The following is a 124436-nucleotide window of genomic DNA, read 5'->3' as shown; positions in this document are numbered from 1 at the left end:
GAGGTCCTGAGGTGTATTGCCAGTCCGGTCCGGCCCGTTCCTGATCCCCATTTAAGGCCAGTGGTGTGTGTTCCCAGTACGGTCCGGCCTGTCCCTGCCCCTCGCACCAAGCCTACGGTGCGCGTCGCCAGCCTGGCCCGGCCTGTTCCTGCCACTCGCACCAAGCCTACGGTGCGCGTCGCCAGCCCGGTCCGGCCTGTTCCTGCCACTCGCACCAAGCCTACGGTGTGCGTCGCCAGCCCGGCCCGGCCTGTCCCTGCCCCTCGCACCAAGCCTACGGTGTGCGTCGCCAGCCCGGCCCGGCCTGTTCCTGCCCTTCGCACCGAGCCTACGGTGTGCGTCGCCAGCCCAGCCCGGCCCGGCCTGTTCCTGCCACTCGCACCAAGCCTACGGTGCACGTCGCCAGCCCGGTCCGGCCTGTTCCTGCCACTCGCACCAAGCCTACGGTGCGCGTCGCCAGCCCGGCCCGGCCTGTCCCTGCCCCTCGCACCAAGCCTACGGTGTGCGTCATCAGCCCAGCCCGGCCCGGCCTGTTCCTGCCACTCGCACCAAGCCTACGGTGCGCGTCGCCAGCCCAGTCCGGCCTGTTCCTGCTACTCGCACCAAGCCAGGGGTGCGAGTCGTCAGCCTGGTAAGGCCCGTTCCTGCTCCACGCACCAAGCCAGGGGTGCGCGTCGCCAGCCCGGCCCGGCCTGTTCCTGCTACTCGCACCAAGCCAGGGGTGCGAGTCGTCAGCCTGGTAAGGCCCGTTCCTGCTCCACGCACCAAGCCAGGGGTGCGAGTCGTCAGCCCGGTAAGGCCCGTTCCGGCTCCACGCACCAAGCCAGGGGTGCGCATCGTCAGCCAGGTCCGGCCCGTTGCTGCTCCACGCACCAAGCCAGGGGTGCGCATCGTCAGCCCGGTCCGGCCCGTAGCTGCTCCACGCACCAAGCCAGGGGTGCGCATCGTCAGCCCGGTCCGGCCCGTAGCTGCTCCACGCACCAAGCCAGGGGTGCGCATCGTCAGCCCGGTCCGGCCCGTTCCTGCTCCACGCACCAAGCCAGGGGTGTGCGTCGTCAGTCCGGCACAACCCGTGCCTGGGTCACCAGTGCCTGGTCAGGTACCGGTCAGCTACTACACACCGGAGCTGAAGCTATCCGCTCCTACGATGTCCAGTTCAGCTCCAGCCAGCGGGGCCAGACCGGACCAGGGGCGCTATGGGGGGATTATTGGAGGGTGGTGGGCAAGCCCGGAGCCGGAACCGCCTCCGAGGAGGAATGCCCACCCAGCCCTCCCCTGTTTGGTTCAAGTTGAGGCGCGGTCGCAGTCCGCGCCTTTAGGGGGGGGTACTGTCACACCCTGGCTCTGGGGACTCTATATGTTGAGCCAGGGTGTGTAGATTCTATGTGTTTATGTTCTGTGTGGGAGTTCTAGTTTGTGTATTTCTATGTTGGCCAGAGTGGCTCCCAATCAGAGGCAACGAGTGTCAGCTGTTGCTGGTTGTCTCTGATTGGGAGCCATATTTAAACAGTCTGTTTCCCTTAGTGTTTGTGGGATCTTGTTTCCGTGTTAACTGTAGGACTGCACGTTTCGTTTATTGTTTTATTGTTATATTATCACTTAAGATAATAAAGTTAAGTATGTTCGCAACCAACGCTGCGCATTGGTCTACTCTCTACAACGATCGTGACATTAACTGAATTACTAAAGGGCATAGATAGTGACTTACATTAATTCTTAGGAACCTTAATCACCTTTGTTGGCTGAATAGCTGGCTGGCTGCAGGAGGAAGAGCTGGGGCTACTGCTGGAATTAGCTGGCAGGCTAGAGAGCCAGAGCAGAGATTTCTAGGTGTCAAAGTGACTGCATTAACATTCAAAAACTTGTGTCATTTTCAGGGAACACTCACCTTGATTAATCAGAAGAGGTTGATTAGCAGTTTGCTGTAAGTTAACATCACAGACAACACAATCTGATTGCTGATTATGAAACTGGCCTCGAAACATGTTAGAAATCCCTTAACGTTAACGTTAGTCGTTTTATGTGTTGATATCCTACTCAGTCCTATAAATTAACGTTAGGCTACTGCAACCTGCCTTTTCACACTGGTATCTTAAGCGGCAGTAAAATAAAATGTTTAACATACTTTTCTGCAGAATATTATTTAAAAAATTATCCAGTTACTTAATGTCCAAATTGGATAATAAATATTATTTACCGTTGAAGTTTACCGTTAACGTTATATTGTCAACACAATCCCAGAAACACATAACGTGAACGCACTCTGCTTTCCCAATCATTTTACCAGACCATTTAGCAAACGATACCACAAACAAAATATCATAAATAGATTACCTTGAACGTTAGAACTGTCACAAAATAACAATAATTAGCTGGCTAGCTATTTTGTTTCCATCTTAACAAAATGGGTCTACCTACCGTCTTCATGGTTGAGCTCTAGTGACAGTTTATGACAGTTGGAATAGCAAGTGCCTCATTAAATCGTGCGCTCGTAGACAGGAAGTAGATCTGCTCGAGCGCAGGTGGTGGTCCACAAGTGGATGTTTAAACTCAACGAGTAGCCATACTGAATACGGCCGCGTAAAATGACTTTCAATGCTGAAATCTAAATTTAGTTTGACTTCTGAATCAATTCTATTTCAACTACCATTTTATGGAAAATTAAATAAACAATTAAATGTTATTATATAAAGCAGCCCGTGTAATAATCTGCCAGAGAGTAGCCACAATCAGCCCGAGTCCCAAGTAATACATTTGGGCCTGATAACTCACACCGGAATCGGCCCGAGCTCATCCCCGCATCCTAGCGATAAGTGAAACTGCCGAAGGGGGCCCAGACTCGGGCCACATGACGTCGGCCGAGTCTGACTCTCAGCCGAGTGCCCCCACTCTCAGCCAGAATCGGTTCAGATCCACTGTGTTAGCTGGGTAGCAATATCAAACTTCAATACTTGATTAAATACACAACATTATTCAAATGACAGGATTCACATTACAATGTTAAAAGCGCATACCTTTAAAGTTGATAAGCCATACCCTAACCCAGCCTACACACCCATGAATATGCCATCAATGCCGAGTCTATCAGACAGTGTCGAATTCTTCTCCCAAACAGCATCGAACACATCGCTGAAACACAAATAATTGTCTTACATGGCTGTCGTTTACGTGAGTAACACATAAAGCATTCACAGAGAAAGAAACAGAAGTTAGTTTACCCAAAAGTTCAACAGAGTTTGACAAACAAAGCCAAGGAGGTGGACAGGGATGTGCACTGTTCCCTGTCCTCCACGGCAGAACCAAAGCTGCCTTGAGAAAGGTTCGGCTCAGGTATTTATGACATTGCTCACCTCATCTCACACCACTGGCTACATTCCTCTCCCACCAAATGCATCGGCGCCCCGACAATGTACTGAAAAAGAAAAGGAGTGAAGAGAGCATGACAGACATTTCCCTTAAATAATAGGCCCACATCTTAATCGCCTAACTTACCTACTGTACTGGTGACTCACTGTTAAGCCTCACTGATTGAGGTAATCTTCGAGGGCCTTCAACATCAGGAGTCTCTTCAGGCCCAGTTTAAAATACATCGTTCTCTTTAGCCTTTACGATCCCATCCATTCGCAGTCCAGGGGCTCCCTGCTCCAGTTCCACTGAGATCACATCTTCCTCGTCACGGCACTCATAGATTAGCACTCCTGTGAGATCATCACAGTCATCAATAGCGTCTTCACTCACCTCATCAGCTGGTTCACGGTTCTCAAGGCTTCCTTCTTCCCTTAATTAAGGCCAAGGAACTTGATCTTCATGGAGCTATAGTTCTCCATGTTCCTCTCAGTGGGTTTGAACCCTCTATTAGCAAAGGCGACAGGCCTGAGCCTCCTCTCGAGATAGCACCGCCCCTAATCCCCCATGGCTACCATCAATCTCTAATACAAAAGGTTTTTGGAAGTCAGCATATACTAGGATAGGTGTTGAGATCAAAGCTTGTCTGAGCTTGTGGAAACATGCCTCGCATTATGTTGTCCAAGCCTCTGCTAGTGGTTTCCTATGGGTCTTTCCATTTTGACCTGGGGGTGGTCAGCTGGGCCACTACTCGGTGGAGGGGTGCTGCCATCTTGGCGAAACCTGCTATAAACCTCTGGTAGTAGCTGGTAAACCCCAGAAAAGAGTGAAGATCAGCCAGGTTGGTACTGTAGGAACCCTCATTCTCTCACGGCTGCAACTTTGTCCGGGTCAGTGCCAACACCTTCCGCTGAGACTACATGACCGAGGTACTTCACCCGCTTCTGAAAGAAATTCAAATTTGACAGTTTAATCTTCAGTCCTTTCTGGTGCAACCGGGAGAACACTTCCTCCAGCCTCTCAAGGCGTTGCTGCACTGAGGACGAGAACACAATCACATCATTAAGATACAAAAGAACAGACTGGAAGCAAACATGCGAACATGTGCTCCATGAGGCATTGGAATATACTTGGAGCATTGCATAATCCAAATGGGATCTGATTGAATTCAAATAGGCCAAATGGTGTGCAAAAGGCAGTCTTGGACTTCTCCTTTTTAGGCAATCTTTACCTGGCTTTATCCACTTTCCAAATCAAGAGTTGAGAACCACTCAGCCCCAGTGAGGGCGTCCAACGACTCTTTGATTCTTGGCAGGGGAAAAGCATCTTTCCATGTCTTTGCATTCAGTTGTCAATAGTCAACACACATCCTTCTACTTTCATCTTTCTTCAGCACCAGTACAATGGGTAAGGTAAGGGCTGCTACTCTCACTGATAAGGAGGGACTCTTCAATAACTGTTTGATGTGGGCCTAACCAACTCATACTGGGAGGGGTGGATACTAGTAGCGGAATCTCACGGGTGATCAGATTAGTGCACCCAACATCAGTTTCACTCTTAGCAAACAAAGTGCTATACTTGTCTAACAGGGTTTTGGCTTGTAGTTTCTCTGTACTATCAATACCCTCAAAGGGAGGGAAGTCCAAAACTTGCCTCTCACTGGGACTGGCTACCTGATAAGAGACGAAGGCTGTGCACTCATGGGAAACCCATTACAGCATTTCACTGTAATGTCTGCACCTGTTGTATTCGGCGCATGTGGCCAATAAAATTTGATTTGATTTGATTTGATTTGATCTGCAAGGAACTCTATTTGGGTCAGTTTCAACTACTACTCAAGCTATTTGTATAAACGCAACATGTAAAGTGCTGAGGAGTATTTCTGTCTTTAATAAAGCCCTTTTGTGAAGAAAAAACAACAACAACTCATCCCCAGTGGGTGGACCTGGCTCCCAAGTGGGTGGGCCTAATGCATTTATTTCAATTGACTGATTTCCTTGAACTGTAACTCAGTAAAATCCTTGAAATTTTTGCATGTTGCATTTACATTTTAGTTCAGTATATAACCCTGCGAGGGGTCAGCCAAACGTCAGAGTAGCCAACATTGGTGACTGGAACATAAGCTACTCCTCTCTCCGCTAGTGTAGCACATAGGGATGTGTGAAACTTATTCCTCAGCCTGAAGTGTCCCCACTTGTGCCAGTGAATAGCTAGCTTTTCGTGAGGCGCTGACTGGTAAGACCCTTCAGGAGGGCGGTCACATGTGCTAGCAAGGCAGCGGTCCAGAGTTTGTGCCAAGTATGGGCCGAATCGGGAGGAAGTGGTAGCCGCTAAGCAAGCGTGACGTCCTTTACACTAGCACCAGGGAAGGGGAACTAACAACCCGCCGTCCTCTGGTTCTAGTAGCTCAACCAAAAACTTGAACTGTTCCTGGGAAGGAACCTTGGGACATGTGACAGGTATAAGTGTCAATGCACCAGCAGTAACACGGAAAAGGGGTCTTACCCTGTACCCTGACCTTGTGGGCCTCATATAGAAAAGCTACTGCCTCTGCCATCTGGCAGTGTCTGAGGGCTCGTCTCCACCCGGGGGCTGCCGATTGCACTGTAGGGGCTTCAAAGAGGTTGGGGCCATACTGTTCATGGTAAAAAAAGAAGTTGAACCAACTTGTGGTGCTGAAAGATAGCCGAAGGATAGCTCTGTCTTTCGGCCAGTTCAGGATCAAACAACAACAATTTGCAGTATAGCCTAATAGGCCTACCACTACATATATAGCTATTTGTAGGCTATGGTCTAATGTAAATATAAATAGCGTACATATAGCATAATATCATTGCACTGTTTGCGAGGAGAGCTTTATTGCGAGTAGGATTTCATTGTATTGTGTAGCTTACACGCTGTATCATAAATAAACTTTGATTTGATTACCCAGCTAACAATGACCTGTCGGTCCGCCAGCGTTTTTAGGGTGGCATGCCGTCAGCAGCTTGCCGCGGTCGGGCCTCCGGCAGCAAACCATCCTCAAGCCGATAGTCGGCAATCGGTCATCCGTCCACTAGCGTTTCTTGAGCGGCAAGCCGCTATGCTAGGTGGAGGTCTGACCTTCATTGGAGGAACTTCGGCATGTCGATATGCGGACCTGTGCGTGCGACCTGCTGTAACACCTTCTCATAAATTGAATAAGTACTGCTACTATTGCTGAAAACAGTATATACAGTGCCTTGCAAAAGTATTCATCCCCCTTGGCGTTTTTCCTATTTTGTTGCATTACAACCTGTAATTTAAATGGATTTTTATTTGGATTTCATGTAATGGACATACACAAAATAGTCAAAATTGATGAAGTGAAATTAAAAAAACTACTTGTTTAAAAAAGGTATAAAAAATAAATAACGGAAAAGTGGTGCGTGCATATGTATTCATCCCCTTTGCTATGAAGCCCCTAAATAAGATCTGGTGCAACCAATTACCTTCAGAAGTCACATAATTAGTTAAATAAAGTCCACCTGTGTGCAATCTAAGTGTCACATTATCTGTCACATGATCTCAATATATATACACTTGTTCTGAAAGGCCCCTGCAACACCACTAAGCAAGGGGCACCACCAAGCAAGCGGCACCATGGTCAGGGTCAGGGACAAAGTTGTGGAGAAGTACAGATCAGGGTTGGGTTATAAAAAAAGATCTGAAACTTTGAACATCCCACGGAGCACCATTAAATCCATTATTAAAAAATGGAAAGAATATGGCACCACAACAAACCTGCCAAGAGAGGGCCGCCAAACCTCACGGACCAGGCAAGGAGGGCATTAATCAGAGAGGCAACAAAGAGACCAAAGATAACCCTGAAGGAGCTGCAAAGCTCCACAGCAGAGATTGGAGTATCTGTCCATAGGACCCCTTTATGCCGTACACTCCACAGAGCTGGGCTTTACGGAAGAGTGGCCAGAATAAAAGCCATTGGTTAAAGAAAAAAATAAGCAAACACGTTTGGTGTTCGCCAAAAGGCATGTGGGAGACTCCCCAAACATATGGAAGAAGGTACTCTGGTCAGATGAGACTAAAATTGAGCTTTTTGGCCATCAAGGAAAACACTATGTCTGGCGCAAACCCACCACCTCTCATCACCCCGAGAACACAAGCCGGATGTTTTTCATCAGCAGGGACTGGGAAACTGGTTAGAATTGAAGGAATGATGGATGGCACTAATCAAAGCCCAGACCTCCATCCAATTGAGAATTTGTGGTATGACTTAAAGATTGCTGTACACCAGCGAAACCCATCCAACTTGAAGGAGCTGGAGCAGTTTTGCCTTGAAGAATGGGAAAAACTCCCAGTGGCTAGATGTGCCAAGCTTATAGAGACATACCCCAAGAGACTTGCAGCTGTAATTGCTGCAAAGGGTGGCTCAACAAAGTATTGACTTTGGGGGGGTGAATAGTTATGCATGCTCAAGTTCTGTATTTTTGTCTTATTTCTTGTTTGTTTCACAATAAAGAATATTTTGCATCTTCAAAGTGGTAGGCATGTTGTGTAAATCAAATGATACAACCCCCCCCAAAATCCATTTTAGTTCCAGGTTGTGAGGTAACAAAATAGGAAAAATGCCAAGGGGGGTGAATACTTTCGCAAGCCACTGTAGGTTAGGGTGTAGGGGCAAATCTATGTAATCTTGTCTTCCAGAGATTTTATTATCGATTTACTTTATTTAGCCTAATCAAATCAAATCAAATTGTATTTGCCACATGCACCGAATACAACAGGTGTAGACCTTACAGTGAAATGCTTACTTAAAAGCCCTTAACCAACAATGCAGTTTTAAGAAAAATAAGTGTTGATTAAAAAATAGATGAATAAAATATAAAAAATAATAATAATTAAAGAGCAGCAGTAAAATAAAATAACAGCAGGGAGGCTAAATACAGGGGGTACCGGTACAGTGTCAATGTGCAGGGGCACAGGTTAGTCGAGGTAATTGAGGTAATATGTACATATGGGTAGAGTATACAGTGGAACAATTCTCATTCTTAACAATGAGTTAAAATATAGGGTAATTACTGTGCTTATCACCAAGAACACTGCTGTTATTCCCCACAGTTATTCAGCCTTATTCTAAAATTGATTAAATAAAACATTTTCCTCATCAATCTACACACAATACACCATAATGACAAATCAAAAACAGTTTTTTATAAATTTTTGCAGAAGTATTTTTTTAAAAAACCCGGAAAAATCACATTTACATAAGTATTCAGACCCTTTACTCAGTACTTTGTTGAAGCACCTTTGGCAGCGATTACTGCCTCGAGTCTTCTTGGGTATGATGCTACAAGCTTGGCACAACTGTTTTTGAGGAGTTTCTCCCATTCTTCTCTGCAGAGACTCTCAAGCTCTGTCAGGTTGGATGGGGAGCGTCGCTGCACAGCTATTTTCAGGTCTCTCCAGAGATGTTCGATCGGGTTCAAGTCCAGGCTCTGGCTGGGCCACTCAAGGACATTCAGAGACTTGTCCCGAAGCCATTCCTGCGTTGTCTTGGCTTTGTGCTTAGGGTCGTTGTTCTGTTGGAAGGTGAACCTTCACCCCAGTCTGAGGTCCTGAGCGCTCTGGAGCAGGTTTTCATCAAGGATCTCTCTGTAATTTGCTTCGTTCATCTTTCCTTCGATCCTGACTAGTCTCCCAGTCCCTACTGCTGAAAAACATTACCACAGCATGATGCTGCCACCACCATGCTTCACCGTAAGGATGGTGCCAGGTTTCCTCCAGACGTGATGCTTTGCATTCAGGCCAAAGAGTTCAATCTTGGTTTCATCAGACCAGAGAATCTTGTTTCTCATGGTCTGAGAGTCCTTTAGGTGCCTTTTGGCAAACTCCAAGCGGGCTGTCATGTGCCTTTTACTGAGGAGTGGTTTTCGTCTGGCCACTCTACCATAAAGGCCTGATTGGTGGAGTGCTGCAGAGATGGTTGTCCTTCTGGAAGGTTCTCCCATCTCTACAGAGGAACTCTGGAGCTCTGTCAGAGTGACCATTAGGTTCTTGGTCACTTCCCTGATCAAGGCCCTTCTCCCCCGATTGCTCAGTTTGGCCGGGCGGCCAGCTCTAGGAAGAGTCTTGGTGGTTCCAAACTTCTTCCATTTAAGAATGATGGAGGCCACTGTGTTCTTGGGGACATTCAATGCTGCAGACATTTTTTGGTACCCTTCCCCAGATCTGTGCCTCGACATAATCCTGTCTCGGAGCTCTACAGACAATTCCTTCGACCTCATTGCTTAGTTTTTAGCTCTGACATGCTTTGTCAACTGTGGGACCTTATATAGACAGGTGTGTGCCTTTCCAAATCATGTCCAATCAATTGAATTTACCATAGGTGGACTCCAATCGAGTTGTAGAAACATCAGAAGGATGATCAATGGAAACAGGATGCACCTGAGCTCAATTTTGAGTCTCATAGCAAATGGTCTGAATACTTATGTAAATCAGGTATTTATTTTTTGTATTTTTTATGAATTTCTTAAAATTACTAAAAACCTGTTTTCGCTATGTCATTATGGGGTATTGTGTATAGATTGATGAGGGAAAAAAATTATGTAATCAATTTTAGAATAAGGCAGTAATGTATATAAATGTGGAAAAAGGGAAGGGATCTGAATACTTTCCGAATGCACTGTATAATTCTTGACCTTTTATTATTGTGCACGTGCACAACTCATAAACACATTATATTTTGTCTATGTAGAGTAAGATGATGGCAAGGATCTTCAACTAGTAGGCATAAACCACCTGAATATTGATATACATTAGATTATTCTTGAAGGTTGGGTGGTTTTGAGAAAAATTAATTGTTATAACAAGAACATTTTCAAACACCCAGCTCTTGGGAAACATAGATCAGGGGTTGCCAAACCTCCTGGAGAGCAAGCAGGATTTTCTTCCAGCCCTATTTTAAAGAGATAGTTCACCCAAATAACAAAATCCAAAATGTTTGTGTCCTTACTTTGAAAGCAGTCTGTGGACAAGGAGACTGCAATCTATGATTTAGTTACCCACTGCAATCAACCATTAATATTAGTATTTCCTGTGCAGAGCCTTGGTGTAGTGGTAACACTCTTCGGCACTTGTTGCATACAACTTTCCACCTGAAAACAGAGATCAATCCCTAGCTCCAACCGTCCCACTGTTTCTTCAATTTGCCTGTCTACCCATCTCATTTAATTACTGTCTGAATAAAGTGTCAAACCACCTAAAACATATGTTTAAAAAATATTAGCATACTTAAAATGTCATCCCCCAAAGTAACAAGGTTTTCGAATTTTGAGTGTTGATTTATTGTTCAAAGCATCCTGAATATGCCTGACCTGTGTTTTTTATTTGTTTTATAGGCCTAAGCCATGTCATTTGCTTCTATTCTCCACCAATGACTGTATATATGAGTTCTCCACGCTTAGTGATTATTTAAAGACTACAATTTCCGTGCACCACCAGGAGTTTGGCGTCATCCGGAAGTGCCAGTAGTCAGAAATATTTTGTTCACGTTTTGTTGTTGTCCAGCAAAGGTAGGTGTTTCTGAGTTTCTATGAAATAGACTAATGCCCAAACACTAAAATTGAATACTTTAGACATTGGCACATGTACTGCGTGTTCGCTATTTATCTACATAGCATGCCAAAAGAGAACTTAGCCTACGAAGCTAGATAGTGGTGCAAGCAACTCTGCCAAGGGAACTATGACCCATATTCATTGTACGTTGGCCGCAGCAGTCATTGATTATATTTATATTCAACAAAACCTTTTATCAAGCTATTTTGGATGCACAATAGCATGTAACAAAATGTAATTACTATTAATATATCTAGTTAATAAAGGTTTTAATATACTTTAATTGTCATTTTTGTTATGATAGGCTAATCACACTGTATCACACTGAATTGCATGTTCATTATATCACATACAATACATCAGCACACCCATCTTTCAACAGCGGGTAGATTCATGGCGCTTGCGGGTGTGCGTGTCATCGAGCTTGCGGGCCTGGCTCCAGCGCCCTTCTGCGGCATGATTCTGGCTGACTTTGGCGCCAAGGTGATCCGGGTGGACCGGACCAAGGTTGCAATGGCAATGGACACGCAGGCTCGAGGCAAGCGCTCGGTGGCGATCAACCTGAAGAGCCCAGAGGGAGTAGCTGTGCTGAAAAGACTCTGCATCCAATCAGATGTTGTCCTTGAACCCTTCCGCAAAGGTCAGAGATGTTCATATTGTGAAAATGCCCCCTTATAGACTAGACATGGCATATGGGGTTATTGAATGCCACTTATCTATAGAAACATGGTCAATTATTGACAGGTGATAGAGATGAGAGTCAGGGTTAAAGGTTTGTAATTTGTTTCCATTCATGTGGCACAATTCAAACGTAATTTTCAAGGTCCAGCAGTAACTCCTGCACCCATAATGTGTGTGCACATGTGAGCATGCGTGTACTGTATCAATCATTTACTAAACGAAGAGAGCAACGTTACAGATGTTCACCAAGGTCTGATTGGGAGTGGATGTACTATACAGTGTAAGAAAATGCATTTGAATGCACCAACTGGTGTTGGCTAAGTCGTAAATAAAATAGGGAAGGGATTCCCATACACAGTTTGATTGTTCCCACATGTGTTCTGCCCAGAACACACATGTCAAAGTGAAACGTGTGATGGAACTATAAGCCTTTGACGCATTATAGGTTTATCCATAGACAGCAATGCGTAGACCAGTGCATTTTATTTTCAGCTCAGAAATCAAAATGGAACAATTTCCTACTGGATTCGGAGGGACATCTTCCAAGTGTGCAGTGCACTTTGGACACATTCCAATATATAGTATCAGAAATTGCAACAAATTCATAATTTTTTTTTTACCTTGAAAGGAGACTTCTTGCTAATCAAGGGAACGCTCTTTATTTTAATGTAGAAAGCCTAAAATGTTTAATGAATCATAGTTGTCCAAAAACAAATGTAGTCCACTGATTTCCCTATTAAATGTGTCGATGTGGCCATTACTAAACACAACAATTAAAACCAGAGTGAAATCAATTGCTCTCATCTGGTCTCCTGCTGTGCTGGGTTACAATTTTATTGAGTTTCTCATCATTTGGTGTAAAAAAGGCTAAGCTCTCTGCTCAGGTTAAATGCAGAAGACACATACAGGCCATGGAAGAACTGGGACATTTTCAGTTTCCAGGAATTGTGTACAGATCCTTGCGTAATGGTGTGATGGTGGCAGGTGAATGGCATGACAATGGGCCTCAAGATCTTGGCACAGTATCTCTGTGCATTCAAATTGCCATCGATAAAATGCAATTGTGTTCGTTGTCCGTAGCTTATGCCTGCCCATACCATAACCCCACCGCCACCATGGAGGACTCTGTTCACAACGTTGACATCAGCAAACCGCTCGCTCACACGACGCCATACACGCTGTCTGACATATGCCCGGTACAGTTGAAGCCGGGATTCATCCGTTAAGACACACTTCTCCAGCGTGCCAGTGGCCATCGAAGGTGAGCATTTGCCCACTGAAGTCGGTTACCACGCCGAACTGCAGTCAGGTCAAGACCCAGGTGAGGCTGACAAGCACACAGATGAACTTGCCTGAGACGGTTTCTGACAGTTTGGCCAGAAATTCTTTGGTTGGGCAAACCCACAGTTTCATCAGCTGTCCGGGTGGCTGGTCATAGACGATCCCGCAGGTGAAGCAGCTGAATGTGGAGGTCCTTGGGCTGGCGTAGATGCACGTGGTCTGTGGTTCTTAGGCCGCTTGGACATAATGCCAAATTCTCTAAAATGACATTTTTAAGCCTCGGCTTATGGTAGAGACATTAACATTAAATTCTCTGGCAATAGCTCTGGTGGACATTCCTGCAGTCAGCATTCCAATTGCATGCTCCCTCAACTTGAGACATCTGTGGCATTGTGATGTGTGACAAAACTGCACATTTTAGAGTGGCCTTTTATTGTCCCCAGCCACAAGGTGCACCTGTGTAGTGATCATGCTGTTTAATCAGCTTCTTGATATGCCACACCTGTCAGGTGGATGGATTATCTTGGCAAATGAGAAATGCTCACTAACAGGGATGTAAACAAATTTGTGCACAGAATTTGAGAGATATAAGCTTTTTGTGCGTATGGAACATTTCTGGGATCTTTTATTTCAGCTCATGAAACATGAGATCCAATACGTAATATGGTACACTTATCATAGTTCGGTTGTAATCCAGAAACGTTAGAAAAGGTATCTAGATCCTCTGAGGCTGTGCAGGGATCCAAATTGTGGATTTAAAAGAAAACATGAGTCGTCAGCGTACAATGACACCTTTGTTTTTAAGCCCTGGATTTCTAGGCCCTTGATATCATTGTTTGATCTGATTTTAAAAGCTAACATTTCGATGGCCATAATAAAGAGATATGCCCATAGTGGACAACCCTGTTTTACTCCTCTTGACCGTTTAATAATTTCGTACTATTTTACACCTGGGGTTACTATACATACATTTAGCCCATTGGATAAGAGATTATCTTAAATTTAAAAAATCTATCTATCTAAATTGTAGTCGTACTTTATCGAAGGCCTTTTCAAAATCAACTATGAATACACTTAACAGAAGAAAAAAAATCTTCAGTTAGTGGAGATGGAGGAGACTGAATTGAAAACAACATATGCTTAAAGTACTTTGCTTCCTCTTTCAAAATATAGTTTGTTGATTCATGGATGACTCCATCAATTGTTACAAGTTTCTGTAAATTATTTTTGGTAGTATTTCTATGTTGAAAGTTAGCTGTAGTTACTTTCCCACTTCACTCTATTCAGCTGGTGGCTGTGTTGAAAGGACATTTTCCCCAGGGTTCGCACTGTGGTTGGTGTATCTGATGGTCATATGAGTGCAGAGTGTATAGAAATAGACTGCCAGACAGTGTCCCTTGTTTGCAAGAGGCTGTAGTTGCTTTGTGGTGCGTTGCCTTCTGTTTCTGGGTATGTGGTGTGAGTGTTTGGTTTTGAATAAGCTGGGCCTGGCTAATGGTACACTTTAATGTTGCTCCTCTGTACTTTTATTCCTAATTTGAAGATATGTAAAGTATCCTTTAACTGTGTGTTTCTGTGTAGGAGTTATGGAGAAGCTGGGCCTGGGTCCAGAGGAGCTACTGAGGGAGAACCCTCGTCTGATCTACGCACGCCTCACCGGCTACGGCCAGAGTGGAGCCTACGCCAAGGCTGCTGGTCACGACATCAACTACCTCGCCATGTCAGGTAGAAACAACTTCACTTTACATCCATCCAGGACATAAGATGTGGAACAGCTTCAGTTGAATATCAGATATAGAAATACAGATTTTTCAATGGCATATTATTTAGGACTGATAGCACTAAAATTAATGAATGGTCTCGATGGCAACCATCTAGGTCGTTACACGAATAGAGTGCCATTTTTGCGTTCCTTTTGATATTTTAAATAGAAATTATGCACCAATATTGTATTTTAAAAGCCTGTTATATATTATATTACAAGTGTCCTTTAACCCTTAGCCTACAATAGTCGCGCCCCCGCGGAAATTGAATTAACATAATAAAACAATCCCCATGTTTTTTGCATGGGCTGCGTCTCAATTTACCGCATCCGCCGATATCGCCCTTCTTCATCTGCGGTGAAAGGTAGCAGTGCTTGTCAGACCATGAGCCTTCCCGAAAATCGGTCTTCTCACGAAAACGTCTGTCTGAACGGTTTGGCCTATTATGACCACTCTTTTGAAAGATGAGACTCTCACGAACACGGTATTGTTCTCTGTTTTGCTCTAGGACTCCCACAAGCCCGTCTGAAGTTCCCTGGTATCAAAATGATAGTTTAGTGCCTAAAATAAGGGGGTAAATACATGTAAAAAAAAAAAATATATATATATATATAACAATATACAGTGAGGGAAAAAAAGTATTTGATCCCCTGCTGATTTTGTACGTTTGCCCACTGACAAAGACATGATCAGTCTATAATTTTAATGGTAGGTTTATTTGAACAGTGAGAGACAGAATAACAACAAAAAAATCCAGAAAAACGCATGTCAAAAATGTTATAAATTGATTTGCATTTTAATGAAGGAAATAAGTATTTGACCCCCTCTCAATCAGAAAGATTTCTGGCTCCCAGGTGTCTTTTATACAGGTAACGAGCTGAGATTAGGAGCACACTCTTAAAGGGAGTGCTCCTAATCTCAGCTTGTTACCTGTATAAAAGACACCTGTCTACAGAAGCAATCAATCAATCCAAACTTTCCACCATGGCCAAGACCAAAGAGCTCTCCAAGGATGGCAGGGACAAGATTGTAGACCTACACAAGGCTGGAATGGGCTACAAGACCATCGCCAAGCAGCTTGGTGAGAAGGTGACAACAGTTGGTGTGATTATTCGCAAATGGAAGAAACACAAAATAACTGTCAATCTCCCTCTGCCTGGGGCTCCATGCAAGATCTCACCTCGTGGAGTTGCAATGATCATGAGAACGGTGAGGAATCAGCCCAGAACTACACGGGAGGATCTTGTCAATGATCTCAAGGCAGCTGGGAACATAGTCACCAAGAAAACAATTGGTAACACACTACGCCATGAAGGACTGAAATCCTGCAGCGCCCGCAAGGTCCACCTGCTCAAGAAAGCATATATACAGGCCCGTCTGAAGTTTGCCAATGAACATCTGAATGATTCAGAGGAGAACTGGGTGAAAGTGTTGTGGTCAGATGAGACCAAAATCGAGCTCTTTGGCATTAACTCAACTCGCTGTGTTTGGAGGAGGAGGAATGCTGCCTATGACCCCAAGAACACCATCCCCACCATCAAACATGGAGGTGGAAACATTATGCTTTGGGGGTGTTTTTCTGCTAAGGGGACAGGACAACTTCACAGCATTAAAGGGACGATGGACGGCGCCATGTACCGTCAAATCTTGGGTGAGAACCTCCTTCCCTCAGCCAGGCCATTGAAAATGGGTCGTGGGTGGTTATTCCAGCATGACAATGACCCAAAACACATGGCCAAGGCAACAAAGGAGTGGCTCAAGAAGAAGCACATTAAGGTCCTGGATTGGCCTAGCCAGTCTCCAGACCTTAATTCCATAGAAAATCTGTGGAGGGTCCTGAAGGTTCGAGTTGCCAAACCTCAGGCTCGAAACCTTAATGACTTGGAGAAGATCTGCAGATGGGAGTGGGACAAAATCCCTCCTGAGATGTGTGCAAACCTGGTGGCCAACTACAAGAAACGTCTGACCTCTGTGATTGCCAACAAGGTTTTTGCCACCAAGTACTAAGTCATGTTTTGCAGAGGGGTCAAATACTTATTTCCCTCATTAAAATGCAAATCAATTTATAACATTTTTGACATGCGTTTTTCTGGATTTTTTTGTTGTTATTCTGTCTCTCACTGTTCAAATAAACCTACCATTAAAATTATAGACTGATCATGTCTTTGTCAGTGGGCAAACGTACAAAATCAGCAGGAGATCAAATACTTTTTTCCCTCACTGTATATGTTTCCTGATCTTTCTTATATCTCTCAGATATAGGACAGACACTTCAGAACAAACTTCCTTCTTAGATATTTTTTGGGACTATGTTGTTCCATGTAGTGAATCTGTTATTCAATGCGTTTCTATTGGCTAATAGCAGGAATGCCAAATTCAGTGTTTCATCCAAAAAAAATTGATATCTTAAGGGGGTCTTAATTCTAAATCAGATTGCTAAATAATCCTTGGTATGACCATCTTAAAACAATTCCATATGTTAGCGTGAACTCGTTTTAATATGGTGAACCTATTCCTTTTAAAATTATAAGAAAACATTGAACATCTAATAGTCAACTCATAGTGTAAAAGCAGGTGAGCTGGTACAACTGTTAAAACACGTTTTAACAATTTTTGTAGTTTTTTTTGTGGGGGGGGGAAGCTTGCAGTCAATTGCTGCTCCCTGTTGCACACAACAAGCTTCCATTCCCCCCATCACAAAGGGAGTTATGGCTGATTTTGAAATTGGCTCTCTAGTCTCCTTTTCACCTCATTTAACACCTGATTAACAAAAAGTACATCTCAATAGGTGGTCCAGGTAAGTCATGACATAGCATAAGTGGGGGTGTGTCCAATGTTTTTTTGTGTGTGTGTAATTTACTGTATTTACTTGCGATATCGCTTTTCAACAGTAAAAGTAAAACAATCGCTGGAGGATGTCTTTAAGACAAGAACATCAACCCTGTTATGTCAACCCTGTTACGTATCTGTGTCAATAACGCAAAATTAACTTGCTAACAACCTGTTGTCGAATTCGTGTGGCTGTCGTCATCAACCGGAAACAGGGTATGCTATCATTTGACTTTTAAAATAAAATTCCACTTAATTACTCAAAATGACGGCGTCGACACGGCCACGACTTTTCACTGTGGAAGAGGATGTATCTGGTAATACACTTTGAAAGCGATGATGTCGAGGTGAGTGAAATAAGTAAACAGCAGATATAAAGTATCAGTCAAAAGTCTGGACACACCTACTCATTCAAGGGTTTTTTCTTTATTTGTTTACTATTTTCTACATTGTAGAATAATAGTGAAGACATCAAAACTATGAAATAACACATATGGAATCATGTAGTAACCAAAAAAGTGTTAAACAAATCAAAATATATTTTAGATTTTAGATTCTTCAAAGTAGCCACCCTTTGCCTTGATGGCAGGTTTGCATAACAAACTTCCCTTATCCACCACCTTACTGATCAACGCCCGGTCACTGAGGGTGAAAGCGGATGAGCTGTCAGCGAATCTGCGCTTCCAACATGAATACTAGGAGGCCTGTTTGCTGGCGTTTACTGAGTCTTGGCTGGATGACAGAGTCCCGGACAGGGAAGTGGAGCTGGCAGGTGGTGTAAATCGATCCTGGTAAGCGAGAGACTCTGTACCCTCGACATTGAACTGCTTTCTGTCTCACTGCGACCCTATTATCTGCCCCTTGAGCTCCCCCAATTGTTTGTTACCGTTGTGTACATTCAACCAGAAGCTAATACAGCAAAGGCATCATAGATTATTTATAATCTGTCACAGAAAGTGGATTCCATCTCCCCGACGCACCTACATTTATTTTACGGTATTTTAACAACTGCACTTTGCACAAGATCCTGCGCACGTACCACCAGTATGTGAAATGTCACACCAGGAAAAATAAGACTCTTGATTTGTGCTATGGGACAATACCAAATGCTTTCTCTGCCACCACCAGACCTCCCCTGGGGACATCAGACCACAATGTTGTCTACCTCCGGCCAACCGACTGTCGGCTCCTGGAGAGGGAGAAACCTACAGTTAAAACTGTCCAGATCTGGAACAACAATAGTATCACTCGTCTCCAAGGGTATTTTGACTGTACTATGTGGAAGGTATGAGGACAGCAGCTCTGATCTTAACGAACTCACAGACTATGTAAAGTTCTGTGTTGAGTCAGTTGTGCCTACCTGTAAAATCTTCCCTAACAATAAGCCTTGGGTATCAAAAAATCTAAAATCACTACTTAATAGGAAGAAGGCAGTTTATGCTGAGGGCAATAGACAGGCTTTAAGAGATGTACAACATGATACTGGTAGACAAGGAGGCATACAAGCAAAGGGTGGAGAGGACCCTCTCCTCAGGAAACTCAAGGGTGGCCTGGCAGGGGATTAAATCCATGGCTAGTGCCCCCCACATAGGCAGGGGAAAGACCAATGCTGACTTTGGGAGACATGAGGGCCAAAACATGGCTAATCAACTAAATGTTTTCTTCTCAAGATTTGAATCCGATGGCTTTGTGTCTGAGGTAAAACAAATGGAAGCATCATTACAAATGTTTGAGGGTTGTTGTTAAACAGGCTGATGTTGTGAAGTTGTTCAGGGGATGTAATGCACACAAGTCCAGGCCCAGACAAAATAAGTGGACATGTGTTGAAGCACTGTGCTGAACAATTAAGTGGTGTTTTTACAGACATTTTCCAATCCTTGCTTGACCAGCAACACGTGCCAGCATTGTGGAAAAACTCTATAATAATTATACCCATTCCTAAAGCATCTAATCCCTCTGTGCTGAATGACTGCCGCCCTGTCGCCTTCACATCCTTAGTAATGAAATGCTTTGAGAAAATTGTGAAAAGTCATATTCTCAGTGCCAACCAGAAGCTCTTCGACCCGTTTCAGTTTGCCTATCAGCCCAGCAGAGGAGTTGACGATGCCGTTCTTACGCTCCTCAACATGGTCTATAGACATCTAGAGGGCGCCAAATCCCATGTCAGTGTTCTGTTTGTTGACTTTTCTTCTGCCTTCAACACAATCCAGTCTTACATTCTGGTACAGAGACTCATAAGTGACTTCTCCTTAGATGGAGGGCTGGTTTTGTGGCTGTTGGACTTACTGAGCCAGAGGTCACAGCGGGTCAAGGTGGGTCCCCACGTGTCGGACATACGCACCACCAACATGTGTTTTGTCCCCACTCCTGTACATCTTGTACACTAATAGTTGTACTAGTTCCCATCCTGACAGACACCTAGTTAAGTTTGCTGATGACACTGCCTTGATCAGCCTGTTGTATGATGACGAGGAACACCATGGCCCGGTCCTAAAATGACTTTGTAGAGTGGTGTGATGAATCACACTTGGTCCTCAATACCAACAAGACCAAAGAGATGTGCATAGACTTCAGGAAGTGAACAACACCTACTTCTGCAACATGTATCAGAGGTCAGAACATAGAGATTGTAGAGGAATACAAATATTGGGTGTCCTCTTGGACAATAAGCTTCAGAGGAGTAAATGTACAGACCTGATCTACAAAAAGAGTCAACAGAGACTGTACTTTCTCAAAAATGTTGACTGTACTATACTGACTTTTTGTATTGTTTGTTGGTTTGGCAATGCCACTGGATTGTCACAGCAGCAAGCAATGTATTTGGAGTCAAACAGACAGGCTTGGATGAGATCTTTAAGGTCAGGGCCCTCAGCAAGGCTCACAAAATTATTTCAGACCCAAGCCACCCCCTGCTCCCGGACTTTGAACTACTCCCCTCTGGGTGCAGGTATAGGGCAGCCCCCGGCAGGAATAACAGAACTAGACAATAATTTGTGCCAGGTGTGATATCCCTCCTAAACAGCTTGGGCTAATGTTCCTATCGACCCAGTAAGGCCAGCAGGCTAGTCTCTTTTTTTTTATTGGTATGTAACTGTTATGAATGTTGTATTGTACATTTGTTTTCTACTGTATTTAAACGCCACTTTAAACGTGTATCTGATACTGCAACAAAATTTCCCAATGAGGACAATAAAGTCAGTAAGTAAGTTGTTTGCATTTTTACATTGTTACAGAAGTAAAAATGTTTGTCAATACAATAGCCTACTTTGTTTGGGTGCATTTAGACTTTATCTAATAATTATAGCATTTACTGAATTGTTGTCAAAGTGCTATTTTTACATTTTATGCCACTTTGTAGGGTGGAGCCGTGCTTCAAGAAGTTTCATGGCATGTTGTAGGCTAAATGCAAACACTGACATTAATTTGTCCTACAAATCTTATAGGGAAATTGGGTTTTGAAATACTTATATTGTCCTCTGGTCACATTTAAATAATATTTTAAAGTATAATATAATTATACTTTTTGAGTGAGTAATTTAGTCAAATTTACTACAATTTTAAATACTCTTAGGGTTTTTTGTTGTGTTGAGTGTTAATAGTTTTTTGATAGTGAGTGTCTTTACACAATGGAAGACACTATTGACATGAATGTGGTGTCATGTTTACATTTTAGTCATTTAGCAGACGCCCTTATCCAGAGTAGTGAGTGCATACATTTTCATACTGGTCCCCCGGGGGAATTGAACCAACAACCCTGGTGTTGAAAACGCCATGCTCTGCGAACTGAGCTACACGGGACACTATATTAAAGAAGAGGTTGTGCTCTTTAAAACTAAGTTAATTTGTAATTTGTTCTTTGTTTTTTTGTTTTTTTGTTTGAAATGTGAAAAAATTAGCTTTATCTTTAAAATTCTCAGTAATCTACAGCAGCATTCTAGAATTCTATTGTGGTCTAAAATACATATTTGTATGTTTTAGTGTTAGAGAAAATGTGCATGTTTTTCTAAAGGTCTCTTGATCAAAACATCTGTCCCCACCGCTGTGAACATCTCACTGAGCTCTAGATTGCCTTCCTGAACTCGTTAGGAACTCACCTTTCATCTCATATTAATATTGTCCATATATGACAAACAAAGTGTTTTTTGTTTAAAATCTATGAACTATTTTAGATTAATGGCTATAAATCGATATCTGAATGTGCTATAGGGATGAAACCACTCTCCTGCTGCGCTATGATGTAAGGATTGAAGGCATGTGCTTTGTCAGTGGCTGTGACGTAGGTTTCAGCCAGGAGTTGATGGACAGTCGGACACTTAACAACATTTTTTGTTTTTAATTATATAAGGACTTGCCATTAGACTAGATTTTTTTCAGATCATTTACAGCATCCTTTGTTTATGTACAGTGGGGGAAAAAAGTATTTAGTCAGCCACCAATTGTGCAAGTTCTCCCACTTAAAAAGATGAGAGAGGCCTGTAATTTTCATCATAGGTACACGTCAACTATGACAGACAAATTGAGAAAAAAAAATCCAGAAAATCACATTGTAGGATTTTTAATGAATTTATTTGCAAATTATGGTGGAAAATAAGTATTTGGTCACCTACAAACAAGCAAGATTTCTGGCTCTCACAGACCTGTAACTTCTTGTTTAAGAGGCTCCTCTGTCCTCCACTCGTTACCTGTATTAATGGCACCTGTTTGAACTTGTTATCAGTATAAAAGACACCTGTCCACAACCTCAAACAGTCACACTCCAAACTCCACTATGGCCAAGACCAAAGAGCTGTCAAAGGACACCAGAAACAAAATTGTAGACCTGCACCAGGCTGGGAAGACTGAATCTGCAATAGGTAAGCAGCTTGGTTTGAAGAAATCAACTGTGGGAGCAAGTATTAGGAAATGGAAGACATACAAGACCACTGATAATCTCCCTCAATCTGGGGCTCCACGCAAGATCTCACCCCGTGGGGTCAAAATGATCACAAGATGGTGAGCAAAAATAAGTAACCAAAGTAACAAAGCCTACCATCAGTAACACACTACGCCGCCAGGGACTCAAATCCTGCAGTGCCAAACGTGTCCCCCTGCTTAAGCCAGTACATGTCCAGGCCCGTCTGAAGTTTGCTAGAGTGCATTTGGATGATCCAGAAGAGGATTGGGAGAATGTCATATGGTCAGATGAAACCAAAATAGAACTTTTTGGTAAAAACTCAACTGAGTTGCATCCAAAGAACACCATACCTACTGTGAAGCATGGGGGTGGAAACATCATGCTTTGGGCCTGTTTTTCTGCAAAGGGACCAGGACGACTGATCCGTGTAAAGGAAAGAATGAATGGGGCCATGTATCGTGAGATTTTGAGTGAAAACCTCCTTCCATCAGCAAGGGCATTGAAGATGAAACGTGGCTGGGTCTTTCAGCATGACAATGATCCCAAACACACCGTCCGGGCAACGAAGGAGTGGCTTCGTAAGAAGCATTTCAAGGTCCTGGAGTGGCCTAGCCAGTCTCCAGATCTCAACCCCATAGAAAATCTTTGGAGGGAGTTGAAAGTCCGTGTTGCCCAGCGACAGCCCCAAAACATCACTTCTCTAAAGGAGATCTGCATGGAGGAATGGGCCAAAATACCAGCAACAGTGTGTGAAAACCTTGTGAAGACTTACAGAAAACGTTTGACCTGTGTCATTGCCAACAAAGGGTATATAACAAAGTATTGAGAAACTTTTGTTATTGACCAAATGCTTATTTTCCACCATAATTTGCAAATAAATTCATAAAAAATCCTACAATGTGATTTTCTGGATTTTTTTTTTTCTCATTTTGTCTGTCATAGTTGACGTGTACCTATGATGAAAATTACAGGCCTCTCTCATCTTTTTAAGTGGGAGAACTTGCACAATTGGTGGCTGACTAAATACTTTTTTCCCCCACTGTATGTACCATGGTCCATACGGACATTGAGAAAGGATGATGCATCTCCCTCCATCTCTGCTTCTCTCACTCATGTATTCCTCTCCTCCTTTGTCAGGCTTGTTGTCCATGCTGGGCCGGAGCCATGAGAAGCCCTACGCTCCTCTGAACCTGGTGGCAGACTTTGCAGGCGGGGGTCTGACATGTGCCCTTGGGGTGGTCCTGGCACTGCTGGAGAGGACCAGGTCAGGCAGAGGGCAGGTCATTGACACCAGCATGGTGAGTACAAGATCACATCAGCCCAGTTGAGGTCTGAGCAGATCACAGGCCACATTTACACCCACAGTGCTGTTCTCAGTGCGCTGCCAGGCATCAAAGTACTGTTTTCTGTACACCTCCATATCCTCTAAAGACAATAGTGAGATGATGCTCTATAGCTCCAGGACTGTATATCATAAGATGATAGACATACTGGTTTGTACGTTGCAACATACACATTTTTGCCTAAAGAATGCCATAGGATATAATGTATATTTAACAGTAGATAACTCTGTGACATTGAATGCGGGCTATCAACAACAAATGGTTGTGTTCCTGCCCCTTTAACCTGAACACTGCTCTGACACAGAAATCACAACCACAACACTATCAGCATGTCTTGTGGTTAGCTCAGTACAGTCCCACTACACAGTGCAAAATCGCAGATCAATTCCATCACTGAACCAACCCAGCACCACAATCGCAACTGAAAAAAGTAAAGAATATTGTATCTGTGATATTTTTAAGCATTCTCATGTACAGTACCATGTGAATTTTAAATGCCATTGATGTCCAGTATGGAGATTAGGTAGGATGTGCTAAGTACTTGATTTAGGCAGGAGCTCACCGGAACTGAGTACCTGCACCTTCTATATACTGAACAAAAATATAAACGCAATATGCAACAATTTCAACGATTTTACTGAGGTACAGTTCCATGGAGGAGGGTTTTGGATTTTTTTTTTTTAAGTGGTAGGAATCTGGTTATCTATATATTTATATTTATATACAGTGAGGGGAAAAAAGTATTTGATCCCCTGCTGATTTTGTACGTTTGCCCACTGACAAAGACATGATCAGTCTATAATTTTAATGGTAGGTTTATTTGAACAGTGAGAGACAGAATAACAATAAAAAAAATCCAGAAAAACGGCTGTCAAAAATGTTATAAATTGATTAGCATTTTAATGAGGGAAATAAGTATTTGACCCCCTCTCAATCAGAAAGATTTCTGGCTCCCAGGTAACGAGCTAAGATTTGGAGCACACTCTTAAAGGGAGTGCTCCTAATCTCAGCTTGTTACCTGTATAAAAGACACTTGTCTACAGAAGTAATCAATCAATCAGATTCCAAACTCTCCACCATGGCCAAGACCAAAGAGCTCTCCAAGGATGTCAGGGACAAGATTGTAGTCCTACACAAGGCTGGAATGGGCTACAAGACCATCGCCAAGCAGCTTGGTGAGAAGGTGACAACAGTTGGTGCGATTATTCGCAAATGGAAGAAACACAAAAGAACTGTCAATCTCCCTCTGCCTGGGGCTCCATGCAAGATCTCACCTCGTGGAGTTGCAATGATCATGAGAAAGGTGAGGAATCAGCCCAGAACTACACGGGAGGATCTTGTCAATGATCTCAAGGCAGCTGGGAACATAGTCACCAAGAAAACAATTGGTAACACACTACACCGTGAAGGACTGAAATCCTGCAGCGCCTGCAAGGTCCCCCTGCTCAAGAAAGCACATATACAGGGCCGTCTGAAGTTTGCCAATGAACATCTGAATGATTCAGAGGAGAACTGGGTGAACGTGTTGTGGTCAGATGAGACCAAAATCGAGCTCTTTGGCATCAACTCAACTCTTGTGTTTGGAGGAGGAGGAATGCTGCCTATGACCCCAAGAACACCATCCCCACTGTCAAACATGGAGGTGGAAACATTATGCTTTGGAGGTTTTTCTGCTAAGGGGACAGGACAACTTCACCGCATCAAAGGGACGATGGACGGGGCCATGTACCGTCAAATCTTGGGTGAGAACCTCCTTCCCTCAGCCAGGGCATTGAAAATGGGTTGTGGATGGGTATTCCAGCATGACAATGACTCAAAACACACGGCCAAGGCAACAAAGGAGTGGCTCAAGAAGAAGCACATTAAGGTCCTGGAGTGGCCTAGCCAGTGTCCAGACCCTAATCCCATAGAAAATATGTGAAGGGAGCTGAAGGTTCGAGTTGACAAACGTCAGCCTCGAAACCTTAATGACTTGGAGAAGATCTGCAGATGGGAGTGGGACAAAATCCCTCCTGAGATGTGTGCAAACCTGGTGGCCAACTACAAGAAACGTCTGACCTCTGTGATTGCCAACAAGGGTTTTGCCACCAAGTACTAAGTCATGTTTTGCAGAGGGGTCAAATACTGATTTCCCTCATTAAAATGCAAATCAATTTATAACATTTTTGACATGCGTTTTTCTGGATTTTGTTGTTATTCTGTCTCTCACTGTGCAAATAAACCTACCATTAAAATGATAGACTGATCATGTCTTTGTCAGTGGGCAAACGTACAAAATCAGCAGGGGATCAAATACTTTTTTCCCTCACTGTGTATATATATATATATATATAATCTCTAACTGTAAGTTGCTCTGGATAAGAGCGTCTGCTAAATGACTAAAATGTAATGTAAATGTAAATAGTCTCTGAATAGTTGGGGCGCGAATCTGTTGCATCCCGCAGTGTGTGCGACGTTTGTAAACCATCTGTCAATGATGGCTTTACAGTGGTGTGGTGTTGGACTGATGTTGTTTATCGTGTACCTACCCGCTACAAAAGGACAAAATTATGAAAACGCTGCGGAATCAAATATACAGCAGAGAGTTTCTACTACAATGCAACTCAAACACAAATGCGATGGATATCCCAATGGCCCATCTAATCCCCGATTGTCTGCGAGTGGATTAAATAATAATAAATAATTGGTCATTTAGCAGACGCTCTTATCCAGAGCGACTTACAGGAGCAATTAGGGTTAAGTGCCTTGCTCAAGGGCACATCAACAGATTTTTCACCTAGTCGGCTCTGGGATTAGAACCAGCGACCTTTCGGTTACTGGCACAACGCTCTTACCCACTAGGCTATCTGCCGCCCATTACAAACCCAAATGCAAATGTAAAAAACGCGGGGGAATCAGACAGAGAACAAACTTCCATTACCCACCATCTTACTGATCAACGCCCAGTCACTGAGGGCGAAAGCGGATGAGCCGTCAGCGAATCTGCGCTTCCAACATGAATAGTATTGAGGAGTTCCTGCAACTAAACATGCAATTTCAACGATTTTACTGAGTTACAGTTCATAAAAGGAAATCAGTCAATTGAAATAAATTCATTAGGCCCTAATCTATGGATTTCACATGACTGGATTTCGCAGCCATGGTTGGGCCTGGGAGAACAGTCCCAACCATTTTTGGGCATTTGTGCATAGAATTTGAGAGAAATAAGGTTTTTGTGCGTATGGAACATTTCTGGGATCTTTTATTTCAGCTCATGAAACATGGAACCAACACTTTACATGCTGCGCTTATATTTTTGTTCAGTATATAAACGGTACCGACACTCAAAATGAGTACTAGCACCTATTTCAGTCTAAGTCAAGCACTGGATGTGCTCAAGGTTTGGTTTCATTGACTTTTGCCGCACCACACTGTCATATTTTTATTAGAGCCCCATTTTCATTTTTCAATGAATATATTAACTCCATGATCGCTGTAAACATTACGTTTTGCCTAAGGCTTGTACTTTATTTTTCCTCCAGGCATTGTTGGCACTTTTCTATAGCTTTTCCAAAGTTAGTTACCCCAATTTTAACGTTAATACTATGCATTGAAGAGATATCTCCAAATGTACTTCCCAAAAAATTACACGGTTTTAGTTACAGGAAAAATCATATTGTAGCTATTCAAATGGATTCTGTAAACCAACAAAGACATGATTATCTTTACGTAGACAGCATCTGTAGGTAAACAAACAGCCGGCTACTTCCTATTCATGCCTGTGATGTAGATGATTGATGCTTTGTCAGTAAGAAGTACATGTAATATGCTGTTACTGCCTCAGCGAGGGTCCATGACAATCACATCATTATTGTTGGTCTGCAAGGCAATTAGCCCTGCCATTTTGTTCAATGGCAACCATCTCAAAATATTTCTTTAATCTAGTGCCACATGCAAACATGAACACAGCTGTGAGGGGTCAGACTGACTGCCGAAAGGTACTTAGCACAGTAGGAGGTCGTTCTTTCTCTTGCTAGAACAAAAGACACCGCCTGCTGCGTACCGACGAACCAGACGTTTCTACATGTAGAAGCCTGCCCGTCAGTGGCCGACAACTTAACTTTGAGCTAATCAGAGAGCACTGACCTCCGCGTTACAACAAAAGGAAAAAAGAGGGACCCTTTCCCATTGGAATCCACTCCCTTTTCATCTGAATTGTTCTAACTAAAACAATAAAGCTGCATAATAAATATTTTTATTCTAGATTAACTCTTTACATATTTTACATCTAGCTAAGGAGTTTTGTTCCTTGACAAAGCATTTTTTGTTATGTTTGGCAATGTGCACTTTCTCATTAGTTAGCTAGCTAACGTTAGCTTGCTAACTGAACCAGGCAGTGTCACACATTCTAATGAAACAAATAGGGTTGTAAGTGCTGCACAATAAACACAACACTAAATGCTTTACAAGCTAGCTATCTAGCAAGATGAAATAATTTAATTCACTCTCCATTATCCCATACTGCCAGTGCCAGTTCGCTTGCTAGCTAACGTTAGCTAAATGGTTAGCATTTCCATTTGGCAGATAGCACAACATAGCTAGCTAGCTACTCCACTGAATCTCTGCAGCTAACAGGCAGTTGCTTAATTGAAAAACGAATCCATTGTGATTTAATTATAATGTTGCTAGCTAAGATAGTTATCTAGCTAGTTGTGGCCATCTGGCTAGTATCAATAAAGGCTTATTATAAACTCTAGCTAGCTAGCTAGCTAGCTAGCAACAACACTAGCGCCAAAGACAGTACTGTGTGAAGATGGGCAGAAACTGCATCTCCAATAGAAATCCCCTATCACATTTGTAGGCGATGTCATGGCGACGTTGGCTAGCTAAACTCATGCGCAGAAACATGTAATCGGGTCTAATGGTCGTCTCGCACCGAACTGCGCATGTGCAGGCCGTTAAATCAAAGGCACTCCTTCGATATGAAGTTGTTTTTGACAAACATGAAAACGTGTGTCACTTTTACGAGGTTGGAGTAATAACATGTTCAACTACTTAAGACATTAGCTCGAATCTAGTTTGTGCCTTTAGATTTTAGAGAAAATAACAACTAAGGAAGAATTTTTCACTTCTCTCATTGACTTTTCAAACCCCAAACCCTTGCCTGGTCTGCTTGGTCTGTTTCGCAAGAGTGCTCGGAAGTCTCGTGATGTTCCGCCTCTGGGTTTAGAAACTCTGTGCTAGTGCAGCTTGCTATTTGGCTAACATTAGCTATATAGCTACAAATGTAGAAGCAGGCAAAAATAATGCTACTGCCACCTTGTGGTCTGGAGTATTTTAACGAGGCTGATGGTGGATGATCTGTTCTATGTGAACAACAAAACATTTACTGCCGATACTCTTGGCAGAGGTGCTAAGTACCTATCGACATGCCCGGTCCTGGCCGTTCTGCCGTCCAAGGCGAGACAAAATAATTGCTGCCCTCCTATCCCCACAAAACTAGGATAGTGTAGTCGGCCTGCAATGCAGTTTTATGAGTGCCCATCCATGTCATACCATTTGTAAAATAGGCAGTTTCATTGGCTTTATTAGCCTAATCCTGATTTCATGACCAAGGCTTAAGACTAATAATTCTGGCTATTTAAGATCTGCATATCAGCTACCCAAGTTTATCAGCAGTTATTTTGAGCCTATTTGCGATGAGAATCAATGTGTTTACACAGCGGGAAATGCAGAAGTATTTTCTTTGCTATGATCAGCTCGTCAAAAATTGATATATAGAAATCTCTGACAATTTAGCAGGAGTGAAACTCCCGGACAGCAGTCATGAGTAGCCAAATTTTACATGAAGTCATAAGATCAGCCACGATGGCTAAGTTTCCACCTCCTGAAAACTTTGACTTCAGTTGCCCAGAACACTGGCCAGAATGGCTCCAACGGTTTCATCATTATAGGTAGAAACTAAGGTAAACAAAGAGGGAGGAGAGGTACAGGTCTGTACTATGCTCTATTTGCTGGGGAAGGAAGCTGAACAAGTTTTCAAGACGTTCACTTTTACCATGGAGGAGGATCAGAACGATTTATGAGACTGTTATGAGTGAACTGGACATTATTAGAGGCCGCTTTCATCATCGCGCCCAAAAGTCAGAAGCCTGCACGAGAAATAGATCAGAAGCCTGCACGAGAAATACATCAGAAGCCTACACGAGCTAGCTGATTCATGCGCTTTCGACACTGCCAAAAAGGAAAATATCCCGGACAGGTTGGTCATAGGGATATTAGATAAGGATTTGTCAGAGAAGCTTCAGCTAATGCCGGACTTGATGCTCGACAAAGCGGTAGAGCTTGTGAGACAGTCGGAGCAAGTAAAAGGGCATATTAGCGAACAAGGGGCTGATGCTAACGGTGCACAGCTCAGTGAAGTAGCATACAAACGCACGTCGCACAATGAGAAACGGAGACAAAACAAAGGGGCCAAAGAAAAAGGACACAATGTGAACATGACAGGACGCTTCAGATGTAGTAAAGCTAAAGAGGACAGATGTGCTGCTAGGAATGCAGAATGTAGGAAGCTGGGATATTTTTCGGTTCTTTGTCGCTTCCGTGTGGTCAAAGAGGTTACTGCAGCCAACTGGGGAGGAGAAGAGGATGAGTTCTATTTCCTGGGAAAGTCACAGATGTTGATGACTCAAACAATGCATGGACAGTGGAAACTGCCAATAAAATGTACTTTAAAAGACGTTTAGGTTGACACAGGCAGATACAATTGTCATCAGAAAAGACTTATAGCACACTAAAAAATATGCCACCACTGAAGAGCACAGTAACTAGACAGCCCAGGGGGTGAACTGAACTGTATGGGTCACTATACATTTACTAATATTTGGAAAGGACAGCAGTTTAGGTTCAAAATGTATGTCATAAAGGGGTCAAATGTTAGCCATCTGCCAGGCTGTAATGTAGATGTTGCAATGGGCTTAGTAAAGAGAACAGAAGAAATCAAAAGCACAGAGGAGCTTAACATATTTATAATGCCTTTTGGAAGGTACTGTTTCAGCAGACTTCCATTTTTGGAATCACTAGTGCCCCAGACATCTTCCAGCGTGAGATTACAGGGCTCCTGAAGGACTAAGAGGGCGTGGCCATTTACGTGGATGATATCCTTATAGTCTCAGACACACCAGAGGATCATGATGTGAGACTCCTATACACACTGAAGGAAGCAGGTTTGAAGCTCAACCAAGACAAATGTCTACTGCGACAGAAACGTCTCAACTAGCTATGACATTGCTTTGACGAGAATGGCATGCCGTCACCCAGCTGGAGCCACCAAGCAACATGACTGATCTGAGGATCCTTCTGGGTATGATCCACTGCCTAGGCATGTACCTACCGGGTCTAGCTGATGTCACCAAACCGCTCATCAACCTGATCGAGTGATGCTGCAATGCAGGTGGAGGCCTTTAGGAAGGTAAAGCAACTCGTCACAGTCACCTGTACTGGCATTTTATGACATGACAAAGCCTATCATAGTCAGTGCAGATGCCAGTAGTTATGGGTTAGGCGGGGTCCTACTACAGAAATACGATGGACAGTTAAAGTCAGTCGCTTATTGTTCCAGGACTCTCACAGATGCAGAGAAGCGCTATGCACAGATGGAAAAGGAGTGTCTCGCGGTAGTCTGGGCATGTGAGAAGTTAACCAGATATCTGTATGGCCCAGATGCATTCACACTGCAGTGATATCACAAACCTCTCATTTCACTCCAAAGACCTTGACTTAGTGCCTTTGAGGTGCCAGAGACTGTTGGTGTGAATGATGCGTTATAACCCAACACCCTTTCCAGACATCCGCAGGCAGCTGTTACATGAGAGATCGCAGAGCTGACCAGTATAATCGAGGCCTATGAGGCCATGCTGTATGAACTGCATCCTATCTCCCCCACCAAGTTTGACGTCGTCAAGAAGCAGACACAACAGGATGCAGAGCTGCAGATGGTGAAACACTGTGACAACAAGATGACCTAAGTATGCAGTCAAAGTGCCAGACAAGGTAAAAGCCTACTACACCTCCCGACAGCACATCTCAAGAACTAGTGTTGTATGGTAATAGAATAGTAGTGCCACAAAACATGAGAAATGAGATGTTAGAGCGCATACATGACACAGTCATTAGGGCATTTGTGAAGTGCTGGGAGGGAAGTAGTGTGTGGTGGCCTGGAATAAGTAAACACATCCAGCAAATAGTCAGTACATGCAAACACTGTCAGGAGTCCAAATCTATTCAGAGGAGGGAAGCTCTGATCACCACTCCACTCCCCAGTCGCCCATGGGAAAGAGTAGCAGCTGACATATGTGAACTCAACAAGCAAAACTACTCGGTAGTTGTGGAATACACTATATATACATAAGTATGTGGACACCCCTTCAAATTAGTGGATTCGGCTATTTCAACCACACCTGTTGCTGACAGGTGTATAAAATGGAGCACACAGCAATACAATCTCAGACAAACATTAGCAGTAGAATGGCCTTACTGAAGAGCTCAGTGACTTTCAACGTGGCACGGTCATAGGATACCACCTTTCCAACAAGTCAGTTCGTCAAATTTCTGCTATGGTAGAGCTTCCCCGGTCAACTGTAAGTGCTGTTATTGTGAAGTGGAAATGTCTGGGAGCAACAACTGCTCAGCCGCGAAGTGGTAGGCCACACAAGTGCTAAAGTGCGTAGCGCGTAAAAATCATTTGTCCTCGGTTGCAACACTCAATACCAAGTTCCAAACTGCCTCTGGAAGCAACGAAAGTACAAGAATTGTTAGTCGGGAGCTTCATGAAATGGGTTTCCACATTGATACATTCAATTGATTGCACATGATTTGGAAAGACACACACCTGTCTATATAAGGTTCCATAGTTGACAGTGCATGTCAGAGCAAAAACCAAGCCATGAGGTCGAAGGAATTGTCCATAGAGCTCAAAGACAGGATTGTGTTGAGGCACAGATCTGGCGAAGGGTACCAAAAAATGTCTGCAGCATTGAAGGTCCCCAAGACCACAGTGGCCTCCATCATTCTTAAATGGAAGAAGTTTGGAACCACCAAGACTCTTCCTAGAGCTGGCTGCCTGGCCAAACTGAGCAATCGGGGGAGAAGGGCCTTGGTCAGGGAGGTGACCAAGAACACGATGGTCGCTCTGACAGAGCTCTACAGTTCCTCTGTGGAAATGGGAGAACCTTCCAGAAGGACAACCATCTCTGCAACACTCCACCAATCAGGTCTTTATGGTAGAGTGGCCAGATGGAAGCCACTCCTCAGTAGAAGGCACATGACAGCCCGCTTGGAGATTGACAAAAGGCACCTAAAGACTCTCAGACCAATCAGAGTCTGATGAAATCAAGATTAAACTCTTTGGCCTGAATGCCAAGCGTCAAGTCTGGAGGAAACCTGGCACCATCCCAACTGTGAAGCATGGTGGAGGCAGCATGCTGTGGGATGTTTTTCAGCGGCAGGGACTGGGAGACTAGTCAGGATCGAAGGAAAGTTGAATGGAGCAAAGTACAGAGCGATCCTTGATGAAAACCTGCTGCAGGCGAAGGTTCAACCTTCAAACAGGACAACGACCCTAAGCACACAGCCAAGACAACACAGGAGTGGCTTCGGGACAAGTCTCTGAATGTCTTGAGTGGCCCAGCCAGAGCATGTACTTGAGCCCGATCGAACGTCTCTGGAGAGACCTGAAAATAGGTGTGCAGCAACGCTCCCCATCCAACCTGACAGAGCTTGAGAGGATCTGCAGAGAAGAATGGGAGAACGTCCCCAAATACAGGTATGCCAAGCTTGTAGCGTCGTACCCAAGAAGACTTGAGGCTGTAATTGCTGCCAAAGCCACTTCAATAAAGTACTGAGTAAAGGGTCCGAATACTTATGTAAGTGTGATTTTTCCGTTTTTTATTTTAAATAAATTAGCAAAAATGTCTAAAAACCTGTTTTTGCTTTGTCATTATGGGGTATTGTGTGTAGATTGATGAGGGGAAAAAAAGTATTATATTTTAGAATAAGGCTGTAACCTAACAAAATGTGGAAAAAGTCAAGTGGTCTGAATACTTTCCGACAGTACCGGTCAAAAGTTTGGACACACCTACTCATTCCAGGGTTTTTCTTTATTTTTTCTATTTTCTACATTGTAGAATAATAGTAAAGACATCAAAACTTTGAAATAACACATATGGAATCATGTAGTAACCAAAAATGTGTTAAACAAATCAAAATATATTTGAGATTTGAGATTCTTCAAATAGCCACCCTTTGCCTTGATGACAGCTTTGCACACTGTTGGCATTCTCTCAACCAGCTTCATAATGTAGTCACCTGGAATGCATTTCAATTAACAGGTGTGCCTCGTTAACCTCTACGGGATTGGTGTCACGTATACGGGAAGGTTGAGCTAACGTGCGCTAATGTGATTAGCATGAAGGTTTGCTGTTACTTACATAGACATGTCTTACATGGGTTGAAAGCTTAAATTCTTGTTAATCTAACTGCACTTTCCAATTTACAGTAGCTATTACAGTGAAATAAAATCATGCTATTGTTTGAGGCGATTGCACGACAACAAAAAACTTATCACGGCAACTGGTTTGATACATTCACCTCTGAAGGTAAATAATTCAGTAAACTTCCTCTGATTTGTCATCCTAAGGGTCCCAGAGATAAAATGTAGCATAGTTTTGTTTGATAAGACCCATTTTTATATTCAAATATAGGAACTGGGTTCTACAGTTTGAACCCCTGCTGTCTCTGGCTACACACCCACCCCGCCCGGCCATCTAGATGTGTGAAAGTTGGTGTATAAGCTAATGATCCATCATATATGACATTCCTGGGAGTGTGTAAACTTACATTTTGGATTACCATATCAGATCCCTTAAGCGGTTAAAAGTTAATTTGTGGAATTTCTTTCCTTAATGCGTTTGAGCCAATCAGTTGTGTTGTGGCAAGGTAGTTGTGTTATACAGAAGATAGCCCTATTTGGTAAAAGACCAAGTCCATATTATGGATAGAACAGCTCAAATAAGCAAAGAGAAACGACAGTCCATCATTACTTTAAGACATGAAGGTCAGTCAATACAGAAAGTTCAATAACTTTTAAAGTTTCTTCAAGTGCAGTCGCAAAAACCATCAAGCACTATGATGAAACTGGCTCTCATGGAAGACCCAGAGTTACCTCTGCTGCAGAGGATAAGTTCATTAGAGTTACCAGCCTCAGAAATTGCAGCCCAAATAAATGCTTCACAGAGTTCAAATAACAGACACAGTCCAAATGTGAGATTTTTGGTTCCAACCGCCGGGTCTTTATGAGACGCAGAGTAGGTGAACGGATGATCTCCGCATGTGCGGTTCCCACCGTGAAGCATGGAGGAGGAGGTGTGATGGTGTGGGGGTGCTTTGCTGGTGCCACTGTCTGATTTATTTTTGAATTCAAGGCATACTTAACCAGCATGGCTACAACAGCATTCTGCAGTGATACGCCATCCCATCTGGTTTGCGCTTAGATGAACTATCATTTGTTTTTCAACAGGACAATGACCCAAAACCCACCTCCAGGTTGTGTAAGGGCTATTTGACCAAGAAGGAGAGTGATGGCATGCTGCATCAGATGATCTGGCCTCCACAATCACCCGACCTCAACCAATTGAGATGGTTTGGGATGAGTTGGACCACAGAGTGAAGGAAAAACAGCTAACAAGTGCTCAGCTTATGTGGGAACTCCTTCAAGGCTGTTGGAAAATCATTCCTCATGAACCTGGTTGAGAGAATGCCAAGCGTGTGCAAAGCTGTCGTCAAGGCAAAGGGTGGCTACTTTGAAGAATCTAAAATCTAAATTATATTTTGATTTGTTTAACACTTTTTTGGTTACTACATGATTCCATATGTGTTATTTCATAGTTTTGATGTCATAACTATTTTTCTACCATGTAGAAAATAGTAAAAATAAAGAAAAACCCTTGAATGAGTAGGTGGGTCCAAACCTTTGACTGGTACTATATATATAATATTCTGATCAAAAATATTTACGCAACAATTTCAAAGATTCTACTGAGTTACGGTTCATATAAGGAAATCATTAGGCACTCATCTATGGATTTCACATGACTGGGCAGGGGTGCAGCCATGGGTGGGCCTGGGAGGGCATAATGCTAACCCATTTGGGAGCTTCAACTTGCGACATCTGTGGCATTGTGTCGTGTGACATAACTGTCAAGGTGCACCTGTGTAATGATCATGCTGTTTAATCATCTTCTTGATATGCCTTACCTGTCAGGTGGATGGATTATCTTGGCAAATGAGAAATGGTCACTAACAGGGATTTAAACAAATGTGTGCACAAACTTTGAGAGAAGTAAGCTTTTTGAGCGTATGGAACATTTCTGGGATTTTTTTTTTTCAGCTCATGAAACATGGGACCAGCACTTTACATGTTGCTTTTATATTTTTGTTCAGTGTAGAAATGGCTTACCTTAAAGACATGTCAGGAGAAACTACTCGAGCTAAACTGAAGAACATCTTCGCCAGGTGGGGATGCCCAAATGTGCTAATTACAGACAAAGCTCCCCAGTTTTCAGGTAGAGTTTTGACGCAATTCTAAAGACAGATTTCAGACACATTACCACCTCACTACGTCCAAGCAAATGGTGAGACAGAGAGAGAGCCATGCAGACCGCCAAAAGGATCCTGAAACAGGCTGACCCATTCCTAGCGCTCATGACCTACAGAGCAACGCCACTGCAAGCCACAGGTGTGAGCCCAGCTTGGCAGACATCTCCACACCACAGTCCCCACACTGGAGGCTAACCTACAACTGGCATGGCCAGACCTCCAGCAGGTGAGACGTGTCAACAAGAGAGCAAAGCAGAGCTACAGGCGTGTCTACAACAACATGTGCAACGTCAGAACCCTTCCAGAACTCCAGCCCGGAGTCAACGTCGCCGTGAAGCTGGGTGGTGGAAAAAGGCTGCTCAAAGGCAGCATTAGTGCTTCAACAGTGTGACACACCCACGTCATACTTGGTACAGACAGACAAGGGAGTGCTTCGCAGAAATTGACGCCACCTGAAACCCTTCCAGTGCTCCAGAGACTTCTACAGAGGGTGGAGAGGAACAACCAGAGTGTGACACAGAGTTGCACTTACCTTTTCTTGATGCCGACCTACCTCCTGTCACAGCACCACAGACTCCAGTACACATGACTTCTCGTGGCAGAGTTGTCAAATCACCAGACAAATATGGAGAGTATGGGCAGTAGTTGACACGTAATCTGCACTATGTGGCAGAATAACCCCACTGCAGCTATGAAGGTGACTGGCAGTTTACCCAGCTCACCTTAGGTTAGAATATAGTTAATGTTGAAGAAACAAGAGACTGTTCTAGGGATTATTCGGTTGACCAAAAAGTAGTTGATGTTTGTGTTGATTAACTTTTCAAAACAGTTGTTTACGAATTCATATGTTAAGGAGACAAAAGTTTATTACAGAGTGATGGATATAAACAGTAATTAATGTAATGTGATGTTTTGACACATTTTAGAAACATATCTTAAAAGACTCAAAGAAAGGGTGATGTGTTGTATTGGAACTATTTTATAATAGCGTGTATATTCATGACGTCATAAATGGTGATTAGGCGAGTCAGTCCGCGTGCACCCGTCAAATAGCAAGTCCAGGGAAGACAGTCTCCGGTGTTATGTTGTGTTATGTTGTTTGTTTCTTTAAAGTCAACTAAAAGTGATATTCGCCTCCAGATTCTTCATATAAAGCTTAACTCTACAACTTGAACCTACAAATTCACACCGCATGGAATATCAAAAGAAAACTCGGTGACACTTGTATATCAGATTCCCATGTCATGTTCATCGGACGTCCATTTGCAGATGTACTATTTGCAGGTTTATCTTGTCAATCAGCCTTGTACTTGATGATGCTCAGTGATTACTCACAGTTACAAGTCTGGTGCACCCCCAGGAAGCCTGAGCAAGCAGCTTTATCATGTGGAGATGAGCTTCTCAGTGTTCTACTCATCTACAGTGCCTTCAGGAAGTATTCACACCCCTTGACTTCTTCCACATTTGTTGTGTTGCAGCCTGAATATAAAATTGATTACATTTTAGATTTTTTGACACACAATACCCCATAATGTCAAAGTGGAATTATGTTTTTCATTTTCTTTTAAACAAATTAATTAAAAATGAAAAGCTGAAATGTCTTTAGTCAATAGGTATTCAACCTCTTTGTTATGGCAAGCCTAAAGAAGTTCAGGAGTAAAAATGTGCTTAACAAGTCACATAATAAGTTGCATGGAATTCTACACAGGGACACTCTAAGTCAATCTTAAATGAATCATTGTTTATTAACAGCAAGCTGGAGAGGTCACAGTCAAACTTAGATGCATAAAGTACCGGTCTGAAGTGCGCTCCACCGGGGCAGTCCCGTTTTAGTTCTCTTTATATACTGCTTACACAGACAAGTTACAGTTGAAGTCGGAAGTTTACATACACTTAGGTTGGAGTCATTAAAACTCATTTTTCAATCACTCCACACATTTCTTGTTAACAAACTATAGTTTTGGCAAGTCGGTTAGGACATCTACTTTGTGCGTGACACAAGTAATTTTTCCAACAATTGTTTACAGACAGATTATTTCACTTATAATTCACTGTATCACAATTCCAGTGGGTCAGAAGTTGACTGTGCCTTTAAACAGCTTGGAAAATTCCAGAAAATGATGTCATGGCTTTAGAAGCTTCTGATAGGCTAATTGACATCATTTGAGTCAATTGGAGGTGTACCTGTGGATGTATTTCAAGGCCTACCTTCAAACTCAGTGCCTCTTTGCTTGACATCATGAGAAAATCAAAAGGAATCAGCCAAGACCTCAGAAAATTCATTGTAGACCTCCACAAGTCGGGTTCATCCTTGGGAGCAATTTCCAAATGCCTGAAGGTACCATGTTCATCTGTACAAACAATAGTACACAAGTATAAACACCATGGGACCATGCAGCCGTCATACCGCTCAGGAAGGAGAGGCGTTCTGTCTCCTAGAGATTAATGTACATTGGTGCGAAAAGTGCAAATCAATCCAAGAACAACAGCAAGGACCTTGTGAAGATGCTGGAGGAAACCGGTACAAAAGTATCTATATCCACAGTAAAATGAGTCCTATATCAACATAACCTGATAGGCCGCTCAGCAAGGAAGAAGCCACTGCTCCAAAACCGCCATAAAAAAGCCAGACTAGGGACAAAGATCGTACTTTTTGGAGAAATGTCCTCTGGTCTGATGAAACAAAAATAGAACTGTTTGGCCATAATGACCATCATTATGTTTGGAGGAAAAAGGGGGTGGCTTGCAAGCTGAAGAACACCATCCCAACCATGAAGCACAGGGGTGGCAGCATCATGCTGTGGGGGTGCTTTGCTGCAGGAGGGACTGGTGCACTTCACAAAATAGATGGCATCATGAGGAAGGAAAATTATGTGGATATATTGAAGCAACATCTCAAGACATCAGTCAGGAAGTTAAAGCTTGGTTGCAAATGATTCTTCCAAATGGACAATGACTCCAAGCATATTTCCAAAATTGTGGCAAAATGGCTTAAGGACAACAAAGTCAAGGTATTGGAGTGGCCATCACAAAGCCCTGACCTCAATCCTATAGAAAATTTGTGGGCAGAACTGAAAAAGCACGTGTGAGCAAGGAGGCCTACAAACCTGACACCGTTACACCAGCTCTGTCAGGAGGAATGGGCCAAAATTCACCCAACTTATTGTGGGAAACTTGTGGAAGGCTACCCGAAACGTTTGACCCAAGTTAAACAATTTAAAGGCAATGGTACCAAATACTAATTGAGTGTATGTAAACTTCTGACCCACTGGGAATGTGATGAAAGAAATAAAAGCTGAAATAAATCATTCTCTCTACTATTATTCTGACATTTCACATTCTTAAAATAAAGTGGTGATCCTAACTGACCTAAAACAGGGAATTTTTACTACGATTAAATGTCAGGAATTGTGAAAAACTGAGTTTAAATGTATTTGGCTAAGGTGTATGTAAACTTCCGACTTCAACTGTATATTTGCATGATTTCGCTCATAATTAACGTTTGGTTCATGCATGTGACCGACCAATACCTCATGAGGCTCCTTCTCTCCAAGCTGAGACCTTGAAACTGATATGTCCCTTTCTCAAAACAAGGTTAAGGGCGTACTGCCAAATTGCAGATACTGATGGTGAGGATTCCTCCCAGGCACGTTCAATCAGTCACTTGCATGAACACAGAAATTGGTTATTAGAAAAGCAGAAACATAACATTTTCCATCACTTGCTCTGTGATCATTATCATTACATTTGATTAATTTGGTTATTACTTAAACTATCAAAGGAGTAAGTAAAAAAAATTAACGCATTAAACCACAGACACTTTTAAACCCTTCATTCTGGGTTGTACAATCCAACTTGTAAAACCATGGCTTAAGATCTTTGCTTCATACAGTTACACTTATGCTTCATTACACAATTTCATTTATGGATTCTGGCAATGACATTTCAGCTGGAGCTTTTATCGCGAGTGGCATGTTAATGACAGATCGGTATCTCAATGCATTTGTAGTCTAAGTTACTATACATTTCGCAGTGTGCAGACCTCCACAATCAACTTGATTTAGAGAAATGTAGGCCAGGGATGATGTTGAAATCAGTGCAACTTTGTGTTTGCAGTTTGTATGCCAATCGTAAAAACAGTATATTCATGATCTCTCTAACCTACACCTCCCTATTATTTCCAGGTAGAAGGAGCTGCCTATGTTGGCTCGTTCGTGTGGAAATCTCGTAGTATTGGCATGTGGAACAACTCGCGTGGGGAGAACATGCTGGACAGTGGAGCTCCATTTTATGACACGTACCAGACCTCTGATGGGAAATACATGGCTGTCGGGGCTATTGAGCCACAGTTCTATAACCAACTCATCCATGGTCAGTTTTACTCAACTTTACTTTCACTGATTGTCTTATTTTCTTTCTCTCCTGCTTCTCTCTCCTGCTTCTCTCTCCTGCTTGTCTTTCTCCTGCTTGTCTTTCTCCTGCTCCTCCACCGCTTCTCCCAACTGTCCAGGCAGGCTGATCAGCATCTCTCTGCAGATGATCCCTCCTTCCCTCCCCTGGCATACTGAGCACATCTAACAGTCTGTCATGTATAATGCATATTATACACACACACACACACACACACACACACACACACACACACACACACACACACACACACACACACACACACACACACATCATGCACAGCAAGATAGGGCAAACAACACACACTATTCTTTTTCATGAATGCAAACCGTCTTTCAGCTGTAAAAACCATTTGCATTTTAATAACTGGACAGATACAGTGCCTTCAGAAAGTTTTCACACCCCTTTACTTTTTTCACATGTTGTGTTACAGCCTTCATTTAAAATAATGAAATTGAGAGAAAAAAACAATTTTTTAACACAAGGCCTTATCTACACTGGAATTGCTTATCAAGAAGATGGTGAATGTTCCTGTGTAGCCGAGTTACAGTTTAGACAAGTCTACTTGAAAATCTATAGCAATACCTGAAAATGGTTGTCTAGCAATGATCAACAACCAATTTGACAGAGCTTGAAGAATCTTTTAAAGAATAATGGGCAAATGTTGCACAATCCAGGTGTGGAACGCTCTAAGAGACTTACCCAAAAAGACTCACAGCTGTAATCGCTGCCAAAGGTGCTTCTACAAAGTATTGAATCAGGGTTGTGAATACTTATGTATTTCATTTTCATTAAATTTGCTAAAATGTCTAAAAACATGTTGTCATTATGGGGTATTGTGTGTAGATGGGCAAGAAAATGTGGAATAAGTCAACGGGTATGAATAAATTCTGAAGACACTGTAAATACCCACAGGACACCTCTTGATTAACTAATCTGTATTTGTTTAAAGATTTCTCTAAACTCTCAAATAATGAAGTGTGTCATTCTCACACAGCTTGAATGACACTGTTTGAGCCAGATAAAAGGAATATCAATGATGAACCTTTCTGTAATGTCAAACATTGATGGGTGCTTTTTCATTACCTATGGATTTAGTTTGAATAGATATTACTTATTTTTCCTGTCACTATCTGGGCAAGTGGCAAAGTCATAAACCCTGACTATTTTTAAAATGTCTGTTCTTATTATCTAATTTTAAACCTAACCTTAACCACACTGCTAACCTTATGTCTAAACCTAACCTTACCCTAACCTTAACCACACTGCTAACCTTATGTCTAACCCTAACCTTACATTTTTGTTTTCAAAATGTTTTACGATGTATCTAACTTTGACTTTGCCACATTTAGTGGGAACCAATATTTCCTCTACTGCATCCCTATCTATGTGTTCCACATATCTCATCACTTGCATATCACCATTTCTAGGCCTGGGATTGGATGCTGCCAACCTTCCTCCCCAGATGAGCTTCTCTGATTGGCCAGAGCTGAGGCAGATCTTCACTAAGCAGTTTGCCACTAAGACACAGGAGGAGTGGGGTTGCGTGTTTGATGGAACGGACGCTTGTGTGACTCCTGTTCTCTCTATGGACGAAGTGATCTCCCACCCCCATAACCAGAAGAGGGCCTCCTTCCACAGGGACGCCCAGGGGGAGGTGACTCCGAGCCCCGCACCTGTCCTGTCCCGCACCCCTGCTGACCCCTGCCTGGCTCGGGACCCCCTTATAGGGGAACACACACGCCCCGTTCTGGAGGAGTTTGGCTTCAAACTAGCAGAGGTAGATCAGTTGCTCTCAGCTGGTATTATTGAGTGTAACACAGCCAAAGCACGGTTGTAGCCAGGCCTTTCTCCTTCCACTGCCCCCACCCTCTCTCCTCTTCCCTCCATCCCTTTGTCCTTCTTTAAGAAAAACACCCCAGCTCGCCAATGTACACTTTAGTGTTTTAAGAGTTAGACAATGGTCTTTGGTACATGGTGTGCCATGCATTGCTGGTGTGGGAGTTACTCAATCATGAAGTACTTAGAGCCCTTGGATGAATCACACTGCAAATGCATTTAATTCATATAATTGTTATGATTATATGTAGCTCACATATGTTTGTAGTAATGGCTTCCCTCCAATATGCCATAATTGCTTCTGTAGAACATCTTTACCTACTGCAAGCCCTGTTGCCTTTGTAAAGGTTTGCACTGTAAGCACTGAATTGTAATGTATGTAATTATGTTAATAGCTAGATAACAATGACAATATGTCAGTCATTACGAGAGTAAGGGAGAGCAGAATGAGGAGGAGAGAATGTTGACCCTTGACTGTAAGTACTCTTTCATATAAATTATTACCTATATCCAAGGTTTGTGATTGTACATTATCAAATAAAATGTTATTGATCACATACAGCGAATACAACAGGTGTAGACTTTATAGTGAAATGCTTACTTACAAGCCTATTCCCAACAATGAAATAATTAAAAAGTAAGAATAATAATTGCTAAATAAAAAAGGAAGTAGTAACACAATAAAAAGGAGTACCAGTACCGAATACATGAACGTGTCATAATGTGCCCCTGAAAATATGGTAAGAAATGATTCTCAGCTATTGACTGAAGTGCCTGTATTTTATTTTAAATGTGTTAAAAGGTGAATGGGCACCCTATTAATAATATTTCTTGACAATTTGTATTAAAATACTTCAATTAAAGTCATGTTTATTTTTTCATTTAATTGTGTAGTACCACTGTTAGATCAATGTAATGCATGATGTTCAGAAGCCTAGAATTATATTTGATCATATAAGTATCACCCCAAGCTATAGATGCAGCACTTTAAATCAGGAATATAATTTACTACAGACATAAACTTGATCAATGTTGTAAACATATGAAGTCGGAGGTTTACATACACCTTAGCCAAATACATTTAAACTCAGTTTTTCACAATTCCTGACATTTAATCCTAGTAAAAATTCCCTGTCTTAGGTCAGTTAGGATCACCATTTTATTTTAAGAATGTGAAATGTCAGAATAATAGTAGAGAGAATGATTTATTTCAGCTTTTATTTCTTTCATCACATTCCCAGTGGGTCAGAAGTTTACATACACTCAATTAGTATTTGGTACCATTGCCTTTAAATTGTTTAACTTGGGTCAAACATTTCGGGTAGCCTTCCACAAGGTTCCCACAATAAGTTGGGTGAATTTTGGCCCATTCCTCCTGACAGAGCTGGTGTAACTGAGTCAGGTTTGTAGGCCTCCTTGCTCGCACACGCTTTTTCAGTTCTGCCCACAACTTTTCTATAGGATTGAGGTCAGAGCTTTGTGATGGCCACTCCAATACCTTGACTTTGTTGTCCTTAAGCCATTTTGCCACAACTTTGGAAGGATGCTTGGGGTCATTGTCCATTTGAAAGACCCATTTGCGACCAAGCTTTAACTTCCTGACTGATGTCTTGAGATGTTGCTTCAATATATCCACATCATTTTCCTTCCTCATGAGGCCATCTATTTTGTGAAGTGCACCAGTCCCTCCTGCAGCAAAGCACCCCCACAGCATGATGCTGCCATCCACGTGCTTCACGGTTGGGATGGTGTTCTTTGGCTTGCAAGCGTCCCCCTTTTTCCTCCAAACATAACAGTCATTTTTAACATTTTTTTGTTTCATTAGACCAGAGGACATTTCTCCAAAAAGCACGATCTTTGTCCCCATGTGCAGTTGCAAACCGTAGGCTTTTTTATGGCGGTTTTGGAGCAGTGGCTTCTTCCTTGCTGAGCGGCCTTTCAGGTTATGTCGAAATAGGACTCGTTTTACTGTGGATATAGATACATTTGTACTTGTTTCCTCCAGCATCTTCACAAGGTCCTTTGCTGTTGTTCTGGGATTGATTTGCACCTAAGTACGTTCATCTCTAGGAGACAGAACGCGTCTCCTTCCTGAGCGGTATGACGGCTGCGTGGTCCCATGGTGTTTATACTTGCGCACTATTGTTTGTACAGATGAACGTGGTACCCTCAGGCGTTTGGAAATTGCTCCCAAGGATGAACCCGACTTGTGGAGGTCTACAATTATTTTTCTGAGGTCTTGGCTGATTTCTTTTGATTTTCCCATGATGTCAAGCAAAGAGGCACTGAGTTTGAAGGTAGGCATTGAAATACATCCACAGGTACACTTCCAATTGACTCAAATGATGTCAATTAGCCTATCAGAAGCTTCTAAAGCAATGACATCATTTTCTGGAATTTTCCAAGCTGTTTAAAGGCACAGTCAACTTAGTGTATGTAAACTTCTGACCCACTGGAATTGTGATACAGTGAATTCTAAGTGAAATAATCTGTCTGTAAACAATTGTTGGAAAAATTACTTGTGTCATGCACAAAGTAGATGTCCTAACCGACTTGCCAAAACCATAGTTTGTTAACAAGAAATTTGTGGAGTGGTTGAAAAACAAGTTTTAATGACTCCAACCTAAGTGTATGTAAACTTTCGACTTCAACTTTGTGTGTGTGTGTGTGTATATATATATATATATATATATATATATATATATATATATATATATATATATACATACATACATACATACATACATACATACATACATACATACATACATACATACATACATACATACATACATACATACATACATACATACATACATACATACATACACACACACTACCGTTCAAAAGTTTGGGGTCACTTAGAAATGTCCTTGTTTTCGAAAGAAAAGCAAATTTTTTGTCCATTAAAATAACATCAAATTGACCTTCTAGGCAGATTTGCAAAGAAAAAGCCATATCTCAGACTGCCCATCTTAATCTTTTATTTTTATTGGCCAGTCTGAGATATGGCTTTTTCTTTGCAACTCTGCCTAGAAGTTCAGCATCCCGGAGTCGCCTCTTCACTGTTGACGTTGAGACTGGTGTTTTGCGGATACTATTTTATGAAGCTGCCAGTTGAGGACCTGTGAGGCGCCTGTTTCTCAAACTAGACACTCTAATGTATTTGTCCTCTTGCTCAGTTGTGCACCAGGGCCTCCCACTTTTTCAACATTAACAATGTCTACACTGTATTTCTGATCAATTTGATGTTATTTTAAATTGCTTTTCTTTCGAAAACAAGGACATTTCTAAGTGACCCCAAACTTTTGAACGGTAGTGTATAATATATATTTATATATACAGTGGGGAGACAAGTATTTGATACACTGCCGATTTTGCAGGTTTTCCTACTTACAAAGCATGTAGAGGTCTGTAATTTTTATCATAGGTACACTTCAACTGTGAGAGACGGAATCTAAAACAAAAATCCAGAAAATCACATTGTATGATTTTTAAGTAATTAATTTGCATTTTATTGCATGACATAAGTATTTGATCACCTACCAACCAGTAAGAATTCCGGCTCTCACAGACCTGTTAGTTTTTCTTTAAGAAGCCCTCCTGTTCTCCACTTATTACCTGTATTAACTGCACCTGTTTGAACTCGTTACCTGTATAAAAGACACCTGTCCACACACTCAATCAAACAGACTCCAACCTCTCCACAATGGCCAAGACCAGAGAGCTGTGTAAGGACATCAGGGATAAAATTGTAGACCTCCACAAGGCTGGGATGGGCAACAGGACAATAGGCAAGCAGCTTGGTGAGAAGGCAACAACTGTTGGCGCAATTATTAGAAAATGGAAGAAGTTCAAGATGACGGTCAATCACCCTCGGTCTGGGGCTCCATGCAAGATCTCACCTCGTGGGGCATCAATGATCATGAGGAAGGTGAGGGATCAGCCCAAAACTACACGGCAGGACCTGGTCAATGACCTGAAGAGAGCTGGGACCACAGTCTCAAAGAAAACCATTAGTAACACACTACGCCGTCATGGATTAAAATCCTGCAGCGCACGCAAGGTCCCCCTGCTCCAGCCAGCGCATGTCCAGGCCTGTCTGAAGTTTGCCAATGACCATCTGGATGATCCAGAGGAGGAATAGGAGAAGGTCATGTGGTCTGATGAGACAAAAATAGAGCTTTTTGGTCTAAACTCCACTCGCCGTGTTTGGAGGAAGAAGAAGGATGAGTACAACCCCAAGAACACCATCCCAACCGTGAAGCATGGAGGTGGAAACATCATTCTTTGGGGATGCTTTTCTGCAAAGGGGACAGGACGACTGCACCGTATTGAGGGGAGGATGGATGGGGCCATGTATCGCGAAATCTTGGCCAACAACCTCCTTCCCTCAGTAAGAGCATTGAAGATGGGTCGTGGCTGGGTCTTCCAGCATGACAACGACCCGAAACACACAGCCAGGGCAACTAAGGAGTGGCTCCGTAAGAAGCATCTCAAGGTCCTGGAGTGGCCTAGCCAGTCTGCAACCCAATATAACATCTTTGGAGGGAGCTGAAAGTCCGTATTGCCCAGCGACAGCCCCGAAACCTGAAGGATCTGGAGAAGGTCTGTATGGAGGAGTGGGCCAAAATCCCTGCTGCAGTGTGTGCAAACCTGGTCAAGACCTACAGGAAACGTATGATCTCTGTAATTGCAAACAAAGGTTTCTGTACCAAATATTAAGTTCTGCTTTTCTGATGTATCAAATACTTATGTCATGCAATAAAATGCAAATTAATTACTTAAAAATCATACAATGTGATTTTCTGGATTTTTGTTTTAGATTCCGTCTCTCACAGTTGAAGTGTACGTATGATAAAAATTACAGACATCTACATGCTTTGTAAGTAGGAAAACCTGCAAAATCGGCAGTGTATCAAATACTTGTTCTCCCCACTGTATACACACACACACACACACATAGTATACTGAGGATTTATCACGTATTGGGACTTTTACGACAGACCAGCCCCTGTTTTAATTTGCCCTCTATTTTGACTATACTTAGAAATTGGTTGTGTAAAGTCTCGCCTCCCACCTAATCTGATTCCCTTGGATTAGGCGCCTCCTGTCGCAGTGCTGGAATCCCATTTCACATTCCTGCTTTGAGAATATCCCTCATCGTGGATAATGTAACTACTACTATTAAGATTACCACTGCTTTGCCTTTCCTCCTTATAAACCATGACATTTAGTCTAATTCTAAAACGGCACAGTAAATATTGACCTTTAGAATGAATACATTTCCATTTTATGCACATTATCAGTTTTGACATGCTGAACAGGGCATAAATGAAAGTAATTGACCATAGAGAGATTGTATGTTTGTTTGGACACACTTTAATGTTTCAAACACGACTTGCATAATTCATGTAGCCTGATGACATTGTCTTCCGACGGGTGATGTCACTACTACGCAACACTCTCTTACTCTCTTACAATCTCTTACTGTCTCTGATGCAAGACAATGGCCTGATGGAACACCTTGATAAGAATGTTGACTTCATCCATAAAGGAAAGTAAATGACTGTAGAGATGTTGTGTTTGAAGTACAGTTCACAATTTTACTGTTTCAAATGTGTCTAGCATAACTAATCTAACCATGATCGACCACATTGATAAGAATGTCCTCCACTCAAAGTAGTCTAGCTATTGTCCCCTCAAACACGTGACCGTACCTAGCCCTCACTCATTGGTATTTTTAACTCTGGAACACAATGTATCTACTACGTTAGTGACCTTAGGACTCGAGGTCTGGTGAGAATGTGGCCTTTTAATCTGTCTGACTCTAAGCATCTGACTGCCTCCCCAGGCCTCTCTGACTGCCTCCCCAGGTTCCTCTGACGTGGGCGGTGGGCAGGGTTCCCATGAGAAACTCTGGGAATTGCCTCAACGTCTCACATGACTGAGGCAGGGTGAACTAGCTAGTGTCTCATGACAAATCCTAACAACGTTTTAGAAACTGAATTTTAATACATAGAGGAAATAAATGTGTTCAACTGCTGAGGGTACATCCTTGTCTTTGGACATCCAGTGTAATGGTATGTGTTAGTCATAGTCACGTGTGGATGGCTTCTCTTCCAGGAATTGTATACTGTAAATACGTTGGCTCCTCCATCCCCCCTCCACTCTTCCATCAAAGGGTTACAACTCCTTTTCTCCACAGGGATCACATGCTACATCACTTGATCAACCTGATGTGCACACGAGCAGAACACCAGCAGACCACAAAGATCCCTTGTGAGCGAACTGCATAAAAACAGGAAAGCAAGGATTCAGATACACATGCAATGTAACATGCTTTAGCAGAGTTGTAAATTCATCTCTTGTCATTCTCCTGTCATCCAATTCTCTCTCTCTGTTGGGACTACTGAATTTCTGGTAATCAAGTGATAATTTCATGGAACTCCAAATTATTCCAGGAATAGTTTTGATGGAAAGGAATGTAGTGTTGTGAGATGGGGTTAAAAGCCATAATCTTAGTCACGTGCTTTAAAAAAAAAAACTAAAAGTTGAAACATTCATCTAAATCAAACCAACAGCCACACCCCATCTCTCCTCCCATCTCCTCAGCCTCTCCTCTCCTCGCCTCAGATCAGGACTTGTGGCTACTTGGACTCATTGCTCAACTATGCAGTAGAGAATTAGCTGGAGCCAAGAAGCAGAGATTGGGCTGTTTGCCATTGACAAGCGGGCTGAGAGCTACACCCATACACCCTCCGTCTCCCCCAGTAGCTATGTCCTTCCTCACAGGGGACCAACCCCAGCCATGCAGGCTTCCGGAGCCCGGAACACACATCACAGGTCTGGACTGTTACTCAATGGGGAGTGTGGACTGTAGGGAGTCTACGAAGGAGAACTACTTGGACAATATGGAGCCCGTTGTGTTTGGGGTGGTGGAGCTTCCCAGGCGCTCTCGGGGAAGGCTGTTGCTGCATGGCATGGTCATGTTTGGAAGGGAATTTTGCTATGCGGTGGAGGCAGCCTTCGTCACACCGGTGCTGCTCAGTGTGGGACTCCCTCAGAGCTTGTACAGCCTTGTGTGGCTGATCAGCCCCATCCTGGGCTTTCTGCTGCAACCCATCATCGGCTCGGCCAGCGACTACTGCAGGTCCCCGTGGGGCCGACGGAGGCCCTACATCCTCGCACTGGGGATTATGATGCTCATGGGCCTTACCTTGTTTCTAAATGGAGATGCAGTCATATCAGGTAAGAGCCCATTGCTATCAGGCATAGTGTTCTACAAGGTACGTGAGAACTAGTCTATGTTTTTTCAATAGTTGGGCAGCTTGGATATGAGAAACCAAAATATTTTCACTGTAACATACGTAATATATTTAATTTAAACTTGTGCTTAGTTAATGGGCTGTTTCAATGTTAATAGAAAATGTAAATATGGGTTTTAAAGCCCTGCCCGAGCCACCCCTACCCTAGGAGAAACATGAGGGTGTCATGCTCTGAACTCAAACTGCTAATTAAATTGTCTGAACACCAGATTATCTTGCTAGATTCCTTGTCTAGTGGGCACATATTTACACAGTCTGAGATGGTCAAACTAATTAACAGCTGCCAGAAGAGGGTAATAACTGAAAACGAAGAATGAAAGTATTACATATTTACATACACATATTACTACATAATTTAGTGTGTTTGTCTGGCAGTTGAATGTGTTTCATAACCATTCATGAGAAGGTGTCTTAGTGTGTCTAGACAGAAGGGTCAAATGTTCCTATTATTTGACTGGACTGTTTCCCTTCACCAAGTTGATTGCACAAGACGTTCAGCAATTATTCCAAAAATGACAAGCTTAAATGCAGGCCTTGAACAACAGCAATTATTGAAACCTTACTCTGAGTACTGAACACAATCCTGAGAGGATCTGGATTCTCAAGGGAAAACTAACTATCATCATCTGCAAAGAACAGAAATGAAAGAGATATGGCATATCTTTACACCTCTGCAAATACTGAGACGTACACTGAACAACAATATAAACGCAACATGTAAAGTGTTGGTCCCATGTTTCATGAGATGAAATAAAAGATCCCAGAAATGTTCCATATGCACAAAAAGCTTATTTCTCTCAAAGTTTGTGCACAAATTTGTTTACATCCCTGTTAGTGAGCATTTCTCCTTGCCAAGATACTCCATCCACCTGACAGGTGTGGCATATCAAGAAGCTGATTAAACAGCATGTTCATTACACAGGTGCACCTTGTGCGGGGGACAATAAAAGGCCACTCTAAAATGTAAAGTTTTGTCACACAACACAATGCCACCGATGTCGCAAGTTTTGAGGGAGCATGCAATTGGCATGCTGACTGCAGGAATGTCTACCAGAGCTGTTGCCAGAGAATTGAATGTTCATTTCCCTACCATCAGCCAACGTCATTTTAAAGAATTTGGCAGTACCTCCAACCTGTCTCACAACCGCAGACCACGTGTGTGGCGTCGTGTGGGCGAGCGGTTTGCTGATGTCAACGTTGTGAACAGAGTGCCCCATGGTGGCGATGGAGTTATGGTGTGGGCAGGCATAAGCTACGGACAACGAACACAATTGCATTTTATCGATGGTAATTTGACATTTTTTTAAAGGTATCTGTGACCAACAGATGCGTATCTGTATTCCCAGTCATGTGAAATCCATACATTAGGGCCTAATGAATTTATTTCCTGATATGAACTATAACTCAGTAAAATCTTTTAAATTGTTGCATGTTGAGTTTATATTTTTGTTCAGTATACATGTTTGGCCCATACCTCTTTTCAGAAACTGTTATATCTACTCTTGTTCATGTTGTTAATTTTCACATCCATGAATTTGAGCTTACTGGGTCAAATACATATTTCAAATACTTTTAAGTAGTTGAGCTGTGCTTGTGGATTGAAAAGGATAAATTAAAGTAGAATAATACTACAATATCTAAATGCATTCACTCCATAAGGGCTTGGATTGGATTTCCTTTTGCAGCAGTATTGTACATTGATCTGACAACCTAACTTTTTGTTTTCAGTGAATGCCTTCATTGTGGGTTGATATCCTCAAAATAGTTTTCAGTTATGCCGGATTTAACCTTCTCTGTAATAATACTGTACAATACAAAGTGTGACCACTTACAGTACTTTTGTTAAGATTAGTATCTCCATTCTTCAACACTGTAGTAAATAGTCAAACAGGATCTGTGACATAATCATAATGCACACACTGGGTGTTAGCTACTGTAGTGTACAGTACAGTACAGTACAGTATATTGTGTTTCCTACAATGGATAGAACTAAGCTTTGAGGAAAGTTCTTGAATTTCTCTGAGATCAAAACGTAGGCCTCAATACATCCGGCATTCCTAATGAGACTGCAACACAACACCCAACTGGGATTTGTAATGGGATTAGTAATCACCCAAATTAATACGGCTGTGTAGGTTTTAATTCTGCTACAATCTGTCAGGCAAATGTTTCTCTCTCAAGATAAAGGACATAATTCTGTTTATTTGTGCTCCGCTGTGTGCACAACATAATTATGACAATTATTCTGATTGATTTGCTACAGTATCTCTTTTTGATGAGCATCAACACTAGATAACTACTGTGGTGGTCCTCTGCAGCTCAGCTGGTAGAGCACGGCGCTTGTAACGCCAAGGTAGTGGGTTCGATCCCCGGGACCACCCATACACAAAAAAATGTATGCACGTATGACTGTAAATCGCTTTGGATAAAAGCGACTGCTAAATGGCATATTATTATTATTACCAATACACATGTTTATACAGAGTGTCAGATTGGGGATATTAACATACAATTAAGTAGGAGTTGTTTTTCTAGCCAGACAGAGCCATGCTGGCAATGTGTTTTGTTTCAGTTTGAGTTTATTTTCTTTTTAAAGGCAAAAACAAATACATTTGCCTTTCAAACTGCCCTTGCATTGTGTTGAACAAAAGGAATGTGGTTTCAAACATGCTATTCCTTGCTATGTGGTGAATGTATGATTGTATTAGCCCCCATCGATCATGCTCTTGATGAAACCGTAAGTATCAATGTACTGAAACTATATGATCAAATGTGTTTGATCAAGTTGTAAACAAATCCACTGACTCACTGTTTATCTCAGAAGCCCTGGAAAATATGTCTCATCACGTCTGTAAATGTCAGCTGGGACAGTGTCTGTCTTGAAGGTAATTGCTGAGCGAAAGATGTACCTCTTAAGGCAAACTTAAATTATTCAGCTGCTATGCCCCATCCTAAACAAACACAAAAAGCTTTCAGAACGATCTGTTATTGAAAGTGGAACTAGTTGTAGTAATGAGTGAAAAATCTGACAGACTGAAACCATAACTTCAAGTAAACTCCTGTCTTTCTCCTATTTTGCAGTGTTAGTACAGGATAGGTCATTGAAGAGGATATGGGCCATCGTCATAGTCATGTTTGGAGTGGTGCTATTTGACTTTGCAGCAGACTTCATCGATGGGCCAGTCAAGGCCTACCTCTTTGACGTCTGCTCGTACACAGACAAGGAAAGAGGACTGCACTACCATGCCCTTCTCACAGGTAAGAAAAATATGATATAACCTCCCTCCCACTAGTCAGATTCAATATTGTTTGATTGATAGGCTCTTACTTTTATGCTTGTGGAATATAGAAATTCAAATTGGTAGGCAAATGTGGAGATTCATTGCTTATTTGCTGTCTTTGTTGATATAGGTTTGCTTTTATATTTATATTATATGTATATTTTCAGTGTTTAGTTATCATGTAGTTAATGTGATTGTTATGGAATAAGAACTGGCCTCCCAATCTCCACTCCTTTATATTAAGTTATTTTAGTCATGAGGCAGCCGGATTGGGATCTCTGACAGTATGCAGAGTGCATGTCTGGGTGTGGGGAGGAGAGGGTCCCTGCAGCACCGAGTGCATATTCACATGTGATGTAAATACCTCTCAGTATGCTCTGTGCTTTTAAGTGGCTGTTTAGTAACCTGGAGCCTGGCCCTCAGAGCTCGCACAGTGAGTGAGTGAGTCAGTCAGTCAGTCAACAAGCGCGTGAGTAAGTTTTCAAGTGTACTAGCGAGCGAGTGCGTGGACTCAGCTGATGGCAAGGGAAGCCGGCACAGAGTGGTGTGAGCTTGTTCAGTAGGTCCTAATCCAGCAGATACTCAGTCATGTGTTGGAGTCATGAGTTGGAGCTGAGAGAGAGAGACCTGCTATTCACCGTAGCCCTGGTATGTGGAGGAATGTGTGTGTTTCTTGATACACAAGAGTTGGCTGTTATGATATTTCTCTTTTGTACTGTTTATTAGCTTAGCAGTCACACGCCCTGAACATAAAAAACGCCCCAAACTGAATTTTGACTACCCTCACAACTCACAAAACGTTACTAGCCTGTGAATTTAGAGGTGACGAACTCGAGAGTCAATTAGTGGATAAATGCATGAAAATACAGAAATCCCAAAATATTTGATATGACAATTGTTGAAACATGCCATGTCCAAGATATGCTTTGAAGTATGTATTGATTATTCTTTTAGAGCTAGAGTTGTTTACATAGCTGGATGTTTTTAGAGATTAGCTGTCTGAGCATGTAGAATGTTAATGGTTTTCATGGTCTTTGGTTCAATGTCCTTTCTAACTCACTGTGTATATCCAACCAATAACACAGATGCAGACTGTTTCCAAACCGCTTCTATGGATAGATACAAAATAAAGTATAACGTTTGACTAGTTTCTCTGCAATAACATACCATTTACAATAATGGAAGGAGGGGACCAGAGATATACAGTATACATACAAATATAGCCTGCCATATAATTCTCTTTATATGGCTCTAGAGAGGCTATTTGTTATAATAGTCAGGGAGTAGTGCAGTGACGTGAAATCCTAGTTTGAGGTTTTCAAACTCAATGCATAATTGATTACTGATTGTTTCAGTTACATGCAGGTATCTCATTGTAGGATGCAGGATGAAGAATTTAGGGAACATACGTCCAGACTTAATGCAGACAGACAGTTGATGTAAAATCCTAGTTAGACATACTCAAAATTGCTGCATAATTTATGAGAAGTTTGTGTTACAGGTTTCTCAATGTAGGGTGCTGGTGTAAGAATTGAGGGAACATACAGTAGTATGTCCAGATTATAGGGATATGTCTGACAGAACAAGCCACTTATCTGTGTGCAGGATCGTACTACGTGACAAAACTCATTTATCATAACATTACTCCCAGCTTCTCTGAGATCACCCAGCCTCAACGTTACATTGTGACATGAGCTTTAAATTCAGATGCAAGAAGCATTATTTTATCAATCAGACCCTGTATTTATTAAATACAGCCCACATTATCTTCCTGGGAAAATTCAAAACCACCACAAGCAAAATGGCGGCAGTAGGCAGAGATGGTGAAACAAGGCTCTTTACTGGTGGTCCCGAAGCCAAAATACAAAATAACAGACTTATCACCATAAAAGGAAAGCGGAGCAAATAAGTCTCAAAAACCGGCTGACAGCCAAAATACTACATTTTAGTCATTTAGCAGACGCTCTTATCCAGAGCGACTTACAGTTAGTGAGTGCATACATACTTTTTTTCATACTGGACCCTGTGGGAATCGAACCCACAACCCTGGCGTTGCAAACGCCATGCTCTACCAACTGAGCTACATTCCCTCCCTTACCCTGGACGATGCTGGGCCAATTGTGCGCCGCCCCAGGGGTCTCCCGGTCGCGGCCGGCTACGACAGAGCCTGGATTTGAATCAGGATCTCTAGTGGCACAGCTAGCACTGCGATGCAGTGCCTTAGACCACTGCGCCACTCGGGAGGACTACTACCTAAGACTGAAACAAATAACGAAACAGGGAGAACACTTCTCAAGTACCTGTACATAGGTCTCTGATCAGACACTGAGTAGTACTGCTGGACATAGAGAAACTAACAGAGAAAACTGAGCAAGGGAACACAGGGAAGTGAGGGCATAAATACATAGGTGAACAGGTAGACACAGGTGACACCAATAGGATACTGATTAGTCCAGACTGTGAGTGAGGAGGTGCCTAAGGTTGTCGGAGGATGACACCTAGTGGGTCGCTCCGGAACTGCGACCCCCTCCTGACTCTTAACCAATATGACTCTTAACCAATATCTATTGTGCCTGTTGTCTGTTGCAGGGCTTGGGGGTGCCTTCGGGTACCTCGTGGGAGCCATGGACTGGGGTCACTCGTCCCTGGGCCGACTGCTGGGGTCAGAGTACCAGGTCATCTACTTCTTCTCTGCTCTGACCTGGACGATATTCCTCATCGTGCATCTCTTCAGCATCCCAGAGACACCCCTAGCCAAGGACATTAACTTGGATACGTTGAACCCCAATGCCCTCCTCCTCATCAGCACACACAGCAGCAGTGGTGGCTATGGATCCTTGCATGGATCCATGTCGCAAGAGTCGGAGCCAGACCTCCGGCCTCGTTCATTCTCTGCCCTGGGGGAAGCTAATTCCGTCACATCCAGTGCCAAGCAACCCAACAAAGAGGTATGTCAAAGACATACCATGGAGTCTACTCTGGCTGACATTCGCTATGAGATCCTGACTTTGATACCAATACTGTGTTTTACAGGTAACAAAACAAAGAGATTGGTCTATGAAACTACACACACTAATGAAATGTCAAATCCCTTGAAAGACATCAGTGTTTATTAAGAAGAATGTGATCACACTGTAGAGTAATCTTGATGTACACTGCAGTATACGTGCTGTGATTTAGTGTTTTATGTTCATATCTCATGGCACTTCTATGGCACCTTGGGGAAAAGCTCTTGATTTACTCGTGAGGAGATATGTATTATATACTATTTACACAGTATAGTGTGACCTTTGTGTTTTCTGACACAAGTCTCACACGCAGGCCCTGACCCCCAGGCTCCAGGCTCCAGACTTTAGGCTACTCTTTGATAGGTTAAAACCTGGGAATTATGTAAAGTACTTATGTAGTAGTAACAATGACTCTGTTGTATACTGATAACGCAAAATGAATGTTAGAGCTTTAAGCTATGAGCACAAGTAATTTATAAAGCCATTGTGTGTCAATACTCTCAACATTAGACTACGCAAACAGTCTGGGTGGGCGTATCTCTCTTTGGACCATTGTGAGTGGTCTGTGTCCTTAGCCAAATGTGGCATCGTTGTGTGAGATATGTGCTTTCATGTCTCTATGGTGTAGCACTGCTCTGGTGTGTGGCAGTGGTGACCACTCCCCAGGCATTGCCATAGTAACCACATAATTAGAATTTTGCAGTATTTCAATGTGTATAATTTCCATATGTGGCGTGGATAGAGGATAGTGGATAGAGAAGAGGGAGGTGGAGATTGGAGATAGGAGGATTGTTAGAGGACAACAGTCATGTTGTTATTTAAAGAAGCAAGAAATAATGACTTGTGTCTGTCTGTTCCCAAACCCAGTGTTAATGGAGGAAACAGGTGTTAGTTACCGGCGTCAGCTGGATTACATGCATGGTTACCTTGACGCTGATGAGACCAGGCATTCATCTGGCCTGGCTAGAGTGTAAAACACCCACTAAAAGGTTGTAATGTCACCTTACACGAGAAATTCATCATTATACTGTACTGTGCTATAGGTAGCTCAGCCCCTGGAATTAAATGAATTACATGATCTCTAAGGCTCATCCAGCCATTCAAACCAGTGCCCTGAAAGTGACACATTGAAACTCAGACTAGTATTTAACAATTCATTCAGCACCATGACAATGGAAATGTAATGACTGTATTTATGCCCAGCGTGTTACTATAGCTGGAAATGAATTATGACTGACTTTTCAGTTATTCAACATTTTATGAAAAGAGACAGGAAATGATTACTGTATATTCTTAGATGATACTATTCTAGCAGGCAAGGGTCCTCTATTATCACAGTAGTCAGACAGGGTACTTTGGTGTAACCATAGATTTTCATATTCTATATCGGTGGGTACAGCCACTTTACAGAATTCATAGAAAACGTTTATGGGGAATTTAGTTTGGGATAATAACATGAGTTTATGTATTTTGTCATGCCACACTGTGTACACTTACACAGTATAAAATTGCTTTAAATCCTACAGAACATTAGTTACTATATTACAGTACATTCTATTTCACCCATTTCTTTAATCCCTTGTTCTTTGTTTTATTCCCTCTGTTCCCGACTTGTTAAAACAGGATTTTTACAGGATAAGGCCAGTGTATCTGTCATTAGCTAGTAGCCTTCATCTGACCTCTCTTTATCCTTATCTGACCCCTGACTGTTCCTTGTTCTTTTTAAATTCCCTCTGTTCTTGCCTTATTAAAACTTGATTTCTACTGACCCCCTGCTGTTCCTGTGTGAGTCCTTCTGAAGTCTCATGACCTAACCCTGTGTGTTTCTCTATACTGCAGCAGAAGAGGATGACTCTGAAGTCATGTCTCCTGGCCATGATTAACATGCCTAGTCATTACCGCTGTCTCTGCGTCAGTCACCTGTTGGGTTGGACCGCCTTCCTCTGCAACATGCTCTTCTTCACAGACTTCATGGGACAGGTGAGAAGAGGAAGAGAGAGAGAAGGAGAGGGAGGTGGAGTGAGAGTGTGTGTCTGAGTGTGAGGTGGGAGGAGTGGGTTGTTCGTTCTATGTAGCTACCATTAAACGTCAAACTAATGCTATCACTCATGCACTACTAATGATTACACTTATTTGACACTGGCCATTAGAGAAGTGAATCTTTTCACTCAATTTACATTCTAATGTCATCTTTAACATTAGGCGATAGCAAGATGTTCATCATTGTGTTCATTAATAGGCTTCCTCTCTATTGGTTTAGCACCATCACAGAATTCTCTGATTGGTGGGTAGTCTCTTGTCACAGCCTTAGCTGATTGGTTCTGTGTGCTCAGATGAATTGGTCTGTAATGACAGATGGCCTTTATAATGATCACGGCTGATCTGGATGCTACAAGCACTCACACAGGCTGCAGTTACACAGTGGTCATGGTGATTTAGTGGTTGAAGGCAGATTGAGCAGCATGCCAGGCGTGAACAAACCCTGCTTTGTCTGTATCAATAGAGAGCTGTGGCACAGAGATGGTTTATGTTGTTGATACAGGCTTTGGCGGCTAAATAATAACAAATGGGATGGAGCTTGTTAACTGTTACAAGCTACTGTACAGTACATGCGCTATAAAGCAAATACATCATCATCATCCATCACTTCATGCAGGCACTAGTTTTTATCTCAATCCTCAACACCCATACCACCACTTTTATTGATTATTTGTGGGGGTGTATGTAATTATCATAATTATCATACTTGGTCATAACTTGTGTGTAATAATGGTTGAGTTGATTGTGTGTGTTGACAGATTGTGTATAAGGGCAACCCGTATGCGGACCATAACTCCACAGCCTACGAGCGGTATGAGAGGGGGGTGGAGATTGGATGCTGGGGTCTCTGTATCAACGCCATCTCCTCTGCTCTTTACTCCTGTAAGTCGTGTCGCAGCAAACATTATCGGAGTCAGCTAATGTCCACAACACGTGATTTAGCTCAAGGGTATACAGTGCTGTGAAAAAGTATTTGCCCCTTTCAGATTTTCTCTATTTTTGCATATTTTTGATACTGAATGTTATCAGATCTTCAACCAAAACCTAATATTAGATAGGGAACCTGAGTTTACAAATAACCCATAATAAGACCCATCTCATACAAAAAGTTGACTCAAGTTTGCCAAAAAGCACCTGGATGATCTTCAAGACTCTTGGAGAATGTTCTATGGACAAATGAGTTGAAAGTATAACTTTTTAGATGACATGGGTCCCATTATGCCTGGCGAAAACCAAACATTGTATTCCACAGTAAGAACCTTATACCAACGGTCAAGCATGGTGGTGGTAGTGTGATTGTTTGGGGATGCTTTGCTGCCTCAGGACCTGGATGACCTGCCTTAATAGAAGGAACCATACATTTTGTGTTATATCAGAGAATTCTACTGGAGAATGTCAGGCCATCCGTCTGTGAGCTGAAGCTGAACCGCAGCTGGGTCATGCAGCAAAACAATGATCCAAAACACACAATCAAGACTACATGAAAATGGCTAAAAACAACACATTTGAAGTTTTGGAATGGCCTAGTCAAAGTCCAGACCTAATCCCAATTGAGATGTTGTGGCAGGACTTAAAGCAAAAAGTTCATGCTTGAAAACCCACAAATGTCACTGAGTTAAAGCAGTTCTGCATGGAAGAGTGGACCAAAATTCCTCCACAGCGACATGAGAGACTGATCAACAACTACACTAAGTGTTTGGTTGGAGTCATTGCAAACTTGTCGTTTCTCTTTGCTTATTTGAGCTGTTCTTGCCATAATATGGACTTGGTCTTTTACCAAATAGAGCTATCTTCTTTACACCAACCCTACCTTGTCACAACACAACTGATTGGCTCAAACGCATTAAGAAGGAAAGAAATTCCACAAATTAACTTTTAACAATGCACACCTGTTAATTCAAATGCATTCAAGGTGACTACCTCATGAAGCTGGTTGAGAGAATGCCAAGAGTGTGCAAAGCTGTCATCAAGGCAAAGGGTGGCTACTTTGAATAATCTTTTTTGGTTACTACATGATTTCATATGTGTTATTTCATAATTTTGATGTCTTCACTATTATTCTACAATGTAGAAAATAGTAAAAATAAAGAAAACCCTTTGAATTAGTAGGTGTGTCCAAACTTTGGACTGGTAATGTATATATACAAAGAAATGTCAATAGAAAAACATGTCAAATGAAATGAAATGCAGCTAGTTTGCTGTGTTTCCAACTTCAGTTTGAAGTGAGTGTGCTGTGTAGTTGGCTAGCTAGCAAGCAGCGAAAAGCCTCCATAGCTACCATTTTTGTTTGCTATAGCAACCTGCAAAGTTCTGGAGCTATCAACCAGAGCTTAGTTAGTTTTGCTTTACATGGCAGACAATGCCTAAAATTGACCAGAGAACGCCTAAATTTGCACTTGACAACCAGTGTTAGTGAATGTAGCATCACGTTTTGTTGAAAAATGTATGGTTTGGGAAAGAATCTTGCTTTTTAATGCTGGTAACCCGTTGTATAAAAGCAATAATAAACTCGGCTTTGCCTCGTGGCTATGACCATCTCACAGCCATGATAAAAATGTCAGAACACATGGCCTCTCGTGTATTTGAGCAATAAGGCCAGAGGGGTTCTTATGCACGACGCAAGTGCCTGGATACAGCCCTTAACCATGGTATATTGGCCATATACAGTACCACAAACCCCAGAGGTGCCTTATTGCTATTATAAACTGGTTACCAACGTAATTTGAGCAGTAAAAATACATGCTTTGTCATACCCATGGTACAGTGGCTTGCGAAAGTATTCACCCCCTTGGCATTTTTCCTATTTTGTTGCCTTACAACCTGGAATTAAAATTGATTTTTGGGGGGGTTTGTATCATTTGATTTACACAACATGCCTACCACTTTGAAGATGCAAAATATTTTCTATTGTGAAACAAACAGGAAATAAGACAAAAATAAGACCGCTCCAGCTCCTTCAAGTTGGATGGGTTCCGCTGGTGTACAGCAATCTTTAAGTCATTCCACAGATTCTCAATTGGATTGAGGTCTGGGCCTTGACTAGGCCATTCCAAGACATTTAAATGTTTCCCCTTAAACCACTCAAGTGTTGCTTTAGCAGTATGCTTAGAGTCATTGTCCTGCTGGAAGGTGAACCTCCGTCCCAGTCGCAAATCTCTGGAAGACTGAAACAGGTTTCCCTCAAGAATTTCCCTGTATTTAGCGCCATCCATCATTCCTTCAATTCTGACCAGTTTCCCAGTCCCTGCCGATGCATAAACATCCCCACAGCATGATGCTGCCACTACCATGCTTCACTGTGGGGATGGTGTTCTCGGGGTGATGAGAGGTGTTGGGTTTGCGCCAGACAGTGTTTTCCTTGATGACCAAAAAGCTCAATTTTAGTCTCATCTGACCAGAGTACCTTCTTCCATATGTTTGGGGAGTCTCTCACATGCCTTGCTTATTTTTTTCTGTAAGCAATGGCTTTTTTCTGGCCACTCTTCCGTAAAGCCCAGCTCTGTGGAGTGTACGGCTTAAAGTGGTCCTTTGGACAGATACTCCCATCTCTGCTGTGGAGCTTTGCAGCTCCATCAGGGTTATCTTTGGTCTCTTTGTTGCCTCTCTGATTAATGCCCTCCTTGCCTGGTCCGTGAGTTTTGGTGGGCGGCCCTCTCTTGGCAGATTTGTTGTGGTGCCATATTCTTTCCATTTTTTAATAATGGATTTAATGGTGCTCTGTGGGACGTTAAAAGTTTCTGATACTTTTTATAACCCAACCCTGATCTGTACTTTTCCACAACATTGTCCCTGACCTGTTTGGAGAGCTCCTTGGTCTTCATGGTGCCGCTTGCTTAGTTGTGTTGCAGACTCTGGGGCCTTTCAGAACAGGTGTATATATACTGAGATCATGTGACAGATCATGTGACACTTAGATTGCACACAGGTGGACTTTATTTAACTAATTATGTGACTTCTGAAGGTAATTGGTTGCACCAGACCTTATTTAGGGGCTTCATAGCAAAGGGGGTGAATACATGTGCACACACCACTTTTCCGTTATTTATTTTTTAGAATTTTTTGAAACAAGTTGTTTTTTTCATTTCACTTCACCAATTTGGACTATTTTGTGTATGTCCATTACATAAAATCCAAATAGAAATCCATTTAAATTACAGGTTGTAATGCAACAAAATAGGAAAAATGCCAAGGGGGATGAATACTTTTGCAAGGCACTGTATACGGTCTGATGTACCACGGCTTTCAGCCAATCAGCATTCAGGGCTCAAACCACCCAGTTTATAATATTGCTTATACCATAGCATTGTTGAATACTTGTTTCTGATTGGCTTGAAGGGCATTCTAGAGCGTGCATTATTTCCCTATTAAGCACGGTATATTTGCACGGTAGAATTCAATGGCTATGGTTTATTCTAACATGTTCTATGTTTGAGCTGCTTTTGAAAGCAAAAGTTGAATTGAAAACATTATTGGCATTGTTGAATTCGATTTTAATAATAGCAAGCTAGGACTGATGGTTTGGTTAGCTTAACTAGCCAGTCTGTTTGTTTGGTTACTAAAGCAACTTCTGTAGCTATCTAGTAAACTTGCTAGCTACTTTAGTGGATGTTGAACACATTTCTACCTGCAAATGAACACATTTCTAGAGGCAAATGTGTTAAATTATAGCCATGGTATAAAAGGGATAATCAACTCGGGGCTCTATGCGTTCTCTGGAAAATAATGCATCTCCGTGGAAGGTCAGTTCCACTCTGCTAGGTGTCGTGGAACACACCTTCCACGTCATTCATTATTTTAAATAGAGCTCATAGCCCCTCGTTGATTGTCCCTCACTTAATTATACCTGCAGTCTTCTTGGACGTTACGTGTTCTTATACCCAGTAGTATATAATGTAACAAAAAAGGCTTAATTGGCAGTACCAGTCCACATACTGTGTAAAGCTGAAATCTCTCTCTCTCTCTCTCTTTCTCTCTCTCTCTCGCTCTCCCTCCCACCCTCTCTCCACCCTCCCCTCCTTCCATCTCTCTCTGATGTGTCTACAGATGTCCAGAGGCTGCTGCTGCCCTACATCGGTCTGAAGGGGCTCTACTTCGTGGGATACTTTGTGTTTGGTCTGGGCACCAGTCTTATCGGCCTGTTCCCCAACATTATCACCACCCTCATCCTGTGCAGTGTCTTCGGAGTCATGTCCAGCACCTTGTACACCATCCCCTTCAATCTCATCTCAGAGTACCACCGCGAGGAGGAGGTCAGTACCCTCTCTCTCATAGCCTGGTCCCAGATCTGTTTGTCCAACTACAATGACCATAGGAGTTGGCAAGACCGCACCAACAGATCTGGGACCAGGCTACTTTCTCACACCTCAGATAGCTGGAACTGATAGTGGATTGTACATTCTGAGGCTGTAGCAGCTTACATTAAAAGCTAATAATGTGTAGTAGTTGCGGAACCTCATCCACCACCTGTCTGTAGCTCATACATGGAGTGATGCGCAGCTGCCCTTTTAAACTGGAATGCTCACCATGTCATGTATCACAGGTGAGCTCCCCTTTTCCCTTTCATGAAGGTGTAGAGTTACTTTCTAATTATTTTCTTGATTTCATCTATATTCTGTTTTCTGTCCAACGTGAGTGTCATAAGTCACTTGTAATTCACATTGCAAATGTAATCCCACTGTAGGTTGCTTTCTCTGGAATACTTGAATATCATTCAGGGCAAATAACTTTGTACCCGCATTTCTTTAGAATGTATTCCCAAACTGTCTAAATCAATACCCATCACCCCTCCAAAGAAGAGTGTATTATAAGACAATGAGTGGTGAGGAGTGCCATCCAAATGTGTCTTAATACAGTGAGATGACAGAGTGGACCCAAGTGTATCACTAGAGCTGTTAGTGATTACATTACACTTCCCCTCAGATGGGTGACCTTCTGTACTCCCAACCCCCATCTCCCCACTCCCCATGAGCATGACTATTAGCCAGGCCATAGATCACCGCTATCTGTTGAGCCTGTCAACGTTGAGTGGTAAACGCTGTGTTGGTCAGCATGGGCCCCATGCTAAGCGCAGGTGTGCCCTTCACAACAGACACGCATCCCAAACACATGTTGGACAACGTGTTCCTTTCCATAACGCTGATGCACAACAGACCTCGCTTAGACATAGTGCTGTTAGTGTTTTGGCTAAGCAGTGAACACCCTTTCAGTATGTAAGTAGGGAAAGGCTTGGCTTTGGATGGAAAAAAAGTGATTAATGAGATTCAGTTTAGCCAATCTGCACTTCACTTTGGATTCAACACTTTCTGTCACCTTCAGTAAGGGCATTTCTGGACTGCGCTCCATGGTTAATTGTGAAAATAGTAGACATATATTCTATAAACTCAGGACATGGGGAAATAATTTGCTCCAAATCATTTAGATTGATGAAATGCACATTTTATAAAAAAAATAAAATTAAAAAAAGGAAAAGTATAGACAAGTAATATGTTACCCACATGAGAACATAATTTTCAGCAATAAAGCCCCCAAATTACTAACTGTAGTCCAGTCTGCCAATGCACGGGGCTGATTCATTTCAGAACATATAATCCCTAAATCGCTGCTTTCCCCATGAGTTGGGGAAAGACATACTGAATAATCAAACAGATGGAATATTCCAACAACGTCCCCAACTGACAAAGCAAAAGTTTTTCACACAAATGTACTTTTCCTTCATATCATGTTCATGTCTGTTTTTCCACTATTTCCCTCTGATAGGTTAGTAAATTACACTGGTTTATATCAAACCAAACATCTAATCTTGTTTCAGCTCCATTTCCTGGTAATCCATTGTGTTATCAATATATTTACTCCCTATAGAGCAGGACCTGAAGGGGATTTGTGTTAACTAGTTTATTGATTTGGAGCTGAAGCATTGCTTGTAATTCTGCTTACTAGGCAATGTTCACAAAATACTTCCACAGCTTGTCAAGTTCTTGTACTGTGTCACAATGGGTTATATTTCCTTTAGTTTTACCACATGTTCTTTCACAACATGTTTTATATATAGTGGGTGGACTGTGAATTCGTTTTGTCATGAATACATTTTGTCGTGTGTGTGTGCGTGTGTGTGCGAGTATGAGAGTATGAGAGTGTGTTTGTTATACAGTAAGTAGCATTTCTAAAATGGATTCTTCCTGTTGTGACATAATACTGTTAAAAATGTAACGTCTCCCATCCCCCCACCAGGTGCAGAGGAAGATGGGGAAAGGGAATCATGCAGGACAGGATCGAGGCACCGGCGTGGATTGTGCAGCACTCACATGTATGGTGCAGCTGGCTCAGATCATCGTTGGGGCGGGACTGGGGGCATTGGTTAACATGGCAGGAAGTGTGATTGTGGTGGTCCTCTCAGCATCAGCAATGTCTCTAATTGGCTGTCTGTTCATCACCCTCTTCATCAGATACGTGGAATAACCTCTTTAATAAAGATATTAGGTAATACCCTTTAACCTCGTCTCCCTCTTCCTTACACCCTATAAAGGTTTTTGTACATAGATTAAAAGCTGCTTCATATGCTCTTGAGCAAGGCAGAACAAACTGTGCAGATCAATGGGTTCCACTCATCCTCCCTCTGTTCCCCATCTGCTATACCAGTAGATGTTCTAAAAAATATGTTGGTGAAGACAGATGGGGCATACTAATGGTGTGCCCTTAGGCAAGGCTTTTAACCAATATAAATTCATCTGTAACGAAGTCTAAACTGTGAGCCAAGTTGCCCCAGAAGAATTCTGCCAAGCACATCACTCGAAATTGAATTCATTCAAGTGCCTTAGACCGCTCCCGAGTGTCGCAGCGGTCTAAGACACTGCATCTCAGTGCTAGAGGCGTCACTACAGACCCTGGTTCGATTCCAGGCTGCATCACAATCCGGCTGTGATTGGGAGTTCCATAGGGCGGCGCACAATTGGCCCAGTGTTGTCCAGGTTTGGCCGGGGTAGGCCATCATTGTAAATAAGAATTTGTTCTTAACTGACTTGCCTAGTTAAATAAAGGTTAAATGAAAAATAAAAAAAAGAAGTTAGAAATCCTAGACTTTATTTCATGTGGGTTTAACTCCTTTGAAACAGATTTTATTTATTTTTATTTTTATTTCACCTTTATTTAACCAGGTAAGCAAGTTGAGAATAAGTTCTCATTTACAACTGCGACCTGGCCAAGATAAAGCAAAGCAGTGCGATAAAAACAACAACAACACAGAGTTACATATGGAATAAACTAAACGTACAGTCAATAACACAATAGAAAATCTATATACAGTGTGTGCAAATGTAGTAAGTTATGGAGGTAAGGCAATAAATAGGCCATAGTGCAAAATAATTACAATTTAGTATTAACACTGGAGTGATAGATGTGCAGAAGATGATGTGCAAATAGAGATACTGGGGTGCAAATGAGCAAAATAAATAACAATGTAAATAACAATATGGGGATGAGGTAGTTGGGTGGGCTAATTACAGATGGGCTGTGTACAGGTGCAGTGATCGGTGTGCACAGAAGCATCCCACTGGGCAAAAACTGGTCGAATCAACATTGTTTCCAGATCATTTCAACCCAAAAAAATAGTTGGGATGACGTTGAATCAATTTGGGAAAAGTAATCAACGTAAGGGAATTTCATTTTTTTCACCCAACTTTTTACCTAAATCCAATGACATGGTGAAATGTTTTGTTGATTTCATGTTGAATTCACATTAGTTGACAACTCAACTAAATGTAAATCAAAACTAGACATTGAACTGATATCTGCGCCCAGTGGGATGTATTGTGCAGAATGTCATGTGGTATGCATGCACAGAGGTGCCGTATGTCATGTGTAATGCACAGAGGGTTATTGTCAATGATGTGCCCTTTGCAGTGCTCTTTCCGTTGTTTCACTTTCAGGAAGAGTGAGTAGGTGTCTGTCAACCCCCCACCTTTCATAAGCAACTCTACAGATCACCACTGCACACCTCTGACATGGCCATCTTTCCTAGAAGCAATTAGCTCAGAATAAAGGACATGTTACTGCTGGTGTTTGCTCCTATTATATTGATGATCTCTGTACTACACCTCTAAATGTAACTCTGAAAGATGTTAAAGGACAGGTAATCCAAATAAATGTGAGAGGAGAGGTTATAATAGGCCACTTCATTTCCATTTCAATTACTGATTTATAATGTCTTTGCACAACTGAAGTAGATTTTGCCCCCACTGAATACATTCCCTACAGCAGGGGTGTCAAAGTCAAATGGACGGAGGGCCAAATAAAAAATTTAGCTACAAGCCGAGGGCCGGACTGTTCGAATGTTCATTGAAAAATTTTTAAATGACGCATATAGTCTAGTGAACCTAATTGAACCTACTGAAAACCTAACAAATATATTCCAATATGATCAGATAAATAAAGCAATATTTTCTTATGGCTCTGTCAGTAATCTTTAATTTTCAACAGACACAAAAGACAAATTTCCTTTATATAAAAATCCCCATAACATGAACATTAAATGAAAGAAACCGGTATTCAAGGCACCATCAGTAGCCTATATTTTCTATTTTAGCAAAAGTGGGCTAAATTTACTTCAAAGAAAAAAACAATAATAGCAATTTTCTATCATCCACTCAACTGAAATATTTTTAAAATATAATTGGATTGAAATACAATAAAATAAAGTGCAAAAATCTATTAATCAAAAACAACACTTTGTTTAAGGAGAAGTAACATGCAGTGAAAACAAATATTAAACTTTAACTTTTAAACTTGAACTGAGTAAAAACTCTAAATATGTGATTGCACAGTAATGTTCACTTGTTTGAGGTTGAGGGTGATACTTGGTGGTGTCCCATCTTTTCCACAAGTTCATCAATGTTCGGGGTAAGGCTCTGAGCTGAGGAAATCCTCAGAATTGAGTGGAGGTGTTCAGCAGTAAGTCGACTTCTGTGTGATGTTTTGTTCAGGTTCATCAAAGAAAACAGTTGTTCACACAGGTATGTGCTGCCAAACATAGACAACGTTTGAGCAGCCTGGATGCGCAGCTGGGGCATTGTGTCGGGGAGGAAACGGGCGAACTCCGCAGCACCCACTGCCGCATATTTTGCCCTCAGTGCATCATTGCATTGGAGGTCAATCAACTCCATTTGGAGGTTTGGTGGTGAGCTTTCCACGTCAACAGCAAATGGGTTACCGAGCAGTTCCAACCTGCTTTTTTGTGCTTCAAAGTCAGCAAATCGGCGTCGAAAGTCAGCGGCAAGCATACCTATTTTATCAGCCAACTGTGCGCTCGGGAACGCACTGGTAGAGAGCTTCTCTTTCATGGTCTGGCAGCTGGGAAAGTGGCTCAAATTTTCTTTCCGCATCTGCGTCTCCCACAGAGTCAGTTTGGTTTTAAATGCCTTCACTGTACTGTACATATCAGAGATGACATGATCCCGACCCTGCAGCTGCAAGTTCATTGCATTCAGATGACTCGTAATGTCACACAGAAAAGCCATTTCACACAGAAACATTTCGTCTCGGAGTTGTGTTGTGTCTTTCCCTTTGCTGTCCAAGAACAGACAAATCTCCTCACGAAGCTCGAAACATCTTTGAAGCACCTTTCCCTGGCTTAGCCATCGCACCTCTGTGTGATAAGGCAAATCACCATGCTCCGTTTCTAACTCCGTCAGAAATGCCTTGAACTGGCGGTGATTCAAACCTTTGGCTCTGATAAAGTTAACTGTGCGCGTGATGATGCTCATTACATGCTCCATTTTCAAGGCTTTACCGCACAACGCTTCCTGGTGTATGATACAATGATAAGCTGTCAGCTCACCTGTCGCGTTTTCCTCTTGCATCTTTTCCCGTATCTTCGCCACCAGTCCGCTCCTGTGTCCACACATCGCAGGTGCTCCGTCGGTTGTCAAACCCACGAGTTTTTCCCAAGGCAGCTCCATCTCATTTACACATCTTGACACCTCTTCATACAAATCATGCCCCGTAGTTGTGCCATGCATAGGACGTAAAGCCAAAAACTCCTCTGTCACGCTTAGGCTGGAGTCCACTCCGCGGATGAAAATTGACAACTGGGCAATGTCAGAAATGTCGGTGCTCTCATCCACAGCCAAGGAATATGCAATGAAATCTTTTCCCTTTTTCACAAGCTGCTCTTTTAGATTGATGGACAACTGGTCTACTCTCTCGGCAATGGTGTTTCTGCTCAGACTCACATTTAAAAAGAGTTGCCTTTTTTCTGGGCAAACTTCGTCACAAACTTTAATCATGCAGTTTTTGATGAAATCCCCCTCCGTAAATGGCCGGGCTGATTTAGCGATCTCTTCTGCCAAAATAAAACTGGCCTTGACAGCAGCCTGGCCTTGTGATTTGGCTTTTTTGAACAGAGCCTGTCGAGATTTGAGGCCTCGTTTCTTGTTTTTGTCCGCGTGTTTCGTTTCATAATGTCGTCTCAGATTATACTCTTTCAGTACCGCCACACTTTCTCCACACAGAAGACACACAGGTTTTCCAGCTACCTCCGTGAACATATACTCCGACTCCCACCTTGTTTGAAACCCCCGGTTCTCAGTGTCCACCTTCCGTTTTGCCATTTTTGATGGGTATCTGAAAGTTAATTTTACTGTGATGCTGACGACTGCTGTGCCAATAAATATTGAAATGAAGCAGCCTACTGCTCGGTGCGTCACCGTTGCATTGTGGGAAATGTAGTATTGGTGCGTGTAAAAGATCTGCGGGCTGCCGGCTTGCTGCGGTCTGCGGGCCGGTTCTAATAATAAATCAAGATCATCCCAGGGGCCGTAAAAAACCTTCTCGCGGGCCGGATGTGGCCCGCGGGCCTTGACTCTGACATATGTGCCCTACAGGTTAGATCTAGCACAGTAATTCTAAAAAGGCAATGCAAGTCATTAGGGATGTAAAACTAATGAGCATGTGTAGGATTTATTTACCACATCAGTGTTGTAATCTACCAGGGAGGTGAATGTTAAGATTATCCTGGTCTTTATTTTGATGTGTCACATGTACATTAAAGCTACCATTTACAGACTGGCTGGTTTTACACATGAATGATTTGCGTCTAAATACATTTCGAACAGGGAAATACCTTTATTCAGTTGTAACACGGTTTAGTGGCAGTGAAAAAGGCATCTACAACACATTTCTGATAATGGCTAGACAAGTCTTTGCTTCAATCAGTCCGGAGCATGCCACTTCTCATTGATGATTAAAATTGACAAAATAGTGGTGATAGAAATTAATTAATACATCTATAAATATACATTGAATAAATACATCGATCAACACAATAATACATTCATTCAAATAATGCATTAATTTGAAATCGACTTGGTACAATAGACAGCTTGGCAAATGTATTAGGACAGGCTACGTACTGTTCGGGAGCATATCGTTTCTCCCATTGTAAATGACAACACCAGGTGGATAGAAAACCAAGGCTGGCTCTGCCGGACAGAGGGCTAACGGAACCAACGCATGCCCGTGCTCGTCCTGCTCCGGCTTGGTCATTGCCGTAAACGGTCTCATGTTGGTCACCGATGGAGACATTATTTGCCCAAAAAGTTTTTTCAAAGCCTTTCTGAACTCTCTTCTCATTAGACAATACAATATGGGGTTTAAACAGCTGTTGGAGTGCGCCAAACAGACAGATACTGGGAATACATATGCCTGCGTGGTGTAATATTCCCAACTAAAATGCACAACGTTGTGTTTTATAAGAATTCCCCACGCCGTTAGTGCCTGGTTGGGCAACCAACAGAGGAAAAATGACAGAACCACTATAGTCACAGATTTAGTCACTTTGGAGCGTCTTTTTGCGGTGGAGGTGTTCACGTTCTTGGATGTGATGAAGCGCAGCAGCAGCAGGTAGCAGACGGAGATTATCCCCAGCGGGATTAGAAACCCGATCAGTACCTTTTGGCTATGGTAAAGTCCAAGCCAGAATTGTGCGTCGACAGTGTCTGGAAATTTAACAAGACACAGTTCCTCGTTGGAGACAGTCGCAGTTGTGGAAAACACCGCATGGGGCAAAGCTGCGAATATAGCAGCAACCCATATGGCAATGCTCATAAAGCGCGCGGAGCAGCAGCGCGGACGGCGCCGCCTGCTATTGAGGGCAGATGCAACAGACCAGTACCGTGCCACACTCATAGCAGTCAGGAAAAACACACTTGCGTACATATTCATCGCTGTCACGTAAGACACTATCTTGCACATGGCTTTTCCAAAAAGCCAAGTGAAGTCCAAAGCGTTCTCTATTGCCCAAAAGGGAAGAGTTAATACAAACTGGAAATCAGTCACTGCTAAACTCGTCACGAAAAGGTTAATAGACGATTTTTTCCATGCTTGTTTAGACTTCATGAGGTATAAAACAAGGATGTTTCCTATCAACCCCAAGGCACAGACCACAGAGTAAATCACAGAGATTATTATTCTCAGGACGGCGGATCCATCCCCCACGAAATCAAAGGACTGGTTCGTTTCATTAAGCATGAAAGAGAAGTTCAACGCAGAAACAGGATAGAATCCGGAACCTTCCTCGATAAGTTTCCCCTGCATCTCCGACCTCAGCCCAGCACTGCTGCGATTAAGAAAATCCATTCCATGCTCTGCCAGTTGCCTAGGATGTTATGGGTATCCGAACTGTTGAGACGCACCAGCTGCAGCCTCGGCGGTCTCCCTCAATCCCATGGGTAGTGTTCTTGTTGCCTCTTGCCAACAAACAACAACCTGCTAGATGTAAAATCCACTTCGAAATGGTCGAAACCCGATCCCAGATGACAACTGACATAAAAGTAAAAGTGTTTTCATACATGTGCCCATTATCAAGTTTTGATAGAAAAAACTAAACTTACAATGATTCGTTTTTTTTATAAATACAATTTATCATGCGTAAAGTCGTGCGTAAAATCATATGGTGTGACTGGTTATATTATCAAGACAAAATTCAGGGACCCTGTAATATACTGTAACATGACTGGCAATTATCTGCCTGGGACGCGTCTTATTCAAGCGTCTTCGCGCGGATTGGACAATGTGCCTTTCACGCATGTGCACTTACGGTCCGCATTGCTGATTTCAGGCAGTTTATTTACTGTGCATGAGCGAGGATCTATCAAAATCAAATAGCTTCTCCTCTGCTCCCCACTACAGTAAACCTTTAATGGAACGACAAGGGAGTCCTAAACCATTTGAGCTCATGCATTAATCATAGACCCATGATTGGTATTACTCTTCCATTATTTATGGAGAGCTCTATATCATCTGCAAAACTTCAATATATAATAGCATTAAATGTGTGGTTTCAATTCCACTGCCACATTATCCACAGTTGTGTGAGAGAGCCATGCTTTCCAGTCAGATTTTCCACTAGGCTACAAATATTTTTCCCTCTTTTATCTAATTCTATTTATAAATGTATTTTTGTACAATCTCCGTCATCCACTGTAAATCACTTTCTGACAACTGTTGATGTAAAAGGACTTTATAATTGATTGATTGTGCAGTGAGAGAATAATATTATCATTGTCTTGATCATCCTCACCTGTTTTACACCTTGACACTGTATAATTAACACTAATGCTGCCAGCTGCTGTCAGTGTTAATTTGAAATTCCAGTTAAAGTATTGAATTCACTCATGAAGTGGAGAATTGATGTTTAATTCAATTCGATTTCAACAATCTCCAAGTCATGGAATTGGAATTGAGTTGGAATTAGACTGTTTGGACTGTTTGGATTGGAAATGAATTGGAATTGTAAAAACATTTAATCTTTGGAATTGAATTGAATTGGAATTCAATATTTGTACATTTCCAGCTAATGGAATTAATGCACGTAGTATCAATATTTAACTGCATGATTTATTTAAAATTATTTCAACTTGTATTTCTATATCTCCAGTATAGCTAAGTTGTCTGAATAGTGACATGATCAGCCTAAAAGCCTGAGGGAATTGAATTCAAATAGGAATTTGTGGAATTATTGGGGATAATATTGAAATGGGATTACATTCTTGGAATTTACCTAACAATGGAACTGAAACAGAGTAATTAAATTATCTCTGAATTCAAAGACTGACCTGGAATTTGAATTGAATTAAATTGAATTTACAAGGAGAGGGAATTGAATTAAAATTGAATTTGTGGAATTATCCCCAACATCGACTGCCGCACCTGAATACCTGCACTGTGCTGTATGTACATGGTACCACCTCCTATATTAGATACAACCTGTCACAATCTTACACCACCATGGTACATCACCTCACTCAGTTGGCAATCAAGGATTTCCTCTCACACATAATTCACATTCACTGCTTGTGTTATTCCCATAAATTCGGACCTCTCTTCTCTCTCGACTCTGTTCTCTACTCTCTGTCTCTGGTTTTGAAATGTTCCTGAGTATATGTCACCTGATAAGCAAGCGTGAGCACTGTACATATTTCCAAGTGCTCCAAGTCCTACTGTTATGTATGCAAGCATGACTGTAAGTCGCTTTGGATAAAAACGTCTGCTAATTGGCATATATGAATGAAAAGTCAATATTCAGATATACTAAAGTTTAATATTGTCACAGTTAGAGTCAGGAGAAATCCTATTCATGTATCTGATCACTTTACAGCCTTTAAAGTGGTGAATTTCTGAGATCGGGATCCTCATACAAGCATGTAGCTGGGAGGTCGACGCTCAATCTTGTGCATGATCTAAATGTCAACTCTCAAAGATACTGTATCAAGTTAAAGCTCGCTGCTGTTTGGGCAAGACACCAGAAGGTGGCACTCATCCGTTGACTACTTTTGCTGAAGAGACAAATTGAAGCTATTCAGCAAGTCTCTCCGTACAGGCATTAGTGTGCATGTAGAATGATCTGTGAGAATATTTATTTATTTATCTACTATAGTGAGAGTCTCTGGTAGTTGGGGTGAGCAAGGTTACACACATGGTTTTAAAAGGATTTTGAAATCTGATAATGTCATACAGTCTTGAAAAGGGAAGACATCAGATGCTGACAACAACCATACCATCTAAGGACATGTTTTAATCTTCCTTAAGACATGTCATGTTAACTGAGTCATTGCTATATAAAGATTAGTCTGTTATTTTTGTATTGGTGGTTTGTCCTCTCTGTGGTACTTTGAGCAGTGATGAAAAGTAAGAGATGAAAGGAGAAGAAAGCAATTGTTTTCAACAGAGAACTGTGCTTCGCTGGTGAAGCCTTTGAGCAGCATAGTGTGAAGCTACAGCATATTCACCTCTTAATGAAAAGCTTAAATATAGTCCCAGAGAGAGATCCTGTTCCTCAATGGTAGAAACACATGTTCAAAGGCTTTATCAAGACTCCCATCTCTCTCTTTCTCACACACACACACACCATCACACACCATCACACACCATCACACACACACACACACACACACACACACACACACACACACACACACACACACACACACACACACACACACACACACACACACACACACACACACACACACACACACACACACACACACATACACGCACACACACTGCAATCCCAACAGACGGGTTTGAAAGGCATTGTCTAGGTGTGAGTGCTTCACTTGAAGGGCTGCCTGTTATCGTTTACTGTCTCCTCCTTGAGAATGGCCTCTGTCACTGTCACCTAGCAACCTCTGTCACATACTCTTGAGGAATTGCACCTTAAAATACGTCACTTTGCTTCAATTGTACCAGCTTGCTTTGAAAACACATATTCAGCTGACAGATGACAGCTGGACACCACCATGTTTTTACAATTATTTCAGTGAGAGACTTGGAAGTGAAAAAGCAATATAACAACTTTGTTAGAGTTGAATAGAGTGCTTTCCCTGCTGTTTTCAACTACATTGTGTGTGTGAGGTATTTCACATCCAAACTATAATATTAGTTATACCCTAGAGGTAGCTAGCTTTTCCTTTTTTAATTTTTCCCTTTTTCCAATTTGTTATATTTAGTTAGAAATTAAGTACAGTATTTGGCAGTAGTGAAGAAAAAGTCTAAATGAAGGTTAAGGTGATACTGCACAGGTATCAATTCATGGTCAATTAATTCAGACTATTCTATTTTTGGTTACCTCAAGGCTAATGGATGGCCATGGTAATAGGGTTGGTCAGAGTAGGAGCTGTGTTTGATGGGCTTTTAAACGTGTCTCTTGTCTTCCACCTTACAGACGTTGGACCGTTTTCCTTTGCGTTCTTGCCTTGGGGAAAATGTGTGGGAAGAATACATACAGTAGCCTCATCTGTGTTATTTGTGTACAGTTTCTTATGAGGTGTAATGCCCTGTGCTGTCATTATCAATAGGAAAAACAGTAAGAGAAAGATAATGTGAATGTATTGTGTAGTGTATTGTACACTCTTAGTTTATTTTTGTCTATCATCTTCAACTCAGAAGTGGGGAAGGGGGTTGTTATCCACAAGTTATTTATACACACAACATAGTCCCTATACCTTGTTTGAACAGTAAAACTCACACTCTGAACTGGTGATCTGAATTCACATTGTCATATGGTTGTGCTCTTGGTCCCAGGTCATCTGACATGTTTTTATGTCTAACAGCAACTTTAACATTTGTCCCTTCAATAATTAATGAGGAGTTGCAGTCGGCTATCTTCATCTTTTATAAAGGTGTCATGAATCCCGCTTCCTGAGTCTGTTTTTGCCTGACTTGCCTGTTTTCTGTCTTGGAGTCTGTTTCCTGAGATTCCTGAACGCACCCTGTCTGGTTGCCGGGCGACGAGGCTAGGCGGGAGATCTCTCGATTACCCGCACCTGCATCTCATCAGCTATCTGCACACCTGGTCCTGATCATCACCTCTCCACTTCATAAGCTCTGACCTGACATCCATTCCCTGCCGGATCGTTAGCCATGAACAGTATGTTGTGTCAGCGTATCAGCCTCAAGTTTACTAGAGTTAGTTTTGTTGTTCTGTACTTTTTGCTTGCCGTGTACTCACCTCTGTTTACTCTGTCTACAGTCATTCTCCCGGAACATTCACCCCACGCCTGCCTGGTCGTCGTGGCTTCTGTGACACCATTGGATCTGCCTATTCACTCCCACCAACTCACCTCCGCTGCCCGCTCCGTCTCCTGGATTATTCTGCTTCCACATTTGAGTCTGTAAATAAATACTCACCTTCGTTCTACTCACCTTGTCCTGGTCTGCTTCTGGGTTCTGCTTTAGAGTATCGTGACAGAACGATCCGGCCAAGGATGAACCCAGCGGACCTGGACTCCGTTCGCCATGCCATTACCCATCAGGAGAAGATGTTGGGACAACACAGCACGGCGCTACAGGAGATAGCGTTTTCGGTTCGGAACTTTTCTGCTAGTCTGACGAGTATCCAGGCTCAGCTCAGTTTGCCGGCGGATCATCCACCACCTGCTTCACCCCTCTCACCTGCCGCTTCTGGAGCTGTTTCCTTCCGTGAGCCCAAGGTTCCGACGCCAGATAAGTACGAAGGGGATTTGGGAAGATGCCGTTCATTTCTTATGCAGTGTGGATTAGTGTTTGATCTGCAGCCCCACTCTTACGTCACAGACAAGGCTAGGATAGCTTTTGCTATTGAACTGCTGCGTGGAAAAGCTCTGGAGTGGGCTTCAGCCATATGGGAACGACAGGACACCTGCATGGCGTCATACCAGGAGTTCACGGCAGAGATGAGGAAGCTTTTTGACCATCCAGTCCGAGGTAAGGACGCAGCTAAGCGTTTGTTCTCTCTTCGCCAAGGAGCTCGCAGTGTGGCAGACTTTGTTATCGAATTCAGGACCTTGGCTGTGGAGAGTGGGTGGAATGAGGAGTCACTACAAGCGTTTTTTTCATCAGGAGTTGTCGGTGCAGGATGAGCTGATCTCCTATCCAGAGCCTAGTGACCTGGACAGTTTGGTAGCATTATCTATTCGGGTGGATAACAGAGTCCGAGAGAGAAGGAGGGTGAAGCAATGGGGCCCGTCCAATCAATCAGCTATTCGGTTACCATTCGGGTCAGGAAGTGGACCAGAACGAGTCGATCATTATTCACCACACAGGAGTAGTGGAGAGGTCCTGCCTCCAGATCCTGAAACCATGCAAGTGGGGCGACACGGGTTAACCAAGGAGGAGCGCCAACGTAGATGTGAGACCAACAGCTGCCTCTACTGTGGTAGCTCGGGACATTACATTTCCGCTTGTCCCCAGAGCCTGTTAAACTGCCCGGCTCGCTAAGTTTGGGAGGACTTTTAGCGAGCCAGTTTCAACCTCTCAATAGCCCTGTCAGACCCCGTTTTCCTGCAACCCTCATGAACAAGAATCAGAGTTTAGCGATTAACACTTTTATCGATTCAGGTGCCGATGGCAGCTTTATTGATGCCGACTTGGTGGAACAGCTGGGGCTTTCCAAGGAGCGATTACCGGAAGCCATTGAAGCTACCACTCTGAACAACAGTGGTCTGGCACGTATCACTATGAGGACTGAACCTGTTAAGATGCTGTTGTCAGAGAATCATTCAGAGGTTATTTCCTTCTTCATTCTGCCTTCTCCCCATGTTCCTCTGGTTCTTGGATACCCCTGGCTGAGAGAACACAATCCCACGTTTGATTGGGTGACTAGCAAGATAACTAGTTGGAGCATTGAATGTCATGCTAACTGCCTTAAGACTGCCTGTTCCCATTCTGTTCCCAGTCAGGTCATTGATTCTACCCCCCCAGATTTGTCCCTGGTTCCTGAAACATATCACAATTTGGGTGAAGTGTTCAGTAAGCAGAAGGCTCTGCCACTTCCTCCCCACCGACCATATGATTGTGCCATTAACCTGTTCCCTGGAGCTGCCTATCCCAAAGGATGGTTATACAGTATCTCTCGACCTGAACGTGAAGCTTTGGAGACCTACATAAAGGAGTCTCTAGCTGCTGGTCTCATTCGTCCCTCGTCATCACCCCTGGGGGCAGGATTCTTTTTTTGTGAGTAAGAAGGGTGGCTCTCTTTGACCTTGTATTAATTATCGGGGTTTGAATGATATTACGGTCAAGAACAAGTATCCCCTGCCCTTGATGAGCTCTGCTTTCGACTCCTTACAGGGTGCTACTGTGTTCACTAAGCTGGATCTACGCAATGCGTATCATCTGGTCCGGATCAGAGAGGGGGACGAGTGGTTGACTGGTTTCAATACACCGATGGGTCATTTCGAGTATCAGGTGATGCCATTTGGACTGACCAATGCTCCAGCAGTGTTCCAGAGTATGGTGAATGACGTCCTGAGAGATATGATCAGTCTTTTTGTGTTCGTGTACCTGGATGACATTCTTATCTTCTCTAAGGAGCTTTCCAGCCACGTCCAGCATGTCAAGCAGGTTCTGCAGCAATTGTTGGAGAACCGCCTGTTTGCGAAGGCAGAGAAGTGTGAATTTCACGCCCACACTATATCCTTCCTTGGGTACATCATCTCCAGGGGAGAGATTAAGATGGACCAAGAGAAGGTTAGGGTGGTTCTGGATTTATCCCAGCCCGGTACGAGATTGCAGCTCCAGAGGTTTCTGGGGTTTGCGAATTTCTATCGTAGATTTATCCGTGATTACAGCCGTGTGGCCGCTCCATTAACTGCCCTGACTTCTAGTACCAGAACCTTCTGTTGGAGTCCTGAGGCAGACCGAGCATTTCTGGATTTGAAGAGTCGATTCACCAACACCCCGATTCTCTCTCAACCTGACACTGCCCGTCAGTTTGTCGTTGAAGTGGATGCGTCTGATGTGGGGGTTGGCGCCATCCTGTCCCAGCGACGCTCCACTGACGGTAAATTCCATCCCTGCGCCTTCTACTCTCGTCGTCTTTCGTCTGCGGAGAGGAACTACGATGTGGGTAATCGGGAGCTTCTCGCAGTGAAACTTGCCTTAGAGGAGTGGCGCCACTGGTTGGAGGGGGCGGAGCAACCGTTTATTGTCTGGACTGACCACAATAATCTTGATTACCTGCAATCGGCTAGATGTCTCAACTTCCGTCAGGCCAGGTGGGCTTTGTTTTTTGGACGCTTTAATTTTTCCCTGACGTTCAGATCTGGGTCTAAGAACGGCAAGGCGGCCACCTTGTCCCGGATGTTCTCCAAGATGGAGGAGAGTGGGGCCAAGACTGAGACGATTCTTCCCCGGAACTTTGTCGTGGGAGCAGTTACGTGGAGGATTGAGGAGGAGGTTATGACGGCCCTTCGGACACAGCCGGTCCCGGTAACTGTCCACCCGGTCGGTTGTTTGTGCCAGAGTCTGTCCGTTCTGCTGTCCTCCAATGGTCCCACGCCAGCAAGATGGCTTGTCACCCTGGCGTGGCTCGGACTATGGCGTTACTACACAGACGATTTTGGTGGCCTGCCATGGGAGAAGATACCCGGAGGTTTGTTGCTGCCTGTCCAGTTTGTGCGCAGAATAAAAGTGTTAATCGGCCCAGCTCTGGACTTCTTCACCACCTACCTATTCCCCGGCGACCATGGTCGCATCTGGCCCTGGACTTTGTCACTGGGTTGCCCTCTTCTGAGGGGAACACGGTCATTCTGACTATTGTGGACAGATTCAGCAAGTTCGCCCACTTTGTGCCCATCTCCAAGCTTCCCTCTGCCTCTGAGATGTCCGAGATCCTGGTTAGGGAGGTTTTCAGGGTCCACGGGTTGCCCAGTGACATAGTTTCTGACTGTGGTCCTCAGTTTACCTCTACTGTCTGGAAATCCTTCTGTTTGGCCATTGGAGCTACAGTCAGTCTCACATCTGGATTTCACCCCCAATCTAATGGTCAGGCGGAGAGAGCCAACCAGAAGATGGAATCCACGCTGCGCTGCCTTGTCTCCTCCAACCCCACCTCTTGGGTCTCTCAGTTGCCATGGGTCGAGTATGCCCACAATACTCTCCCTACATCTGCCACTGGGATGTCTCCCTTCCAGTGCCTGTACGGCTACCAACCTCCCTTGTTTCCTTCTCAGGAGAAGGATCTCTCGGTTCCCTCTGTCCAGGCCCACATTCGTCGTTGCCACCGGACCTGGCATCGGGCCAGAAAGGCCCTCCTTAGAGTTTCTGACCGGTATCAGCTCCAGGCGAATCGTCGCCGTATTCCAGCCCCCGCTTATGCCATCGGAGATAAGGTCTGGTTGGCTACACGGGATCTTCCTCTGCGGACTGAGTCGAAGAAACTGTCACCGAAGTTCATTGGTCCGTTTGTGGTGGAGAGAGTGATTTAATCCTGTTGTGGTTCGACTCAAGTTGCCTAGAACGCTCAGAGTCCATCCCACCTTTCATGTCTCCTGCCTCAAGCCTGTTCTCCTCAGTCCTCTGCTGCCCCCTCCGCCTCCTCCTCCTCCTCGGATGATCGGAGGTGGTCCTGTCTACATGGTGCGCCGCATCATGGATTCCAGATGTCGGGGTTTCCAGTATCTCGTGGACTGGGAGGGGTATGGTCCTGAGGAGAGGAGTTGGATTCTTCGGCGTCAGATCCTTGATGCTGACCTCCTTCGTGACTTCTACCGCCTCCATCCTGGCGCTCCGGGTAGTCCGCCCGGTGGCGTTCGTCGGAGGGGGGGTACTGTCATGAATCCCGCTTCCTGAGTCTGTTGCCTGTTTCCTGAGGTTCCTGAACGCACCCTGTCTGGTTGCTGGGCGACGAGGCTAGGCGGGAGATCTCTCGATTACCTGCATCTCATCAGCTATCTGCACACCTGGTCCTGATCATCACCTCTCCACTTCATAAGCTCTGACCTGACATCCATTCCCTGCCGGATCGTTAGCCTTGAACAGTATGTTGTGTCAGTGTATCAGCCTCAAGTTTACTAGAGTTAGTTTTGTTGTTCTGTACTTTTTGCTTGCCGTGTACTCACCTCTGTTTACTCGGTCTACAGTCATTCTCCCGGAACATTCACCCCACGCCTGCCTGGTCGTCAGTGGCTTCTATGACACCATTGGATCTGCCTATTCACTCCCACCAACTCACATCCGCTGGACGCTCCGTCTCCTGGATTATTCTGCTTCCACATTTGAGTCTGTAAATAAATACTCACCTTCGTTCTACTCACCTTGTCCTGGTCTGCTTCTGGGTTCTGCTTTAGAGTATCGTGACAAAAGGTTGTCTGCAGTACACTCCCTCTAGTGTTGTTTCATCACCAACCATTGATTATACACCTGGAGCATCTGTGGTTAAAGTAGAACGAAGACATTCTGAACTGTAGTTGCTTTGCCTTGTCCCCGTCAATGTAGATGTCAACTTTGAGTGCCCAAGGAAGCGGATTGGGAGGTGTGTTGTACATCTCTGACACAGCATAAAGAACATTCTGGCCATGGTGTTATATGAAGTTAAGTTATTGATTGATTGTTTGTTTGTCTTTGATGGAACTAATGGGAAAACAACATTACAATTGCTTGAAGATGAAAAACTCACCACAGACAGTATAAAGATTAAATATGTGTATAATCTACAGATATGAGGTAGGCCTTAAACAGAGAAAAATGAATAATAGATTAAGCAAGACACTTATCTCAGGTAAACTCTCCTTCAAATCGTTCTGAAATAAGATGAAAGGTGATCTACTGTTGCACAGCAAGAAAACAACATGTCATGGTACGTAAAGGTAGCAGCCTACCAAACTCTGTCATAGAGGGCAAGTGGGTGACAGAGTTTTTTTTTCCTGATGCAACTTTTCAGCAGTTCAACACACTTCAACACTTTTAACTTGGTGTGATTTGAATGTCTGTGCCTATTTGGAGAAAAATAAGAGAACTATCTGTTCAATGGGATTGACTTCTGTGATTCTGACATTTTCTATCTAGAGAAAACATGGTGCTCAGCTTTTTGTTTAAGCTCTCAATAATAGACTTGAGAGGTAACACTTTTTAAAGGAAACTGGGGGTTGTAGCCTGGGGTTAGTCTGTGACATGGCCATGATTTTCTGCATAAAACCCATTAATTCCCAGCAGACAACCGCTGAGTCTGAGTGGTTTGAGATCCCCCTCAGCATGTCAAAAATTGCATTAATCAGAGGACCCCTGTCTCTGAACTGATAGAAAGGTAATAACTCAGTCATTGGTCTAAAGTTTGATTGTCAGTGTCAAAAGCTTTTAAAAGTGGCTCATTTGCCAGTGTAAAAGTTGGCACAGTTGTGACTTTAAACTTACACAGCGCTGCCATTTCAAGAATGACAATGTATAAAGCAAGACAATATATTTAACATCATTCAACACATTAGAGATTTGTGTAGAAAAACATCTCAGAGAGTAAATCAAATCTTCAAACTCATACTGTCTGCATTGTCACATTATGGAAAAAAATCTATCTCAAGGGTGTGATCTCAAGGGGTGAAGACAAAAAAAGGTGTGAGTGAACAGTGTTGACAGGAAGCGTGCTCTGCAGTGACTGACTAAGCAGCGCTTATGCAATGTGATGATGTTCAATCAACGTGGAAAACTGATTGGATTTGAAAAAAGGATTTGAAAAAAAAACTGATTGGATTTGAATTGACGTAAAGGAATTTGACTTTTTTCACCCAACTTCTAACCTAAATCTAATGACAGGGTGACATTTTTTGTTGATTTCACGTAGAATTCACGTTAGTTGATAACTCAACCAAATGTAAATCAAAACTAGACCTTGAACTGACGTCTGTGCCCGGTGGGGTAGCACTCATTTGGAGCAGGTCTTGAACTTATCTCAGAAGTTGTCTCAGAAGTTCCTCCATAAATCAAACCTTTATCCACTTATCTTGTACACTATTACTACTATGTTTACTCTGTTCTTAATTATATAATGCTAAAACACATGACACATTTCTCCAGCTCAAGTTCACACATTTTGCAAGCAGTGTAAAAGTCAGAGAGGGGAAACAGCAAAGGTGTCAAAACCAAGGCATTGTCTGCAGGTGTTGTGAACAGCAGATGTGTTTGTAAACACCACAAGAGAAACCCCACAGCAAAAGCAGAGCCATATCTCATCTCAGCCCCCTTACCCCTCCTACTGAACACACATAAAAGGTGCCTTCCATGGACTCAGTGGGCTGCTCTACCTGACCACAGTTGAGATGGAGAGATTCAGCAGAATCATGCATTTTGGGGGACCACTGCTGCAAACCACCCTCTTGATTGCCTCTGTTTGGAAATTAGCAGGTAAGGGTAGTTATCTTCTATGTCCATCTTTCAACCTGTGCCTGGCTGTGTCACGTTGTGCTACTCTAAAGCGCTGTGCTGTATCTATTGTGACACGTGATGTTGATGTCTTCTTCTCTCAGCTTGCTCTGAGGTTACAATCGTGGGGGGACATGAGGTCAAGCCTCACTCCAGGCCGTGGATGGTGTCCCTTCAGGTTGATAACAATCACATCTGTGGGGGCACTCTGATCCGAGACCAGTGGGTTCTGACGGCAGCTCACTGTAAGGGGTAGGTTAATTGGCTGATTACTTGGATTTAACACCATGTTAATATCTCAATTACTGAGTTCAGGCAAGGACACCATATATATATTTTTTTTTATAACGTTTATTTGGCAGGAACAATGTACAACAAAACTCATCTCAGAGTATGAGAAGTAATGCGTTGCAGCAGATTTAGCTGACCGCTAATTTACATCTGCAGTCCCCGGCATGTGAACATATAAACATGAAAACATTATGTACAAACAGACATTTAAAACCATAGATAAGGACATACAGATATGTACATACACCATACTTTGAAAATAAGTGCTTTTTTGCTTTTACCTAATTTGCATGTGGTTAAAGTATTTGGAAATGGCCGTTCAGAGGAAATTATGTAATGTGAACAAGAAAACCGTGTTCTTGAATTGCAGTGTCTTTGGTGAGTCTAAGAAATCCGTGACAGCCCTCCTTGGAGCTCACTCTCTGACAAGCAGCAAAAACAAAAACACACAGCAGGTAGCCATTGAGGAGTACTATATGCCTGGCACCTACAGTGACAGAACCAAGGCAGATGACATCATGTTAATCAAGGTGAATTAATCACAGCAGAAGCATGCACTCTGGGGCGCTGTGCCTCATTAGTAGGTAAAATGGAATCAATAATGATATAGTTGGTTGTTGTCCCAGATGTATTTGTTTATTGAAGATGCCATGAGGACGCTTGCATCATGCAGCGCAAGATACACCAAGTCTGCATGTCATCATCACAAGCTAATTACCTGATGCTTAACAGTAGGGGGCTTTTTGTTCTTACAGCTGAAGACGAAAGTCAAGACAAACAGCAAGACAGTGAAAGTGAAAGAGGTTTCAAAGTCTGGCAAAGACCTCCAGGCTGGCACACATTGCCATGTGACAGGATGGGGGGTGGTAAGTGCTACAGGTAGCATGCCATCAGACACACTGCAGGGGGCAGAGGTGGACATACTGGACAGGAAGCTCTGTGATTGCTTCTACAACAGAAACCCTGTGATCACCCAGGACATGCTCTGTGCTAGCAACAACAAAAGACAGGCAGATGCTTGCAAGGTACAGTTTGTGGGGGAACTGATAGATCTAACTACATTGATTACCATTTTGTTGCAACATACTGTGTGGGTATTTTTTCATGGTATTTATTTGCATTACCCTTTGAACCAGTCACATACCATGAGCTCTAGTTACTTGGTCCAACTAACATGTTAACCTAGACACGTATTAGCTTATCAGTGCATGAAAGGTCAAATGTTTGTTGACCTTTTCCAGGGGGATTCTGGTGGTCCGTTGGAGTGTAACAAAGCCTTTGTAGGCTTGGTGTCTGGAGGAATGGGCTGTGGCAACCCCAAGAAGCCTGGAGTGTACACCCGGTTCTCCAAAAGACACCTGGATTGGATCAACAAGATCATCAAACATCAATCAAACCCCGCCAATGTTGGCATCCTGTAAGGATGGAATGGGTCAGACCATAGATTGTTTGAACTAGAATCAAATCCAGTCCAGCTCCTAGGTCCCTAAGGCTCATACAATACATGCATTTATGTCATCACCCGTTTGCCTTTCTGTTTAAAATAAAGAGTAACTGCAACTATAGTGGTGTTAACTTTTTCCTGACTGTTTTCTTTTTCTTTCTACAGTAGTGGTGACCCGCCATTCAGGGCAGGTTTTGAAATGTGGGGCTCACTGCCTTACTCAAGAAAGGGGGGTTGCCTGTTTTGCATGTTATTTTGGCATTTAAACGTGTCACATATCAGTTTGCAAACAATGTAAACAAATAAAAATAATAATTGAGTTAATAATGCTGCATACGAACATGGTCTCTTTTTTGCTTTCTTGAATAAGGCAGCTCCAAAATGCAGGTGTTTCAGCCTAGCTCAGTGCTTTCTGTGGTGGTGGGGCAGCCAGTGGAAAATACGAAGCATAGGGGTTGGTAATGTTCTCTAGTTGTGCCGTGATCAGCTCAGTGTTCTGTCACTCATGGGGACACTATGTCACTGCCAAATCTAAGGGTAGAGCTTGAAAATTCAAGCCCCTTGGGTGCTGTCATAGAGTTATATTTAAAGTGCCCATCCAAGAAGGCTTAAGGTCATTGGCCATAATATAAAATGACGTCAGATCACGTTATATCTACAGTAGCTTTGATTGGACTGATCATGTCAACATCATACTTTAAAAATCTTAGCTAGCAGTCATCATCATGAATCAAGTCAACAATCTACTGGTAAATCCTTTTTAATCCTTGTCATATGAAGAGAAATAATGAAGAGAAATTATAGATAAAATGTATCGGTGCTCATCGGCCATTGGACATAAACATTACACAACAAGTTGGAAATGGCAAAATCAACAATGAGTGGTTTGGAAGGAATCAGTGGCTAACTGCAAGCATTGCAAAGCAATCAATAGCCTGCTATTCAGTGGAGTGGATGTGTGGTCCCAATTCTGGGTTTAAGGGTCTCTTTTCCAAGCTTAAAATGGTAAACATTCAACATTGGCCATGATGTCAACCCAGCATGATTTCTGCCGCGCTCAAAACAACTGTTAACTCGGAACTGGGAAATCTGATTTCAGTGAGTTCAAGATAACTTGGGACTCTGGGAAGAAAATGAGCTCCGACTGGGAAAATACGCTTTGAACGGTCATCCAACTCGGAATTGTAAGTCAGGGTCTCAGGCCTCTTTCTAGAAGATCAATGACGTCATCATGATCGACCTTGTTTTTTTCCTAGTTCTCAGTTGTCTCAAAAGCACCGTAAATCCAGAGAATGCCAGACTTTGATGACAAAGTTCGATGACAGAATTTGCCCACGAAGGACTGCCGCGCCACCTTCCTGTTCAAGTGAGCACAGCACAACAAGGTGAGTCCAAAAATGTCTTGTATGCTGCTGCATAAATTATGTAATATGCCAGGGAGATATGTATACTGTAGCTAAGAAAGCAATACTAAGTGTATGTTGTGTAGTAAGCTGTTAGTAGCCCATGTGCCTCACCCTAATAATTTGGTCTATTTTCCCCTCTTAATTTCGCCTACTGTTTTGACTTGGTGGTGCACATGTAGCCTATAACCTGTTTTAAAGAAATGTAATCATCGAATATTGTAAGAGTTTTTATTGTCTACTTATATGCCCCCTTTATTTATCCTACGGTTCTGACTTGGTGTACAGGGAGAACACTGTAAGAACGGCCCATGTTCTGAATTCTGTCGCTGTACATTTCAAAAGTGCTGAACAAATAGTTATATTGACTATGTCCGTCCTAGCTCGCTCATTAATGTCTTAATCGAAATTACGGATTGCCTCTTTTCCGCTTGTCGTCCCATTATGCCATAGTTTGTACATCTCAATTGTCAGTAGAAGCCACATTTGTTTAAGCAAGTCAGCCATATCAGCTATTGTTTTTTTAAAGGCAGTAAATGAGGCTGAATGAACTGTTTCGCTGCCAGACAAGGCACCGCTGATAGCCAGGTGTAGCAGTGGTAAGGTGTTGGGACTGCTGTTGGGACTGCTGTTGGGACAGCTTTATGTAGGCCCTAACAGTTTGCGGGCACAGTTTGTCACTGTTACAGTGCAATTCATGTATTGTTTAGCGTTGTGTTGTGTTGTGTAGTGGCTTTGCTGGCATGCATCCCCAAAATGTTTGTTTCGTTTTCCCCACCAGGATTTACATGCTAAAATTGCCACTGTTCTAGAGGATGCATGTTTCAATGAAAAATTGTGTGGGGCTTTTCAATGCATTCTCAAGCTGAGCTAAACATTAAGCTTTGGATGCCCTCTGTTGAAACCATGTAAATGCTTTGGTAAGCTCAGCACAGCACACATTGACATTATGCAAATATGTAAAGAGTCACAGGGCAAGAGTGAACTGCAAAGAAGACAGCACAGCATAGACCACAACAAAGACAAGCACAATAACAACTATTCACTTTTGTGTTGTCTGCTAAATCTCTTTCATTTGGGCCCTGTGTAGCTCAGTTGGTAGAGCATGGCGCTTGCAACGCCAGGGTTGTGGGTTCGATTCTCACGGGGGGCCAGTATGAGAAGAAAAAAATGTATGCACTCACTAACTGTAAGTCGCTCTGGATAAGAGCGTCTGCTAAATGACTAAAATGTAAATGCAGTAATGTCACTTTATAAAATCTAAAATACAAGCAAAGCCACCCTATTGAGTTCAAGCGGATAGCTTGAGGGACAACATTTTTTCAACAATAACACTTCTCATTGGCTACCATTATTTATAAAACTAATATAGAGACGTTCTTGATTTTCAGATACTATGACACCGACCTCAGACTAAGGATGGACAAAGAGGACTACAATATTAATGAGAGGAGAGACTCATGGGCACAGAAGTATCTTTGCAGGAGGATTGCAGCAGGACTTTCAGTACCAATCTTATGCCCAAAAGATTTGGGGAAATTGGGAAAAATATCAAGATAAAAATATAGGAAATTCAATATCTGTCAATACCCTTTTTAGAGCTCACTGCTGTGCTGCCAGGAGATCGTTTTCTGTGGATGTGTCATGTGTCAAAGTTATGCTCGCTGAAAAGGGTTCTGGAAAAACGCTTCAATCAATGTAAGTGCAAGAAACACATAAGATATCTGACAGTTGATTCAATCAGAGAGTAGAAGCCTAATGGTGGGTTCAACTTCAGCCCACTACGACTGAGCCAAGCAATCTCATCTCTGAGCCAAGGGAGGCCAGAGAGTGGCCATCTAATAGCCAGATCCTCCTCCTATGGTCACAATGGTTGTATATCTCCAGAGCAGAGCATCTTGCACTTTACAACTCACAGGCCCCTACAGGACCTCACCTCAGCACTATAGTGAGGATGAACGAGAGTAGAGAGGAAATTACAGAGCATTACTACCATCTACTGGACAAATATATTTAAGAAAGTGCCTCACAAAGTGTAACATCACACAACTGTAGCGCCTGTAGAGCGCAACATTGATGCAATCTTAGGCTGAGTATTAGTTGAAATTAATGAGTGATTTTTATGGATGATTTTAAGTGAGGAATGCCAGACCTGACAAGAAAAAGGTGCATAGAAGGAAGGTTTTGGTGCGGTAATTGCTCATCTCTGTTAACAGTTTTAGTTAAAAAATAGGAAAAAAGGAGTAGATCTACACACATCAATCCCTTTTTTGCTCATGCCCCTCATGAATCCCTACAGTCTCGCCACAAAACCCTCAGTGGAGGATATTTCACTGCTGTTACATCATTATTGAGACTCATGCAGTGATACTCCTCCGGTCATCTCCAGGGTAGAGTTGGCTCAATTTCCCACATGATGAAGCAAAATTGGGGTTAGGTAGGGACTGGGATAGGTTGTTCTTCAGTCCTGGTCGTGGGGACCCATAGGAAGTGCAAGATTTTGTTCCAACACAGTATTAACCTTTCTGTTGACATAGGCCTACTGTAAATCTACAACATAACCAGGCTGGTGAAAGCCTATGGCAACATGGATTAGTATTTGAACAGATGTAGGCTACCACTGCTTGAGGCAGCTTTTGTTGTTTCATTAATCCAGCCAAATGTCTTTGTAACATGGATTAATGGATGATTCATGTCTACCATAAAATAGCCAACATATCTGGTGAGGCTAAATTGCATTGAAGTATGGTTTCTAAATGTTTGCGATTGTAGTAAACCATGCTGCTGAGGACAAGAGCCTTGTCATATCACAGTTGTTCACATGGGATAGACAGAGCATCAAAGCAGACAGATAGAAGTTTTAAAAAATAAACAAAAGATTTGCATTGGTGGCGAAATCAGAAAAATATACAGAACTGCACAACACTGACTGCCCGCCCAACTATACAAGTCTATTTGTAGTTTATACAGACAGGAGTGGTGCTATTTTTTGCGCTCCACCGCGGGGCGCAGCCTTCAAAGAGTGCAGAAATTGAATCCGCAGAAATGTAGTGTGATTTTGTGTAGATGCTTTTGCTGTCTACAGTGCTGATCGCCGATGTCGGTGTTGTAAACAGTTTTTACTTCTGTAATTGCTGTCAAAGGTTGCAATAAACGCAAGACTATAATTAAATTGCACATTTATTGTATAAAATGTTTATTCATGAATGGGAATATGCAGAAGAGTTTGGTCACGAGGGAAGAATGACGTCACCCTTTCAACCCGTGGAACAATCAGAGAGCTCCCGAGCAAGCGACAGGGACTTGAATAGCCCAACTTTTAATGTATTCAGCCTAAACCTAGCCAGCATAGCCTATCTTGGTGGTCTATTTGTTCACATTAGCCACTCCTTTTCTATGTGTCGATGCTATTTGAATAGATTTTTACCGACTGACAATTTAGTCAACTCTGCATTGAACAGGTTTTGTAGACTATCAAGAGCAGGCTATTCCTCTGTGAGTCCAACTTTTATAGGGTAAGTGTCCAGTGTTCATATTTACAAAGTTGATGCTAGACTGAATTGTTAGCTCGCTAGCTGTTCGTGTCTTTCGCCAACGAGCAAGCTTGGTTGAGTGATACAAATGTATCGGATAAAAAAATTAAAAACCTTGCCGTTGAACATTGTGCACTAATGTAGCCATTATATTCAGCAATCTATTGCTACAGGTTACTGTAGCCACCTCAAAATCACTTCCAACGTGCCGGGACTCGAGCGCGCGCTGAATACTTTGTAGCAGCCTAGAACTTCAGTCCCATGAGTTTGTTTTCATTCATTAGTGCTGGATAGGCTATGGCGCCTTTCGAATAATGACCAGAGTGCAAGACACGTTTCTATTGCAAATTGTTAATATTCTACTGTTACATAATAATAATAATAAGGGCTAACTCTCAAATGAGAGAAAAGTGTTACATTTTCACATTTTATAAATGCCTCGCCCTGTTGCACTTTAAATACTATTTAGAATTCGTTTTTTCAGCAGTTAGGCTTATTAAAAGTGTAAGATATGTAACTATGCATTTTCTTTGTTTCAGAGGCTCTCCTGGACAAGTGGGAAACTGTATGGACCAGGCTTAACATGAAGAGCCTTAAAGCAAAGTTTAGGAAGACCGACGTAAGAACATGCATTACTTGTCAGTGGGGTTGGGTGGTGGTGGTATGTTATTGCCTGACAGAATGTTTTAATTCATTCATCCATTCATCCGTATGGCTCTTTGACTGTCATAGCAATGAAGCCGTCAGCCGTAAAGCTATTTCAATAACAGCCTCCATAGGTCGTTTCTCCATAGTTGTGACTGAATCATTTGGGTGTGACTTTTCCAGGCTGGGAGTGTTCTAAAGATCCTACAGGAAGTGAGTAGCTTCCACTGAGTATGACTCATCGGTCGTCACGGTGACCTGTATCAGACAGCTTCAGTGCCAGAGAGGAAGAGTGTTGGCATGAAGGGGGGGCGAGTTAGACACTTTAAAATTGGGTACCTCCGTCATCTCGGATGAGTACGTACCTAATCAGGAAGCTGGGGAGAAGTCCAAAAGTCAGGGAGGAGAACACTCAAGTTTGGGTTTTCATAAATCAATTTACATTTCAGAACCGTTCCTATGTTATTGACAGGCAGAGGATTTAGAGGCAGAATACCTTCACTGAAATATGTAGAAGTTGAAGATTCCTCCTGTGTCACTGGAATACTAAGAGTTGCCAAGAGGCCCAAAAACAATTTCTGGGTGGGATTATCTGTGGGAAAGGTACTCTGTGTTTAGCACTAGTAGTGCACCTTATATCATATGACATACATGGAAGGTATATGTTCTTGCATTATGCAAATCTGATGGGAGATTATAAACCTAGATACGTGGTCCTCTGTAGCTCAATTGGTAGAGCATGGCGCTTGTAACACCAGGGTAGTGGGTTCGATCCCCGGGACCACCTATACGTAAAAATGTATGCACACATGACTGTAAGTCGCTTTGGATAAAAGCGTCTGCTAAATGGCTTATTATATTATTATACCTCTATTAGTGGTGAGGCTATATGCAAATATTAATGCCACGGATAATGGAGTCGTGGATCTGACGCTGTTGTGGGAAAACATAACCATTGCTTATTGCTGACAAATGTATTTTAACAGTGGGAGTTTCAACCCGTGGGTGTTTTTCACATTAGGTTGCTTAGGAACAGTCCGTCTGTCCGTCTGTGTCTCTGTAACCATCTACTTCACACCCACATAACCACTTCTCACACATTTCTGCGATTAAAAATTCATCTTCTGGCCTCTAGATTGGCTACAGTTCACTCTTTCCACTGGTTGCCTTAGTGTAAGTAGATAGAAAATGACCTAAACTGTGACCTGATTCTCTACTCTCATCCTCCCAAGAAACATATCATTCATTGGTGGTCATGGTAGAGTCTTGGACTGAATACATTCAAAACAAACGTTCAAAACTGCTCACTCAGGAAAAGAAAACAATCAGAACCAGCCATAGACTTATTAACGTTTATAATATATTTTTGTTGAATTCTGGTTTTGCATACAATTGATCCCATTTTATGAATTTAACATGCCACTACTAGTTGTAAGAAGAGGCTCATGAGAGGTTCTCAAGTTGAGCTATTGGCCCATACATTTTCCATGTGGCGTATAGATGGACAGCCTAAGTCAATACCAGTGCCATTATGAGGATTGACTTTTCCTCTCATACAATCTGAGAAAACCCTCCTCATATGTCAGAGTAGTGGGATTACTGTGGATCATCTAGCTCCACAGACCACATTCATTCTTCCCTCAGCCATACCAAGCTAATCAAGGGCAATAGAAAGTAAATATCCTCCTGATTCTATTTTAGGGCTGTGTGTCAGCCTGAGATTGCGGTGGAATTCATTCCAGAGCTAGACATTCATTCTTTTACAAAACAAGGAGATCTAGAATGCCAGTATAAATCGTTTTATGATGTCAGCCTTTTGCCAAATAGTTATTTTAATGTAATGGCTGTTTTATCCAAGGACTACCACAATGTTAACTGTCAAATCAATGCTAAATGTGTCTCTCGGGATACTCTTAATCTACAATGATCTATTTGCAATAGGCATTCAAATCAATCACTCTTACAACAGGGAACTCAGCTGAGAATGATCAGGAATGGAGTGGAGTTGTCTACAGTGATTATTTGTGAAAAGTCTTGCCCTTCCAGCAATGTCATTATAGTTCATACATCCTAGTCTCAGCTATCCTTCCCTCTGCACCTCCCCTACCCCCTGTTTCTTATGGCCCAAGTGCATATTTTTGTGTTTGCCAACAGTAGACAGACTAGACAGTAATACCCTATAGACCTGTCCTTACCTGACACCTTCACCGAGTCCAGTCATCTAGTATGTATGCAACTCTCTGTTACAGTTTAGCCTCTGTTGCTGCAACTGTAATTGGCTCATACAGGTTAGACACTGTTCCGTTGACCTGAAGCTGTTTTACGGAATGCAAGCACCTTCAAAACCCAAATTGGAACTGGATCATCTAGCAGGCCTGTATTGACAGGGCCAGGTGGCGTAAATGTGCTTTCCCAGCTTGGTATTAAACAGATTTAACGTTGCATGAAGGAAAATGTTATGTCAAGTGAGCCATGTCTAAAAAGAAGGCTCACTGGTAAAAAAAAAAAAAAAGCAGCCATTATAAACTATCAGCAGCAGGTGTCTTACAGTGTCTAGCTATACAAGGTCATAGTAAAGGAGAAGTGCTGATGAAAGTTTTTCTTGGTGTGTGTCTGTGAATATTGTTAGCGTTTTAGTCTAAGCCCATTTTGGCGATAGCAACAAAATTGAGAGCCCTGTTTTTCTGTCTCAGTAAGTCTCTGTGGCTAATTGCCAAGCACATTCCCAGAAACCAGGTTATATCCAGTCTGAGCCCTCCCAGTCACCAATCAGAAATCCACAGCTGCAGTATCTAGACCACAGATCCAATCAGGAGAGAGCTTGAGACCTGGCCAAACTGCAGGTGACCAATCATAGAAACTGCCAGCGGCGCAGCAAAGGGAATGAGACTGGCTGGGCGCAGCGGGACAGGGAGGAGTTCAAGCCTCTGAAGTACTATGCTAGTAGAGTCTTTGTAGATCCCTATTCCCAAGGTCTCTGTGGTTTACAGTAGCTACCTTCTGGTCTGGCCGAGTTACCATGAACAGTTTTACACACACACACCTACACATTTCACAATATTCCTCATTTGAAATATAGGAGAAATATAGATCTTGGGAGTGTACTCAAGGTCGTTTCATTCATTTATTATGAGTATTGTGGTATATGTATTGAAAATACCACCGTCTGGCCGGTCATGAGAAGAGACATTGTAAACAACACTGGGAGCTATTACAACCATGTGTGACCATGCTCATCTTGTCGTCATGTCAACATACTCTGTGTCCCTGCATTACCCTTCTCCCTCCCAGACAGACTCTCTAGCCTACTACCATACTCCTGCAGTAGAGTTGATGTATTACCCTGCCCTGGCTGCCCAGAGGGATTAACAAAGGCTTGTCTCAATACACCGCCCCCTCCAATCCCCTCTAGCCTCCAGACTGTGTCTAATTCATGCGTGTGCTGGATTATGCATCCTCGACTCACCAAACACAGCTGTCTGAATGATCTCAGTACAGAGCAGACTACACACACACTGTCTCTTATCGCTGTCATCTCACTGAAAGGCCTCTTAATGGGGGACAGTGACAGTAAACCGGTGTAGGAGGGCTTTAATCTGGGCTACCTGGTGGGATGTGAGGGGATAGATCCTAGAGGCTTGTCTGAGGGGGGTCCCAGAGACAGCCCAAACACTGACATGGAGTTTATTAAAACTAGGACCATGTGGTTTCTTTATCAGTTGTTTACAGATGCAGAGAGAAAGTAGGGAAACATTGTCAATCACAGAAGGCTTGACAGTAATTATAGGTTGAGCTGACTCTGACCCGGAGCATGGTATAGAATGGCTCTCTGGATGGTTGAGATGTTTAGAGCGTGGTGCTAATTCTGTCTGTGTTTGAACACGATAATGGAAAAAAAAAGTGGTAATAAATCAAATGTTCCTGGGCTCGGGCTGGCGTCAGTTACATTATCGCCAGGAATGAGGTAATGGTACAGTCCACTGATCACTGATAAAGGGAATGGCACTAGAGCAGAGGGAGAGAGAGAAACTTAAGTAGGGGAGAGCAGAGAAGTAAATGAAGGCCTCACTTTAAAGTGAACTTGGAGCACAGAGTTATTGGATTTAGCACAGATTGCATTACTGCATGCATAGCATGTGAACTGAAGGAGTCGAGGTGAAAAGCTTGTCGTGAGATCACTGACAAGGTCATACTGCTATTTGTCACAATATGGCAACCTTGTGTTCATTTGTTGTTCACATAACATTCCTCCTCTGGTCCATCTGATTTAGCTGGTATTTTGGTAGTTGCTCCTCCATAATGCATAGAGTGAGAAGAGAAAATAAATAATGTACACATGCCTTATGGTAACCATGTATGAATGTGTTTCTGTGAGGGAGAGCTGTTTTTTCCACAACCCCAATTTCGGAACAGGCATTCAGGCATCCAAGTCGAATGTTGTTTATTTATTGAACAGGAAAGGCTATTTGTGTTAGTACTGGGCTTATTTTTACTGTATGCTTCAAAAGCGACATTTAGGCCTCGGCTTGGGGACACAACTGAAAGGAAACTCCTGCACAATAAACTTTGTGCTTACTCCACCAACTGCAATGGTTCAGAAAAACATGATGTTCTTACTCTCAGACCCATAGCAGGATACATATGCTTTCCAACAACAGTCCCTTCTCTGTACCCCTGCCTTGGCTACTCATCACCTTTACAAGATGAAAAACAGTGAAAGTAATTTAGCCAAGATCAGAGTCAGCGCTGTTGAGATGCGGAAGCCAGAGGATGAACGGAGGGACTTGAGGCAAAAGGAAATGTGGAAATTATAATTTCTTCCCTCTGTTTATATAGCAGTAGTTGATGCCATGGCAATATACAGTAGAGTATTTTTGCATGATGTTTACACTCAATGGATTCCTAGCTACAATTGCTAGTCTAAATAGGCTATAAAGTTAATTTGACTAAATGTGGGGGTGTGCATTCAACACAAGTTTAGAGGTTTAACCTCTACGGGATCGGTGTCCGGTATACGGGACGGTTGAGCTAACATACGCTAATGTGATTAGCATGACTGTTGTAAGTAACAGCAAACTTTCCAGGACAAAGACATGTCTTATATGGGCAGGAAGTTAATCTAACTGCACTGTACAATTTACAGTGCTATTACAGTGAAAAAATACCATGCTATTGTTTGAGGAGAGTGCACAACAACAATTGGTTTGATACATTCACCTTTGAAGGTAAATAATGTACTTACATTCAGTAAATTTGCTCTGATTTGTCATCCTAAGGGTCCCAGAGATAAAATGTAGCATAGTTTTGTTTGATAAAATCAATTTTTATATTCAAATGTAGGAACTGGGTTGTACACTTTGAACCCCTGCTGTCTCTGGCTCCACACCCACCCCGCCCGGCCACCTACATGTGTGAAAGTTAGTGTATAGCTAATGATTCATCATGTACAGTGAGGGAAAAAAGTATTTGATCCCCTGCTGATTTTGTACGTTTGCCCACTGACAAAGACATGATCAGTCTATAATTTTAATGGTAGGTTTATTTGAACAGTGAGAGACAGAATAACAACCAAAAAATCCAGAAAAACGCATGTCAAAAATGTTATGAAATGATTTGCATTTTAATGAGGGAAATAAGTATTTGACCCCTCTGCAAAACATGACTTAGTACTTGGTGGCAAAACCCTTGTTGGTAATCACAGAGGTCAGACATTTCTTGTAGTTGGCCACCAGGTTTGCACACATCTCAGGAAGGATTTTGTCCCACTCTTTGCAGATCTTCTCCAAGTCATTAAAGTTTCGAGGCTGACGTTTGGCAACTCGAACGTTCACCTCCCTCCACAGATTTTCTATGGGATTAAGGTCTGGAGACTGGCTACGCCACTACAGGACCTTAATGTGCTTCTTCTTGAGCCACTCCTTTGTTGCCTTGGGCGTGTGTTTTGGGTCATTGTCATGCTGGAATACCCATCCAAGACCCATTTTCAATGCCCTGGCTGAGGGAAGGAGGTTCTCACCCAAGATTTGACGGTACATGGCTCCGTCCATCGTCCCTTTGATGCAGTGAAGTTGTCCTGTCCCCTTAGCAGAAAAACACCCCCAAAGCATAATGTTTCCACCTCCATGTTTGACGGTGGGGATGGTGTTCTTGGGGTCATAGGCAGCATTCCTCCTCCTCCAAACACGGCGAGTTGAGTTGATGCCAAAGAGCTCCATTTTGGTCTCATCTGACCACAACACTTTCACCCAGTTCTCCTCTGAATCATTCAGATGTTCATTGGCAAACTTCAGACGGGCATGTATATGTGCTTTCTTGAGCAGGGGGACCTTGCGGGCGCTGCAGGATTTCAGTCCTTCACGGCGTAGTGTGTTACCAATTGTTTTCTTGGTGACTATGGTCCCAGCTGCATTGAGATCATTGACAAGATCCTCCCGTGTAGTTCTGGGCTGATTCCTCACCATTCTCATGATCATTGCAACTCCACGAGGTGAGATCTTTCATGGAGCCCCAGGCCGAGGGAGATTGACAGTTATTTTGTGTTTCTTCCATTTGCGAACTTCCACACCAACTGTTGCCACCTTCTCACCAAACTGTTTGGCGATGGTCTTGTAGCCCATTCCAGCTTTGTGTAGGTCTACAATCTGGTCCCTGACATCCTTGGAGAGCTCTTTGGTCTTGGCCATGGTGGAGAGTTTGGAATCTGATTGATTGATTGCTTCTGTGGACAGGTGTCTTTTATACAGGTAACAAGCTGAGATTAGGAGCACTCCCTTTAAGAGTGTGCTCCTAATCTCAGCTCGTTACCTGTATAAAAGACACCCGGGAGCCAGAAATATTTCTGATTGAGAGGGGGTCAAATACTTATTTCCCTCATTAAAATGCAAATCAATTTATAACATTTTTGACATGCGTTTTTGTTGTTATTCTGTCTCTCACTGTTCAAATAAACCTACCATTAAAGTTATAGACTGATCATTTCTTTGTCAGTGGACAAACGTATAAAATCAGCAGAGGATCAAATACTTTTTTCCCTCACTGTATGACATTCATGGGAGTGTGTAAACTTAAATGTTGTATTACCATATCATTTTTGTATGTTCTCTAAAGTTATGTACTTGAAAATGTATAAATTGACCAATTCGGCACATTTGGGCAGACTTGATACAAAATAGTCCAGTATTGCAATGCTTCACTGGATCAATCTGAAACTTTGCACACACACTACTGCCATCTATTGGCCAAAATCTAAATTGCGCCTAAACTGCAATATTATATTGTGGCCTTTCTCTTGCATTTCGAAGATGATGTAAAAAAATATATATATATATAGAAACCGCATGTTTTTTTTGTTTGTATTATCTTTTACCAGATCTAATGTGTTATATTCTCCTACAATAATTTCACATTTCCACAAACTTCAAAGTGTTTCCTTTCAAATGGTATCAAGAATATGCATATCCTTGCTTCAGGTCCTGAGCTATAGGCAGTTAGATTTGGGTATGTCATTTTAGGCGAAAATTGAAAAAAAAGGGTCCTATCCTTAAGAGGTTAATACCATGAGGTGATACTGTACATGGGAAAATGTACCATTTTGTATGAAAAAAATATGAGGCTGCTGCTGCGTCTGAGAGTGGAAGTCTGTCTGAAACCTACCATATGTTCTTTGTTTAACTCTGATTTCTCTGTGGTCTCCAATCCCTTATTTTGGTTGGAGTTTCAAAGTCATGTATACTACTCGAGTCTATTTGAGATTGCTTAAGCAGTTTCAGCTGTTATTTAGTAGAAAGGATGCATTGTTTGGGGACATTGTGCATATGCTTTGTATTAGGAAGTGCTTGAAGTTAACATTTTCATTGTTTATCGTAAGGCTGTAGATACTTGCCACCCTTTCTACACAAACATGCATCTGTGTGGTGGTAGACAGACAATACCCATAGGGACACATTGGAATTGGTGTCAGAACTCGGGTCATCAACTGTTCCTCAGATCATTGTTTTGTACAGTTTTCTTTGCTGATCCTGAAAAACAAACCGCAAGTTTTTGCTCCAGTGTAAAACGTTCTCCATAAGGCAAACACTAAATCATGGCTCTGGGGTTTTGGTTGTCCTTGGGGGTCCAGAGCAGAAAAAGAGAGTGCAGACAGACAGCAACTGTAAAAGTCACTAACTGGTCTCAGTATAAATCTAGGCTGATGATTTCACCAGCAGGTCGTAGTGGAAGTCCTTCAGACCAGACCTGGTATGGTAGTACAGTGCACAAAAGTGAGAATACCAGAGGCAGCAGGTATACCTTACAGTACATTGCTCTTATTGTGTGGAGAAGTGATCCTTGAATAGTTGGCACGGTACAGTATAGAGAGAATACCAGAAGCTGGCTCAGTCACACAACTGTGAGCATTGGAATGAGAACAAGTCTACATATGGAAAAGTGTATTCGGATGGCAATCCAGAACAGAACACCCCATATACTTTACTATTGTGTAGAAAGTACATGCCTTGTTTCACAGTATTTACAGTTGAAGGAACACACTTTCCATGGACTGCTTTATGTTGAGCTTAACATACACTCAAAATCACATGGCTTACTGGGTATTGGTGCCTTTTCTACCTAGATTTGCCCCCTCACAATCTCCATGAACCCCCTCTCCCAGGTCAAATCTATTTATAAGATTTGGGCTGCAGATTATGGTCTAAGTGTACTTTTGCCCTCAGGAAATTGCATCCGGGATAGAGCTTTGCAAGATGGCCTCCTCTTTGTTGAGTGGGACACGACAACAAAAGTGCAATTGAAGCAGTTTCCAGAAATGCTGCATCTGCAATTCTCCATAGCTCTTATGTAGTTTGTTTCTGTTCTGCAGAAAGCCCTCCTATACATTATTTAATCTCTGCTATCCAGTAAAGAGCCCTGCTATCACCAGGGAACGGTAAGCTGGTGTGACCCAATGAGCTCAATTTACAGTCTGTTTATGATGTTGGCCCAGTTGCCTGCTGTACTGTAATGGGAGTGGGACAGTTAGGACCCAGGTGCTTGCATGACCTGTGGCTAAATAAGTTATGCGCTAAAAGGTTTTGTTGACAGGCAGGACTCAGTCTTTTGGAAATCAATTAGCATGTTCAGCTTTAAGTGTAATTGTTATTATGGCAACATTGTTAAGAGGATCAAACGTTTGTTTTAGCCTGATACTCAGGTCACTGCTTGAGGGGATGTGGAAGTCTTCTGATGTAGACATTTCCTTCTTCCTAATATAAAGTGGCTAAAGCTAAAGAAATCCGTTGAGTGTAGCTGAAGGAATTACACCTTTGCGGTCTGGGTTTATTTATTCTATGGAGACATGGGGCGTCAGTGAACAGGAAATGGACTCTAGTCTAGGACAGATTTTGGAATAACATTTGCTGTGAACATGTATTTTCACCGAATTAATGTATATTTTCTTTTAACTCTCCATGCTTGTTAGAAAAATGATTTTGATCAGTTATGATGCAATTGTGTATATCTGTTCCATTCAAAACTCATTTTGATATTTGCCTTGGGGATTAGTATTTTATATATTTTTTTTTTTAGTCATTTAGCAGATGCTCTTATCCAGAGCGACTTACAGGAGCAATTAGGGTTAAGTGCCTTGCTCAAGGGCACATCGACAGATTTTTCACCTAGTCGGCTCGGGGATAAGAACCAGCGACCTTTTGGTTACTGGCACAACACTCTTAACCACTAAGCTACCTGCCGCCCCATTTAAAGTGATACTATCTGGTTTGACAACAACCGTTCTTTTTTGAGAAGTCACTTATGTCTCAGAGAGAGTAATGATGTTGGGTTTTGACAGACACGTCGAGGGGGAGCGGTTCACAGTCCTTACATAAAGTAGTCCCCCTGTACACCATACTGTAACCGGATTCATCAGGGATAGGGCTGTTCGGAGGAAAACATTACAATAATAACCTTTAAAAAAATACTGTTAGGGTAATTCATGGCAAATCTAGTCTATATTTTGCATGTAATGTGGCCAAAAGGGAGTACTTTCTCTATCAGTATGCTATCCTACTGCCAGGCTATGAACAGACACCATTGTGTAACGATTTAGGGGGCAGAGTTAATGCTTTTCACAGGGTTGACTGGCCTATTGTATAGGAGATGGTACATTACATGTTTAACCTGCCTGTGGGCTGACACACCATACACAGTTACACATTGTCTGTACTCTGGGGTTTAGGTTGGGAGACTATCATGGTGCTAGTTTCATAGACAGATGAAACAATCAATTTGTTGAAAATCCCAAATTTGAATTATTGCATCAGATCAAACCCGAATAATATTGTGAAAATGTTTCATTAGTTGATTTTGGAACACTACTCAGATTTTTTTTAACACTACTCAGAGGACAACTGTTCCCGCCCCTCTCGTTCCCCTGAGGAAGACCTGTTAGAGATAAGGGCTGAATGTTTACTCTTGGAAGAGGGTGGTTATGTTTGTCCCATGTCTTTCTTTACCCTGATGGTCATTTAGCCACACATTTTAAGTGTTTCCTGTTTTTACAGGGCCTGGCCCTGACTCAAGAGAGACCCCAGACCAGCCGGTAGCTGCTGGGCCGTTTTACATAATATTTCTTTCAGCTCTGGGTTTATAAAGGGATGTGGCTAGTCATGTTTTAGTTTTATACGCATCGAAATCCAAGTGAAAATCTTTTTTTGTTTTGTTTACCCTTTCACTTTTGCATTAGTTTGAGTGCATCGCATCTTCCTCCAACCACTCACTCAAACTGATCATCTGTCTCCATGTTAGACAAAAGAGCATATTCCAGCCCAAGTCGATCCATGCCTTCACTAGTGTGATCCATGTACTTCTACTGATGGACAGTGGCCTAATCTGTAGCTAGTGTTTCCATTCTTTGGGAGGGGGCTGATTCAGCTGGATGCCGAGTTAGCTATTGGTCCAGATTTGTTTTGAGTGTAAATCTGCACTAGTCCCCCATAAGTTGGCACTAAGCTCTGAGCAGGGAGGAGTCTCGTGCCTCGCATGACTTATGTGCAAGGGCTGATACATACACGTTTTACTGTGGTGAGTGAGTGTACTATATAAGTGGTGCAGTGGTCTAAGGCACTGCATCTCAGTGCTTGAGGCGTCACTACAGACCCCCTGGTATGATTCCAGGCTGTATCACAACCGGCTGTGATTGGGAGTCCCATAGGGCGCGCACAATTGGCCCAGGTTTGGCCGTTGTAGGCCGTCATTGTAAATAAGAATTTGTTCTTAAATGACTTGCCTAGTTAAATAAAGGTAAAAATTAAGTGTGTATTACTATTCTCTAGCATTTGCAAGCACTATTGTCACATTTCCTTGGGGGGTTTACTGTTGTGCATTTTATGGCAGTTTTATCAGAGGCACAGCATCCAGCCACAACCATATTACAGTGGTTTTTTAATTTGATCCATTCCATGGAATGACACTCCCTTTGAAATTTGAGCATGGCATTCCACTCCACTTAATCCACTACTGTAAATCTGTCAAATGTAATGTTATTAAGCAATCCTCTGTAGCTCAATTGGTAGAGCACGGCGCTTGTAACGCCAGGGTAGTGGGTTCGATCCCCGGGACCACCCATACGTAAAAATGTATGCACACATGACTGTAAGTCGCTTTGGATAAAAGCGTCTGCTAAATGGCATATTATTAAGGCATTCACATTCCACTGCAGCAATAGCCCACCTCCTGTGTGTCCGTTTCATCTATCGCACTAAACCGTACAGTCACATGATATTGTTCAGTGTTCTGTTTGGTTAGTTCTCCTAGAGCATGGTAGTGTTTTCATGTTTTGTTATCTTCTCCGTTCTACTGCAGTTCAAGTAATGCTGGTGGAACCACAGTTCCACAGACAACCTCTGGGTTCAAATGAAAGAGAACTGGGAACTGTGGATGTGGTTTGGAACTGCAGAGAAACTTGTCTTTGAAACCGTGAAATGTTTTTGCAGGCTCCAATCAACAACTTTCTTATAGACTATTTACTAAACGTGAATAAGGCCAGTCGTCCGACATGAGAAGACCAGTGTAGGCCTAATGGTCAGGAAGCTTATGTGGACTTTGACCCCAGTCTGTCAGAAGTGCAGAGTGAGGGGTCTTTAATGATGTTGGAGAACAGAGCAGACCAGAGCAAGCCTGCCACCACTTAAAGTAGCTGCACTGTGTCTCTGTATTCATCTGGAATCCCTGTTTACCCCCCTGCACATTCTGGCTGCAGCCGCTATAGTCTGTATCTGGCTGGCTGGCTGGCTCACTCCCTTACTGTACTACACACTGACTGACGATTACGGACTGTATCTTTGTCTGGCTCACTCCCTTACTGCACTACCAATGAGTCTGTTACTGACTGTCTGTATCTTCAAATCAAATTTTTTGGGTCACGTACACATACAGAGCATTCGGAAAGTATTCAGACCACTAGACTTTTTCCACATTTTGTTACATTACAGCCTTATTCTAAAATTTATTAAATTGTGTTTTTTTCCTCATCAATCTACACACAATACCCCATAATGACTAAGAAAAAACAGATTTTTAGACATTTGTGCAAATGTATAAAATGAAATAAACTGAAATATTACATTTACATATGTATTCAGACCCTTTACTCAGTACTTTGTTAAAGCACCTTTGGCAGCGATTACAGCCTCAAGTTTTCTTGGGTATGACGCTACAAGCTTGGCACACCTGTATTTGGGGAGTTTCCCCCAGTCTTCTCTGCAGATCCTCTCAAGCTCTGTCAGGTTGGATGGGGAGCGTCGCTGCACAGCTATTTTCAGGTCTCCAAAGATGTTCAATCGGTTTCAAGTCTGGGCTTTGGCTGGGACACTCAAGGCTATTCAGAGACTTGTCCCGAAGCCACTCTTGCATTGTCTTGGCTGTGTGATTAGGGTCGTTGGCCTGTTGGAAAGTGAACCTTACCCCAGTCTGAGGTCCTGAGCGCTCTGGAGCAGGTTTTCATCAAGGATCTCTCTGTACTTTGCTCCATTAATCTTTCCCTCAATCCTGACTAGTCTCCCAGTCCCTGCCGCTGAAAAACATCCCCACAGCATGATGCTGCCACCACCATGCTTCACCGTCGGGATGGTGCAAGGTTTCCTCCAGATGTGACGCTTGGCATTTAGGCTAAAGAGTTCAGTCTTGGTTTCATCAGCCCAGAGAATCTTGTTTCTCATGGTCTGAGAGTCCTTTAGGTGCCTTTTGGCAAACTCCAAGCGGGCTGTCATGTTCCTTATACTGAGGAGTGGATTCCGTCTGGCCACTCTACCATAAAGGCCTGATTGGTGGAGTGCTGCAGAGATGGTTGTCCTTCTGGAAGGTTTTCCCATCTCCACAGAGGAACTCTGGAGCTCTGTCAGAGTGACCATCGGGTTCTTGGTCACCCCCCTGACCAAGGCCCATCTCCCCCGATTACTCAATTTGACCGGGCGGCCAGCTCTAGGAAGGGTCTTGGTGGTTCCAAACTTCTTCCATTTAAGAATGATGGAGGCCAATGTGTTCTGGGGACCTTCAATGCTGCAGACATTTTTTGGTACCCTTCCCCAGATCTGTGCCTCGACACAATCCTGTCTCGGAGCTCTACGGACAATTCCTTCGACCTCATGGCTTGGTTTTAGCTCTGACATGCACTGTCAACCGTGGGACCTTATATAGACAGGTGTGTGCCTTTTCCAAATCATGTCCAATCAATTGAATTTACAACAGGTGGATTCCAATCAAGTTGTAGAAATATCTCAAGGATGATCAATGGAAACAGGATGCACCTGAGCTCAATTTTGAGTCTCATAGAAAAGGGTCTGAATACTTATGTAAATTAGGTATTTCTGTTTTAAGGCTGTAACGTAACAAATGTGGAAAAAGTCAAGGGGTCTGAATTCTTTCCGAATGCACTGTATTTCGCAGATGTTATCGCAGGTGCAGGGAAATGCTTTTACAGTTGAAGTCGGAAGTTTACATACACTTAGGTTGGAGTCATTAAAACTCGTTTTTCAACCACTCCACAAATGTCTTGTTAACAAACTATAGTTTTGGCAAGTCGGTTAGGACATCTACTTTGTGCATGACAAGTAATTTTTCCAACAATTGTTTACAGACAGATTATTTCACTTATAATTCACTGTATCACAATTCAAGTGGGTCAGAAGTTTACATACACTAAGTTGACTGTGCCTTTAAACAGCTTGGAAAATTCCAGAAAATGATGTCATTGCTTTAGAAGCTTCTGATAGGCTAATTGACATAATTTGAGTCAATTGGAGGTGTACTTGTGGATGTATTTCAAGGCCTACCTTCAAACTCAGTGCCTCTTTGCTTGACATCATGGGAAAATCAAAAGAAATCAGCCAAGGCCTCAGAAAAAAAATTGTAGACCTCCACAAGTCTGGTTCATCCTTGGGAGCAATTTCCAAATGCCTGAAGGTACCACGTTCATCTGTACAAACAAAAGTACGCAAGTATAAACACCATGGGACCACGCAGCCGTCATACCTCTCAGGAAGGAGACGCGTTCTGTCTCCTAGAGATGAGCGTACTTAGGTGCGAAAAGTGCAAATCAATCCCAGAACAACAGCAAAGGACCTTGTGAAGATGCTAGAGGAAAAAGGTACAAAAGTATCTATATCCACAGTAAAACGATTCCTATATCGACATAACCTGAAAGGCCGCTCAGCAAGGAAGAAGCCACTGCCCCAAAAACCGCCATAAAAAAGAAAGACTACGGTTTCCAACTGCACATGGGGACAAAGATCTTACTCTTTGGAGAAATGTCCTCTGGTCTGATGAAACAAAAATAGAACTGTTTGGCCATAATGACCATCGTTATGTTTGGAGGAAAAAGGGGGCTGCTTGCAAGCCGAAGAACGCCATCCCAACCGTGAAGCACGGGGTAAAAATGAAAATGAAAATTATGTGGATATATTGAAGCAACATCTCAAGACATCAGTCAGGAAGTTAAAGCTTGGTCGCACATGGGTCTTCCAAATGGACAAAGACCCCAAGCATACTTCCAAAGTTGTGGCAAAATGGCTTAAGGACAACAATGTCAAGGGATTGGAGTGGCCATCACAAAACCCTGACCTCAATCCTATAGAAAATGTGTGGGCAGAACTGAAAAGGCGTGTGCGAACAAGGAGGCCTACAAACCTGACTCAGTTACACCAGCTCTGTCAGGAGGAATGGGTCAAAATTCACCCGAAACGTTTGACCTAAGTTAAACAATTTAAAGGCAATGCTACCAAATACTAGTTGAGTGTATGTAAACTTCTGACCCCCTGGGAATGTGATGAAATACATAAAAGCTGAAATAAATCATTTTCTCTACTATTATTCTGACATTTCACATTCTTAAAATAAAGTGGTGATCCTAACTGACCTAAGACTGGGAATTTGTACTAGGATTAAATGTCAGGAATTGTGAAAAACTGAGTTTAAATGTATTTGGCTAAGGTGTATATAAACTTCCGACTTCAACTGTATTTCTAGCTCCAACAGTGCAGTAATACCTAACAATACAAAACAATACACGCAAAATAATTATCAGAACGAGCAATATCAGAGTCCGGAATATAAATATATATGTACTTCATAGTTTTCACACCTCTTGACTTTTTCCACATTTTGTTGTGTTACAGCCTGAATTTAAAATAGATTCAATTGAGATGTTTTGTCACTGGCCTACATACAATACCCCATAATGTCAAGGTAGAATTATGTTTTTTGAAATGTTTAGAAATGTATTAAAAATTAAGATAGAATTCACAGCCCTTGTCCTTTCCACATTTTTGTTGTGTTATAAAATGGGATTAACATTTATTTAATTTGTATTTTTTGTACAAGATCTACACAACATACTCTAATGTCAAAGTGGAAGAAAAATTCTAACATTTGTAATAAAAAATAAATGGATGAAAAATAAAACACTTATCTTGATTAGATTATAAGTATTCAACTCCCTGAGTCAATACATGTTAGAATCACCTTTGGCAGCGATTACAGCTGTGAGTCTTTCTGGGTAAGTCTCTAAGAGATTTCCACACCTGGATTGTGCAACATTTTCCCATTATTCTTTTCAGAATTCTTCAAGCTCTGTCAAATAGTTTGTTGATCATTACTAGACAATCATTTTCAGGTCTTGCCATAGATTTTCAAGCAGATTAAAGTAAAAACTGTAACTCGGCCACTCAGGAACATTCACTGTCTTCTTGGGAAGAAACTCCAGTGTAGATTTGGCCTTGTGTTTTAGGTTATTGTCCAGCTGAAAGGTGTATTTGTCTCCCAGTGTCTGTTGGAAAGCAGACTGAACCAGGTTTTCCTCTAGGATTTTGCCTGTGCATAGCTCCATTCCGTTTCTTTTTTTTATCCTGAAAAACTCCCCAGTCCTTAACGATTACAAGCATACCCATAACATGATGCAGCCACAACTATGCTTGAAAATATGGAGAGTGATACTCAGTAATATGTTGTATGTTTGTGGCAAATCCAATAACACTTTGTATTCAGGACAAAAAGGGAATTGCTTTGCCACATTTTTTGAAGTATTATTCTAGTGCCTTGTTGCAAACAGGATGCATGTTTTGGAATATTTTCATTCTGTTTAGGATTCCTTCTTTTCACTCTGTCAATTAGGATAGGATTGTGGAGTAACTACAATGTTGTTGATTCATCCTCAGTTCTCATATCACAGCCATTAAACTCTGTAACTGTTTTAAAGTTACCATTGGCCTCATGGTGAAGTCCCTGAGCGGTTTCCTTCCTCTCCAGCAACTGAGTTAGGAAGGACCACCTATATGCGCTTGCATGTGCACCAATATTCTTTATAGGCCTAATCATAGAATTACACATAGAATCCCTATTAATTCAGTAGGATCTCTGTGGGCCTAGTCGTAAAGATTTGTCATTTTAACTTGTATTACCTTTTATTGTGGCATAAACACAACCCGTCATGATGTTTTCATCTGCTTGTAAAACAATCACTTCAAAGTTACTAGGCTTCCCACTCACGTTCATACACTCACAACATATTTCCAGCCTCCAAACAGTGGTGAATGAAAAGACACATCTGTTACACAAAACACCAAAAAGTGTAATGACATTTGGCGACTGTCATTAGGCCAGAATTGATGCATCCCCTGTTGTCCACACACGGCTCGGTGTCGGCCACTCATTTCTGCCTTGGCAAAATGTCAGTGTTCTCGTCGAACCACATCGCATTTTGGAGCGTAGGCTGTGCCACCCATTTTCAAGTCCATTCGCATTTTTCTCTGACATGCGGTAAAGATAAAAAGTGGTGTAATAGCCTACAGTTTTCTTGATATTTTGTTTTAGTTATTGTGATAGGCTCATGTTTTACCAGTACGGCGTACCCCCACTATTTATTTTTCCGGGACACCGTACCGGACTGTACCGCCTTACTTTCACCCCTGACTGTATCAGAGATTCAATGACCAGGAGATTGCATGTGATGAGCTGCTGTATTTTACAGCTTGACCTTTTCCCTACCCTCAGCTAGCTGGCTGCAGATAGCCTAGCCGACTGGAATAACACTGGCTATTCCCAAATCTCTTGCAGAGCCGTGTCTCGTTACGCTGCATACCCAAAATAGTGACAGAGACTACAGCAGCCACACCGGACCCTCTACAGTATCTAATCAGGGCTGGCTTTGCTGCTCTACTTTCCCCTGGCCCCTGCTGTGGCCCCTGCTGTGTACAAACTGCATGTCACCAAGTCCTCCACCAGCACAGCTCAGATGGTGCTACAACAGAAAGGGATAAATCCATTTATAAGCACAGTAAGCAGTAGGCACCACTGTTCAATCACATCCCATGGACAAATTCATGCAGTATAAATTCATTTTCGTGAGTACATAATGCTAGAAATGTTGATTTGACAATGTACCTTTTTTCTGTTCCTACAGTGTACAATATATCATATTTGACATCTGTAGGAGCCTTCAAAGGGCGTTTTTCTCCAGACGTTATACACTCAGTGGCCAGTTTATTAGGTACCCCACCCCCTTCACGAAAATGGTTAGCTCCTACAGACAGTGGGTCATGTGGCTTGCTATATAAAGCAGGCAGACAGGCATCCAGGCATTCAGTTACTGTTCGATTGAACATTCGAATGGACAAAACGAGTGACCTAAGCGACTATGAGTGTGGTATGATCATCGGTGCCAGGCGTGTCGGTTCCAGTAGCTCATAAACGACCGGCCTCCTCTAATAACATAGCCTCAACGGAAACTTGGCTTTGAAATAGCTTAGGAAAGGACACAATGGAATAGCCATCATCTCCTACCATCCATATACTGATGTCTGATAGACATCTTGACTTTTGATGACACTTCTATTGTAGGTTGGCCCTCAAATAAAACTGAATTAATACTACCTACCAGAGCAGACAGTTTCCTTCAGCGCAGCACATAAAGCTGAGTACATGAGTCATGCAACAAGTCACAAAGCATTGGTGCGGTTTGTTTTTGGTGTGGGAGGGAGTGCTAAAGCTTCTTGACTGGGGAGTGTTCTCAGTGTTATTTTTCTCCCTGTTAGGGAGGCGGACTGTCAGACTGATGGATAGTCCTCCTCTTGCGTGTAGAGTTGACTTTCAGAGTTCCCACTCTACTCACGTCACCTTACTTTTCCTCCTCCTTCTCCTCTCTCTCTCTCTCTCTGTCTCTGTCTCTGTCTCTGTGTCTGTCTGTGTGTGTGCGTGCGCGCACAAGTGCGGAGAGAATAGATACACTTTCTCCCTTCATAACTCACTTTCTCCCTTCATAACTCTCTCGTTCCAGTTTGAGCCTCCCATCATCCTAACAGTTAAGCCAGTGCCTTAACCATCCAAAAAGATGGAAGTGAATGGGTGGATGGCTACTATCATCGAGCATATGAGCATGCCAGGCAGGGTAGGACAGAGTCAGTGTGGCCTGGCCAGGCAGTGACCTCCCAGGGAACATACAGTCCCACTATGAGGTCAGACTGGAGCCCTGTATGTCTTGACAGTCAGTCAGGATTACAAATGAGGGCAATTCGTTGTGAAAATGGACTGTAGCCGAGTTAGAAAAACAATCCTCCCGTTTTTGGACATTAGTCATTTTCTGGGGTCATTTCAACAACTCCATGGGGCCTCATTTATCAAAGGTGCGTGCGCACAAAAAGATCACAAACCTTTCACAATTACATGCACATGGCCAATTATGCAAGTTAGGCGATGACGTCATTTAGCGACTTCTAGCGACTTTTAGGACAGCCAATAGCTACTTTCCTTACTGAGGAGTTGACAACACTGGACCGGTAGCCTATGACAGTATGGGTAGGCTACAGTATTGCTGTGCGATAGGAGCGCGAGTCAGCGCGACAAAATATCCTGTTTTGAACAACAATTCGTCTTTTGCATAGAGTGTGCAGTGTAGCGTTTACTTTTAAATTGTTCAATAGACAGTTAATCTTGCAGAATTCACGGCCAGTGTTTGGCACTCGCTGAACACTGGCACTCGCTAATTTGTTGAAAAAAGTCACTGTAGAAGATTAAAACATTCTGCCCACACCTCTACAGAAATGTGATCAAATTTGCCATAGCGCTTTAGAAACTGTCATGGCCCAGTTCCAACATCTTCAAATCATACAGCCAATGAGGGATTTATGTTACCATAAAACGTGAATGGAGGGCGTTTTCCAGGCGTGGTTGTAACGCGAGCACAGAAATATAATATGGCTCTGATTTATCAATGAAAACATGCGTATATGTTGCATGCGACAGTTTGTTAAATCTCAATTATTTGTAGCGCACGCAAATCTAGAATCTCCATGTATGCCAGAATTTTGTTAGAAATGTACACACGGTTTATAATTGAGGCCCCTGGGCCCTGGTAAAATGAATGCCCTTGAAAATCTCTGCAGACAAGCTTTTATTTGAGCAATTTATTTCATGGGTTAGGAGCAGAGGGAAGCTGGCTCCCCTAGGCATTGTGTTTTCACAGTAATATGATCCAATGGATTCAGGCGAGAAAACATGGGATAGGCCTAAGTGTTTCGAACTGAATGACTGTCGTGCCATATAGCCAAGGTAGTCATGGCCAAAAATGTGTTAAAAGTGAAACAATCTTCTGTAAATGGTGTTGAAACAGCCTCCTGGTGCAGCTTGTCTAATGCCTATAAGCTATCATAATGCCTATAAGCTATAATTAAATTGTGTTCCTCAGGTTATGTAATTGAGAGTTCCCTACTTAAGGATTAAGTCTAAATGGGATAATCACCTAGACTAGATGTTACCAGAGAGACACGGCTGGCCGCGTTCACAGGCTGAATTGTGTTAGCTAGGTTCACTGTGGAGTAAAATCAACAAACAGCTATGACGTCTCTCATCTTTTATGCTGATTGTCTACAATGGGTAAGCGGCTGTGGTCTTTGCCACACAGGATGTGAACAGTAGTGGTAGAGTAGTAGGTACATTCAACTCTGTGAATCAGAAGCATTAACCTCTGTGATGTTGTTTCGTTCTCTCTCTCCTCAGGCCCATGAATGGAGCAAAAACGATGAGCGCCTCCTGGCAGCTGTGGAACATGGGGAGGTGGAGAAGGTGGCCTCTCTTCTCACCAAGAAAGGAGCCAGCGCGGTCAAACTGGACAGTGAGGGCAAGTCAGCGTGAGTATCGAGGGTTGAGGGATGGTGCTGGGCCACACACAGATTAGAAACGGGGAATTGGGACAGCTTGGAGATTTAGGAGGTGGGTTTTGCAAATTGAATTATGGGACAATTTGGAATATGAGTATAGTAATGTTTATTGTTTGAATCAATCCCATATTTGCTCTTCTTCCCCGGACCATCTAAAACTCCAATACTGATACTGTTTCAGTGCAGAATAGAAGTTGCAGTACATGGATATTCCCTCACAGTTCTATGAGGACACATCTACAATAGTTGATAATGATGGAATTGCCCCAGGCAACTGTTCAACTCGATAAGCCATAGTCCCTGTCACTAGTGGAGATGCTACTGAACTGAACTGCCCTAGATACCCTGTTGAAGGAGGGAATAAATAATGTGGAGTCAGATAAGGTTGAGGTTTTATCATGGTTAGAGAAAGTTAAAGAAAGTAATACAAATCACTGGTTCTTAATTAACTGTAACCTGACAAGGAATTGCTAAGTATAGCACCATATAATATAATGATATCTGTACGAGCATCACTGTCATCGTATATCTCCTTTCTTCCTTCTTGCTTTTGTCTATCTTTTTTTGCTTTGCCCTTCCTCTTATTCCATAATGAATATGTGCTAAAGTCTAAATGGCATCTATTGTTACTCATGATGGGGAAATGATTAAATTGGTGAGCTAATGATTCATAAAATGCACCCCACACACTTTTTTGGCGAAGCCAAGACCCATATGAATGTCTAGAGGAATTCCTGTGCCCTTCTCTCATTTCATGTGTACAGATCTGTGAGAATCTATGGCCTTTCATTGATAGCCTATTGAAAATAATATAATTCCCATTGTATAGAGTAGGGCATGGTCTCCTTTGTGTTTAACAAGCTCCCAAATACCACAAAGCGTGATTGTGTCCTGATATTGTCCTGATTTCTATAGGCTCTGAATGGACGTGACAGCCATGCTCCCACTTACTAGCTGGACCAGATAATGCAGAGGGACAGAATTAATGTTTGACCTCTTTCTGACAGTTGCTGACAGAGCACCACTGCCAGAGACCAGTGAAAGATGACACCACTGACCTAAATATATTTAGTAATTTACTTTGAGGGAGATTCGCTCACACCAGCCAGCCACACAATTAGGGCTGGGAATTGCCAGGGACCTCACGATACGATATCAAATCAAATAAAATTTTATTTTTCACATACACATGTTTAGCAGATGTAGCGAAATGCTTGTGATATTATAACGATACTTAGTTGCCGATACGATATGTATTGCGATTCTCACGATTCTATATGTATTACGATTCGAAACTGGGATTTTATTGCGATTTGATGTTCCAAAAATATTGCTCACTATATGTCTGCTGCAGAGAGACAAGAGAAAGCATGAGAACGAGTTTTGATCAGACAGGGAAATAAAAGGGCTGAAAACATGTTGACTCACTATTTAAAAAGAAGATGGAGAACAAGCTATAGGATGAAAACTACCAGAGTTTTGGCGCAGGTACAGCCAACTAGCTCTAGCTAATGCTAACTACAGAAGCCAAAAATATATGTTTTATAATATATTTTTTTAGAAATCGATACTTTGAGTCAAATGTCTATATAATATCGTCCAAAAATAATATTGCTATATGTAACTAGCGATTTCCCCTCTCCCATCACTACACGTGTCTTTTATGTCACTCGTACGAGGAGACCATTGTTTACATCCCTGACCTTCCCAGGTTTCCCAGAAGGTCACACACTGACTGGCATGGCATTCCCAAACAGCCAATGTTGCCATGGAGATACTGGAGACTTCTAATTAGTGCATCATGACTGGAATGGATGGAAACTGCTAGTGTCTGAAAGCACAAGATCTCTCATTATTATTATTATTATTATTATTATTATTATTATTATTATTGCAAAACACACACACACACAGACAATCACATGATAACTCTGTTGGTGTGTATGTGTCCTATGTAGCCTAATACATTAGGAAAATGTAACTAATTCAGTTCATTACATGATGTGTAATTGCAAGAACAAAGCCATTTTCTTAAATTAATATTGATTTATCGTTTTCTAGGAGTTAAATTGTGCCCTTCCACTAGTGCTTGTTATCATAAATTAATAATAATTGTTGACCTTGCAATTGATGTCCTGAGGAAGTGTTATTGGTGTTGAAATGTGGGCTCACAGAGGAAGCTGTTGGAGAATGCTTAATTACACATTTATTTATTTATTTTTATTTCACCTTTATTTACCAGGTACAGTGAGGGAAAAAAGTATTTGATACCCTGCTGATTTTGTACATTTGCCCACTGACAAAGAAATGATCAGTCTATAATTTTAATGGTAGATTTATTTGAACAGTGAGAGACAGAATTACAACAAAAAGATCCAGAAAAACGCATGTCAAAAATGTTATAAATTAATTTGCATTTTAATGAGGGAAATAAGTATTTGACCCCCTCTCAATCAGAAAGATTTCTAGCTCCCAGGTGTCTTTTATACTGGTAACGAGCTGAGATTAGGGGCACTCTTAAAGGGTGTGCTCCTAATCTCAGCTTGTTACCTGTATAAAAGACACCTGTCCACAGAAGCAATCAATCAATCAGATTCCAAACTCTCCACCATGGCCAAGACCAAAGAGCTCTCCAAGGATGTCAGGGACAAGATTGTAGACCTACACAAGGCTGGGATGGGCTACAAGACCATCGCCAAGCAGCTTGGCGTGAAGGTGACAATTATACGCAAATGGAAGAAACACAAAATAACTGTAAATCTCCCTCAGCCTGGGGCTCCATGCAAGATCTCACTTCGTGGAGTTGCAATGATCATGAGAACAGTGAGGAATCAGCCCAGAACTACACGGGAGGATCTTGTCAATGATCTCAAGGCAGCTAGGACCATAGTCACCAAGAAAACAATTGGTAACACACTACGCCGTGAAGGACTGAAATCCTGCAGCACCCGCAAGGTCCCCCTGCTCAAGAAAGCACATATACATGCCCGTCTGAAGTTTGCCAATGAACATCTGAATCATTCAGAGGAGAACTGGGTGAAAGTGTTGTGGTCAGATGAGACCAAGATCGAGCTCTTTGGCATCAACTCAACTCGCCGTGTTTGGAGGAGGAGGAATGCTGCCTATGACCCCAAGAACACCATTCCCACCGTAAAACATGGAGGTAGAAACATTATGCTTTGGGGGTGTTTTTCTGCTAAGGGGACAGGACAACTTCACCGCATCAAAGGGACGATGGACGGGGCCATGTACCGTCAAATCTTGGGTGAGAACCTCCTTCCCTCAGCAAGGGCATTGAAAATGGGTAGTGGATGGGTATTCCAGCATGACAATGACCCAAAACACACGGCCAAGGCAACAAAGGAGTGGCTCAAGAAGAAGCACATTAAGATCCTGGAGTGGCCTAGCCAGTCTCCAGACCTTAATCCCATAGAAAATCTGTGGAGGGAGCTGAAGGTTCGAGTTGCCAAACATCAGGCTCGAAACCTTAATGACTTGGAGAAGATCTGCAAAGAGGAGTGGGACAAAATCCCTCCTGAGATGTGTGCAAACCTGGTGGCCAATTACAAGAAACGTCTGAACTCTGTGATTGCCAACAAGGGTTTTGCCACCAAGTACTAAGTCATGTTTTGCAGAGGGGTCAAATACTTATTTCCCTCATTAAAATGCAAATCAATTTATAAAATGTATGACATGCGTTTTTTTGTTTTTTTTGTTTTGTTATTCTGTCTCTCACTGTTCAAATAAACCTACCATTAAAATTATAGACTGATCATGTCTTTGTCAGTGGGAAAATTTACAAAATCAGCAGGGGATCAAATACTTTTTTCCCTCACTGTAAGCCAGTTGAGAACAAGTTCTCATTTACAACTGCGACCTGGCCAAGATAAAGCAAAGCAGTGCGATAAAAACAACATATGGGGTAAACAAAACATAAAGTCAAAAATACAACAGAAAATCTATATACAGTGTGTGCAAATGTAGCAAGTTATGGAGGTAAGGCAATAAATAGGCCATAGTGCAAAATAATTACAATTTAGGATTAACACTGGAATGATAGATGTGCAAGAGATGATGTGCAAATAGAGATACTGGGGTGCAAATGAGCAAAATAAATAACAATATGGGGATGAGGTAGTTGGGTGGGCTAATTTCAGATGGGCTGTGTACAGGTGCAGTGATCGGTAAGGTGCTCTGACAACTGATGCTTAAAGTTAGTGAGGGAGATAAGAGTCTCCAGCTTCAGAGATTTTTGCAGTTCGTTCCAGTCATTGGCAGCAGAGAACTGGAAGGAATGGCGGCCAAAGGAGGTGTTGGCTTTGGGGATGACCAGTGAGATATACCTGCTGGAGTGCATACTACGGGTGGGTGTTGCTATGGTGACCAATGTGCTAAGATAAGGCAGGGATTTGCCTAGCAGTGATTTATAGATGACCTGGAGCCAGTGGTTTGGCGACGAATATGTAGTGAGGACCAGCCAACAAGAGCGTACAGGTCACAGTGGTGGGTAATCTATGGGGCTTTGGTGACAAAACAGATGGCACTGTGATAGACTACATCTAATTTGCTGAGTAGAGTGTTGGAGGCTATTTTGTAAATGACATCGCCGAAGTCAAGGATCGGTAGGATAGTCAGTTTTACGAGGGCATGTTTGGCAGCATGAGTGAAGGAGGCTTTGTTGCGAAATAGGAAGCCGATTTCTAGATTTAACTTTGGATTGTAGATGCTTAATGTGAGTCTGGAAGGAGAGTTTACAGTCTAACCAGACACCTAGGTATTTGTAGTTGTCCACATACTCTAGGTCAGACCCGCCGAGAGTAGTGATTCTAGTCGGGTGGGCGGGTGCCAGCAGCATTCGATTGAAGAGCATGCATTTAGTTGGAGGCTATGGAAGGAGTGTTGTATGGCATTGAAGCTCGTTTGGAGGTTTGTTAACACAGTGTCCAATGAAGGGCCAGATGTATACAAAATGGTGTCGTCTGCGTAGAGGTGGATCTGAGAGTCACCAGCAGCAAGAGCAACATCATTGATATACACAGAGAAAAGAGTGAATTAATGTTATCAGTCTGTTCTAGGCATATCAAACATGTTAGTCAGGCAAGTGTGTTTGATTAATGCCTTTCCATTCTGAGGGTAATTCATTTAAGCAGATACACTATGTAAGCTCTATTAAATAGTGTAGACACTTCATTTATCTAAACACTTGCTTATCCCAATTTTCCTATATTAGATCATCTGTGTTCATAAAAAAATCGGTTGTGTTCCAAAAAACTATTTGAAAGAAATGGTTTTGCTATCTCTTCCAATTAAAATAATAACTTTTCACAGCAGAACTGAGTATTAACAGTTGCAAACACACTTGGATGATTACTCAGTCTGACTACTTCAATATTTCTCTCACACGTCCTTGGATCAGTCAAAGCAATTTGGCAGAAAAGTGCACCAGAATGCTTGGAATCTGGAATCTGCTATGCTGTTTCCTTTTTCAATCATGTTCTTTCATAGTTGTGTGGAAGACATCCTCTATTGCGGTGGTAATTGCTCTGTTGTCATGTTCTTGAGTTGACTGGTCCTAGAGGCCATGCGGCTGCCTGTGTTCGCTCTGCGTGAGTGTGTTAGCTCTGTGAGTCTGCGTGATGGCCTAGATGCTGTATTTTCTGTTTATTCCTCCAATGACATGTTTAACCCCCACTGTACCGTTCCACTGTGTTAGACTGATCATCTTGTTGTTCTGTCCTGTCTCTCCCCATACAGTCTCCATGTGGCTGCCACCCGTGGTCAAACTGAGTGTCTGGCAGTCATCCTGGCCCATGGAGTGGACACATCAGTCATAGACACCTCAGGTTAGTGGACTGCATACCTCAGGGTTCCCCAATAGGTGATTTTATTTGGCACCTCAAAAATCTGTTGTTGGACATAAGACAAGACAAAATCACCAGGAAGTCATCTCAAAGTGATTTTAATGTATGACATATGTTCCCAAGTATTCCCACGCATAAATAGAGAGGTATATGTTATCGTGTCCAAGTGTAATCAAGGTTTGAAATTATTCTGTTTTTGTCAAATACTATATTTGTTTGGGATTCTTGCGGCCTACAAATTATTTATAACTATGCCCCCCGACCGTCCACTCAAAGAAAAATCACCCCCATAACATGTGAATATATCCTGAACATACTGTAGGTGAACACTCACCTATAGAACTAATCTGCCCAGAAGCTTTTCTCAAGTATGATTCTACTGCTAGTGGTTACAGATATTGACGTGAGACCAGCAGGGAGTTTAATTAAACTGAGGCTGCAACGGAAGATATCTCACCAGGATGTCTTTTACTCCTCAGGTTTTAGTGCTTTACACCTTGCTGCCAAAAATAACCATCAGGAGTGTGCCAAAAAGCTTATACAGGTAAGATGGAGCTGCTGAATGAATGAAACTGCAAACATAAATGATGACCGATTAACTCACTCACTGGCTGTATCGGATGAAGCCATTGATTTGTTTTCCGGTAGTTCATCATTATCACCCTTATTTATGGGTCATTTGTATGCAAGAGAGCTAAAACAGTTGTACTTTTTGTTGAATCACAATTTAAAAAGGGGCTCTCTGAACCCATGACCACCTCTCTATCCTTCACACAACTTTGATATGACCTCAGTTTAGCCATGAATATAGCCATGTCTGTGTTCATGCATCTGCAGGAACTTGTGCAAATCAACAAGTACAGTGGATAGCTGGTTCAAGTCCTGTTGTAGTTCAGGGATTTTTGTGTTGAACCCAGATATTAAGAATAAATAATGTGTGCATGAACTGTTGTTAGTCAGTATTTTTAGCATGTCATAATTGTGTGCGTGAAATATGATTTTATGAAGCTGTCAGACTCAATAGGTCCCGTGTAGCTCAGTTGGTAGAGCATGGCGTTTGCAACGCCAGGGTTGTGGGTTCGATTCCCACGGGGGGCCAGTGTGAAAATGTATGTACTCACTAACTGTAAGTCGCTCTGGATAAGAGCGTCTGCTAAATGACTAAAATGTGAATCTGTCACTTCAGTCACACTTTTGAACTGATGCGAAGCCAGTACACTTGACTTGTAACTAACCTCAACTATAAACAATGGTTACTCTCTCTCTCTTACTTTAATGTAGGCTATTTTTGCCTTGATTACCTCAGAAGCTCTATTTTCCCATGTGCTCTGTTTTTAATTAATCTGTGTTGCCGCAGTCCACAAATGCTAGTTGAGATTGTTTTTGTCCTATGGGGAAAACTAATGCTCTTTGTTGAATATTAGGAGTACAGTAAAACTTCTGGCATTAAAACTTCTGTAATTTAACCCCTTGACGGTTATGATGGGGAGAAAATCTGAGCTGTAAATTGTTTAACCTGTAGCCAAGGCTTTATAGCCTCCATTGCATTCTGAAAGTATTCAGACCCCTTGACTTTTTCCACATTTTGTTATGTTACAGCCTTATTTTAAAATGGATTAAAAAAATTTTTTTTTCTTCTCCTCATCAATCTACACACAATACCCCATAATGACAAAGCATAAACAGGTTTTTAGAAATGTTTGCACATTTATAAAACATATAAACCTGAAATATTACATTTACATAAGTTTTCAGACCCTTTACTCAGTACTTTGTTGAAGCACCTTCGACAGCGATTACAGCCTCGAGTCTTCTTGGATATGACGCTACAAGCTTGGCACACCTGTATTTGGGGAGTTTCTCCCATTCTTCTATGCAGATCCTCTCAAGCTCTGTCAGGTTGGATGGGGAGCGTCACTGCACAGCTATTTTCAGGTCTCTCCAGAGATGTTCGATCGGGTTCAAGTCCGGGCTCTGGCTGGGGCACTCAAGGCTATTCAGAGACTTGTGCCAAGGCCACTCCTGCGTTGTCTTGGCTGTGTGATTAGGGTCGTTGGCCTGTTGGAAGGTGAACCTTCACCCCAGTCTGTGGTCCTGAGCGCTCTGGAGCAGGTTTTCATCAAGGATCTCTCTGTACTTTGCTCCGTTCATCTTTCCCTCGATCCTGACTAGTCTCCCAGTCCCTGCCGCTGAAAAACATCTCCACAGCATGATGATGCCACCACCATGCTTCGCCGTAGGGATGGTGCCAGGTTTCCTACAGATGTGATCCTTGGCATTCAGGCCAAAGAGTTCAATCTTGGTTTCATCAGACCAGAGAATCTTGTTTCTCATGGTCTGAGAGTCCTTTAGGTGCCTTTTGGCAAACTCCAAGCGGGCTGTCATGTGCCTTTTACTGAGGAGTGGCTTCCGTCTGGCCACTCTACCATAAAGGCCTGATTGGTGGAGTGCTGCAGAGATGGTTGCCCTTCTGGAAGGTTCTTCCATCTCCACAGAGGAACTCCGGAGCTCTGTCAGAGTGACCATTGGGTTCTTGGTCACCTCCCTGACCAAGGCCCTTCTCCCCTGATTGCTCAGTTTGGCCAGGCGGCCAGCTCTAGGAAGAGTCTTGGTGGTTCCAAGCTTGTTCCATTTAAGAATGATGGAGGCCACTGTGTTCTTGGGGACCTTCAATGCTGCATGATTTTTATGTTACCCTTCCCCAGATCTGGTCCTCGACACAATCCTCTCTCGGAGCTCTACGGACAATTCATTCAACCTCATGGCTTGGTTTCTGCTCTGACATGCACTGTTAACTGTGAGACCTTTATATAGACGTGTGTGCCTTTCCAAATCATGTCCAATCAATTGAATTTACCACAGGTGAACTCCAATCAAGTTGTAGAAACATCTCAAGGATGGTCAGTGAAAACTGGATGCACCTGAGATCAATTTTGAGTCTCATAGCAAAGGGTCTGAATACTTATGTAAATAAGGTATTTCTGTTTTTTATTTGTAATACATTTGCAAAAAAATCTAAAAACTTGTTTTCGCTTTGTCATTATGGGGTATTGTGTGTAGATTGATGAGGAACATTTTGTATTTTATCCATTTTAGAATAAGGCTGTAACTGTGGAAAAAGTCAAGGGGTCTGAATACTTTCCGAATGCAATCTGCCACAATATCAATGTTGCCAGCTAAGGTATACGAGGAGATAGTAGGCCTAGTTGGACAAGGCTATCTGAATGTGCACATGATGGAAGTTGGAGGTAGCCTAAATATTAATTATTTAATAGAATAAAAAAATGCACTGACTATTATGTGACTAAAATGGCTGTGACTACAACTACACTAAAATTGTCCAGAGTTTTAGTCGACTGATAATAACTAAAACTAACTATGGATGATATTACTAAAATGTATTTGTCACACCCTGGCTCTGGGACTCTATTTGTTGAGCCAGGGTGTGTTTATTCTATGTGTTATATGTCTATGTTGGGGGTTCTAGTTTGTCTGTTTCTATGTTTGCCTGAGTGACTCCCAATCAGAGGCAACGAGTGTCAGCTGTTTGGCTGGTTGTCTCTGATTGGGAGCCATATTTAAACTGTATGTTTTCCCTTGGTGTTTGTGGGTTTTTGTTCCGTGTTCGGTCTTTGTCACCGTGGACTTCACTAGTCGTTTATTGTTTTGTGCTTTAATATAATAAAGTAACATGTTCGTTCATCACGCTGCGCATTGGTCTACTTCTCTCCCTGACGATCGTGACAGTATTTTAAGACTAAAACTCAATCTAAAATAGCTGTCAAAATGAACTCTGCTGTGAGTGTGTCTTAATGCTAATATCAGTAATTCTATTCTATATATTTTTTTTAGAGAATGGATCTTCCTTTTCCCCCCCAAAGTTGTACAGTACCATCTGAATTCAAAGCTTGAGTGTAGCAATTCTGTACTAAAGCAGTTTTTGTGATCTATACATAGCCTATCAACAACTGAGTGAACTATTTTCAGTGGGTTCATTTTAAGTGTCTCCATGAGATTGAGACAATTTTCTAAACATTTGGGAAGCTGAAGTCAGATTTAATACATATCCTTCCCTCTCTCTGGTAATGCCTGTCACTTGAATGGCCAGCTAAGCCACTTGCCCATACAGATTGACTTGACACACTGTCGGAAATCTGATGCAAGGGCACTCCCATTAACTCCAAATGAAAATGCGTCTAGAAATAGCTTACCTACTCTTAGTTAACACAGTTCACTAAAGGGGAACAATGGTGCCTAAACCTCTCTGGCTTAGTGTGGGACTGTCTGTGAAAGTGAGCACCTCTCTCACTCAGGGAGAGCGAGGTAGAGCTAGAGCGAGAGCTACGTCGCAAGGTTATGCGCCCCTCACTGAGCGCTAGATAGAACTTTGTGGAAGACAGAAAATATGCAGAACAAAATGAACTTTCTGTCACAGCAAACATACTCCATTTGGGAAGCCCAATCGATTGTGACATATACATTTTATGTGATTTAAATTTGGGTCACAGGTTCACAATTTTACCTTTTCTGAAATCTCTGCCAAGCAAGCAGGAAACAGTAGCCCACCGTGGGCTTACTGCACGCGCAACAGCACACACACACGAGGAAACTTCTCATAAACACAACACTGTCACTGACAGTTTTCAAAATATACTGAACAAAAATATAAACAAAACATGTAAAGTGTTGGTTTCATGAGTTCAAATAAAAGATCCCAGAAAATCTTTATACGCACAAAAAGCTAATTTCTCTCAAAGTTTACATCCCTGTTAGTGAGCATTTCTCCTTCGCCAAGATAATCCATCCACCTGACAGGTGTGGCATATCAAGAAGCGTGATCATTACACAGGTGCACCTTGTGCTGGGGACAATAAAAGGCCACTCTAAAATGTGCAGTTTTGTCACACAACACAATGCCACAGATGTCTCAAGTTTTGAGGGAGCGTACAATTGGCATGCTGACTGCAGGAATGTCCACCAGAGCTGTTGACAGAGAATGTAATGTTCATTTCTCTACCATAAGCCGCCTCCAACGTCATTTTAGAGAACTTGGCAGTACATCCATCCGGCCTCACAACCACAGACCAGGTGTAACCACGCCAGCCCAGGATCTCCACATCCGGCTTCTTCACCTACGGGATCGTCGTGAGACCAGCCACCCGGACAGCTGATGAAACAGGAGTATTTCTGTCTGTAATCAAGCCCTTTTGTGGGGAAAAACTCATTCTGATTGGCTGGGCCTGGCTCCCCAGTGGCAGTGCCCCTACCCAGTCATGTGAAATCCATAAATTAGGGCCTAATGAATTGATTTCAATTGACTGATTTCCTTATAACACAACATGCCTTTTATATATAGTCCTATTTTCAGAAACCATTTATCTTTCAATCAATTTCTCTGTAGCCTAAACCAAGCGGAAAATGTGTGCGACACAACAACACAAACAACTTTAGCGGTCAAGAAATGTATACTGAAGCAAACATTTTAGATAAGAACATATCCTCATACCTTTCTGTCATGTCAACCATCCATCCAAATAAAATTGTGTCCGCTTGGCTTTTGTCTTCATAAACCTTCACTTACTTAGCCTATTATGGGGTAATCTAGCCCAGTTCCTAGACAGAGATACAGTGTCTCTTGTCTAGAAACTAGGCTAGATTAGCTATCTCATAAGGTATGCGGATATTGTCTTATCTAAAACGTGGGTTAAATTTGCTTCAGTATACATTTCTCGAGTGCTTAAGTTATGTGTGTTGTGTCGCGCATGGGAGAAAGGCATTGAAAGAAATAAATAGCTTGGGACTATAATACAAGGCGTGTTTGGTGATGTGGTAAAGTCTGATGTATTTTGAAAACTGCCGGTGACAGTGTTGTGTTTTATGAGGAGTTGTCTCGTGCGTGTGTTGTTACACGTGCAGTAAACCCACACGGGCTGCTGTTTCCTGCTTGCTTGGCAGAGATCTCAGAAAAGGTCAAATTGTGAACCCGTGATCCAAATGTATCATATACAATTGGGCTTCCCGGATTTAGTATGTTCGCTGTGACAGAACGTATTTTTTTTTCGTATAAGTTTGTTATATAGAAAATCTATCTAGCGCTGCAGTGAGGTGGAGAGGCGCATAACCTTGTGACGTAGCTCACGCACTACCACTGCCTCGCTTTCCCTGAGTGAGAGAGGTGCGCATTTTGACAGACAGTCCAACACTAAGCCAGAGAGTTTTAGGCTCTTAGACAAATTTCAAAAATGTGCCATAGTTCTCCTTTTTAAGGCTCAGACCAATTTTTCAGATCAATCATCACAGTGATGGAAAAAATAATATGGTAATATAGATGTTGACCTAAGCCTGTGTTTTCCCACCAGAGTAAATGTGTGTTGGATGCTCTGGACAGCTCAGGGAAGACAGCCCTTCATCACGCAGGTAAGACTTGATTAGAAATAACTTATATGCAGAAGGCCTCTATAATGCCTACATAAAAGTATGACACTTTATGGCTATAGGACATCCCTAGGCATCAGCTCTGGGAAATTGTAACGTAGGCATTGAAGATTCACACTGAAATGGTGGTGTTCATTAGAAATTGATTGAGATATATTTGTATTACTTGAGACCATCAAACTAGGAGGATAAAATGGCTTGATGATTCCTCCTCTTAGGTGCAGAGCAGCAGATAGCCTATCCTCTAAGCACCTGATCTCAATTCCCCTCTTTCAGTCACGGTCCAGTACCCATCTCACCATCCATCCATCACACCATCTCACCATCCATCCATCACACCATCTCACCATCCATCCATCTCACTGCTGCTCAAAGTCCTGCTGATAATTACAGAAGCGGCCGTGACTATAAGACCAGACTACACATTGGGTGTTTTTTATACAGTATATGACAGGAATGTTTCTGAGCCTGGGGTGAACCATACTGTACTAAAGAACATATACATTTAGAGAGCCTTCAGCCAGCAGGGGATGCTTTTATCTGGGGAGGAAAGGCTTGGATCAAAGACTACAGTAAAAAGGGCCATGTCAATAGCATAGTAAGAGACTCTCTACTGACAGGTTTTGACCAATTTTCTCCAGGGTTCCAACTTCCAACTATGGATGACTGCAGGATAATTGCACCATGTTGGACACAGTAGAGTTCTATTCAGGG

General features: G+C 42.5%; 5 protein-coding genes across 6 annotated transcripts in view; 4 read left to right on the top strand and 1 right to left on the bottom strand.

The window, feature by feature from the left end:
* Positions 1-10839: 10839 nt before the first annotated feature.
* Positions 10840-43317, top strand: amacr (alpha-methylacyl-CoA racemase). Its single transcript, XM_084160145.1, has 6 exons — positions 10840-10895; positions 11321-11578; positions 14482-14625; positions 23524-23684; positions 40547-40733; positions 42203-43317. Exons 2-6 carry the CDS (start codon positions 11332-11334, stop codon positions 42610-42612), a joined length of 1149 nt encoding a protein of 382 aa, XP_084016271.1. The 5' UTR covers positions 10840-10895; positions 11321-11331; the 3' UTR covers positions 42613-43317.
* A 5962-nt stretch (positions 43318-49279) lies between these two features.
* On the top strand, positions 49280-65756 carry slc45a2 (solute carrier family 45 member 2). The gene is made up of 7 exons (XM_084160454.1): positions 49280-49862; positions 53021-53197; positions 55810-56168; positions 58068-58208; positions 59027-59150; positions 63312-63517; positions 65496-65756. The coding sequence occupies exons 1-7, from the start codon at positions 49391-49393 to the stop codon at positions 65721-65723; spliced, it is 1707 nt and encodes a 568-aa protein (XP_084016580.1). The 5' UTR covers positions 49280-49390; the 3' UTR covers positions 65724-65756.
* Positions 65757-70661: 4905 nt separating this feature from the next.
* Positions 70662-71894, bottom strand: rxfp3 (relaxin family peptide receptor 3; the record flags this gene model as incomplete). The annotated part of the gene is made up of 1 exon (XM_084159573.1): positions 70662-71894. The coding sequence occupies one exon, from the start codon at positions 71892-71894 to the stop codon at positions 70662-70664; it is 1233 nt and encodes a 410-aa protein (XP_084015699.1).
* An 11376-nt stretch (positions 71895-83270) lies between these two features.
* LOC311127256 (granzyme K-like) lies at positions 83271-85499 on the top strand. Its single transcript, XM_084159056.1, has 5 exons — positions 83271-83414; positions 83537-83684; positions 84094-84253; positions 84479-84748; positions 84965-85499. The coding sequence occupies exons 1-5, from the start codon at positions 83330-83332 to the stop codon at positions 85142-85144; spliced, it is 843 nt and encodes a 280-aa protein (XP_084015182.1). The 5' UTR covers positions 83271-83329; the 3' UTR covers positions 85145-85499.
* A 4335-nt stretch (positions 85500-89834) lies between these two features.
* The window catches only part of rai14 (retinoic acid induced 14), a 48796-nt gene continuing 14194 nt past the window's right edge, over positions 89835-124436 (top strand). The window contains exons 1-6 of one of the 2 annotated variants that reach the window (XM_084159487.1): positions 89835-90085; positions 90643-90722; positions 111266-111396; positions 117181-117269; positions 117767-117831; positions 123647-123704. In XM_084159487.1, the coding sequence (XP_084015613.1) occupies positions 90687-90722; positions 111266-111396; positions 117181-117269; positions 117767-117831; positions 123647-123704 (379 nt within the window). In that variant the 5' untranslated portion in view covers positions 89835-90085; positions 90643-90686. The remainder of the gene's footprint in view (positions 90086-90642; positions 90723-111265; positions 111397-117180; positions 117270-117766; positions 117832-123646; positions 123705-124436) is intronic. The other variant, XM_084159488.1, reaches the window with a different exon arrangement.

This window comes from Coregonus lavaretus (genome assembly GCF_964263955.1).
Source record: "Coregonus lavaretus genome assembly, chromosome: 4".
NCBI lineage: Eukaryota > Metazoa > Chordata > Actinopteri > Salmoniformes > Salmonidae > Coregonus > Coregonus lavaretus.
Note: the sequence above shows the minus strand (reverse complement) of the source record. Positions and strands in the feature narration are given on the sequence as shown.

Excerpts from the sequence above, each read along its gene's own strand:
- amacr (XM_084160145.1), top strand. The coding sequence starts at position 11,332 with ATGGCGCTTGCGGGTGTGCGTGTCATCGAGCTTGCGGGCCTGGCTCCA. Across the intron at positions 23,685-40,546 it reads AGGTCATTGACACCAGCATG|GTAGAAGGAGCTGCCTATGT; the intron begins GTGAGTACAAGA and ends TATTATTTCCAG. Across the intron at positions 40,734-42,202 it reads CTATAACCAACTCATCCATG|GCCTGGGATTGGATGCTGCC; the intron begins GTCAGTTTTACT and ends CACCATTTCTAG.
- slc45a2 (XM_084160454.1), top strand. The coding sequence starts at position 49,391 with ATGTCCTTCCTCACAGGGGACCAACCCCAGCCATGCAGGCTTCCGGAG. Across the intron at positions 53,198-55,809 it reads CTACCATGCCCTTCTCACAG|GGCTTGGGGGTGCCTTCGGG; the intron begins GTAAGAAAAATA and ends TGTCTGTTGCAG. Across the intron at positions 56,169-58,067 it reads CCAAGCAACCCAACAAAGAG|CAGAAGAGGATGACTCTGAA; the intron begins GTATGTCAAAGA and ends TCTATACTGCAG.
- LOC311127256 (XM_084159056.1), top strand. The coding sequence starts at position 83,330 with ATGGAGAGATTCAGCAGAATCATGCATTTTGGGGGACCACTGCTGCAA. Across the intron at positions 83,415-83,536 it reads CTCTGTTTGGAAATTAGCAG|CTTGCTCTGAGGTTACAATC; the intron begins GTAAGGGTAGTT and ends TTCTTCTCTCAG. Across the intron at positions 84,254-84,478 it reads ATGACATCATGTTAATCAAG|CTGAAGACGAAAGTCAAGAC; the intron begins GTGAATTAATCA and ends TTGTTCTTACAG.